The 144,179-nt window shown below is 35.6% G+C and overlaps 12 protein-coding genes across 21 annotated transcripts in view; 5 read left to right on the forward strand and 7 right to left on the reverse strand.

Moving 5' to 3' along the window:
* Nucleotides 1–18,439: 18,439 nt before the first annotated feature.
* On the reverse strand, nt 18,440–22,588 carry LOC101896746 (coatomer subunit beta). The gene is made up of 9 exons (XM_005179167.4): nt 22,072–22,588; nt 20,543–21,828; nt 20,347–20,476; nt 19,762–20,287; nt 19,540–19,701; nt 19,344–19,480; nt 19,018–19,154; nt 18,585–18,690; nt 18,440–18,513 (listed from the first exon to the last, which is right to left on the reverse strand). The coding sequence occupies exons 1-9, from the start codon at nt 22,387–22,389 to the stop codon at nt 18,448–18,450; spliced, it is 2,868 nt and encodes a 955-aa protein (XP_005179224.2). The 5' UTR covers nt 22,390–22,588; the 3' UTR covers nt 18,440–18,447.
* Nucleotides 22,589–23,102: 514 nt separating this feature from the next.
* Nucleotides 23,103–25,425, forward strand: LOC101898474 (uncharacterized). Its single transcript, XM_011292464.3, has one exon. The coding sequence runs from the start codon at nt 23,108–23,110 to the stop codon at nt 24,572–24,574; it is 1,467 nt and encodes a 488-aa protein (XP_011290766.3). The 5' UTR covers nt 23,103–23,107; the 3' UTR covers nt 24,575–25,425.
* On the forward strand, nt 25,321–29,053 carry LOC101896918 (glycolipid transfer protein). Its single transcript, XM_011292465.3, has 4 exons — nt 25,321–25,460; nt 28,186–28,241; nt 28,397–28,654; nt 28,769–29,053. The coding sequence occupies exons 1-4, from the start codon at nt 25,337–25,339 to the stop codon at nt 28,934–28,936; spliced, it is 606 nt and encodes a 201-aa protein (XP_011290767.1). The 5' UTR covers nt 25,321–25,336; the 3' UTR covers nt 28,937–29,053.
* On the reverse strand, nt 29,043–29,814 carry LOC105261537 (transmembrane protein 17A-like). Its single transcript, XM_011292467.3, has 4 exons — nt 29,727–29,814; nt 29,506–29,609; nt 29,336–29,449; nt 29,043–29,271 (listed from the first exon to the last, which is right to left on the reverse strand). Exons 1-4 carry the CDS (start codon nt 29,740–29,742, stop codon nt 29,068–29,070), a joined length of 438 nt encoding a protein of 145 aa, XP_011290769.1. The 5' UTR covers nt 29,743–29,814; the 3' UTR covers nt 29,043–29,067.
* A 2,501-nt stretch (nt 29,815–32,315) lies between these two features.
* On the reverse strand, nt 32,316–36,169 carry LOC101898645 (gamma-tubulin complex component 5). Its single transcript, XM_005179179.4, has 8 exons — nt 36,015–36,169; nt 35,485–35,913; nt 34,946–35,428; nt 34,369–34,880; nt 33,558–34,314; nt 32,805–33,386; nt 32,511–32,739; nt 32,316–32,441 (listed from the first exon to the last, which is right to left on the reverse strand). Exons 1-8 carry the CDS (start codon nt 36,090–36,092, stop codon nt 32,398–32,400), a joined length of 3,114 nt encoding a protein of 1,037 aa, XP_005179236.2. The 5' UTR covers nt 36,093–36,169; the 3' UTR covers nt 32,316–32,397.
* Nucleotides 36,170–45,277: 9,108 nt separating this feature from the next.
* Nucleotides 45,278–46,646, reverse strand: LOC101898816 (doublesex- and mab-3-related transcription factor 2). Its single transcript, XM_020035275.2, has 2 exons — nt 45,842–46,646; nt 45,278–45,687 (listed from the first exon to the last, which is right to left on the reverse strand). The coding sequence occupies exons 1-2, from the start codon at nt 46,341–46,343 to the stop codon at nt 45,329–45,331; spliced, it is 861 nt and encodes a 286-aa protein (XP_019890834.1). The 5' UTR covers nt 46,344–46,646; the 3' UTR covers nt 45,278–45,328.
* A 941-nt stretch (nt 46,647–47,587) lies between these two features.
* Nucleotides 47,588–65,328, reverse strand: LOC101898992 (uncharacterized). The gene is made up of 7 exons (XM_059121751.1): nt 65,241–65,328; nt 58,291–58,569; nt 54,527–55,986; nt 52,203–52,347; nt 52,021–52,144; nt 51,723–51,955; nt 47,588–51,620 (listed from the first exon to the last, which is right to left on the reverse strand). The coding sequence occupies exons 2-7, from the start codon at nt 58,468–58,470 to the stop codon at nt 51,222–51,224; spliced, it is 2,541 nt and encodes an 846-aa protein (XP_058977734.1). The 5' UTR covers nt 58,471–58,569; nt 65,241–65,328; the 3' UTR covers nt 47,588–51,221.
* A 3,152-nt stretch (nt 65,329–68,480) lies between these two features.
* Nucleotides 68,481–102,360, forward strand: LOC101897090 (stromal interaction molecule homolog). Of its 10 annotated transcripts, XM_059121742.1 has the most exons (13): nt 69,917–70,193; nt 70,254–70,593; nt 80,330–80,949; nt 81,017–81,174; nt 83,471–83,590; nt 83,651–83,763; nt 83,832–83,947; nt 84,007–84,179; nt 84,241–84,814; nt 87,203–87,250; nt 92,395–92,752; nt 95,429–95,722; nt 98,988–102,360. In XM_059121742.1, exons 3-13 carry the CDS (start codon nt 80,493–80,495, stop codon nt 99,733–99,735), a joined length of 3,159 nt encoding a protein of 1,052 aa, XP_058977725.1. In that variant the 5' UTR covers nt 69,917–70,193; nt 70,254–70,593; nt 80,330–80,492; the 3' UTR covers nt 99,736–102,360. The 10 variants fall into 10 exon arrangements, with proteins under 10 accessions (XP_058977724.1, XP_058977725.1, XP_058977723.1 ...); XM_059121741.1 differs by lacking the exons at nt 69,917–70,193; nt 70,254–70,593 and adding an exon at nt 68,481–68,732; XM_059121740.1 differs by lacking the exon at nt 70,254–70,593.
* Nucleotides 102,361–103,970: 1,610 nt separating this feature from the next.
* Nucleotides 103,971–105,592, forward strand: LOC101895366 (putative inositol monophosphatase 3). Its single transcript, XM_005181085.4, has 2 exons — nt 103,971–104,747; nt 104,816–105,592. Exons 1-2 carry the CDS (start codon nt 104,186–104,188, stop codon nt 105,355–105,357), a joined length of 1,104 nt encoding a protein of 367 aa, XP_005181142.2. The 5' UTR covers nt 103,971–104,185; the 3' UTR covers nt 105,358–105,592.
* Nucleotides 105,593–108,492: 2,900 nt separating this feature from the next.
* On the reverse strand, nt 108,493–116,317 carry LOC101895193 (pro-resilin). Its single transcript, XM_059121750.1, has 4 exons — nt 116,081–116,317; nt 109,881–109,961; nt 109,239–109,702; nt 108,493–109,170 (listed from the first exon to the last, which is right to left on the reverse strand). Exons 1-3 carry the CDS (start codon nt 116,174–116,176, stop codon nt 109,580–109,582), a joined length of 300 nt encoding a protein of 99 aa, XP_058977733.1. The 5' UTR covers nt 116,177–116,317; the 3' UTR covers nt 108,493–109,170; nt 109,239–109,579.
* A 20,261-nt stretch (nt 116,318–136,578) lies between these two features.
* Nucleotides 136,579–141,736, forward strand: LOC101896220 (probable dolichyl pyrophosphate Glc1Man9GlcNAc2 alpha-1,3-glucosyltransferase). The gene is made up of 4 exons (XM_005181090.4): nt 136,579–136,771; nt 136,832–137,746; nt 140,963–141,073; nt 141,147–141,736. Exons 1-4 carry the CDS (start codon nt 136,677–136,679, stop codon nt 141,706–141,708), a joined length of 1,683 nt encoding a protein of 560 aa, XP_005181147.3. The 5' UTR covers nt 136,579–136,676; the 3' UTR covers nt 141,709–141,736.
* Nucleotides 141,737–141,987: 251 nt separating this feature from the next.
* LOC101896061 (matrix metalloproteinase-2-like) overlaps nt 141,988–144,179 on the reverse strand; it is a 7,126-nt gene continuing 4,934 nt past the window's right edge. Inside the window, exons 6-8 of the mRNA XM_059121571.1 lie at nt 144,171–144,179; nt 143,990–144,106; nt 141,988–142,160 (exon numbers count right to left, since the gene is read on the reverse strand). The exon at nt 144,171–144,179 is cut by the window's right edge and continues 337 nt beyond it. Of these exons, the coding sequence (XP_058977554.1) occupies nt 141,988–142,160; nt 143,990–144,106; nt 144,171–144,179 (299 nt within the window). The remainder of the gene's footprint in view (nt 142,161–143,989; nt 144,107–144,170) is intronic.

A 144,179-nucleotide genomic window follows, 5' to 3' on the forward strand; every position in this document is an offset into this window, starting at 1 on the left:
AAGGTTTTATATATTTTTTAAGTTTTTCCATTTACGAATTGTTTACGCTTTACAACAAACAGTCTTCAAAGTCTTTAATTTTAAAGTTTACCGAGGAGGATATAAGTAAACTAATGCACAATGTACCCATATCCAATTTTTTGTCCAAAACTATATCAACGTCTCCATATGTAAACCCTAGAATCAACAGTGACCTCAATATGAAAATTTCAGATCTATCCCTTCGTTCAATACCAAATTTAAAAAAACATTAAGTTTGCATATCCAAAACAATGTACACCTCTCCATCCTATACAGCAAAATTAGTACCATTTAGTACGTTTCGAACAATTATAGTACACATTTTCAAAGCCACCTCCATATATTTTGTCCAGATACCAACAGATATCTTAATATCAAACTTGAGGATTCCAGCCATATTCCTTCAGCCAATACCAATTTAGTGCCATTTTCCGAAATCAAATTTAGTATATCTCGTACAATTATAGTTCACATTTCCGAAACCATCCCCATATGTCCAGGCTACACATGAACAGCGACCCTAATACCAAAATTTCAGATTTCAATCACTTCCTATTCACACAACACCAATTGTACCAAATTTAGTATTTTTCAAACAATTAGAGTACGCATTTCCAAAAACTACTATTTCTCAATCCCAGATATCAACAGAGACCTTGATATAAAATTTCGGGATTCTAGTCCCCATAGTAACCACCGAAACCAACAATAATATCGTTATTAAATTTCAGGATTTCAGCTCTATTCCTCCACCCAATACAAAATGTTGTACCACTTAGTACTTTTCGAACAATTATAGTACACAATTCCAAAAGCCACCTTCATATCTTAACCTCTGACACCAATAGTGAAATCTGTATCAAATTTCAGAATTTTATCTCTATCAATTCCACCAATACTAGATATAGTACCATTCAGTACTTTTCGTACAATTATAGTACACATTTCCGAAACCATCTCCATATGTCCTGGCTACTCATGACCAACGACCCTAATACCAAATTTCAGATTTCAAGCACTATATGTTCAACCAATATCAAATTGTACAAAAGGTGCTACTTAGTACTCTTCGTGCACTTTTAGTACTCATTTCCAAAACTACCTCTTTATCACAAACCTACCACCAACAAAGACCCGAATACAATATTTCACAATTTCATCTTAATCCGTTTCAAATTTAGTACCATTTAATACAGCTCGCGCACTTTCCACAACCAACTCCATATATCAAAAATTACTTTCTAACCTTAATTCTCATACAAAATATTAAGTTTTTAGCGTTATCCGCTCACTTAATACCAAATGGTAACATTTCAGAAGTTTAGTAACATTTTAGAACATTAAGTACACATTAGTACAAATTTTCAAAGCTTCCCTCCTGAATTTTCAAAGTTTCCTACCCTTCCACAACAATCCCAATTCTATATTTTAGGATTCCACTCCTCTCGGTTCGCCCAAATACAAATTGTACTTTATTTAGTACATTTTAGTACATATAAGTACAAATTTCCACAACTACCAACATAACCCAATCTTACACTCCGACAGTAATATAATTTGAATTTTTTTAATACCAGCTCTATTGGTTCACCCAACACCAATTTGTACCAAATTTAGTACCATTCATTCCTCCAAATTCAAATTGTACTAAATTTAGTACCGTTTAGTACTTTTCGAATATATGAGTACACATTTCAAAACTACCTCCTTACATCGACCCTATTCCTCAACCTTGATCCCCATTCCAAATTTAAAGTTTTTAGCTCTAATCGTTCACACGATAAGAAATTGTACCAAATTTAGTACTTTTCGTACGCTTATGGTGCGAACTTCCAAAAACCCTGGTACATAAATTATATACTTCATCAGTGACCCTAGCATTCAACTGCTTCTTTAAATACCGAGGCTACCATGTTTAGTACCTTTTAATTATATTTTTCGTACCGTTCTAGTAAGAATTTCCAAAAACCCAGCCTTATCTGTCCCCTTCGAACCAAGAGTGACTCTCAGCCAAAATTTTAAGTTTCTAGCTTCAGTCCTTTCGTCTGGCCGTTGATGAATCGTCAATCATTCAATTACTTATTATCTCCAAAAGCACATTTTCTTAAAGAGTACTTCTCGCAAGCTAAATCCTATTAAAAATATTCTGCCTATGGAACTCCTCTCAAAGTTGTGCTGTCTTTCTCAACAAGATCGCTCAAACATCTTCTAACAAACATCAACATCAACATCTTCCCTTTTTGCCTTCCACCTTTTCGTAGTCTGTCTCCAGATCACTAATTTTGCGAGCAATCTCCCCTCATCTTGCCCTACTACAACTCATTGCCATTTCTTGTGAAAAATCTAAGCCTACAAAAATCACACACGTACACTCATATGGCTACACAGCAGCTAACGACTGGCATGGCTATTTTCCTGATTTTCATAGGTTTCCAGACCTTTATAAGAGACAATGTTTTCTAAGCCATTTTTGCATAAGTCTCACTCAATAATAATATTCGAGAATTATTAAATGGCCTTTTGGAGCAGTGGGACGTGAGGGCAGACTATGAAAGGAGGAATAAACAAATACCAAACCAAAAAGTCAGTCGGTTTGTCACACATACCACGAGTATTGAAAACAATTTAAAACAGACGCACACATCGACAAAATGAATTCTGCGAGAAGGCCTTTGCTATGGTGGGTGGAATGCTTTTTGGTTGCTTGGCTTGACTTGGCTGTTTTGGTGGCATTGATGCCAGTGGTGGCCTCTTTTTTACCGAAAATAATACAACCTGATTTTTATAAAATTTTATACATTTTTCACCTCTCTCTCTCTCCTTTTCTGTCAAGGTGTGTGTGTAACCACCGCCGGTCTACTCGAAACAAATTTCTGCTGTTATAACTGTGACGTGTCATTTGGCTTTTGTTTAAAAAAATGAAATTAACGTTGTGTGAGTCTTAGAACAGAAGACTACTTTTACATATCCGCTATACGTATTCTAGGTGTGGGCGATGGGTATCCATTACAACAACGTCTAGAGCATGAAACACTATGCCAATGTTCTTGGTGTCGTTTTGCCAGTGGCGTGGAAAATTTCTCAGGAGTTCACCAAATAATTGAAAACAAATAGATGAGATAATTGATTATTTGTCCTTTTTGGTGGGTATTATTGAAATAAGACTGCACTCAGGAGATTCTGAAGGAAGAGCTAAAAATAGAAGACACGTGTATCGGCGATTTGAAAGTTTACATCGAAAATTAACCGAAATATAGAGAAATGTTCCCCTTTTCCACAATTAAGTTTTTGGATTAAGATTTTTTGGAATCCGTGCTTTTTGTGTATATAGAGCCTTCGGAAATATAGCAGATAAAAATACGAGGAATATTTTGGTCGAAAATTTTATCCCTCAAGCGAGTTTTTATACCTTACACCATAAGGGGGTCAGGGTATTATGCCTTTGTGTATTTGTTTGTAACAGGCAAAAGGAAACGAGATATACCCTGAAATTTGGCACAAATCGTTTGTTTGTCCCACGGACGAACCCTATTGAAATTGCACCAAACGTGTAATATCATTCCATAATATAGTATGGAATTTTGCACATACGACCAAAATAGGCCTGAAAATAAGGGCGCCCGTAAAGGGTGAGATGAAAAAACTGCAGCCATCTTCCGACTGCTGACAGCTCATTATATTGTTTACAAGCGTACAAAATCATTTTAGTGAGAATTTTCCAGGAAAAAAGTATTCATGATGGAATTCAAGCGTGATAGTGTGGCTTCTTTATACTTGGCTGGAAAACCACAAGTGGCTATGATTAGAGCACTCCAGCATTTAAATGTGAATAAATCTGTTGAGTCTCGTACCATCGCTCGTTACCATGATAGTCCGACGTCAAGGAAGTGGGCGGAAGAAAACAGCAACATCAGCAGAAATGGTTCGAAAAGAAAAGAAGCGACTTGATCGAAACCCGCTTCGCAGTGGGCGGAAAATGGCTCATGAGCTGAACATATCGCAATATTCCATTCGGAAAATATTGAAAAATGAGCTCGGGGTAAAGCCATTAAAATTCCAAAAAGTGCAAGAACTTATACCGCAACGAAAAGAAAATAGAACCAAAAAAGCTAAAGAGTTGCTTTGCTTGACCAAAAGTGGAGAACTGTTGAATTTGGTTTTCTCCGATGAGTCTAGCAGTTTGTAAACAAACAAAATGATAGTGTTTACTTGCCGAAGAGGTCAGCTTGAAGTGTGCACCTTCGGTTGACCACCAGAACTCAAGCACCAGCCATGGTGTTGGTGTGGGCGACCATAACAGACGATGGTCGCAATCCGCTCGTATTAATTGACCGTGGCATCAGAATAAATGCCGAATATTATCGCGAAAATATTCTGGAGGGCGTATTAAAGCCTTGAGCACGTAAACATTTTGGCCGTAGACCTTGTACATTCCAACAGGACTCAGCACCATCGCACTCGGCACCACCAGCGCCACCCATGAATGGTTACAAAATGAGGTTCGTCGCTTCATTTCCAGCGCTCAATGACCACCAAAATCTCCGGATATCAATCCGTTGGATTATTGTGTTTGGAGTGTTTTGGAAGGCAAGGTTGGCACTAAAAAATACCAAAGTGTCGATCACCTCTAGCAAGCGCTTCGCCGGGAATGGGCCAAAATACCGCAGAGCAACATTTGGGCAGCGTGTAATGGTTTCATTGGTCGTTTGAGGGCCCAATTCGAAAAAATCTAAACTTATTCTAAAATTTAATGCTATTTCCGACATTTTTTGCTTTCATTCAATAAAATTAAAACAAATGTAAAACAATAAGGCTTTTGACTTTGAAACAGTTTTTTTATCTCACCCTGTATATGTCCACGTTTAGGTATTGCCCCCATATAACTGTACCTCCCTACATTCGGAATTTTCATGATTTTGGCGACATTATTCATCGGAATTGTTTAAAATTTCGGTATTTTGGCTACATTATTCACAGAAATGGTTACAAAATTCATTTTTGCACTGCATAACGAGTACTACAACCTGTGACAGAAAAATACCTATGCTATTCCAGATCTTTATGCAGCCATATAACGGTATCTCCCTATATTCTGTATTTTATGTTTTTAGCGACATTATTCTCGGGAATTGTTTCAAATTTCGTATTTGAAGTTCTTAATGGGTATCACAATCTATGACAGACAATTGTCTATGCAGGTCCAGGTCTTCGGATAGCCCCAGTATATAAATCCCTATATTCGGTATTTTTATGATTTTGACTGCATTATTCATCGGTTTTTTTTTAAGTTTCATATTTGAATATCGTAATGGCCTTAATGAAATTGTCTATGCAGGTCAATATCTTCGTATAGACCCTAGTATAATGGCTATATTCTGCATTTTTAGGATTTTAACAGAATTTTAAACGATTTTTTTTTTTTTGAAAATTTCCAAATTCGTTCCAAATGTTGGTCCGGACGAACTTTCTGCATTTTTATTTGTTAGTACATTTTTTTTTTTCGAATTTCACCGAATATTTATTTTGCACCCAACAGCCAGTGTCATCCCAAATTTCAGAATACTAGCCCTATATATATTATAGCCCCTAAATTGAATAAATTACTCCTCCTGGTTGGATGCAGGTTTTGATGTCGCCGGTGTATTACTAGTGGACGCTGGATTTAGTTTTTCGTTTGCAGTTATCGGTAGAGAAAAATCCCCCATATTAACAAATACAACACGAGCGAATTTCACTCCTACTCGAAAACGAGAAACGTATGGTCACTCTTCTTCGAGTGACATCTAATAATAGAGGACTGCCGCTCAAAATCCAAATTTCTAAGCTCCATCTGTAACAGTGCGAGATTAGAAGGGCAAAAGTGTATCGTTAAATCGACTTAATTGTGTCACTATATCCAAGTTTTGACGGGAAACCTCTCGATATAAACTTTTCTTAAGGTCTTAGGCATATTTTTCCATTTTTATAGGTCAGTTTTAATATATGTCGGTTTTTAGTATAGCCTCCATATAAGGGCATCTCCGAAGTCCAGGTCAATAAATTTTAAACGCCACTGCCCAAAAGCAAAATTTCACTGGTAAAGCTTCTCTAAACAAATACAACAAAAGCCACAAAAACTCAGCTGTAAAGACAAATACGAAATTGTTTATAACAAAATTGTTCATATTAGCACATACTTACATGCAGACACACACACGCACACACTCTCGTGGTCAGTTCCATTGCAAGTGGTGTTGTTGTTGAAGTACACACAGGTGCCTAAGTATTTGTAAAGTGTTCAATACCATCCATCGTTCACGACCCCCCAACCCCTGGCAGCAACACGGAAATAAACAGGGGATGGATTGGTGGTTAACAATTGGGAAGGTTTCTTGTAATGCAAAGAACTAACCGACCAGCCAACCAGCCAACCGACCGACCAAACTAATAAGCTAAGCTATTTACCTGACTATAAAAGTCGGGTAACTAAATGTCCAAAGCCTCAGTCAATTATCGGCAATACTGCGTGGCTATAGCGTAGAACAACAAAACAAAAATAAATATTTGAAACGGTCGAAATCACGATTGACAATCATCCTTTCACCCATCCATCAGACTACAAATATTGCGAAAAAGATACACGAAAAGGATTATCAAGGATAATAACAAAAAGTGAAAAAAATACAAGAAATAATAATTTTGAAAAATTAAAAATTATAAATAACACAACAACAATAAAATGATAACGGCATATGTATGGTTGACATCAAGGACAAATGTGAAAACCCCCGTTCGGAAGTTTCAACATGTGTTGGCATCATTATTAATTCACAATGAAAATATTATTTCCTACTTTTAGTGCTAAGGCCACTCCATAAAACACCCACGCGCCCTTCCATCAACTCCTACTTGTACGGTGCGGTGCAGCTAACCTCAAAATTAAAAAAAAAAACAATTGAAACCTTCAACAAGCATTTTCAAATTGCCTGTCATGTCATCAATCAATGGCAAATGAAAAATTTATTTTAAAAAAAATATTGAGTGATCTTACGTTTGGAAATTTTAATTTAAAGACTGCAGGATCAGAAGGCCAGAGTTTGTTTGAAAAAAATATTTGAAAAAAATAGTTCTTATTGCAGCTGCTGGCCACTGCACAAGATTAGATTAGATGACTCTTGTGCGTGTGACAGCGGCTATTGTGAGATACTAAAGTCAACGCAAGTCATCGCCGTCAGAGGTCAGCAATATGTTCCATTCGCGTATTTTTCAAGGGAAAAAGTCATCTGTGATGTAGGTGAAATAGATTTCAACGAAGGTACCACTAAGGAAATATTCGAAATTCGTAAAAAATCACCATCTATTACCAGCAGCATATAAATTGCATTAGTTCCTCTCTTTTTTAAAAAGTCCAAACGAAAAATTTTAAGGAAATTTTATTCAACTGTCCACGAGTCAAGTCCAATTCCGTATAGACTTCCATATGACTAGATACGGCCAAAACGTGCCTCATAGAAATAACCAAACTTGATACATCGTAATGTTATTGGCAAACTTAGATCGAGTTCGGAGATGGACAATATCGGTCCACTCCTTCTGGTACTTCCCCAACAGAAGGTCGAAATTTTCAAAAAAAAAAATATTTTACTGCACAGAAAGAGAAAGGATAATCCGATTTTCTTCCAACTTTGCAAATCCTAATATTTGTATCAGTTCTATACGATATCGGTCGACTCAATCAAATACATCTCCCAAAAAGGGGATTATGACTCTTTTAAAATGTGATGTAAGTGTCCGATTGTCTTCAAATACACCGACATCACAATACTTTTATTAACCCAAGGTCTCATGTAAAGATCGCATACATCGGACCACTCCTTCTGGTATCTCCCCCTCAAAGGGACAAAATTGCAAATATCCATGAAGCTCATAAAACGGGAAATTAACATCCGATTCTTGGCACTTCTCAACATTTCCATAAACCCAAGATCTGTTATAAAGATGGTAGAGATCGGGCCATTCCTTCTGATACCTCCCCCCACAAAGGGTTTAAATTTTGGATAAAATCCGAAAAAAAACATCCCACAATACTTTTATTAATACAAGGTCTGGTGTGAAGATGGAATATATCGGTCCACTTCTTCTGGTAACTCCCACACAAAAGGTCGAAATTTTCAAAAAAAAAAATATATATATGCACAGAGAGAGAGAGGGGTAATCCGATTTTGCTCCAACTTTGCGAATCGTAATATTTGCATCAGTGCTAGATCAGGTGCGAAAATGGAAAACATCGGTCCACTCCATCAAGTACCTCCCCCACAAAGGGTCAAAATTTTGAATAATTTTAATTCCCATAAAATGTGATGTAAGAGCCAGATTGTCTTCAAGTTACATACATCAAACTATTTTTGTTAACCCAAGGCCTGGTGTGAAGATGGAATATATCAGTCGACTCCTTCTGGTACCTCCTCCACAAAGGGTCAAAATTTTGAATAACATGGAGAAGGAATAGGAGAAAGACCCATAGTTACTTCTGAGGATCTTCATAGACTCACTTTCTGATACGATTGTTGATGTCAAAGCTGGTCGCATTTATTATCCGATTGAGATGAAATTTTCCAAACAATATTTGGTGTTTAATTCCCCCACATTTGTGATATGCACCCCACAAGAATGATATTTTGTACCAGATATCAGATACAGCCCAGAAATACCTCTTCCAAATTGTATCAATACTTGTATTTGGTACCACATATCTTATAGAGCTCGGAAATACTCTTGCCAAATTTTATCGAGATAGGCTAAGATTTGGATATAGCCCCCATATATATCCCTAGTCCGATTTCAGATTTTTTGTGCAAATAATGGCTAATATCAGCCCAAATGCAGCGAATTCCGAGACGAACGTTTCCATTTGGTGGAACTCGGCTCCCATATATAAATGTTTTTTTTTTTTTTTATTTTATTTAAACTTTCTCGAAGTGATATCATGCACTCTATAGCAATGTTATGTGGTATAAAAGATTAAAATATCTCCGTCAAATTTAGTGAAAATCGATTCAGAATTAGTTCCCTCTGAAACCAAATTATAACTGCTCTAAAGCCAAATGTTGGTAGATGGTATAATCTACTTCAAAAAAATTCTTTTGTACGGGACCTCCGCTAAATATGCATAGTGGTGTAGGGTATCATATAGTCGGCACCGCTCGATTTTAGACTTTTCCTTGCCGGTTTTTATAATTTGATATATACGATTCCCATTGTTTTATTACATTTTGGCCGCGTAGTAAAAAATCGGGACCGCTATAAGTTTTGGTTATGCGGTTTAAACCAAAAAAACTTAAAAACTTAAGATTCCCCGAATTAATTTATTTTCAACGATATCGCATAATTTTAAAGCACAATTGCAAATAATATACAGGTTCATTTGTCGGAATCGAAATTTAAAACAATTCCATTGAATAATGTCGCTAAAGTCATCAAAATACCGAATATCGGGAGAAACCTTTATATGTGGAGTACGAACATTAAAGACGAAACTTGAAACAATTTGGATCTATAATGTCTCTGATATCATAAAAATATCGAATATCGGGAGGTACTGTTACTATACGAACGCGTGGTCTTGCAAAGATAATTTTTTGTCATAGGTTGTAGCTCCCATTAAGATTTTCCAATACAAAATATGAAGACCATCGGGTAAAAAATGTCGCTAAAAACATCGAAATACCGAATATTGAGAGGTATCGCTATATGAGGCCTATACGAAAACGTGGACCCACATGACCCATTTACGAGCCTACTGGCAAAATACATATGTGTGCAAAATGTTAGCCTTCTATCTCAATTTGTGACTACAACGGACAGACGGACAGGCGGACAAACATACACACAGCCATCGCTACATCGACTTAGAATTGTACCCTGATCAAGAATATATATATACCTTGTTGGGTCTGACATGAGTATTTCTAGGAGTTACAAAATGCATGACGAAGTTAATATACCCTCCATAGTATGGTGGAGAGTATAAAAAGGAAAGACATTCTAACCCCTATGCCACCCGTTTCGCCAAAGCGTCTCATCGGGCATATTTAGCGTCTCATCGGGCATATTTAGCGAGGATGGTTGAATTGAATCCGTGCTTGGGATTTTTGTCTTCTTCGGTAATTGGGGTAGAAACATGTCTTAGTTTTACTCGATTCGGACATTCTTGGCTGTAAGGATTGTACAAAAATATAGTCATTAGTTATGTATCCATTCACCCTAATATTATGCGATTTTTTGCTGTTTGTGTATATGTGTTCGCCTTTTATAAGCCGATTACAGAAAAAAGACATACAAACGCACACACACATCGAGAAAACAAACTGCAAACTACTTAAAAATTATGCTGTTTTAAATTACACCCTCGGCAAGACCACTTTAGAGGCTTCTTCTTTGACAGCAGTTGTATACCCACACACACTTTCACACTCACACAAATAGAAGCCTACAACCTGCATGCAGAGTTTACAACAACAAAAAAGAAGGTAAGAAGCCAAATTAGCACAAAATCAGCTGAAAACTAAAAAACAAACCTTATTATGTCCACACCATTTATTCCAATACTTTTTTTCTGTAACCTCCACCATAAAATGGAGGGTATATTCAATTTGTCATTTCGTTTGCAACACCTCGAAATATTCCACGGAGACTCTATACAGCATATTGGCGTCCGTCCATCCATTTGTCTCTCTATCTTTCCGTTTGTTGAAATTACGATCACACTCTTAAAGATAGATAGAATAAAACCAGTAAGGAAAAGTCAAAAGTCGGGCGGTGCCGACTATATGATACCCTACACCACTATACATATTAAGAAGTGCTCCGTAACAAAGGAATTTATTTGAAGTAGATTATACCACCAGCCAACATTTGGATTTAGAGCAGTTATAATTTGGTTTCAGAGGGAACTAATATATGAGAAGCATATCCGATTCCAAATCGATTTTCACTAAATTTGACGGAGGCATTTTAATCTTTTATACCAAATAACATTGCTATAGAGTGCATGATATCACTTCGTGAAGGATTTTACTGAAAAAAACATATGTATAATAGTGAAGTTCCACAAAATGGAAACATGTGTCCCGAAATTCGCTCCATTCTAGCTGATATTAGCCAAATAATGGCACAATAAACCAGAAATTCGGTCGGATCTATTAATGTGCGGAACATTCGGTGGCACTTATATCTAAATCTAAGCCGATTTCGATAAAATTTGGCAAATATATTTCCGAGCTCTATAAAATATCTGATACCAAACATCATTCTTGTCGAATGCATATTACGAATGTGAGGGACTTAAACACCAAATCGGATTAAACCTTAATATGGAAGCTATAGCTATATGTGAACCGATTTTCTCCGAATTCGATCTACTTGCTTCTAGACTGAATTCGATCGGATGTACAAAAATTCAGGACTTTTGGAGTGATATTGGCCATTTGGTGAACAATTAACCCGAAATCGTTTGGAGATATATAGGGGAGCTATATCCAAATCTGAACCGATATCGATAACATTTGGCAAAAGTATTGCCGAGCTGTATTTGATATATTTCGCCGAATATCGTTACTATGGAGTGCATATTACGGCTGTGCAGGACAAATTCAACAAATCGGGTGAACACTATATATATGAGCTATAGCTATATCTGAACCGACTTTCACCAAATCTGACATACTTGTTTCAAGACTCAATTTGGTTGTGAGTGCCAATATGAGCTAATATTACACGTTTGGTGCACAATAAAAGGCAAATCGGACGAAGATAATATGTGGGAGCTATATACGATCAAATTTGGCAAAGGTATTTAGAGTTGTATTTGATATATTTCCCCAAATATCGTTGTTACATAGTGCATATTACGGCTGCGGAGGACAAAAATAACAAATCGGATGAACAATATATATGGGAGCTATAGCTATATCTGAACCGATTTTCACCAAATTTGATATACTTGTTTCTACACTCAATTTGGGGTTTAGTGCCAAATTCCATCCCATTTGAGCTGATATTACACCTTGGGTGCACAATAAATGGCAAATCGGACAAATATATATATATGGGAGCTATATCTAAATTTTGACCGATTATCTCCAATTTCAATAGGATTTGTCCTTGGTTCAAACAAATGATTTGTGCAAAATTTTATCTGGATCGGGCAATAAATGCGACCTGTACTTTGTTTACAAAAATGCATGGAGGGACCAACGGACGGACATTCATAAATCGACTCAGAACGTGATTCAATGCAGATCATCAAAAGGAACTATGGGTCTATTTCGTTTCCAAAAATACTTAGACGGAAAGACGGGCGGACGGACATGCATAAATCGACTCGACCCAACGAATTTCAGTGGGCCATAACTTAAAAGTTATAGATATACATCGAAGAGACTATCCGATATTGTCCAAAATTAGTTGTAATAACTTACTAAGTCAGATAGAAAAGTGAACAATATCTGCCTACCTTTGCCTTGTGCCTTGCTCTCATAATACATGAAATAAGTTCGGGCACGAAACAAAGCACATTCCATTATGGACTATCCTAGAACTCCAAAAATTCAATTTAGACAAAAAAGCATTTTATGTTAATCTGAAGTTAACAATTGAAAATTAACTTCCCAAAATAAAGATATTTGTTCTGTTCAGGAACTACAAGAATGTAAGTTTTTACTACGATAGCCGATTTTCCCTTTACGATATCGAAAAAATTGCAAAACTAGTAGATTCTTGCAGGTTCTGGAACAGAGAAAATATTACTACTGCTCTGTTCCAGTTCCTGCAAGAATCTACTATTTTTGCAATTTTCTTCGATATCGTAAGGTAAAGGTTATCTGGGACACACCATACGCTGACAATTATTTGCAAGTATGCCATTATATCATATCAGTGTTTAATTTCTGTGTAAAATCAAGCATAATTTAAAGTAGTTATGTAGTGTTTCATAAATACAACCTCGTTTTGCGTTGCTCAAGGTCTTCCTCGATGTTGGTCGTTTTCAACTTTTTTTTTAGAAAGTGAAAAGTCCTAGGCTTCAAACTGAAAATGCAAAGTCATAGACCAATAATTATACATACATAAATTAACAACTCGAACACACTATCGACATATTTAATTAATGGTTTTATTATTTAATTTCAGAGAACGAAGGATCGCCAGGCAAATCTATTATCGACTGCGATGATGTCCCCACCCCAACAATGGAATATTTCAAAATGAATTCGAGTGATAAATAATAGAGTGTGAGCCAAAGTACTTATTACAGCTGCTGACCACTGCACAAGATTAGATTTGATGACTCTTGTGCGTGTGACAATGGCTATTGTGAGTTACTAATATCGACATTCGAAGCAAAAGTGTTGTAAATACATATAGTGAAAATCCAATGGAAAGGAATTTTGCAATAAAATAGAACCAAGTTATAAAACTGTATCAGCGAAAAATTCAGGTTTGGACAAACCAAAATCCTGAAAATTTATTTGTGAATATTTTGAAAAAATAAAGAAATTATCATGGCCTTATGTTTTCCAACATTATTGGATAAATGAGAATTCTTTGACTTTTATTTATTTGTCTATTCAAATGTTGGCAGCTTTAACTAATTTAAATATATAAATATGAAAATACGAAATATTAAACAAGTAAAAAAGCAGTAGGCCGGGCCGAACTTTAAGTACCCTCCATCATTTGGAACGAATTTGAAAATTTCCTCTTAAAATTCTGTTAAAATCTTAAATATCGAATGTGGCCGTTATATTATGGTCTATACAACGATGTGGACCTGTATATGCAACTTTTGTCATAAGCCACTGCAAGATTCAAATGCGAAACTTGAAAAAAATATTGGTGAATAATGTCGTTAAAATCATCAAAATACCAAATATCGGGAAGATACGAAGGCTTGGACGTGCACAGATAATTTTCTGTCATAGGCTGTAGTATCCATTACGAAATTGCTACGAACAAATAGCAATTTCGAAACAATTCCGGTGAATAATGTCGCTAAAATCATCAAAATACAGAATATCGGGAGGTACCGTTATATGGGGGCTTAACGAAGACGTGGACCTGTATAGACAATTTTCTACCTTAGGCTGTAGTATTAATTGCGAACTTTTAACACCATATTTAAAACAATTCCGGTGAATAATGTCGCTAGGCACCGTTATATGGGGGCTATACGAAGACGTGGACCTGTACAGACAATTTTATGTCTTAGGGTGTAGTATTTCATTTCGAAGTTCAAATGCCAAATTTGAAACAATTCCGGTGAATAATGTCGCTAAAATCATCAAAATACCGAATATCGGGAGGTACCGTTATATGGGGGCTATATGATAATGTGGACCTACATGGCCCATTTACGAACTTAACATGTGTGCAAAATTTTAGCCTTATATCTCAATTAGTTCGAAAGATAGCGTGATTAAAACAGACAGACGGAAAGGATTCGTCAATAGGATTCGTCCTTGGGTCAAACAAATATTGTTTGGAAAATTTCATCTCAATCGGATAATAAATACGATCTGATTTTTGTCATACATGGAGAGACGGACGGACGGACATAAATCGACTCAGGATTTGATTCAATTAAGATTTTCAAAAGTAACTATGGGTCTATCTCTCCTCCGTTTTACAAACAAATGCACAAAGACATATAAGGGTATTATGTGGTGTAGGGTATAAAAATACTGCAAATATCCAGGAACTGATGTGAGTCGATATGTTTTTTCTTGATTTATGTCTTATCAATATTTATTGGAATCGCATCAAAATGTTACTCCGATTAACGATAAACAATTTTCGGGGTATTCGAGATTTTTTTTTTAAATTATACCCTCTACTTAATTGTGATCAAAGGCATAAGTCAAGTTTTAAGAAAATGAATGATCAATTTGAAAATTTTAGTATAAATAGCTCTTGGGATACCGGGCGACAAGGGTATACACCAAGACAATATTTAAAAAGACTTCGAATTTTTCATTATAACGATATACTCTTGTTTCCTAAAAAAAGTCAACTCACAAAGACTTCTCTTTAAAAAATATATTTTGAAGTGTGAACGTGATTAAAAGGTGAACATTTTAAATTCCCAGTCGAAGATTGCACACAAAAATATTATTAAGAGCAGGACCTCGAAGGATTGTGTTACGTACAACCATACTGGGTTGTTAAGTCTTATAAACAATAAAAAGAATCCAAATGTACTCACCGAACTTTGATGGTCCTTATCTCGATAAAATATGGACTTCTGGAAGTTTAACCTTACACTTTTTTGCCTGTTTTAAAATAAGTAGGTTAGTTTCTCAGCTGGTAATGTATTTATAGACTTACCAGAAAAACACGAAATAAAATACATGCATCCACTATTTGATATGAAGCAATATGTCTCAACTTAACTGCTTCAAACGCAGATATCACTAAGTAACCTACATTTATTTTTTGTCCGACAATAATGCAACACGGAGTCGCTTGTCTTCAACTTCAGTTATTACACAACACGGCATCCGCACCTCTTATCTAAATGTTGAACAGATTCCCACAGACTGATTCCAATTGGAAAGTGGCTAACAAACTTCATAAACGAGCAGAAATTGCGGATCTTGTAAATGTAAATGACTTGGACTTCAGCAATTTAAATCTTATACCAATATGCCTGTTTAGAAAATCAATACGTTAGTGTCTGAACTCGTATTGTATCCCTGACCTTACCTGAAAACATGAATGGAAATCCGTACATTTGCTATTTAACATCCTTTAGCTTGTCTCATTCAAAAACAACACACTTTATTCACTTGCAAGAAAGGTGAATATGGGATATTGCAATCAGGGCCACAACAGGCCATCGATGGTAACTTTAGTTATTACACACAGGACATCTGAAATTCTTTTCCAAACATTGCAAAGATTCCACAAACTGATTCCAATTGAATGATGTCTAACGGACGCGATAAACAAACAAAAATGGCAGATCATGTACTAAAACAACTTGAGTTAGCGCGCTTTTCAAGATAATTATTAGGGATTTGTAGGTCGACTTACCACTTCTGACTTACCGATTAATTAATATTGATATTGACAGTTAGTTCATGAATAGAGTCGAATGCAAATTATTTTTCAAGTTTGTGCGAAAGCAAGAGTATTATGAGAAAGAAACAAATGAAGTAAAAGCCAATCTTGTTCGGTTCCGAACCAGCAAAAATCCACTAGTTTTAAAATTTGTTTCGTAAAAAAGGGAAAAATCGGTTATAGTAGCCATATTTCAGGGCAAGGCAGAGAGCCTCAAAAATTTTTTGTGATTGTATGTGTTTTGAATTAACAAAAATATTGCAAGTGTTTTTTGCCTTCTGTACAGAGTGAGAAATAATTTGTTATATTTAAATTTTCAATTTAAAATTTTCTGTTTTCAAAACAACTTTGTTGGTAAAAATTAATATTTTGATTAGACAATTCGGAGATATATTTGCACAATTTTTTCAATTATGATTAATTTTAAAATGAAACAAGTAAAAGAGCTATAAGTTCGACCTGACAGAGCTTTGAATACCCTCCACCATCTGGAACGAATTTGGCAATTTTCGAAAAAATAAAATCCGTTAAAATCTTAAAAATAACGAATGTTGCCGTTATATTAGAGTCAAAACGACGATGTGGACCTGCATAGGTAACTTTTGTCATAAACCATTACAATATTCAAATTTGAAACTTGAATAAAAGAAACGGTGAATAATGTAACTAAAATCATCGAAATACCGATTATCGGGAGGTACCGTTATATGGAGGCAATACCTAAACGTGGACCTACATGGCCCATTTTCAATACCAAAAGTCCTGACATAATATACATTTGAGCAAAATTTGATTTATCTACTTCATTTCGTTCGGAAGCTAGAGCGATTTCCACAGACGGACGGACATCGTTAAATCGAAATAGAATTTTATATATATTTTGTGGGGTCTAAAATGTATATTTCGAGGTATTACAAACGGAACGTCAGACTTAATATACCCTACATATTACGGTGGAGGGTATAAAAAATAATATAAATGTCCTTCAAAAATATATAAGTTAACATAATTTTGATGTTATTTGTGTTTAATAACCATCAAAGTTGACCCTTTAAAAAGTAATACCGATTACCACAGGTTGACATACAGACATATGCAAATAGTCGTAGAATTTTACCCTGATCAAAAACTCATATCCTGTGTTGGGTCCTAAAAGATTATTTCTATGAATCACAAGCAGAATGACAAACATCACAACCTGTTATTTTTCCCAATATTGACCAAGAACGTATATATCATTTCATAGAAATCAAGGGATATGAAAATGTCTCTAATTTGGAAGGACAATAAATTTGTCGATCAATATGAAATGAATTTATATTCCTAACATGTGAATTCGTATACAAATTCTGTCAAATAGAATTCAATCGAAAAAGACAATCTTAACAGTTGTAATTTTTACAATTTCGGAAATATTTGTTTCAAATATGTAGTAAGGTATATTTATGTGTTCCAATATTTCTTACGGTGTATTCATAAAAATGCCCGACAGCACCTTCCCCATCGACTGCTCGAACAAAACTAAATATTCTCCCAAAACCATTTTGACAGAAAATTCAAAACAGTTAATTTTTTACAATTGTGTTGGTGAACACACAGATATCCCAAGGGATACTCTTTGCCTAGCCTTGCTATAAATCTTAAACTTGAAAATTGGACCGTGAGAAAGTAATCGAAATAGGCATGGCCACACTATCAATAAGGTAGTTTCACTTTGAAGGACATCGAAAAAAAACAAATCTGTAGCAGTCTTAATCTGTCAAATAGGCTTCTATTCTAAAGCATGCAATAATTGTTTTTTTATTTCGCAACTTTTTTTCACAAATTTCCTAAATCTTAACAGAATTGAATTCAAGGTAGGAGGAACATATAGCTTTGTTCCAAAATCGTATATTTTATTCTCTGTTTAATGCCGAAAATATACCTCCTATTATTTTACTTTTACCACTATTCTGACTTTGGATCCTGTCTCCATAATTGTTGACATTTTAAACTATCTACGTTCCTATATAGATATATATGGTCTGTTTCAGAAATGCAAGAATGTAAAAGTTTTTACTAGTACCAAGATTTTCTCCTTATGATATCGAAAAAAAATCGCAAAACTAGTAAATTCTTGCTGGTTCTGGAACAGAGCAATGATTTGCTTTATTTTTATTTATGTAAACCATTATAGTCGTATTACTTTATTTTTTGTTTAGATAAATTGTATTATTGTAACATATAAATCATGAAGAGAGTAAAATACTTAAAATTAAAGCACAGAAGAAAAAATCATATTTTTGTAGGTTTTTTTTCGAAATTTTGGAATGAACTGTGACGCTCTACATTTTATGAAGCTTGCACACATAATTTTTGAGATGAACTGATTTTATCGCCCAAACTCAAAGCCATACCCTGGAAATAAATGAATCAAAACAAACATCAAATTTAAATGGAAATAACTTAAATGAAACTGTTCTACTCACTTGACTCTTGGCACGTATTCTAATATGACCGGTAACTTTGGAATCTGGATCATCGACAGGTTTTTCAATACTTAAATTGGCCAAAGCATTTTCTCCGAAAATTGATCTAAAATGAAACAATATTTACATTTAAAAAATAAAAAGATTTTTACAAGGAAAAATGCATTTTTCTTAAAAACTGATATGGAAAAGGTATTTTTAAATATTCTTGATATTTTGTAATACAAAAAATCTTAAAAAACATCTAAAAAATTGGAAAGATACTACGAGTTAAACTTGAAACCGAATTTTGGAATGATATAGTTTAAAAATAACGGAAATTTAATATCTATAATGGGTGTTTGCAAAGCCTTTTTGATTATTTCCTGTATTAAGTAATTGTATTGTACGTCCCAACGGCGAAAATTAGTGTACAATCCAAGGACACACTTACTTGGCATAAATATTTGCAGCCATAAAACCGCATTGTCCCGAGAGGGCTTTCTCTGGTGTCAAACACTTCATGTTTGTGCTCTTAAGCAGATGTTTCAGATATTCATGTAAATCAGTGAAAGTGGTATTGACTGTGACCTATAAATGGAAAAGCAAAATAATGTTCAATAACAATGTCAGCACTATCAAATCAATATTTTCCAAAACGATTCATTAGAATTAACATTACTATTTTTCTGTAAAATATTTCTGGTTTGAATAAAACCAAAATTACATGTACCAACTCTACTGAATCATTTTGGAGAAACTTATTACAAGAAACCTTACCTTATTTTCCCATTCAAAATCTTGCCACATTTGACGGAATTCTGTGTCGGTGCAAGTAGCAGGGATAATGTAATCCATAATATCAATGTGAATGGTACTGAGTACAACAACATTTGTGTTAATTGATGTATCATAAACTGTAAAAAAAAAACTATTGTAAAAATCCCTTGTTCTCATAGAGTTCGTAGAAACTTACCAATATTGCCAAAAATAATGCCATTTTCTGTTGAAGATACCTTAACATTGGCCTTGATGTTACAGAAATCATGAGGAGCCAAGACAACGGGATGGGGCCTTTCCACCAATTTCAAATCACCCAATGTGGCCAATTCCAAGGTGCAGTTTTGCAAAGTGTCATCTGCAAGGGACAAATTTTTTAAATAATAATGAATACTACGTCTAAAGCATTATAACCTACTTGTCTGATTGACGATCAAAACATCCAAAACAATATCATATTGATTGACATTGACATAGGCCTCGGCGTAGACAGGATCTGAGAAACCAGTCAATTGGGTAACCTTATTCAATTTGTTGTTTGGTGATGTAATATCACTCAGATTGGTCGATTTGGTACCGGCCAAGGCCTGATTCAAACTAGACTCAAATACATTTTCACCCAATTGATTTTCACGACCATTCGACAGCTGAGAGAATAGCACAGGATCATCAGGTTGTACTTTAGCAGCGGCCTTTTGTTTCTCTTTGAGGACACGTTGATCTTCCTCAGCTTGGGCATCCAACATTTTACCCAAAGCCTCACGACAATAACGTTTAAATACCTCAACAGCCTCTTCGGTGCGTTCACTAAGGGTACGCAAGCAAATGAAGATACGATCGGTATCATCATTCGTAATGGGTTTGGATGGGAAACCAGATTTACCCAAATGCAAAATGGAGCTCATAATCAACATGACACGTGTGGTCAAACGATTTTGGGAACGCTGGAGAATATAAAAAAACTTCTAAATATATTTCCAATCAAAAATATTGTAAAACATACCACATCTTGTTCCAAATCGGCATAACGCAAAACCAACTTGGTTAGGGTGGCCGAGAGAGCGGCTCCAATAAAGAAATCACCATCCATAAGATATTGACGCAATGGTGGACGTTTTTCCTTCTTGGCAACTCTAAAACAAAACAAAAAATAAATTAATTAGAAATGAAAATTGGTTTTGATTTTATGTGGAACTTACGGTGCCAAGCTGAAAGCACTTTGTGTGGCATATGTACCATCTGAAGTAACCTTGGAGTTGGTAGTTTGTGTTGCAGGTGCCGCCTGAGCAGCTGAGAGTTCTTCATCAGTTTGCTCTCCAGCCAGACGGCGTTGTTCAGCCTCCACCATTGGAATTTCACCCAATGTCTGGGTAATAACATCGATAACTTCCAAAATCTGACTCTTGTCGTCAACATATTCACCCAAAATCCATACAGCGGCACGATGGATTTTTGAGGATTTAATTTGTGGGAAGGCCTCAATCAAATGACCAATTATAAGACTCCTCAAGGCTGGGAATTTCTGAATAGCCTCACGGATGAAAATCAAAACATCGGCAGCTGCCAATTCATTGGTGTCCGAAAGGAATTCTACTAAAACTGGAATAACACTGGCGGCCACATCGGGGAATTTAATGGAACAGGAGTGTAGGGTGCGGACCAACAACTGGCGATACTTTCCGGTGTCTTCGTGTTCAACATTGTGAGTTTTGGAGACCTCCTTCTTCAAAACCAGCACCATTTCGTTGATGTTTCGCGAAGACACCAAATCCATGGCCAGAGCCAAAGTTTTGCGACGTACCTCAATATCAGGAGCAGCCAAAACACGCAAAATATCCATAACCAAATCTTGCATAACCTTCTCCATATTTTCATTATCTTTCATGGCAATCAAACGATCCAAAACAATCAATTTTACATTGTTATCGCTTTCCTTGACAATCAATTCAATGTAACAACCAGCTGCGGCCTTAATGGCTGTTGGGGCAGAGGAGAGAGTTATCAATGTACCGGCAGCCTCATAACGCACAGCATTCGATGAAGAATTCAACAGATTGTAAATGCAACGGATGAAGCGAGTCCTTTCGGCGGGATTGGCATGACAGACTTTGTAAATCAGTTCCACAATAACCAATTGTAGAATATCACCGAAACTATTCACCTGATCGATACAGGAAGCCAAATAGTTCAGGGCTCTTTCTTGATCAGCATGCAAGAGCATAAGGAAAGCATTACGTTTGCAGGACATATCCTGTTGGGTATCCAAAAAGTTGGCAATAAGTTCCGGGCCATCGGGCACTAGCCAGTCGAAGTTTTTATAAATTGTAAAAATGGCAAGGACAGCATTTCGTCTGACATAGGAATGACGATGTTCCAAACAAGCACGAATGGAAGGCATCAGAGGTTCCAACAATTCGGGTTCCTTCAGCTTGCACAAGAAACGCAATGTAGAGCCACGCAAGAATTCATTGGGGTGTTGGAGATCCTAGAAAAGAAGGAAAATTCTTTATTAATACTACAATAATTATATTTTGATATTAAATTAAAAACGGTCGAAAAACACAATTCTACGTAGGCGATGTTCTATGATATGTCAGCACTGCATGTCAAGATAAGAACTGTGTTGTTTTAACACTAAACATACCCCCAACCCCACAACCCTTTCGACTATTCCACTGTAATTCATGACGAAATTATCTATGATAATTTTCACAAAATTTCATCTTACCTTCCTGTAAGCATCGCACACTAAAATCATTTCTTGCAACAATTTTCCATCCGGCGATGTCTTGGGGACAATTTCCCAAAAGATAAGCAGCAACTTTTTGATTGTATGATTTTGCACGGGCAAAACAAAACGTATTATGGTCATGATCAGACCGGATAAACGTTCGCCATTCAACAGAAGTTGAATAACTTTTTTGAGTGTGTCGATTTTAACATTTGTATCGCCCTTTTCCAGATCTTGTTTCAATTGCATTTCATTGGGCACCTCCAAATCGGGCGAGTTTATAATGGTGTAACATGGTACGGTTGATTGAGACATGTTGTTTTCTGTTCGTAATTCTTGAGCTGGTTCGTAACTTGTGTGAATTTGACAAAATTTAGAGATTACGGCGTTTAAATAATACACGAACGGACTTAAATTCTATAAAAATTGTTGACAAAAACTTATTTTTTTCTTAACTTTTTAGTTCCACAAGTAAATTGACTGACGTGTCAGCAGACAACGAGGCTAAACGATTTTTTTCTGCGACGGCGGCTCATCCGGCATAAACAATTCGACGGCGGCGAGCTGTCAATTCCCTTGGCGGCAGAAGAAATTTAAGAACGGAAGAATAGAATCAAATCACTTTTTTATTTTAATTAATTTAATTAACTAAATGTTAAGAGAAAACAAGGGAATTTCCTTAAACAGCACAAAATTCTAAAGAGTTAGCTGAATTTCAAGAAGGTCTGTGTTTGTTCTTTGAAGAAATGTACCCTCGGAACAGTTGAGTTTTTGGTATAAAAATAGAGACATAAAACTACTAGAATGACACAATTCACACATATTTCCATTTTCCTACAACCGGAGACTTGCCGTAAGCAAAATTACCCAATATAAATTCGACAAACCTTATATCCCTTGTATAAAGAATTGCCTTGTCACCTATCCACTAATACAATACAATCATTTTTATTGATATTCACTGTGGATTAATGACACAGTTTATGCTAGCGGTATCGATATTTGACAGTTATCGTTAAAATCCACTCTCAATATGTCTTTGCAAAAAAATAATTGTTTACATGTTATAAAATTATTAAATTTGCATGATAATGAGAGAATACCTCATCGTTTCCTGCTGATAAAATGTAAAGTGGAAGGAGGAGCAGGCAATTCTTGCGTTAATAAAGTCATATCACTCTTCCTGGATAATAAACTACAATCCCAACTCTCAGCCGATTGCGATTCCAGGAAATTTAAATTCCTATTGGATTTGGGAGCGGAAAACAGAAGATGCGAGATAAGATTGGAGTACTGTAATGCCAAATTAGAATTATGTATTAATTATGAACAAAAGCAATCCGCTTATAGCATACAACCCCTTATTATCATTGCCAAAGATGAGCATGAAGACATTGATAAGGAAAAAGTAACCAAGTATCGGGAAATTATTGATATGAATTTGCTTTTGATACAATCTGTCTATGCGGAAAAGTTAAATGAGCGTTCCATGGGACGTTTGTGTTTCCATCTACGTGATAAATGTTTGGTATTCAATTCCCGTTTGACAAAAGAGGAAATATGGAAATTAAACGAAAACGAATTATGGTCCAGCATTGCAAAGGAATTGCTGCAGTCTGAATGGGGTAATCAATTGAATGTCAAATTTGTGGCCTTTATTTCCTGCAGCAAATATCTGGGAAATGAAGTGTTAAAATCTCAAAATTTCTCTTATGAAAACATACGTAAACACATGCTGGGCCATGTTGCGTGTGGAACTGGTGGTTTGGCCTTATTTAGTTCGTCTTACTTTTATGCATGGCCCAATGAATTTACCAATATATTGGAGAGCTTTAATGACAAACGGAAAATAGATTTAGGCAAGCAACCCGACGACAGCAACTATCGTAAAACCTATGGTGGTGTGTATGCCTCAAGTTTGGGTGCTGTGTGCCATGAAATTGGTCACATATTCGATTTGGGTCATGATCTGGAAGGTGTAATGGGTTCAAATTTTGATTATATTAATCATGTCTTTGTGGTGCACAAAACTACAGAACATTTACCCCGTAGAGTTGTTATGGAAATTAAAAGTAAAGGAAATCCCGTGGCAAAGCAACGTTTTACTCAACTAAAGAAAACACCAGCTGAAGGTTTTCTAAACTCCTACCGAGAACAAAAAGAAAATGATTCATTTTATTTCTCAGCTAATTCAGCGATTATTTTATGCCATCATCCTTGGTTGAAATGTGATGAAGACGATTTAATCGATAATAATGATTTTCTAGTGGATTTTTCCAAAGATGATTGCATTATCAGATCTCACAAATATCCTATTAAACTTATAGAAATACGTACAAACTCAAATAGTCTGATTACACATTGGTTTGAATTACAAAAAACCAAAGAAGAACAAGCCGTCTTACAATATGATGTGAGTAAATATAGAAAGCAGCTAGAAAACGAATGTCATCTCTTCGTTATGAGCATCAAAGGGCATAGCAAAAAGATATGGCTTTAATTTACATTGTAAATTTTATAAGGAAGACATATTTGCCCCCACTTTCAGATTGCCTGTTTCCCCAGAGAGTCTGCCAATCAAAAACTAAAGCAACGATATGGATTACCACACGCTCACACACTTCGCTAACTTTAGCCGTACATTAATAACACCACAGAGAAGCCAAAAAAGAGCCAAACAACACTGTCGACATCTCAACGAACTCTTTCTACTCAAAAGTCAGAAAAGAGAAATAAAAATAAAATGTGCATCATTCATAGATAATAAGCCAAACCAAACAAAAACACAAAATAGTCTACGTTGTCGTGTACACATTGATCGTTGTGACTCTCCTGCCTGCCCGCCCCCCATAAAACCCATTGCCAGTCATTAACATATGAACGCCAAAACTAAATTTACTGGTTGTTGCTGAAAACGCTCGGCAAAGCAAAATATTTACCTTTTTTCTTTTTGGCTAACTTCTTCATTATCAATGGCATACCAAAAACAACAACAGCTACCGCAAACACCATGATAAGATAAACTCTTAACAGATCGAAGAGCATTATTGATTTTTTGTCTATTTGGCATAATCGAAGAAAATAGAAAGAACACTTGCTAGCGAGTTCAGTCAGGCAGTCAGTCAGTCAGTACTTAGTTTCTTACAATACAACACGCTTTCTACACATTGTTGTCGACGACAATCTCTCTCTCTCACCGCCATCGGCCAACTCTAGTCATCGAAATTTAATATTATTAAAATATTTGGAATAAATAGCAATAATGGAACAACAGCAGACAGCACGTATACAATTCAAACAGCTTAAAGGTTTCCCTCCCGTCATCGATGATAAGCTAGAAACGGAAATGTTTTTAACATCTTCAAATGAAATTGTTGATGTGATACGTAAGTATTTGTGTGTGTGTGTTTTTGTTTTTAAATAGTAGTTTTTAATATGAAACAAAATCTACAGTATTTGTTTGCGAGCTATTATTTTTGGAGAAGATTGCCTAGCTTTTTTGTGACTGGGACTATTAAGTCCCTCGCAAACTTTTCTGAATCTAAAACGACACTAAAGAAATTTTAAAGACGACCAGAGGGGGCATTTTTGCAAGCGACGGAAAGCTAGTCTTTAGAGGCGAAATTCAGAGAGACTCATATTTGCCCAATTTGAAAAAAAAAAAATAGTTCAGATGAAGTTATATCTATATATATACAGGGTGAGATAAAAAAACTGCAACGACCATCAATGGCCAATCGAAGGTGCACATTTTTAACTGACCTCTTCGCAAACAAACATGATCATTTTCTTTGTTTGCAAACATCTGGACAGCGAATTTTTTCTCATCGGAGAAAACCAAATTCGGCAGTTCACCACTTTCGGCCAAGCAAAGCAGCTCTATTTTCTTTCCGTTGCGGTGTAAGTTCTTGCCCTTTTTGGAATTTTAATGGTTTTACCCCGAGCTCATTTTTCAATATTTGCCGAATTGAATATTGCGATATGAGCTGGACACATTTTCCCGTGTCCACTTCCTTGACGTCGGGCTGCGCTACCAGTATCACGGTAACGAGCGATGGTACGATACGCAAAAGACTTATTCACATATAAATGCTGGAGTGCTCTAACGATAGCCACTTGTGGTTTTCAGCCAATCACACTATCATGCTTGAATTCCATCACGAATAACTTTTTTTCTGGAAAATTCTCACTAAAATGCTTTTGTACGCTTGTAAAAAATATAATGAGCTATCACTGAAATAATTTTAACAGCTGTCGGATGAGTGACTTGGAAATGACAGCACTCTAAAGTTGGTTGCAGTTTTGTCATCTCACCCTGTATGTGTAATTTGAACACAATCGGACCCTTACATCTCAATTTCTAAGAGTTATAATTATTTAAAATGTTGACCCTTCGAGAGGGAGGTAGTCGATGGACGATATCGGACCACTATCGTCCATTTTCGCACCTGATCAGATGCAAATATTACGATTTGCAAAGTTGGAACAAAATCGGATTATCCTTTCTCTTCCTGTGCAGTAAATTACTTTCTTTGAAAGTGTTGACATTTTGTGGGGGAGGTACCAGAAGGAGTTAACCGATATTGCCCATCTCCGAACTCGATCCAAGTTCGACAATAATATTACAATGTACCATGTTTTGATCAAATCGGATACTCTCTTCGCAGCAACCAGACAGACGGACGGACGGATATCACTAGATCGACTTCAAATGTCCTGAAACGAATTTGGTCTAAATAGACCTAGGGTCTAAAACCGTTTTTTCGATGACGCACGTTTTGGCCGTATCAAATGATTTATACCCTCTGTAGCCATATGGCTGAGGGTATAAAAAAAATTGTTCAGATGAAGTTATATCTTCTAGTTTATGTTACTGCAGATTTGACTTATAACCAACCTACTATCGTTGATATTTGATACGAGACATCAGAATATAAATGCATCTCTAATATTTTATGAAAATTGGTGGTTTTCAAAATGATGCGGGGTTTTAAATAGTCAACCACACCCGACTTTGATCTTTTCCGCTCGGATTTTTATAAGACCCAAAAAAGAAATTTTTTACAAAACACGGTTTGATTTGATTATTTTGTGAACCCAATTTTTTTGCAAGGAGAGGATTCAGTCCTTGAAGTCACTACATAGACCTAGTGTTCAAACTATAAATCAATTAAGCTATGCGATTTTAACAAGGTTATCTGATACTTTTTGTTAAACTACGTAAAGTAGCGAGAATCAAAATTTGAAACAAATTCTATATTGTGATCCATATTTTAAAATAACATTGGCCATTGTTAAGGAATCCCACTTCCAATTTTGGCCATTATTCATTATGGTCGTAAAAGTCGCTATGTTAATTGACATTCAAGTATTCAAAATATATTTTAACACATTTAATTGTGTCAACAATAATAATGACTAAGCATTTCTACGAAGATTACCAAAAATATGTGTAATCAATAAAGCCGGAAAAATGTGTTTCATCAGCATTGACGAAACAACTATTCATTAGAACAATTTTATGAGTCATGAGATATTAAAAGTATCAAACAGCGAAATTCGTTATCTCCTATTTTCACTTTTTCTATATGTTTTGGGGAGTTTTTGTGCCACCTGAAATAAGAAATATTTTTCGAATAACTCATAAAAATCTGATTATAATACAATTTATCATAGTTGAAGGCCAACAACAAAAATAGCCATAAATGTAAATATGAAAACAATTACATTTAGATAATAGAGATTAGTTGCAATTAATAAATGTAGTAGGGTTCGATTATTTTGCTACCATCCTGAAAGGCGGGCATATTAGAAAAATAAAATAGGGTGTTTTCCCAGAGTAAAACCTTATCGAACCAACCATCAAGTAAATTAATAAAAATGTAGGTGATAGTGATCACCGGCTACCCTGCCGGTAAGAATGAGAATGTAAAACAGCCATTTACTGAAGTTGGTTGCAGTTTTTTCATCGCACCATGTATTGTAGTCATGTAAAATAAATGCTCATAAATTTAAAATTTCTTTTCATAAATTGGTTCGCTCTGAACTGTTTATTTTTTATAATCTGTAATAAGAAGCTCTAAATTGAAATTTATTTTTTTTTTCGAACAGGTTCGTTTGGTTCCCTGTTTACTCCCGTTATAAGTGATATGACCGGCAACATAACTGTAAGTATTTCATTTCATTTATTTACCTTACAAAGAAATATAAATAAGCCCACAGGGCCCATAACTTATATTATCTATCTACAATACCCTAACATAATACAAAAATTCTTTACACTTTTTAACACTAAAATATATATGCCTTTCTTTTTTGATAGAAAATCCGCAAAGCCTATGAAAAAAACTGCCAAAAATACAAATACCTAGATGATCTAATAATACTCAATATCGGGGTAGATAATACCGCTGCCAATGCTTTGCTATGGTTAAAACGCGGTCTACAATTGATATGCACATTTTTCGAAAATATTTACAATGATGTTCAGCAGAGCGATGTCGTCAAGAAACACCTACAAGATGCCTATGAGAAAACATTAAAACCTTATCACGGTTTTATAGTACAAAGTACGATAAAAGTAGGTGTTCGAAAAAAAATACAAAACGGCTTGTTTAAATAAACAAATGAGCTGCTAAAATATTATCTTCCTTATGTGGGAATTTTTGACTTACTTTCGTTTTGCTTTTTATAGATTATTTACAGTTGGGTGCCAACCAGAAGTCAGCTTATCGGTCAAGGTCCAGATCATGACGAAAACATAAAAGTCTTAGCCACATTCTTACCCACAATGCGCGGCCATCTGGATCGCATCGATGCCTTGTTAAAGAAACACAATTTGGATGATAAGAGTAAAGTGTAGCCCGAAAACGGTGATTTTGATTTCGTAATGTATGGCCAGTTTAAAAAATATATTTTGCATTATTTATGATTTTTGTTGTAGTTTTAAGTAGTAATAAAATTCATGATTTTTAGAAAATCTTTTGCAAACATTTATTTCTTTACCAAAACCGTTTTTTCTGCTTTGGGCCAAAGGAGGACAACACCAATCAGAAATTCCAAAGACATTATACTCAATGTGGCAACAGCAATTACCAAAAGCAAAGTGGTAAACTCTTTGGCCGAAAGTAAGAGGAAAATTATTATGGGCAATTCCACCAAGGGGGAGAGTATTAAAAATGTACACAAGTCGCCGGGCTGTAATGGAAAATGTGGGTTAGTTATATTTCCCTTTATAATCACATGTTTAGGTATTTTATACCCTGGATTGTAAATTCCCTTTATAGCCCATACGCAAACGATATAACTCAGCCAGCGAACCAATCAAATAGGCAATAATCACACATATTCCATGTATATCATAGAGATCAGGGAGCTGTAAAGGGAAGGCGATTAATTTTTTTATTTGAAAATATAAATAATACTCCCTACCTTGTATAGAATATAAACGCCATAAACTATATTCCATGATATCGATAAGTATACATTGCAAAACATTAATATCTGTAATGCCAAACTGGGTCTGTAGGGCGCCTCTGGAATATGGAAATCACAAATACATAAAATTTAAGTTTAATATTTTAATTTTTATAAATAGAAACGTGTTAGAATTTAAATTAATCATAACGTGAAACAAAATAAAAACAACTTACCCCTTATGCTATTCATTGTCAAGTGACATTTGCTCTGCTAAGGGAAGGATGCAACGGTTGCTACTGACAACCATATATTTTAACCCTAAACTATTTGGTCTATCTATAGCATAGGCGACGCTGAAATTAAAAACTTACAACAATTTTTAAATAACGTTCAAAAAAATAAATAATAATAAAAATAAACAAAGGTCTTCAAGGACAATTGTAGAGTTTGAGAATTAAAAAATATGTTTTAGGAACATTGGAATTTTAGGAATTTTTTTTTTTCAAAAAAGATCTTATTTTATTTTTAAAAAGACATCGTGCTTCATTGAAATAATGTACCCTAGGTCTCTTTGGATCAAATCCGTTTCAGGACATTTGAGGTCGTGAAACTGATGTCCGTCCGTCTGTCGAAGGGATTATCCGATTTGATCCAAACTTGGTACATCGTAATATTATTGTCAATATCGGTTCACTCCTTCTGGTACCTTCCCCACAAACTGTCAACAACTTCAAAGAAAATAATTTACTACACAGAAAGTGAAAGGATTTTGCTCCAACTTTGCAAATCCTAATATTTGCATCAGTGTTAGGTCAGGTGCGCAAAATGAACAAGGGTCAACATTTTGAATAATTACAACTTTTATAAAATGTGATGTAAGTGTCCGATTATCCTCAAATTACACATATTACAATACTTTTATTAACCCAAGGTCTGGCGTGAAGATGGAATATATCGGTCCACTCTTTAAGTACCTCCCCCACAAAGGGTCAAAGTTTTGAATAAACAAAACGATCATAAAATCGGAAATTAGCCTCCGGTCCTCCTCAAATCACACACATCACCATATTTTTATTAACCCAATGTCTAGTGTGAAATTGGGATATATCGGTCCACTCCTTCTAGTACCTCCCCCACAAAGGGTCAAAGTTTTGAATATTCATGAAGCTTATTAATCACGAAATTAACATCCGATTTTACTCAGACTTGTCATATCTCAATATTTCCATCAACAAAAGATCTATTATAAAGATGGTAGAGATCGGACCATTCTTCTGGTAACTCCCCCACATAGGGTTCAAGATTTTGAAAAGCAAAACGCTAAAAAAAGCGAAATAAGCATTCATCTCTTTTCAAATTTCACACATCCATTTTTTTTTTTTTTTTTGGTTAATGCAAGATCTGTTGTGAGGATGATACATATCTGCCAACCCCTTCTGGTACCTCCCCAACAAAGGGTCAATGTTTTGAATACATATGAAGCTCATAAGAGCAGAAATTAACATACGATTCCATTCAGATTTGGTAAATCTCAATATTTCCATCAACATAAAATCTGTTATAAAAATGGTAGAGATCGAACCATTTCTTCTGGTACCTCCCCCACAAAGAATTTGAGCCCTTTTAGACTAGATCTAGATTTGGTGGGAATATAGGGGCATGCGAAGTTTGCAGACAATCGGACTCTTCGTTCACATGCAAGCGTTGACATTATTCAAAATTTGGCGGAGGTACTGGCAGTTGTTCGCACCGGACCTGGTATTGATAAAAATATTAGGATTTGCAAAATTTGAATAAAACCGGATGATCCTTTCTTCTTCTATGAGTTAGTTTAATTTCTTTGAAACATTTAACAACTTGTAGGAGAGGTACTAGATGGACTGTCTGAGAGAAATGACGCATCTCCGACCTCGATCTAAGTTTCATAATAATATTACGATGTACAAAGTTTAGAACAAGTCGGATACTCCCTACGAGAGTTATGGTGCGCACAACCCCTAGAAAGACTCTAAATGTCCAAAAGATGATTTGGCCCAAAAAGAGACCTAGAGTCTAAAACCTTTATTTAGATACCGCATCTTCTGGCCCTTTATAGCCATATGGCTTAGGGCATAAAGATGGAAAATTTTTTATAATCTTTGTGCTAAAATATATGAATATGAAGTTGGGTCTTCAACTTTTTGGAAAATACTTTAGGGGAAACATCGTGAATTTTGTGAATATTTCTGATTTCTGGCTTCGTAAATAGTTAAGGATTTCACGTGAAATACTTTGATACTGGAAAACAAACGGGATATGAAAAAATTACCCATGTCAACACTACTCTTGTTTTGGTAAAACTTCGTAAGACTGGACAAGAGAAAAGAACATGTAATGTGGGTAGGGTGTTCCCGCTAATCAAGAAACAATTGTAACTAACGAAAAGATTCATCCAAATAGAGATGCGTCGTAATAAGGATATCTACTTCAAAATCCTTAGGCTCCATTAGACGTCTCTCCTATTTCAAAATTGTTTGCCACAGCGGTTTTTGGCCGCATAGCTTTCTAGAATGTCTGGAAACGATCATCATTTTCAGTTAGGCAAAAAATTTGGTTCTCCATAGATTTTCATTTCTGAAGCAGCATAGTCTTTGTAAATAGTTTAAAATGGGAATTTTTAAAATAGCTTTTTTAAGAAAAATTATTTAATTTCCTTCAAAAAGGGTAGGAATTTTATTATTAAAATTTTGTTCAGCCACATATCTTTCCGATAAAAACAAATAAGTTCACAAGCGGCTACTCAAATTCATAGAGTCCAATACTTAGCCTTTGAATAATAACAGTTATATTTTCGATATTATTTTTATTATTTCCTTTGTAAAAAATGCAATATAAAAATGGTAAATTAACAATAAACATAACATTTTAATGGGGTAGACTGGTATTGAAAGCAGCTCTCAGGCCAGACACTGAAAGAAGAAATGAAATTAAAGAAATTATAAGTCTTCTCAAAACCTTACAAAAATGGTTAAACTCACAAAATGTATTTTTCTTAAGATAAACTTGGTCATTCAATATATTGGCCAAATACTGATGGCAGCAAATATATGTATATTCCATGGCATCGATTTGTGAATTGGTAACAAAATCGGTATCCGCATCCTCACTGGAACTATCATCCAACGATATGGCCAAGGGGCTATTGCTTTCGATAAATTTAACACATGCCATCCATTCGGCACGTAATATGGATACCAAACTTAAAAGCTAAAGTGAAAAAATATTAAATTAAAAATTATTTTTTATTATTTTTCCTGGTGTGCAAAACTCACTTGTTCCACTCCGACTTTTATGGTATTCACATTGTCCGTGAGAAAACAATGTTCACACACTGTACTCAAATAGGATTTGTGTACCATTTCCATTTCTTGGAAATTTTCACATTTCTCAATTTTCTCATCCAATTGTTCACCCATCGACTGCAGGACATGGGTCATCAAATGAAAATGTACACTTTGTATGGCATAGATCATCCAAAATCGTAACTGTTCCAATCGCCTCATTATCAAGTCGATCATTTCGAAACGGGCATAGGGTATACGTCTCTTATGGGAACGAGCAAATTGTAATTTTTCCAACGTCGTTATACCCCATTTGACTTTTAATAGAAAACAAAAAACTTTATTATAGGCTTTAATGTCATCGGACGATATGATGTGGGAAAGTTCCCGGGTGAAATTATACGTGACGATTAGCTCTTCGACGGCTTCAATAACTTTGGTGGTTTGACAGCGGAATGCAGAATTAACTTCCAGGCAAAATAGCATGGACATTTCGGGGTATTTCGAGCAAATGATATCATCCAATTGCATGGTAAGTAATGAACGATTGGCCCATGATTCACCAGATTCAATCTAGAAAATGTGAGTTATATAAAATATGGAAAATCTGATTCAAATGTCAATTAGGATAATCACGAATGCATTTTCCTCTTTGTTTAAATTAAAGAAAAATATTTTTCTTTTTGTGCAACTAATTTTTCCTTGGTATTATTCGTGATTGTCCTTAAGGTATTTTTAAAGTACCTGGCTAAACAGTTTACTGTAGAATATATGCATAGCATCGCTAGCTTCCAAAAGCATAACTTTACGAATATTTCTTAAATGTTTCAGGATCATAAATTCTTCCCGATAAAGTTTCAGCACAAAACTGTTAGCAAAAGCAATACGCATTTTAAAAATATGGCTCAATGTAGAAATCAACAACTCCTCCAGGGGTAAGATATTGTTATTGGCCTTTTTCTTGAGCGCCTCATAAATGGAGGAGGCATTTGTTTCTTTTGCTTTGGTTGTGGGGTCTTCTTCAGAATTTGCTTCTTCTTTAATATTTAAAGCAAATGCCATTAGCAAGTAGCTGTCCTTGGTTGTTAAACAATCAAGCAGTGAACTTTGTTTTTCTTCATTATTATTTGTGGTATTATTGAGTACTTCATTATAATAACCACTATCATTTGGCTCCATGTCATTGGAAGGATTTTCTCCTATTTCCCCAGAAGCCTGTGCCACTTCATTTTGTAAAGTCTCGACTTGTTTAAGAAAGTCTTCTATGAACACATTATAGAGTTTTCCACCCATGGCATCACAATTTTTACGCAAATCACCAATGCGATTTATTTCATACAACAAATTCAATGTTCTTCCAGCCTCCAGAGAATGTTCACGCATCAATTGAAATAGGCTATTATTCTCAATGACCTTACTAACATGGGTGGGTACAAAGAAAGACTTGCTTTTGTTTTTACGATACTCTCGCATACAAACAGATTGGTCGCTATTGCTAATCCTAGAGGAGTAACAAAACTTAGTATTTTACCCATAATACCTCCATAAATCTTACCTCTCCACAATATATTCCTGTTGCCAATCATCTAGGCGTCCATCTGTCCACCATGTATCAATAATATCGCAAAATACTTTGATACTGGACAACAAAAGCGACATGAATAAATTACCCTTGTCAACGCTACTCTCGTTTTGATAACAGTTCATAAGACTGGACAATAGAAAAGCACTTGTGATGTGGGCAGGATGTTGGCGCCAATCAAGAAACACCTTTTCATGCAACTCATATAGGGATTGCAACTGGCGAAAGGATTCATCCAAATAGGAACGCATGGTAACAAGGGTGTTTACTTCAAAATCCTTTGGTTCCATTAGACGTTTCTCATATTCCAAAATTGTTTGCCACACTGGTTTTAGATGCAAATGCAAATTGGCCGCATAGCATTCTAGTGTGCGTGGTGGCAAACGATCCTCACAGCAATAAATTGCCTTATGGAACTGTCTCAAAACGTTCATCATTTTTAGATAGGGTAAATACTGATTCTCCAAATATGTTTGAAAGGCATTCTACAACAAAAGTTAAATTTAAAATAGAAAAATTAAAAAGTTTTGATTTTCATTGTCCTGCCTACCACTCCACAACTGGGTATTGTTACATTTGGTCTTATGGCCAACTGTTTGTCAGCATCCACAACAAAGACGGCAGAATTTGTTGGCCTCTGAAATGACCATAAAATTTCACGCAGAACATGTTGCTCTGCAATAGTTATGGGCTCTTCGAAACGTATTAAATTATTTGACGTTTCACTTAGAAATCGACTATAGTCCGAGGCAAAATTAGCCAGAGGATGTTCACTCTCGATGGCCACATTGCAGTGGTCTCCCATTGCAGCTATCCACCATGAATGTTGTATTTGTTCATTAAGTTTTTCTTCGGCATTGGATGAATCAAAAATCGTATAGGGTAGTGATTTTTGAGGTGGTCTAAGTTCATGAACAACTGAGGGAGCAATGGATGTAATGGGTTTCCTTTCATTAATTGACAAATTTTCAACGGCAACCGTGATATCTTCTGTGGTATTCTCAGTAATATCATCTTCATTATCTGTCCAATCCTAAAGAAATAAATATTTTGCTAAAAATACATTTTGATAGCTATAAATTAGCTTACACTTAAATCCGAATCACTATTATCATATTTTGGAACTGGTATAAAATCCTCTTTCAGTACATTCAGCCAGTAGGCTTTCTCAGTATCTTTTACACTGGCCACTTCTTCACTTACGGCCGGTTTAATTTCAATTTTGTGTTTATTTTTCTTTAAGGCACCTGTGGGATTATAGGCCAACTCAAAGAGGAAATCCAACAGGGACCAATGGACATCCACTTCATAGTGATCAACACATAATGGATGTCGTACAACTTCATCACACAAACGTCCCAAATATTCGGCATATTCAGGACAATTTTCCACACAGAATCGTTCTTGAATGCCTTCGATTTTCCGTCGAACATCATGGCTATTTGTGCTGAGGTTTCGATGATTTTTTATAATGTTCCATGCAAAGTGAATGCAATGTTCCGTATTAATATCATCATCCTGGGCAGAAGGGGTGAAGAAAATAATCGTTAAATTGAACAATAACAATTGTAATAAAGATCTTATTAAACAATTAAGGAACGCTCCAGCAATCATCTTACATCAAACTCTGTTAGTAGTTTCACCAATGTTGGTATACACTCCAATATGATGTCGTTACGTTCATCTTGGGCCGACATTTGTAATTCTCTTAATATATAATACTAAATTTAAATTCAAACTTGTTTATTTTTGTTTAGATTATTAATGCTTGAAGAAGGAGACAGACACAAATTAAAAACGTTCCAAACAATACGAAACGAATGAGAAAATAGAATGCCTGATAAAAATAAAGCTAAAACAAATTGAAATTGTTTACGAATGAATGTGATGCATAGTTGTCGATAAGTGCTGTTTACGAATGATACATGAGAAAACTCAAACAGCTGAGAAGGCAGGGTACGATAAACATGCTTTGAGGTTAAATAGGGAACGATAGATATGCAACTCACGCGCTCCCATGAATGAAGGAAGGAGATTGTTTATGAGGTTCCTTGAGAAAAGATAAAAAGCAGACCCACACTAGATTATTAATACAACTCATATCTATATATATAAAAGAAAGTTGTGTTAGTTACTACGCTTATAACTTAAGAACCGCTGGACTGATTTTAACGATTCATACAAATTCGGAATTGTCTTCTGTCCGAAAAGGATAATATACAAAAAAATCGCGTAAAAATGTGATATATTAACATTTTCATTTTGACTTTTGAAATGTACAATAGTAATGTTTTATTTTGCATGATTTTTTCCATTTTGACTTACTTTTTTCTAATGTACATTTGTAGTGTTTTTTATATTTTATTTTTGAATTTGACTATTAATATAAATTTATTAAATGGACTTGATTTCTTGAGAACTGAATTTGATGGCGGGTTACATGGAAGTGTAGTACCGAATTATGTGGTGGCGAAACGGAATAGAGGATATCGAAATAATTTAACGCGGTCACACCAAAGTTAAAAGATAATTACTTTTTCAAAATCGGTAAAAAATCACGAAAAAGAGATCTCATTGCAAAAATTCTCAAATCGGGAAAAAATCGAAAAAAATTTTCAATGGAATCGAATTTTAAAATAATAGTACATTCCATTGACAAACTTTGTAAGGATCTTTAAACATTTGCTGTAAAAAATCAGCGAACAAGTTGAAGATTTTTTCAATTTGTTATTCTTTTTTTGTCAATTTTTTTCAATTTGTATTATCATATTGAATTTTTTGTGAACAAAATAAAGAATAATTTTTCACTACATACAATTTTATACAAAAATTTATTAGATAAGTGCGAAATAGGATGTTAACTGACATCTACCTTTCAACTCCAGGGCCTACATCGTGGTTCAGCTGGAAGATGCGAACACATTTAAACAAACAAAAATGACCGAAAAAGCCTAATGGGGCTCATTTAAAAGCGTGGACCTAATTCTTTCATGTGACAATAATCCGTCCAATGAGAGCTCAAAATGCAAAATTCTTTGGATGTACAATCAGTAAAATGCCAAATTTAAAGGGTGCAAAATAGTAGAGCGAATGGGACTTTTAACTTTTAATAAGAAAAGGATTTCTATCCTTCCAGAAATTCTTTCCAAACATTCAAGATACCTTAAATCGCTTTTGCAGGTAATGATATCGATCATAACTCACGGATAAGGGTACAACCCGATTTCATATTTATTTAAATGTCGTATGATTAAAGCTATTTTTGGGGTCTTGGCCACTTTTTTCATATTTTGGCTCTTATTTGGCATTTTTGTTTCTAAGGGGGTAGAGAACCTCTTCGCATAAAATTTTAAATTTTCAGAGTAGGGCCCATTTTGGTCTTGACCACATTCATTAATCGATTTGACTAAAAATTGTATTTATGCTACCCTGGATTAGGGAACCATCATACAGATAATTGCCACATCGGAATTTATTTAAGTAAAGTCCCCACATTGGAGTATCCCCAAGTCCACTTTCACATCTAATGTGTGGTCAGAAAAGAAAATTTTGTATTCTATTTAATTTGTAACCCCCGCTATATTTCAGCTATGACCGTGGTCTTGGCCACGTTTTTCAACTAATTTGGCCTTTATTTGGCATCTTGGCTTTTCTATTTTGAGGGTCTTGACCATATTTTCCAATCGATTTTGCTGTATTTAGGCTACTTTGTGAGTAGAGAACCGTCTTACAGAAAAATGTCAACATAGGTAAATATTTTGGTACAGTTCCCATATAGTCCCCAGGGCCGCCGATCTATAGTGATTTTTACCGATTGGCGGACAACAACATGGGCACTGTTGATTCGTCACTGAATTTTAGTATGAACAAGAACATAGACTTCTTCGGGACCCTAAAGCGCAATCTGAGGTGCTCTGGTAATGGGTGTAAAAGTGTAATTAACTTTGACTATTCAGAAATTATTTTGTCCTCCTTCCATAGGTTTTATTTCTATTTAGTCGGATAAATATTTATGTTAAAATTTGTTCACCTTTATGAGCCAGATTTGTGAAATATTATGCTACACAAAATTTGCATCAAAGACTAAAACTACGGGCCGGCAACGCGGACCGGGCCAGCTAGTAATTAATAAAAATAAATTCCCATTTATTTACTAACATGCTTGTACAACCAGAGTGGTGTTATTGATAAAGGGTGCTTTAGTTTAAGTAAATATGGGACTTAATAATCAAACAGGAAATGCGAGGATATGGGTACTTGTTCCATAGATGTACTAAATTTGCACTATAAAACATTTAACATCCATAAACCCTGATAATTGAACAACCACAATAAATAATGCCATGTTTACGTTAGAACTTTTTGTAGGTTTAATCTACTTTGAGAGGATTTATTTGAAGTAAAAGTAATGGATATGACAATTTAAATCCAAATCCAGTGGGTTAACGCTCATATATATAAACGTACTGTAAAATTGAAATTGGCAGATTCCTTTCATTTTTACACTAGATCTTTTATTGGCAAAAATAGAATCGGACACATTACTTGTGTGGAGGATTTTCCAATGGAAGTATAACAATATATATCTCCTTATGTCTAGTTTTAGAGTTTATAGAATTATTGGAATCAGCAAACATTAAAGGAAATGGGTGAATAATTGTATTAAATTATTGAACATATTAGGCTGTACCTTTTGGAAAAAAGTTATTTTAGAAGAAGAAGAAGTTTACATTTCACTATTTTAATAGATTTACCACTAAAAAGATAAAGAGACGTAGCCAAACTTAGTAAATATTTTAAATTTTGAAGAATTGTGCAGATTTCTCTTGTACTTCTTTTTGTAAACCATCGGATCAAAATTTATGAGTCCACATAAAAAAACTGAGCCATAAAAAAGTGCATAAGAATGATAAATTTTATTAGATTAACGTTTTTAAACTAGCCAATATACAGGGTGAGATAAAAAAAACTGTAAAAAAGTCAAACGGCATAATTTGTACATTTTTTTAAATGTTATTGAATGAAAGCAAAAAATGTCGGAAAAAGCATCAAATTTTAGAACAAGTTTAGATTTGTTCGAATTGGTCACCTTTGTTACGAATTATGGCCTTAAAACGGCCAATGTAACCGTCACACGCTGCCCGAATGTTGCTCTGCGGTATTTTGGCCTATTCCCGGCGAAGCGCTTGCTTGAGGTGATCGACACTTTGGTATTTTTTAGTGCCAACCTTGCTTTTCAAAATACTCCAGACACAATAGTCCAACAGATGGGTATCCGGAGATTTTGGTGTTCATTGTGCGCTGGAAATGAAGCGAGGAACCTCATTTTGTAACCATTCTTGAGTGGCGCGTGCTGAGTGCGATGGTCCTGTTGGAATGTCCAAGGTCTGCGGCCAAAATGTTTACGTGCCCAAGGCACGCCTTCCTTCCAGAATATTTTCGCGATAGTATTCGGCATTTATTTTGATGTCATGGTCGATTAATACGAGCGGAGAGCGACCATCGGCTGTTATGGCGGCCCACACTATCACCGAAGGTGCACATTTTTAGCAGACCTCTTTGGCAGTTTGTTTGTTTACAAACTGCTGGACAACGAATGTTTTCTCATCGGAGAAAACCAAATTCGGTAGTTCACCACTTTCGGCCAAGCGAAGCAACTCTTTAGCTCTTTTGAGTCTGTTTTCTTTCTGTTGCGATGTAAGTTCTTGCAGTTTTTGGAATTTCAATGGCTTTACCCCGACCTACTTCCGTCCACTTCCTTGACGTCGGGCTACGCTATCAGTATCACGTAATCGGTAACGAGCGATGGTACGAGACACAAAAGATTTATTCACATTTAAACGCTGAAGTGCTCTAACGATAGCCACTTGTGGTTTTCCAGCCAGAATTGAATTCCATCACGAATAACTTTTTTTCTGGAAAATTCTCACCAAAATGCTTTTGTACGTTTGTAAACAATATATTGAGCTGTCACTGGAATAATTTTAACAGCTGTCGGACCAGTGGCTTAGAAATGACAGCCATCTGTAGTTGGTTGCAGTTTTTCATCTCACCCTGTATTTTTAGATGTTGAGAAGATCAGTTACTGCGAATTAAATTAAAAAAAAAAACGAAAACTTTAATAATACAATAATAATCTACTTTCAGTTACAAGAATCTTACAATCTCTAAACTCAATTTCCAAAGGAAGATGAGCATTTCTCTGATTTTTATGTGATTTAAGAAAACCTTTCACAAATATTTTGAAAAACATTAAAATTAAGTGAAATTGTTTTAATTTCTCTGACGTTGTGGTTTTTCCCTGCTAAAACATATGCATACAATTAAACACACACACACAGAAACCCCTACTTGTTGTTGGTGTATAAATGCATTTTCCATAGACCAGACAGTATGGCACCAGACTGTCTGGAAAGATACATTTTAAATATTGTCCATCTCGAGAGCAAGATCCTTTTACACAAAACACATGTAACAGCCAGCAAGCAGAGTACTTTCTAGCACACATACAAATGCCAACACATGCTGAGCCTTGGACTGTCCGTCCGCCTGCCTGTCTGTCTACTTGTCATTTAGAATACTATTTATTTATTCTAGCCCATTCTAACTACTTGAAAATCTGAAGTTAGTTACAATTTGTTGCTTTACTCCAATTACAAGGACTCCTCTCCGGGCCTCCTCTTAAGTGCGGAATGGGTATGTGGTATTGAAATTATTAATATTTTCAAATTTGTTATTGTCTTGGGCAGCCAACAGCTCTCCCGTATTGCCTTCCACACAATAAATTTGTTCATCCAATTTTATGCATTTTAAAGATCAAATTACTTGGCACTGCCGTAAGTTGTTATTTGATAGGCATGGATCCTTTTCATTTGGGGGGTTTGGAAATTGTAGTCGTTTTCAAGGGTAGCAGCAGCGGCAGCAAGGCACGTTTCCATCCAGACATGTTGGCATCATGAAGAGGATCGTGGGTTCTCATTTTGAGCAGACAGTATGACTTTTTACAGCCTAAGTTCAAGGAAAACAACAGAAAATACTTGGAAAACATTGGTGTTAAATATTCTCATGTCTCTGGTGTTTTGTTTTTGTAAACGGGAGAGAGAGAGAGAGGGGGTGTATTCGACATGATCGTTGTTCCCAAGAGAGATTGACATGTGTTTTATTTAAAAAATCAATTTGAAAAGTTTGATTTGATTGATTTGTAAATTTGCTTTAATGGATTTTCATTATTTTTGTATAAATGCCAGCTAATGGATAATGTACAATAAACAATATTTTGATATGAGGAGAGGAAGCAAAAATAAAGACGGTGCGTGGCAATTATACGAAAGTGTTGTTAAATCTTAAGATCATCTCCACAATAATTTCGAATGTAACAAAACCAGATTTATTAATAAGAAAAATATAGAAGTATTCGTGGAGATATTGGAATTTGAAAAACAGGGAGAATGTTCTAAAACGTCACACCCAGTTGGTCAAATATTTTGCATTTTATGATTTTGAAACAAGTAAAAAGGGTTCCCTGTCATAACATAGTATTCAGGGTACAATAAAAAGGTAAGGAAAAGCTATCAGCTGCTTGCATTTTTCTTTCGAGTGTGCCCGATTTTTGTTGAATTTATAGTTGAATATTGCTCTGTTCCAGAACCAGCAAAAATATATAGTAGCTCTGCAATTTTTTTCTATATCATAAAGGAAAAATCGGTTTTCACTGTAAAAAGTTTTACTTTCTGGCAGTTCACGAACTAATTTTATATAGTTATATAAAAACTAAAAAAAAATAAATAAGTAAAAATCATTGACTAGGCGGAATGTAAATTGAGGGGCTCTCACTAGGAATATTAACCAGCTTTGAAATGGAATTGAAATTTTCAACCTTAAGGTAAGAATACAAAAAAGAAAAAGTTTTTTTACTGGCTTAAGTCATCAGCTGACTTTTTCGGAAAAGAAGAAAGGAGTGTAGCATTATGTCGACTTAGAATATATACACTTTATGGGGTCTACGACCATTATTTAGGGATGTTACAATCAGAATGACGAAGTTAATATACCCTTCTTTTCGAGGTGGAGGGTATAAATATGTTTTCTTTATCCAATGGCGGAGGGTATTAAAAATTAGAATTTAATGTGAGAATACATAAAATGCTTTCTGACTGGCTTAAGTCATCGGCTTACTTCTACGGAAAAGAACAAAGGAGCGTAGGGCCAAAATTGAACTAAATTAACCTAAAACTCCCTTGTTCCTATACTAAGAAGCCCCATACTAAGAAGCCGATGACAACAAACTTTTTATGTATTCTCACCTTCAATTTTTTTTACCCTCCACCATAATAATTTATAATTTTAGATCCAACAAAGTATTCTTGATCAGTGTAATTCTAATGCGATTTAGCCCTGTCCGTCTATTAGAATCACGCTAGAGTCAAAACAAATAAAGATAGGAAACTAAATTGTGCACCGATCTGTCTTTTGCCTGTAGGCATGCCAAGTTCGAAGATGGGCTATAAACCCCATATGATGATATGAATTTAACAACATTTTTCAATAAAATTGTCTGAAATTCTACACAAGGAGTTCTCTGCTAGTACTTTACCCCCTGCAAGGGAATTGTCTATCTAGGTCCACGATATAACTTTAACTCCCGACATACGGTATTTTGATGATTTTAGTCACATTTTTCAACGGAATTGTTTGAAAATCCACACAAGGATTTCCCTCTGAGTACTTTACCCCCTAGCACCCATATAACGCTAACTTGAGATATTCGGTATTTCTAGGATTTTCGCGACATTATTCACAGGAATTGCGTCAAATTTCATATTTGAAGTTCGTATTGGGTACTATAACCTACGACAAAAAATGCGTATGCAGGCCCACGTCTTCGTATAGCCTCCATATAACGGTATTTTGATGATTTTAGCGACATTATTCACCGGATTTGTTTCAAATTTCGTATTTAGACTCCGTATGGGAACTACAGCCTGTGTTATGAAATTGTCAATACAGGTCCACGTCTTAGTATAGCTACCATACAACGGTACCGCCCTTTATTCGGTATTTTGATGATATTAACGACATTATTCATCGGAATTGCGTCAAATATCGTATTTGAAGTTCGGAATCGATACTACAGCCTATAACAAAAAATCTTCGTCTTCGTATAACCCCCACATAAAGGTTTCATTTGAGCGGTATTTTTCGACGCGTTTTTATACCCTACACCACATAGTGGTAAGGGTATTATGTCTTTGTGCATTTGTTTGTAACATGGAGAAGGAAGCGAGATAGACCCATTGTTACTTTTGAGGATCTCCATAGAATCACTTTCTGAGTTGATTTATGCATGTCAGTCCGTCCGTCTGTCCATGTATTCTTGTGAACAAAATGCAGGTCGCATTTATTATCCGATTGAAATTGGAGATAATCGGAAAAAATTTTGATGTAGCTCCCATACATATCTTCGTTCGACTTGCCTTTTATTGTGCACCAAACGTGTAATATCAGCCCGAATCTTATGGAATTTTGTACATACAACCAAATTATGCCTGAAAATAAGTATGCCAAATATGATCGAAATCCATTCAGATATAGCTAAAGCTCCCATATATATTGTTCATCCGATTTGTTATTTTTGTCCTCCGCAGCCGTAATATGCACATATAACTTCGTCCGATTTACCTTTTATTGTCCAAATGGGATGGAATTTGGCACTTACGACCGAATTGAGTCAAAAAGCTAGTATGTCAAATTTGGTGAAGATCGGTTCAGATATAGCTATAGCTTCCATATATATTATTCATCCGATTTGTTATATTTGTTGCCCACAACCGTAGTATGCACTCCTTAACAACGATATTCAGGGAAATATATCAAATACAGCTCAGAAATATCTTTGCCAAATTTTATCGAGATCGGTTCAGATTTGGATATAGCACCCATATATATCTTTATCCGATTTCAAATTAATTGTGCACCAAATGGACAATACAATTCCGAATTTAAAATATACAAATGCTTCGGCATATTTAGTCCTTGAACTTTATATTATAATTATAATCATAGCGTGTATGATTGAATTCTCCCATAAAAACTTTTAATTGTTATGTGGAGCTCTACTAAATTAGCAAAGTTGTGTAGAGTATCATAAAGTCGGCCCCGCCCGACTTTGAGACTTTCTTTACTGGTTTACTGTGATTTTCTGTGCAAGCCATTTAAGGATATTTGTATTTTGGAAGCCCCAAAATGGTTTCTCATAACAAAAGAGAAGAAAACTACCTTTCTCTCTGGATAATTCTTGCAGGAAAATTACCCAGACAGCCTATACATCTTTAGACTGGCAAGATATCTCTGGTGGCCCAAAAAAGTTAAAAATTGTGGCAAATTGTTGCTGAAGTCGTCTGTAAATACACAAGTCCGCAAAAAAGAACGACTCAAGAGAGAAAATGCCTCAAAAATTTATTTTTGTAATAGGTGTACCAGTTTTTTTGGTCTTGCACGAAATGTCTGGAAAATTTTTTTCAGTGAGAGAAGATTTGCTTTATTCTCTTCGGGAAGAAAACTCAGAAAAGTAAATAGACAGAATACCTGTAAAAAATGTGCACGAAAACTAAACTAAACAAACCTAATAACATTAACGAAATGTAAGTGGTTTCCCAACTTTTCGCTACAAACACATTCCTATGAGTCCAAATTTAAATGTGCAAACCTTGCGGAAAAGTGCTTTTTGGGACAGATAGAAGGAAGGATTGAATTGATATAAATTTTCATTTTTTATGTAAATAATACGTTCGAGTAAAATTGCAACAAATTATGTAATCGATTACTATTTTTATTTTATTTCACTATATCCTTATTCTAAATCTTACAAATTAAGTATCACATTTATTATTTTTAAAATTTACAACAACAACACTAATATATATTATTGGCGATTTCAATTAATACCCATTATGGCTTCTATGGAAAAACTTAATTTGGGTTTCTTGGCCACCACTGTTTGTGGGATTTCTTCTACACTTTCGATTTTTTCTTGAGCAGGTGAGGTATAGGGATTTACGAAACTGGGATTCAATACAGGCAGATTATTGATTGTCGTAGTGGCTGGATATGGCAATAGATAGGGAGCTTCGTATTCATAGAACATTGTTTGAGGCTGGGCAATGGAGCTAACTACAGCGGCATTTAGGAGGGTAACATCACTAACTTGATTCAGTTCAGGATCAGCAAAGGCACGTCGTTTGCGTATACGCTCGACCAATGGTGAATTCCAAGCGGAAAAATGTTGATTGTATTCTGGAAAGGAAAATGGAAAAAAGAAGATATAAAAATTAGTTTTTGGTCACAAAAAAAGTAGGAAATAATTTCAAAAGCCTTAGAGGCATCGTTTTTTTTTTTGAAAAACATTTAAATTTAAGCGAAAAAATAAATGATTCAAATCTCCACTTACTTTCCATGGCAGCATTGGCATACAGTGTTGATTGCTGAACATTCCTTAATCGCTGTTTGTAGATCTTTTTCTGTTCAATTAAAGCTTCCTGGGTGCGCTGATATACTGCGGAGGCAGCAGCTGCAGCTGGTTGATGACACGATTGGCTCGAATTACTATCATCCGAGTGAGTCTCATATCCATTGGAGTTGTTTTCATCAGCCAATGTGGTCTGTTGGCGCCTTAAGGCCACTTGGGCTGCCATAACCCTTTGCCGATCCACAACCAATTGACAATTTTGACAGGTACACTCACGCCAACGACACAGCTTTTTATGACCTTTGACACAGCTAATGACGCCATGATTACGACACCGGGCACATTTTGGCGTGCGCAACATGCGACGACGTTCCTTGTTGGATTGTGGGGAGCCCGAACCCGATGTTGATGATTTTGAACTGGACATTTCGTCGGATGAATATGAACAATTATTTGGGGATAATTCCGTTTGGTTATATAACATTTTTTCGTTTTTTCCGATATTTTCACTTGTATTTGTTAATTATTTTCGCAGAATGTTTGTTGTGTTTCCTTGTAGTTACTTTTTCAAACTGGCCTTCTGAGGCTCTGCGAATGTCCTCTTATACCCAATTTTAAGGATTCTCTTCTTCGTTTGGACTCTCTCTGGAAAAACAAATGAAGAAAAATCAGGCAGACAGTGTGTCGTCTGTGGCCAAGTGGATCGTTCGGCCGTCGTAAATTACTTCATTTGGGGAAATTTCACACTTGACTTGTTAAACACACACAAGGCACTACCTCTTCTCTAGAACATAACGCCCAAATCCCATCTGCCCTGTTTTGAGATTTTCAAGTGGCCCAACCGACTGAGTGCTGCTCATCTGCTTATGTGTCCGTCCGTCCGCTCGCTTGCTTGTGAACATATGGAATTGTGGGTGTCACTCTTTCGCTCTCGCATGACGATAATGCCTTCACGATCCCGCTTTCACACTTTCCTTTTTATTTTTCACTTTTGTAGACGTTGTGTCTGCATTCTTTTCAATTCTTGGTATCGGATTGGTCATTGGTTGGTTGATTGCTCACTCTCTTTCGGAAATCTAAAAATAAATGAACCAATAGCTTTTCTCTGCCGTCAATATTGTCACATTATTTCACACCCTTTCGGCCAGAAATAATTAGCATTTAATTGAAAATCATTTTCAATATTTTCTTTAAAAAAAAAATTAAAAAATTAAGCAATGTTTTTTTTCGGGGTTGTTTTCATAAACTTTTGGATTTATTTTTCTCTTTCTTGGTTTTAAATATTAGTTCAAATATTAATAAATAATATCTTAAATATCAACAATCAATTACAATTAGACATCTCTGGTTTGTTCTTCATCATTCATTCAATACGATTTTCATTTGTTTTTGGCATTCTGTTTGGAATTTGAATTGTATATTTGGTGTAGTTATGTATATTTGTGGTTATTTTTTTTATATTTATAATTTAATAAATATGTTATGTATATCTTTTTATATTAATAAATAGAATTTAGAAGATAAAGAGAGAGAAGAAATTTACCTAAATTTTAAGAAAATAAAATAAAAATAATAATAATAATAATAATAATAATAATAATAATAATAATAATAATAATAATAATAATAATAATAATAACAAAAATAATCAGTATGATATAATAATTTAACAATTATAATATGAACAGTATGTAATAAATATAAAGGCAATAAGTCAGAATAAAAAATAAGTCCATTTCCATGACCAACATTTCCCATAACTAAGTTCCATGAACATTTGTTTTTATAACTTTTCGTTGGTGCTAATAAAACAAGTTTTTTATATATCGTAAAAATTATTATTATAAATAATGACATATAATTATATAAATATTATTATAAGTTATAAATAAATGCCAACAGTGTTCTAAAAGAAAATATTCTTATTTTCTTCTCAGAATCAAGATATTAAAAAAGAAAAATAAAAAAATAAATTTGGCATTGAGAGAAGAAACAACTCAAAAATTCTCACAGTTTAAGCCATTAGTTGATTTTCATTTTCCTTTTTTTTTGTCATAAATATTTGTAAGTTTTTAAGGTAAATATTGTTTTGCATGTATTAATAATAAATATGTATTTCATTCAATATATTTTGATTTAATATAGATTTTTGTTATTGTTAATAATTATAATTTAACACGTATTAGATACTTTCAACAACATTTAGTTTTATTTTGAATTCATTTGTTTAGCAATTATGTTAGGTATAAAAAACTTGGTTTTTGGTCATAATATTTTCATCGCTTTTTATTTAATAATATTTATATTTTTATAGTTATATCGCTTGTTTGTAATGTGTATTTTTTCAATAGAAATTTGTATAGAATAGTGATTATAACAGAGGGGACTGAGAGTTAAATGCAAAGAGATATATTGATAGAGAAGTAGAGAGAGAGACAGACAGTTTATGTTAAATCAGTGAGATCAGTGAGTATACGTGGTGAGTGGTAGTAAATAACAGGTGTAAATTCTCTAATTTTAATTTTTTTAAAAAAATGGTTAAATATTTATGTAGTTCATATAGAAATATTTATTGGTTTTTATATTCTTTTTAATTTATTAAAATAATAATAATATTAAACGATTAACCTGTACTTAATATAATTTGTTTTGTAAAAACTCATACAGAGGGAGAGAGAGAGGCAGTAGTACTCATCAATAGATAAGTTTCATTAGGCAGTTAGATTGGTTATTTTGAGGAATTTAAGGTTACGTTTACATTGGATACCTTCACCGTGGTTAACGATCTATCATAATATATTTGGCATATATTTTCGGGTATTTTATGTCAAATTAATCTTGAACGAACACTTTAACATGATATATGGCGAAAATGTAAACTTGACCTATGATGCCTTACGTCCAATGAGCTGAAATGTTTTTTCGAGGATAGAGCTTTGATTTAAATACTTTATACCCTTGAGAGGCAGTTATGGTAAATGTAATAAATACAAAGGTAAATATTTGAAGAAATGAACATGTTATTTATAAAAATCAAACATTTTAGTGCAAATATGACACAAATAGTTTCAGATGACTAAAAATATGGCTTTAAAAATTAACGAAACTATGAACGAAAATTATGACAGAAAAAATCCTCTTATGTTTTCTCACCTTTTACTATGGCATTAGTAGCATGACATATTTATGTCAAATTACAAACGAGGGCAGGATTAATCCCTTTACAATTCCATGGAGCATTTTTCTTTTTTCCTAGCATAAAAAAAATTCCCACCAAAAAATAGTTCCGAGCGGAAAAAGTAGGTATCATAAATGCTATTTCACCTGCAAAGCTAAAGGGATTTTGCAATGAAATTGAAATATTCTTCCTGGCATCAGAACTGTTGCCCAATTGGTGGTGGTGCCCGACGCTTCAAAAAGTATTGATACAATTATGGAATGTTATATCTCATTCTGTTTAAAGCTTTCTGGTATCACTGCCACCGATGTAGCAAAAGTGGGGGCACAAAGGCCGACTCTCTTCCGAAATTGGGAATTTCCTTGAAAATGCAATTTTTTGTCGCCAATTACCAACTTTTGGACATATATTGGCCATTTGATGTACAATTAATCCGAAATCGGTTGAAGATGGAGCTAAATCCAAATCTGATCCGATCTCGATAAAATCTAGCAGAGGTATTTCCGAGCTCTATAATATATCTGGAACCAAATTTCATTGTTGTCGAATGCAAATTAATAATGCGAGGGATTTGAATACCAAATCGGATGAAACCTATATATGGGAGCTATAGGTAGCTTGCTTCTAGACTGAATTCGGTCGGATGTACCAAAATTCAGGTTATTTCAACTTAATTTGTTCATTTGGTGCACAATTAACCTGAAATCGGTTGAAGATATATATGGGAGCTATATTCAAATCAGATCCGATCTTTATAAAATTTGATACACTTATTTCAGAGCTGTACCTGATATCTGGTACAAAATATCATTGCTGTCGGATGCATATTACGTTTGTGAGGGATATAAACACAAAATCGGATGAAACATATATATATAAGCTATAGTTATATCTGAACCGATTTGTCACTGTATGTACGTGCATTTGGACTGAATTCGATTGGATGTTCCAAAATTCAGGACTTTTGGACCGATATTGGACATTTGGTGCACAACCCGATAACCCGAAATCGGGTGGAGATATATAAATTTGAACCGATTCTAACCAATTTCAAAAGGGTTCGTCCTTGGGCCAAACAAATATTGTTTGGAAAATTCCATCTCAATCGGTTAATAAATGCGACCTGCATTTTGTTCACAAGAATACATGGAGTTACGGACAGGCGGGTGGACATGCCTACATCGACATAGAAAGTGATTCAATGAAGATCCTCGAAAGTAACTATGGGTATATCTCGCTTCCTTCTCCATGTTACAAAAAAATGTACAAAGACATAATACCCTTAACACTACGTAGCGTAGGGTATAAAAAGTACCTAAGAAAAATCATGTGTAAATTAAATAATACCACAATTCTTGGCATATATTGACCATCTAAATTCTAAGAAGTAATATACAAATTATTCCAAAAAATTATTCTTTAAGACCTCGATCTCAATTTTATTAAACTTACATTGAAATAATTTAAAATAAAAGTCGAATAAAATAACTAAAAATCAGAAAAATATATAAAAATGTTGAAAATTCTTTCTAAATTCTAAGAAATATATCAAAATGTTAAAAATTCGGACCAAATCGAGACTTTTTTTCGAAAATAGAAACTAAAGGCTATATCTTTCGAAATGGCGCCCAACAAACCTACATTTTTTCCATTGATATAATTTTGATTGAAATTTACAAAAAATGAAATTTCAAATAAAACCGAGATTATCATTTTAAAAACGAAAGCCATTCTATTTTAAAATGGCGACAAACTAATCTTCATTTCATCATTCAATAAACATAAAAAAAGTTTTGACTATAGTTTCCGCAGTCGAGGATAAAAGGGGTTTCAGCTCACTTGGACTTTATGGCGTTAGATTGAAATAGAAAGAATGGGGAGGACTTAGAAATTCCAAATATTTGATTACTTAACAATGGCACATTATTCTAGTTACATAATTTAAGTTATTGTTTTAAATACGAAATATGTAGTTTTTGTTTGTTTGCTTGTAATAATAATATTGTCAACAAAAAAGGATTTCATATTTAGTTTATAAAATCCTTGTGTAATCAATTCCTTTATCAATTCAAAAAACACAACAATTCTACTGATGAGTAAACAAACATAACCACATCCATCCATTGAAGTGGTGTTTTAAATTTTTTCCCTCATTTGTTTCTTCTTTGAACTGTACTTGCTTGCTTAGAATACACTATTCCTTTTGGCACATTGAATACTGGAGTGTTGCACATGCACACCACTGCTATCGCCCTCGATTCCTGATTTATTCATTGTGGAACCGCCACGCCTCAAAACATGCCACATGGCTACCGGTTTCCTTAGAGATGAAAGCATTTGATGCCAATGCCGTAAACCCTTGCCATTCGAACATGTACTGCCGGCAAAAACATGACCCAGAGGCGTTACCGTTGCCGGATCATCCTGTGTTGTCCCATAGACGGTTAGACGTATTTGAGCCGTGGTTAGACTTTGTGGCGGCAAACTGAATATCACAAATTCATTGAAAACTGGGCAACGATCTTTGCGTTTCAGCGAAGTTCGTTTCTTGAGAACCTTTTTGTCGTTGTTCATCAAATAGACCTGTCAAAGAGAGAGGGAGGGCGAGAGAGAGGCAGAAAGTGACACCCACACACACACTCGGTAATTCAGTTGGACAAATAACCGTATAATTTGAGTAATTACCTTAACGAAAATGTTTTGTATGTCATGCATAATATCCGGATTTCTTTTGCTAGGCACTCTCAGTTGCAGGTTACGGGCCTTGACCACCACAATGGTAATGCGTTCCGCCGTCGGCAAATATGAAAGCGAAAACATTAGTTCACCCCATTGGGCATTCACTTTGCGGGAATCGGTCAAGGGTATCCATGTCGTTGTGGGTTTGGGTATTTCACCAATTTCCATTTCAGCTTCGCCTGCGAACCGAAATAACACCAATTAATATTTTTTATTAATAATTTCCGGGAATTTCAAAACCAACCTATTAATGTGTGGGCATTGCCATTGTGAAACAAGTGGAACCACAACGAATGCCGGGCATAGTGTTTGCTGAGCCAGAAATGTAAAGCTTCATTATACGTCGGGGTTGAGGAGTCCTCCACGACCTGTGAGAGGGAGATTCTTTTGAGGTTAAATTTATTTTAATGAACCATATTTTCATACCTTTGTTTGCAGGGATCCCGTCTGATCCGGCACCAAATAGACTCGAACAAACGTATCTACTGAATCCACTTTGAATGGTAAAATTAGCCCCTTGGCTTCCAGAATATTAACCTGTAGATCCACACCCTGGGGTGTTATTGAATTTCTGAAAATGGAAAGAAATGACAGAAAATTGTCTGTGCAGCTCTACGTCGTCGTATAGCCCTCATATAACAGTACCTCCCTATATTCGGTATTTTAATGATTTTAGCTACATTATTCACCGAATTGTTTTATTCAAGTTTCGCATTTGAATATTTTAATGGTTTATAACAACATTTTTCTATGCAGGTCCACGTCGCCCTAATATAACGGCTACATTCGGTATTTTTAAGATTTTAACAGAATTTTTAACGGATTTTATTTTTTTGAAAGTTTTCAAACTCGTCGGCCCGAACTTACAGCCTTACATTTTTGAAGAAGCTAAATTTCAGTTTTATTTTAAATTTTCTGAAGGACATTCGGACTAACACAATGTGAATTTATTTTAATTCTTTTAAAGGACCTTCTGTCCAAAACAATGCGGATTTGTAATAGTTTTTGAAAGACATTCAGATCAAAGAAAGCTTTTCTTTAAATATTCTTCAGACTCAAAAACGTGAATTTTAAAACATTGATTTCTAAGAATTTGTTTTCAAGGACCTTTAGAAGGGAATTTTTTTAAAAACTTTTTTGGAGACTTCGGAATAAACTCTGCTGAGTTTTGGGGAAAAAATTAGAGACTTATCTTTTCCAAAGACAACTTGTATTTTTCAAGGACAACATGGATTTTTTAAAATATTTTTTAAGACCTTGTGTCTTAAATCGTGGACTTTCTAAAATGTTTTTTTTTAAGATCCTTTTAAGGACCTTCTGCTTAAAAGCGTGATTTTTTTCAATATCTTTTTCAAGGACATTCTGTCCAAAGATTTGGATTTTTTAAAATATTCCTTCTTTGAATATTCTATTTAAGAACCTTCTGCCTGAAACGTGTCCTTTTCTAAAAATACCTTTCAAGGACTTTTGCCCAAAGACGTAGACTCTTTAAAATATCCCTTTCAATGGAGATTATGTCCAAAGACGTGGCCTTTTAAAATATCCCTTTCAAGTACATTTTGTTCAAAGACGTGGACTCTATAAAATATCCTTTTAAGGACTTTATGCCAAAAACATGGCCTTTTTGCAAAATTATTTTCAAGGACAAATTGTCCAAAGATGTGGCCTTTTTAAAATATCCCTTTCAAGGACATTCTGTCCAAAGACATCGACTTTTTTAAATATCCCTTTCAAGGACATTTTTTTCAAAGACGTGGAGTTTTAAAAATATCCGTTTAAATGACATTCTGCCTAAAACGTGGGATTTTAAAATATCCTTTTCAAGGATATTCCAAGGCGTGGATTCTTTAAAAAATCTCTTTCAAGGACCTTCTGAAAGATGTGGACTTTTTAAAATAAGTAAAAATAAGTAATAATAAGTAATAATAAGTAAATAAGCCATTCTGCCTCAAAATGTGGCCTTTTAAAGACATACTTTTTAAGGACTTTTTTGAAATATCCTTTTCAAGGACATTCTGTTTAAAGACTTGGACTTTTTAAAATATTCTTTTCAAGGATCTTTTGTCCAAAAATGTGGACTTTTTTAAAACCTCATTTTCAAGGACCTTCTGTACAAAGACGTGCGCTATTTAATATATCCTTTCTAAGGACTTCTTAAAATATTTTTCTAGTAAGACGTGAACTTTTCAAAATATTTGTCTTCTAGGATTTTCAGTCTAAAACAACGACTTTCGAATGAAAAGAGGTTAATGTTTCCAGAGACATTTTAGAGAGACATTCGAGACTTCAAAAGGGAATATTTTAGAAGAACATTTATGGAGAATTAGCGGTAATTTTCAAGGCTCCAAAAGCATATATTTTAGAATGACTTTCCGAAAGGTTGAGGGCGGAGTTTTTGAACAGACCTAAAGAGAAACATAGAAGAACATTTTTTATAACATTTTGCAACATTGCAAACAAAACTACAAATTTAAGGGGTTTGTTTTTCAAAAAGACATTCACGCAAAGGACTTTTAAAGCTTGAAGTGTAGACTTTTTGAGGGAGGTGCGAGGATCTTCACCTTATAATCGAAAATGAATTTTTTGAAAACATTTTTAAAGGGAATTTTCTAAAAATATGTTTTTCAAAATCTTCCAAAAAGAGAACATTGTTTTATGATCCTTTTGACCGAAACATGGATTTTTAAGTATATTTTTAAGGTTTCTTAAGGACTGCCAAAGGTTTGAAAATTTTTTAGTGTCATACTCACTTATCATAGTTCAGTCCCACACATAGATACCCCGTAATCTGTGTATAGGTCGACTGATCAAAATCATTGCTATAGCCCAACGATTCATAATCCGAATCCACCGATTCACAGGATATGGCACGCTCCAATTTGCCACCATCCACCAGAGAAGTCATGCTGCCCGAATTCAACGAAGTCTGCGAACTATTGCGACGCCACAAGCCAAATGGCGTGTCCTCCTGCATCAGGAAACGGCTAAAATTCCACGATGACCCCGAGCCGCCATTTCCCATATCATTGCCATTAACATGCTGGCCATTGAGACCATTCGTTTGGGCCGCTTCCCCACCTCTGCCACCAAAACCACTGTAACCAAATTTCCGAAATAGAAAATCTTCCGATATTGTCTTTTGCAACATGTGTGGTCCTTTGATTTTGCGCGCCACATGGGCAAAAGGATTGCCAGGATTCGGTAGAGATTGGCCGGGGTTTTGGAAAACATTGGCCAAATTTTTCAATGAAATTATGGGGGAATCATCACCGTCCTTGGTCGGAACCTCGGCTTGCGAATAGGAGCGGCTGCGAAATGTAAACGATGCCGAGGAGGGTGGTGGTGGTATCTCGTTGTGGGAGGCTAAACTTGGTTTGCGATACGAGGAGATGGTGTGGTATTTCGTTTCCTCAATGAAAGGATTAGCAGGAATCGTTGTTGTTGTTGCCGATGTTGTTTTTGGTTCAGGTATGTCGTCATTGGTCATTGTTGTAGTTGTTGTTGGTATCTGATTGATATTTAAGGCATTGTTGCAGTTTGTTTTTGCTGTATTTTCTAGAAAAGGATTTGTATTGTTGTTGCTGTTGTTGCTATTACTCATACTACTGCTAAAGATGTTGGTATTGGCCCTCTGCAAGGGGGGTTTGTCCTGGCGCATAACAGAACTTTTAAAGCTATAAGGATTGTCTTCTAAGGAAAAACCATTTTGTTGAGGTGATTTTTTAACTACAGGTCGTGGTATGGCCGTTGCTGGAATGCCAGCGTTTCCATGGCCATTGCCACCCGGATTAATGTTGTTGTGATTCGTTGTTGCCTTTGGTTTTGGTGGTGCCTCCAGTGGTGGAATTTCTATGGGACTGCTATGTTTTAGCGCTGAAACTCCATTTGATGAGCGGAAAATATTGATGGGCTCCTGATTCGATATTCCCGCCGGACATTCATTTGTCAGCTGCAAGGAGAAGGTGACAATTTTTGTTTGACTGCTGCCGCCAGCTGGCGATGATGCTGCCGCCGGTGGCCCGGGTGCTGGAGCTGGCCTCAACGGTTGTGGTGGTATCTCCAAATCATTTTGTCCTAAATTCCACAGCGGTGTTGTGGCATGTTTGGGTGAGTTCTGATGTTGGGTATTTTTCACGGAGTCTTTGTCGACAGTATCGAAACGTTTGAAGCTACCACTTGAACTGAGAAGCAACTCCGAGCCGGAGTGAATCTGAAAGGGAAGAAAAGAAGGAATAAAGGATTTTTTAAGAAGTTTTGTGAAGGACGATTAGTAGAAAGGTTCTAAGACAAAGACATCCTGTTCAAAGACGTGGACTTTTTAAGATATCCTTTTTATGGACCTTCTGCCTCAAAGAGTGGATGTTTTAAAATAGCCTTTTCAAGGACATCCTATAAAAATAAGTGGGCTTTCTAAAATATCCCTTTCAAGGACCTTCTTCACAAAGACATGGACTTTATAATATATAATTAATATTCGTGAACTATCCTTTTTAAGTCCTTCTGCCGAAGAGTGACGTTTTAAAATATCCTTATAAAAGACATCCCGTAAAAGACGTGGACTTTTTAACATATTCCTTTCATGGACCTTCTGTTCAAAGACGTGGACTTTTAAAGATTTCCTTTTAAGGACATTCTGCCTAAAAGAGTGGACTTTTTAAAATATCCTTATAAAAGACATCCTGTAAAAAGATGTGGACTTTATATTATATCTTTCAAGGACCTTCGGTTCAAAGGCGTTGACTTTTAAGATATCCTTTTTATGGACCTTCTGCCTAAAAGAGTGGATATTTAAAATATCCTTTTCAAGGATATCCTGTAAAAAGACGTGGACTTTTCAGGATAACGTTTTTCAATATTATTTCAAGGACAACGAGGGCTTCTTAAAACATTTTTTGAAGGACAACGTAAACTTTTCACAAGGACTTAAAACAGGTTTTATAAGGCCTTTTCTGGGCTCTGATGTACAATTTTGAACAGGGAGGATTTAGAATGACCTTTTGGCTCAAATAGGGAATTTTTAAATGAAAGTTAGGAAGGATTTAAAATGACTTCCTGGGATCTGACGTAGAATTTTTAAAAGGACTTTAGGAAGGACTTATGAATGATATTTTATACACTTTCAAAAGGCGTTCCGAGCTTTTGACGTTTGTTTTTTGAAAGAACTACCCAGGTTTTATGTGGATTTTTTGAATGGACTTCCTGAGCTCTTGGCGTGGAATTTTAAATCGACTTCTTGGGCTCTGGCCCAGGAAGTTTAAACAAGACTTCAGTGAGATATTAAAAGCACTCTCTGAGCTTTTATAAAGTCTTTCTTAAAATAGCTTCCTACTTTTTGTACCTAAAATTTCTTAAGGGACTTCTTTGAGCTTTAGACGTTGTATTTAAAAGAAGAATTCTTGAGCTTGGAATTTTGGACTTGGAATTTTTTAGCCGACTTCTGGGGCTCTGGCGTGTGAAGGGAGGTTTAATAAGACTTCAGGGAAATTTTACTGGGACATCATGAGCTTTTGATGTGGCATTTGTAAAAGTTTCTCCTGAACTTTTGTCGTAAGGTTTTGGGAATTTCCTATGTTTTATGCGGTGCAACTTTTATAGGAAGTTTTGAGCTTTTGAAGAGAAAATTTTAAAAGAAATTCCTGGGTTTTGACGTAGATTTTTGTAAAGGACTTCTTCAGCTCTTGACATGAACATCTTTAGAGGACTTCCTGGACTGTTGGCGTGGAATTCTGTTATTGACTTCCTGAGCTTTTGTCATGGAATTTTTAAAGAGCTTCCTAGACTTTTAAAGAGACATTTCTAAAAGAACATCCTGAGGGGATTGTTGTGAGGTTTTCCAAGGACTTTCTGAGATTCTGACGTGAAATTTTTCAAAGGACTTTCTACGCTTTTGAGGTGAGATTTTCTTAAAGGGATTCTAGAGGAAGTTTTACTGAACTGAACTTTCAAAGGACTTACGAGGAGACTTGGGACAGGTTTTGGAGGAAGCTCCAATGCAATTAAAAGGAAGCTCCAATACAATTAAAGGAGGACGCATATTGTAGTGGGACTTTTAGGACGATCCTGAAGAACTTCCTGGACTTTTAATGGGACATTTTGAAGTGGAGTGAAGTGAAGTTTTTAGTGAGATTTTACTAGGACTTTCTGAGATTTTGACCTGGAATTTTTAAATGATGTTCATAACTTTGGACGTGATTTTTTTTTAAGGATACATTTTACAGGGGCATATTGAGATTTTAACTTGAAATGTTTTTAGAAAAAACTTCCTGACGTTAAATTTCTTAAAGGACTTCTTCAACTTTTGGCTTGAGTTTTTTAAAAGGACCTCAGATAAGGATTACTCTGGCATTCTGAGATCTTGGAAATTTTTACAAGATTTTTGGAATTTTTTAAAGGACTTTCTCAACTTTTAGACTTTAGGGAAATTCTACAAGAACTTCCTAAGATTTTTGAGAAATGCATATGACTTTTAGGACAATTTTAGAAGTACTTTTAACATTTTGCATCTCCTACTTACCATATATCCATTGGGTTTGAATAGCTTGTGTGCCGACAGGCCAATTTTTTCCTCCTTGTATGAGCGTGACCATATCGCCTGACGGTGGCCAAAGTAACGGTACAATAACAGTCCAAATATGACCAAACATAATGCTATCAATATGGAACTGGTTAGGGTCAGTGATGATGATTCATCCATTGTCAGTATTTGTTATTAGTATTTCTGCTCTTCGGTTTCTCAACAACAGCTGTCAAACATTTCACACCAAACGTTAGCCATCAACATGCTCCGCCTCTTCTGTAAAAAAAAGAAAACAACAAACCAAACAAAATAATTGAAAACAATTTCCGTCAATGGGGGGGAAGACTTCTTTCTCATGAATGGAATAGACTTTTGGACACCAGTTCTTCAAAGTGTGGAATAATAACAAAACAAACTTTTCCCTGCAATGTTCGATGCTGTTTGAATAGATTTTGAAATCAATTCAGAAATGTATTCTTCTTTGTCGTTGTCGTCGTCCTCCTCTCATCTGGTCTAAAGTTTCATTTAAATTAAATTATCAACAAAGTTTTTGTTGTTTTGTTTGTCAGCTTAAAATTCTAGGGCTTGTCCATCGTTAGATATCCCCATGCATTCAGCTATCCATCCATCCACCTATCCATCCATCCATCGGTATGTAGGGGTTATAGTAGATATATATTATTGCTTGGCCTGTGCGAAGAATTGTATCAATTTGCTTTCAGTTTTCAAAATCTTATGTTTTGAGAAATAATTCTCTTTGATGGCGTATGGGGTGCTTTCATGTCGTATCAGATTACAAAAGTGGTTTGAAATGTGGAAATGAAAATATTAAAGAGAAGTCATAAAGATGTTGTTGCTGTTACCATCGGTCAAAGACAATATGGCGTGGGCCCCAATCATATCGCCGTGCCATGGCGAAAAGGAAGAAGATATCACCTTTGAGTGGGCTGACAGATCCCAATTGATTTTGAAATGTGATCTATAGCATAGATCTGCCACTCGTATTTGTTTGGCGGATGGAAAATATCATTCAGCATTCAAATACAACAACAAGAAAATGAATAATTTCGAAATTAACTTTTCAAAATTTCAATTTACATTCATTGAATATCAGTTTGCTACCAATTGTTTTTAATCAAAAAAAATGTAATTCTCAGTTTTAATTTCAGATCATTTGAGGTCTTTCTGTGTAAAAGAAGAATGGAGAAGGTGTTTTTATAGAGAATAAGGCCAGGTTAAAGGTAAATGCAAAGTGGCGCCCAATATGAAGTTTAATGAAAAATATTTCTTTTCTCTTAACAGTAATTTCGAAAACATGTGAGATTTCCTTAAGAAAAGGCCTTGTGAAATTTACAAAGGGGAAGATCTAATGCGGCATTCTTATATAGAAAAGGGCTAAGTACCATTTGGCTCTCAATGTAAAGATAAAATGGCTTCAAACGTCCATTTGCCTCCAGAACCGATTCAATATTCAAAACATCTATAGATGTACCCTTTTGATGCACTACCGCTGCACTTTCAACAATTGTCATTATTATTTTATTTTCATTAATATTTTTACATAACTCTGCGTTGGGCGCCAACCTTATGAATATGTATTATGGGGCTGAAATTGTAAGCCATCTTCATTGATTTATATATTCTATTCAGATTTATAATTCAACTATGGGTTTGAATTTTCTCACATGGCGCCCAATGGTTTTCTGAGTATTTCCCAATATTAACTTTTTCATGTTAACTTCTCTTAGTACTGTTGCTACTTTAGAACCGTTAAAGGTTATAAAGTTGAAATTTATGTTTTTTTACTTCTTAGTCTTTTAAATAAATATCCTTAATATTTTTTCCAAAGAGATAATAAATAAATGTATTTCTTTACATATTACCATATGTCATGCATGCACTAGTGCACTACTAGTCTTTTTCTCTGTTGGGTATTTACCTTTGTGCAACATAAATACATACAGCTCACACACACACACATTTGTCACTCTCGTTTTGCCTTTATTTATGTTTGTTGATTTGGCTGAATTCTATAGAGTTTGTTTTGCTTTGCTCTTTTTTTACACCCCAGTCACAGTGCAATGTTTATACAGAGCTGGAAATGCAGCATCATAACCAAGGCAAACAACACCTACCAAAGGGACACGAAGAGGGTGTGAGAACGAGTGAGAGACCCAGAGTGTAGTCTGGCTAATTACACACGGCTGAATAACGGTCAAAAAGGCAATGTAAAGGTGTTAACTCAGGGTCGTAATGAGCAGCCCATTGCGTTTTTTTTCATTAATTTGCATTTTTTTCGCATTACACCATATTCGTTGGCCTCTCAGAAAGGGGAATTTACTTTTAATTGAAGAAAAGTGATAAACTCGAACCGCGACAAGGAGATGTGGAATTTCTCTCTGAGATTGGGAAGGCCGATTTCAAAGCTGAGAAAAATCGTAAAAATCGATTATTAACGAGAAAATTATATATTTTACAATTTATTTTAATTCCTTTAATCAGTAATTCTCTCCAGAATTCGTAATTAAAAATTATTAGATGAAATTAATAAAAAAAAACAAGTAAAAAAGACAGATGTATACTTTCAGCCAATGTTCGATTATTCCTTGAATATATTTTGACTTCTGTTATGATTATTCAAGTGTTTGACCCTCTATGGTGTCGGTTTCGAAGGAATGGGTTAATATTGTCCATTTCGTATCGGACCTAAATACAAATGATATAAATATTGCGACGTGCCAGCTTTGGACTATATCGAGTATTTCCTTCACTTTATATGAGATTTGTGATAATTTTTAGAAAATTTTAAAATGTGCGTGAGTTACCAGATATAGTAGACCGAAGTATTTCATTTTAATACTTCATCTAATACAGATAAAAATATTCCAATGGGCAAAATTACAAGAAAATCGAACATTTTTATCCAATTTCATGCGAAATCATAAATTCCAATAAATTCCATATTCATATCAGTTTTCTGGCTGAGAGCAATATTTAGCTATATCAATTTGTAAAGAATCGCTGACTTGTTTCGCAAGTTATGGCAAAAAAAGTATTGAAAATTGCATCCCTTTGTGGGTGAGGTACCAGAAGGGGTCCTTCATGGATATTCAAAAATTTGACTCTTTGTGGGGGTGGTACCAGAAGAAGTGGGCCGATATATTCCATCTTCACATCCGACCTTGATTTAATAAAATTATAATGATGTGTATAATTTGAAGATGAACGGACCCTTACATCACATTTTATAAGAGTAAGGAATGGTCAGATCTCTACCATCTTTATAACAGATCTTGTATTGATAGTAATATTGAGATGCGCCGGCTCTGAATTGAATCGAATGTTAATTTCGCGTTTTCAATATTTTGACCCTTTGTGTGGGATAGACCCAGAGCTTGTGGTGATAGAAATATTGAGATGTGCCAAGTTTGAATGGGATCAGATCTTAATTTCGCGTTCTAAGAGCTTCATGGATATTCAAAACTGTGTGTGTGATTTGAAGACAATCGGACTCTTACATCACATTTTATAAGAGTTATAATAATTCAATATTTTGAATTGCACTGATGCAAATATTAGGATTTGCAAAGTAGGAGCAAAATCGGATTATCCGTTTTCTTTCTGTGCAATATATTTTTTTTTGATGAGGCACGTTGTGGACGTATCAAATGATACCCTCTCTAGCCAATCGTTATTGAAAAATAAGTAAATAAGGAAATTCGTGACTAAGGGATAAGTTGTCGATAAGCAGAACTCAAATTGTTTATTAAATTACCGCATCCTTCTTCACTGCACTAATTTGAATCTAATCCAATAGGTCTTCCCAAAACATCTTATCGATAGAAGCAAGAGAGCTTGTAATTATTTCTAACTAGAGCCCTACGCTGTTAGCCAAACCGAACGCTAATTAGCGACAGCATACAGTAGCGTTCACAATGGAGCGGCCGCATTGTCCTGCACAAAGTTTCTTGATTTTCTTTACGGTCTTATACTTGCAAAGATAATATTTTTATTTGTGGCGCTCATTTTAACCATTATCGCACTTATGAAAGTGTAGAATTTTTGACACTGGCTTTATTCGAGGCGTTTAGTGTCATTGAAATATAATGCATTTTCTTTGAAGGATGTTTGGAAATGTTTGCAGCTATTTTTAAGTAGCGTCTAAAAAATATTTAAAGGAATTATAAAAAATAAATAATGAAATTCACTATTTATATAATCAAAATAGCTTATTTTATATTTGGCGCCCAAGTCTAACACATTTCTTATTCATTAAAACAAATTTAAAATTTTGTATCATTTCCGAAACTTGTCTTTTTTTGTATTGATGATAGGTATTGTGTTTGTGAAAACTTGGGATAATTGTGACAACATTTATTGGGGTTACTATGGTGTGTGCATTCGGCGACATTTTTATGTTGCAGCAGCAACAATACAAATCCGGAAGATAATAAATAAATGCTCATTTTTTCTGATTTTGAATCAATGCCAAAGTTTCGGCTGAACTCAACAACGCATTCGTCTTCCTGTCTTCCTCGATGATGTCACTGCGAATGGGTCAAAGTGCGTTGCCAATTTAGTTGGCTCCAGCAATTGTCGCGCCAATTCCATATCACTCAATATCATCAACAACAGCAACAACAAAGCGCTGGGAAATGGTGTAAACATTACTTTTTTGCAGGAGACGAGTCGCCGCATGCCCAAAATTGTTGAGCCAGATGCATCGACCACAGCCGTCATTAGCAACAGCCGTTGTGGCTGTGGTGCAACGGCTGCGGTGCCGTGTTTAACACATTAATAAAAATATGAGCCTATGAAAATGTTCAACAACCAAAGCAAATGCCAGAAAAAAAGCACAAACAGCAAGAGACGAGAAAGTAAAACAAAACAAAAACATCCACACACACACTCACACACAAAAAATGGCAACAACAAAAAGTTTTTCTTTCACTTTTTGCATGGACCCATAAGTGGAACATTGACTGTTATTAGAACTTTGACACAGTTTGAGGTTTCCAAACCGCACAGTATATACCACAATTTGATTCCGAGACCAAAGTGAATGAGTGCATCAGTACCGATTGAAAGCAATATCCCAGTAAACAATTTTTTCCGACTGCTCTGATTTTAGATTTTTTTCCGAAATTTCTGACGTTTTTTTCAGAAATTTCTGATAGAAATTGGTCCGATTTTCTAAACGTTTTTTTTTGGAATTTCTGCACATTTTCCTGTGTTTTTAAGCGAAAAAAACTCGAAAAATGTATAAACGGAGAGAGTAGATTGTCTATTGCTCTGGTATATTCTCTCCCACATGTAAACGGATGGTGGTGGTTTGACACATTCTCTCCCATAGTAGTTGTTGTTGTGATCATTCATTTCAAGATCTCAACAACAACAAAGCGCAAAGCAAAAATGCTATTTGTTATTGTTATTGTGAACTGTTAGATTTTCCGTTGTAAAAATGTGCGTTTTGTTGTTGTTGTGAATCAGCCTCTTTCTCTTTCGTTCCCAAAAAAATATGATGGAAAAAAATTGCAAAAACAACTACATAACGGTTTTCTGTGTGCACTGCTTTTTATTTTTAGTTCTTGTTTAGCAGTTGAAACAGATACAGCAGATACAGTGAATTACAAAAATTATATATGTGTATATAATAACAACAAATAATTGAATTATCTGTTATCTGTTCAACTCTTTTGTGCATTAAAATACTGTATGTTATGTTCCTAATAAAAATAATATTTATAATGTAAATGTATTATAGATGTAATATTTAAACTACATTTTTACGAAACCCGAAATAAATTGTTTGTTTTTTAAATAAATATGTGTTTTTTTTTTCATTTTTAAGTGGTGTGACGATTTTTTCGATATTTCTTCCGAATTCTGAACGATTTCTTTCAGAAAATCGGAACTTTATCCCGAATTCTGAGCGTTTTTTTTTTTTTCAGAAAATCTGAATTTTGTTCCGAATTTTCTTTCGAATTCTGACCGATTTCTTTTAGAAAATCTGAATATTCCGCCGAATTTCCAGACGAATTCTGCCCGATTTCTTTCAGAAATTCGGAGTTGTTCTCCGAATCTTTTCCGAAAATCTAATTTTTTCTCCTATTTTTTCAAGAATTTTCACCGAATTCGTCCAGAAAATCTAATATTTTTTCAGATTTTTTTCAGAAAATCTTTCCGAATTCGGTGACCACGTCCATACAACTTTCGTACCGAAATCGGAAGGAATTCGGAATCAGAATCGGACTTTTTTTCAGAGATTCTGACAGAAATCGGACCGAATTCGGCAAAAATTGTTTACTGGGATGCCAGGCAAACAGCCACACACACACACTCAACAACATCACCAAGCCACCCACCCACCAGCAAACCATTTTCAAAACAATTCACAGCCATCATCAACAGAATATGCATTTTACATACCTTCAGCCAATCATACATAACCACAATTACACACATATTTATGTATGTTAAAATACAAATGTACATGTTCATTTGTTTTGTAGTAAATATGTTGGTGTGCTGGCGCTGCCATGATTCGCAATAGAACAATAGAAGTGAAACATTAAACTAACTTGTTTATTTCTTTGAGACATAAGATTTGCATCCTCTTAACAGCAACACAAAAACACATGCAAAAGAACAAGGAAGGACTACTAAATCCAGGTCAATTTGTTTAATCACTTTTTTCCATCACAAGCTCACACACGCAGGCACATAGGGGCTCGCACTTATCCACTCAAAGAAAATAGAAAATTTGTTGACTTTTGCAAAAAAATGAAAAAGTCCTTAGACATTTGGGCTTATCTTTCTTTTCACTTATTGTTGTTTCGGATTTCTTTCTTTATACACACATCTTTTCATTATTAGCTTTTTCTTGTGTTTAAATAAATAAGAAAAACAATAGATGTTTTTTCTTGTTAAATTTTTGCTACACCAACCATTAACTCGAATCACGTCCGTTAGCACCGTCTATGCGTGCATTCCATTGACAAGTCCGTTATCTACTGCCATTGTCGTCTGTCACACGTACAAGGAAGTTCTATTTACAACATGTAAACTTTTGCACAGATTTCATTTTATGCTCAGCTATTTAGTTGCTCATCGTCATCATCATAACCGAACAAGAAGAAGAGGAAGACAAAATACGTTGCGGTGGTTGTGGTTGAACGAACGATGAGCGCCACTATGGCTGCTGCTGTGGCCGTTTTGTGTTTTTGTTGTTCGTTTGGCAAAACGAAAGTGAATGTTTACATTTCATAAAGTTACCGTTATTCGTGTTATTCACTCTCCCAAACAAAATATGAAAACACAGAGAGTCGTGGTGGCATTGAGCTGAGAGCAAAAACACTAGAAGAGAGGAAACGGAAACAATGACAGAGCTTTGGTTTATGTCTTGAGCACAGTTGTAAAATTTGGTATTGTGTGCACGTAAATGGGAATGAAGTGGGAAATTGACATTTTATTAGAATTAAAAGTAATCAAAAACAAATAAAATATAAATTAAAACTAATGTATCATGGAGCACAGTTGTTGACGGCCCTAATGGTATGTAAATTGCTCCAATGAGAAGTGAAATACAACATAAGAGAGGAACGACATTCCGTTGAAACTTGAAATTCTTAAAAAAATATAGGCATGTATATAAGTATAAGTCATGCAAAAGAAAAACAAATATACTTCTTATATATTATTCAAATTTTTAATTTAAAAAAAATGTCACAGAACCAGCAAATACAAAAAAAATATTTGTAATGGTGTTTTTATTTCCCACTTACTTTTATATCGTAGTACAGAAACCAGCCTTTAAAACTCTCTGGCTCCAATTGCTTCCCTTTTTCCGTTTACCAATTGCTTCCCTTTTTCCGTAGCGCCACCTATATTACAAATTTTTTCTGGTGTCAATATTACGAACCAATCCAAAAACCACACCATAAGTTTATGTTTTCACGTAAATATGTCGCCCAATGAATAAAATCGATAGTTTAAAATGTTATATTTCAAGCATTTTTATTTATTTATTACCGATTTTTCTAAAATCCAAAATCTTTAAAATAAAATAATGACTATATTTAAAAAATGCATCTTTAAATAGGAATTACTAATGAACATTTATCATGTAATAAACTACTAAAGTGATTGCCATAATAGAATTAACAAAGTCATAAGGTGGTTTATCCTGTAAAATTAAAGTTCATAGAAAATAAGTTCCCATCTCTGATTGTGGGGATTTAACACCAGTACGACATTAGTCAGGGGTTTTAATAAGTTGTTCCAGTCGTCGTACCAGCCGTATTTTACTACTACTATACACACACAACCACTGCACACAATTTTTTAAAAACAGCAAGAAGTTTTGACATTTCAAACTAATAAATAATCGAAATTTCTTAAATGAAATAGACACGTCATGGTAAAATTAAGAAGGTAAAGTCATTTTATATGAGCATATCCATCCTGAGTTTTTCGTAGGTTATGTTGTCAAATTTTACTTCATTGAAATTCGTTTCCCATCTCTGATTTGTGTATGAACGATGAACGTTGTTAAAATAATTAATTAGTTCCAGAACCTGCAAGAATCTACTATTTTTGATATTTTTTCGATATCATAAAAGGAAAATTGATTATCGTAGCAAAAACATTTACATTCTTGAAGTTCTGAAACTGACCACATGTAGACACGAATGGAAAATATATTCTCTGTTCCAGTACCTGCGAGAATCTACTAGTTTTGCAATTTTCTCCGATATCAAAAAGGAAAAATCAGTTATCGTAGTAAAAACTGTTACATTAATGCGGTTCTGGATCAGACCTATAATAAATAGTTCAAAACAAACGGCAGCAGCCAAGAAAATGTTTATCATTGCTTAATACTACAGATTTGATAAACCACACTGGCAGGCAACTAATATTCAAGCAAAATTTTACATTCAAATATATTAAAGATGATATTTGCTATGTTCCAGTACCTGCAAGAATCTACTATTTTTGCAATATTATTTGATATTATAAAGGGAAAATCAGTTATCGTAGCAAAAACTTTTAAATTCTTAGAGTTCTGGAACAAACCATATATTAGCTCCTTCGATAACCATAGACATGCCGTTAATTTCCATCAGGACAATCTCATAAATAATTACTCTGTTCCAGAACCTACAGGTATGTAAGCACCTTACTACTTCTTTCTTTATGATATCAAAAAATAGTACAATTTAGTACACATTCCTATTGCAAAAAAAAACGATAGTAGCAACTAGTTCCGCGCTCTTTAGTAAAGATGTTCAATTTTCTCACGTCTCATTCCGTAAACAACAGAGTAACCCGAGTCATTGTCATTCGTAAACAACAGAGTACCCCTCCAATTTCTACCATGTCTGTCAAACTACGATAACCGATTTTCCCTTTATGAATGATATCGGAGAACATTTTTTTAATTCAATCACAATAATTACAATAATTGCATTTTGACGTTAAATTAAATTTTTGTTAAACTGGCATTAATCAAACACAATCATGACAATAAGCGTTCCTTGGGTTCTTACTAATCTTTGCGTTATATTTCATTGCATTTTTTACTTTTTAACCATCATATTTTTAGATGGGGGTTTTATGGTTAAGTGATGCGATTACATAGCCTCTCCTTTCCAGCTGTCAACCTCGCCCACACATGGTGACCCCTGTTATCGCAAAAGAGGCACTGGCGAAAACAAACTGTTTATGGTGTTTATGGATTTATCGACAGATAGCATGGCCTAAGTATGCCCCTTCCAAGACAGCTGATTATGCATTATTGTCAAGTCAACGAAAAGTGAATCGTCGTTCAATCATCATTTAGTCGTTTTAATCGTCGTAGTTTTTGTTGGGCAACGGCATAATTTTACGTATTTTTTGCAGAATTTTTTAACGAGCAAATAAAGTTTTACAATAATTTCAATTTTTAAAAAGCAATTATCTCGAATATAATCCAAATCTCATAGAAAATAAGTTTCCATCTCTGATTTTGGGAACCTAACACTTGTACGACATTGGTTAGGGGGTTATCTCCTTTTTAATGACAGTCAACTTTTCGATTTTCCACAAAAAGTAAACTTCGATATTCAACTTTTCGATTAGGACAACTAATCGAAAAGTGGAACTATATAGCCCTTCATTTGAAATTCTACTTCTGCTGCTTTTGACATTTGCATTTTCATTTTTTCATTCAATCGTCGTAGTTTTTTGGTGGGCAACGGCATAATTTTACGTATTTTTTACACAAATTTTTAACGAGCAAATAAAGTTTTACAATAATTTTAATTTTTAAAAAGCAATTACCCCGAATATAATCCACATCTCTGTGCACACAAAAGCAACGACAAGCAAACCCCACGGTGTGATAAAATGTATTGCTAAAAAGTGTCGATTAAATCTAAAAAAAATTAAGAAAAAATCTCGTAAGTCAGCAAATAAAAATTTTGCGAAATTTTGTCAAGTGAAATGCAAGTTCAAATGTGAAAAAGTGAGCAGCAAAATGAGTAAAGATTGATGGGATGGTGCAAAGAAATGCTGGCTGGCAACTTGTATAATCTAAGCAAAAGAAAAAAGTGACCAAAAACCCCAAATGCAAATCGGTAGTGCAATCAAAAATATAGCTTTAAATCGGAAACAATCTACCAAATAGTTGATGACACGCGTTGCGTTTTGCTGGGGCCAACAATAATTGTCAAGCTCCACAACAACTGAAAAAAATATTTGTGTTATTAGTAATATTTTTGTTTGTTTTTCCCCTTTTCGGTCTTGTGAGTGAGAGAGTGTCAGTGTGTCTGTCTGTCGTCGTCGTCAGGTGGAAGGTAAAAAGTGCGCATCATAGAACAATGCAATAGAAAGGCAATATAAGAAAATAAATACAGTGAATAATTGTTCGAAAGATTGATTCCCACAAAATTAAACCTTCCTTGACAATGTTTTGTGTTTTTTTTTCTAACGTCGTTGTGTTTGCCACTCTCTGGTGTGTTTTTTTTTGTACTCTCTCTTCAATTCGCTGTCGTCGTTTTGGTACGTGTGTTTGTGCACATGTTTGTAGATCTGTCTAGTTGTTGTTTTGAGACATGAAACTGATGGACGCTGTTCTCCGGTTAATGTTTCTTTTTTATCTCTGTATATGGTCAATATTTACTGCCATAGTTGTTGTTATGAATCAATGGCTGGCATCTGACAAGTTTCCTTGCAAGCAAAGAAAACAATTTCAAATTTTATTAACAATAATTAACAGATACCTATCCGCCTGTTATCATCGGCCTGTCATCTGTCATCTTTGCCCTCATTCATTTGTTTTGACTCTCTCATCAGAGTGACTTTTTGAAGCTACTACCGTTAATTGTGGTTATTGGTGCAACTCTGTGTTCGTGTGTGCTTGATTTGTGCAAATTGTTTTTGTTCTGTTTGTCGGAATGAAAAAGGGCTGCTGCATGGCACAGCACGGCATTGTTTTTGTTGTTGCCCCTCTGCCTTTTGAGAGGAAAATTTGTGTATGAGAATTCACATAAATTACTTGTTATCCATTGGCAATTAACAAACAATAATGACAACGACCGCCGCCACAACCGCCGCCTTTGCGATCCAACGACCTGTTGCTTGCCTCTCAAGATAGATGATTTGGTTGCTTGATGCCTATTAGGTACTCAGTATTCCATGAATCTATCGATTGCATGGTTAATTCCCCAATTGAATTTTATAAATCTAAAACGTGCCCGGTGGCGGTCAGTCGGTTGTGTGTTGTGGAACAAAATAAAACGAAAAATATGAACATTAGAAATCAACTGGTAGCCAGCTAATGAATGAATGAGTGCATGAATCAATGGAAACAGCAACAACAAAACAACAGAAATTCAAGTGCGTCTGATCTACTACTTCAGGTTTGTTTGTCCATTTGTTATTGGCCGTTTAAAATTGAATGTTTTTTTCGTTTCTTTGAGAATTGACATCAAACGGAAGGTCATCTGTGTGTGAACGTTGTTTTGGGATGGGGGCAAATGTGACATCACCAACAACATCATAACATCGAAGTTGTGAAGAAAATTATTACAGAAAATAAGAAACTGCGCAAAGACAATTGTTGTAGGCTATAATTCCCCAACTACCTCATGTAGATGTAATCGATTCTGTCCAAATTTTTGTTAAGAACGTGACGTGATTTTAGATATTGCTTTACATGTACGTGAAGAAGTTACAGCCTCAAGATTTTGTAAGCGAAACTTTATAAATTGTTGGTAACTTAACGAAAAATCACATCAATTTTAGGAGTTCGTTGGTCAGGTGAGTAGATTTAGCAACACATGTTCTAATCATTTAAAAATAATTTATAAAATTATTTAAAAGAATTACAAGCTGAGTTCTGGCGTCTCCAATGTCTTGCAAAACCTGTGGACAGGCATTTTAATTAATTTCCCCCAATGGTTCCACTGTCCAAAGCAGTAAGCCGAAAGACTTGGACAATTTTAGTCAACAAAATTTTGCCTTAACGGAGCCAAGAACAATTCTTCAGTTGTCAAGAGCCTTCATAAGGTTCCACGATCTAAAGAAAAAATTTCAGTATTACCAACAAAATACTAACCTGGATTATTTACGTACGAATGGCTTCTAGGTGCACTAAAAACATCTACACATGGACAGTTTCAAAAGTTTCTTTACATGTAAAAATGAAGTAAAGTTCTGCTGGACCGAACTTTTTATATACCCTTGCATGAAATCTTTATTTGAGCCTCTGGTCACACATTTAAATTAATTTCCCCAATGGGGTTACTATCCAATGCTGTAAGCCAAAAGACTTGGACTAACATGTAACACAATTTTGCCCTGACAGATCCGGAAACAACCACTTCATATATGTCAAGCGCCTTCATAAGTATCCATGGTCTAAAGATACCAGAAGGAATATTCCAATATTGTCCATCTTCACAACACATCTTGTGTTGATAGGAGTATTAAGCTATGCCGGGTTTGAAAGTAATCGGATGCTCATTTCGTGTTTTAAATTGCAAATGTTGACTCTTTGTGGGTGAGGTACTAGAAAAAGTGGTCTGTTCAATCCGTTCTTCTAACCAGTGGAATAATATTACGATGTACCAAGTTTTGACCAAATCCGCTACTTCCTTCGAGAGCTATCGTGCGCAGTAGTCAAACAGACAAACGGACGGACATCGCAAGATCGACTCCAAATGCCTTGAAACGGACTTCGTCCAAAAGACCTAGGCTCTAAAAACGTTATTTCGATGATGATGATATATACCCTCTCTAAGGGTATACAAATGAAGTAAAGTTCTGCTGGTCCTTTATTTGAATTGATAGTGGGGTCCATATAATTTAATGTTTGAAGATTATTTCATGAACATGTTGACCGAGTCTGCGCCTCAAATGGTGCGGTGTGGCACATGTTATGCAACCCATGCTTTTGCATTTTGGACTAACGGTAGTGTTCACAATTCACAGTTACGTTACGATTCACAGTATATCTGAAGAAATACGTACCAATGGTACCACCAGTCCATAAGCCGCACCAAAGTGAGACTTAATTTTTTTACTGGAGGCGATTGGCAGTCGATTCTCCCTACTTAACTACCTTTTGAGCCAAAAAATGAGATTCGTCGCTAAACTTAATTTTTTATAAACAAGTAAAATAGTATCAGACGGTTTTACCGACAGATGTATACCCCCGCCCTTGGCTTATGATTATTCAAACTGTCGACTCTTTATAGGGGAGGTTCCGAAGCAGTTGGCCAATATTCAACAACGTGCCAGATTTGGACTATATCAACTACTTTCTGTACTTTATGTGAGATATGTACAAATTTTTGGAAAATGTAGAAATATGTATGAGGTAACAGATGTCGCAGACCAAAGTATTCCATTTTCATACTTCATCTAATACAGATAAATATATTGATATGTGCAAAATTTGAATGAATTCGAAAACTACTATTTTCAAATGATATATACCCTCTGTAGTCATATGGCTGAGGGAATAAAAAGTGAATCTTCGTCTAACCCTCTTCCAAAAATTAAAATTCTGCATTGCTGTCGGTTGTTCGGCTTTAATGCTTATATCCGATTTATCATTTTTACCTAAATTATTTCGCAACATTTTTCGCGTTGCTGAGAAACAGGGAACAAGTTGGATCCTCATTGCATCCGCTGACTAGGTTGGTTCAGACAAATATTTAAATTTTGACTCACTGTTAACTTTTTGAAGATATAGAGGAAGTAGAGCTGCAATTTCACACGAAAGTTGCGGTCCATTTTACCGCTAAATATAATCCAGTGGTTATCCAAAATGCTGTACCTCTGCCCTGTCCTGAACTCTCTCCTTATTGAAAATTCCGTGTCGATTGGTTTTAAATTGGCTATAGAGCGACAGCAAGATCAGAAAAGTTTAATTTTTTGGTCCATTTGAACACTTCTGGTTTCGGCAGGATTAAAGATATTTCCGGTTAATTGAAAATTTCACCCGCTAAATAATATCCGATGACCATCCCAAGTGGTAGGCTTCTGCCCAAACCTCTAACTCCATGCTAAATTTCGAGTCGATTGGTCTATAATTGTGACCTGTAGAGCAACTGCAAAATCAATAAAAAATTTCTGTTTTTGGTCCATTTCAACCCCTAAATATTTGAGACTACCTCCATTGTATTGTAGGGTATAATCAAGAAAAACATTACCTCAACTTATTCTATCACCAACAAATAAGAAACCAATTCACAAAACTTTTTTTTCATATTTTTCTATTTTTAATTTGTCTAATGCTGATAATATTTAACCAGATGGGAGCCAGGAAGACTGACGTTAATAAGAGGTGAAAGTCGACGGCTTGTCATCGAACACATAAGCGTAGATCTATTAACCCTTGAAGCACTGGAAAGAAAATATTTTACTTATTTGCTTTAAATTAAGTAGAATTTTTGTCACGATCTCTAAATTTTGCATCTTTTTATTTATTTTGACGAATATTCTCTTCTTAATGATCTTAGTTTAGTGTCATAGGGTTAATGCAATTGCAAGTTGTTATGCAAAATAAAGGGGAAGTGGGGAGATGTTTGACATTTTAATAATAATAACCGTTTTTATTTTCTATTTTCAATTCAATTGTGCCATAAGAGAGTTCTATGGAATAATGAAGCAAACAAAGTAAATGTGTATGTGCACCTATATCTGTTCCGTTTGTTTGCTTTTTCAGCAATATTTTTTTATTGTCTACAAAATTTTGTGTTTTTTCCCCAAAAGCTTCACTATTCAGAAAGTTGTTGTCGTTGGTCGTTAAACATCCATACATACATACACACCTAATATACCTATGTTGTTTTGAGCTGTTCTGTATTTTTATAGATAGAAGGCAAATATTATTGATTTTTGCATGAGTTTGTAGGACTAGATTTAAAAAAAAAGCAGCTCGAGTATTTTCTTAGATCTACAATTTGGAGGAAAGTCTAAGATTTAGATTTAAGATGTAATATCAAAATTTAAACATTTAACTTGCCCACATAAGTTCAGTGTAACAATAAGAACGATATTCTTCATAATTCGATATCACAATATTTCTATGCAGATTAAATCTTCTATGAACATACTATGTCTGGTATCTGTCCGACCAAGGAGATTGAAATGTCATAAATGACATACAAACTGAGCGGAAACCACAAATTATACCGTACAAAGTTTGAACGGAGATGTACCAAAAGAAGATTACCAAAGTATTTCCTATAAATAAACTAACCATTTCCTGACTCTCCCCAATTTGTTTGAAATATGTTCGATTTTTTACATTCCCGTTGGAATTTTTACTAATTCGGTTTTTATACCCTACATTACATGGTGGGTAAGGGTATTATGTCCTTGTGCATTTGTTTGTAAAACGGAGAAGGAAGAGATAGACTCATAGTTACTTTGAAGATCGTCATAGAATCACCTGAGTCCATTTATGTAGGTCAGTCCGTCAGTCTCTCTATGTATTTTCGTGAAAAAAATGCAGGTCGCATTTATTATCCGATTGAGATAAAAATTTCCAAACAATATTTGTTTGACCCAAGAACGAACCTTATTGAAGTTGGAGAGAATCGGTTCAAATTTAAATAGAGCTCACATATATATCTCCAATCGATTTCGGGATAATTGTGAACCAAATGGCCAATATCAATGCAAATGACCTGGATTTTGATACATCCCACCGAATTCAGTCTGGAAGCAAGTACGTGATACGTGATATAGCAATAGCTTCCATATATATTTTTCATCCGATTTGGTGTTTAAGTCCCTCACATTCGTAATATTCACTCCAAAGGGATGATATCTGGTACCGCATATCAGATACAGCTCTGGAATAAGTGTATCAAATTTTGTCAAGATCAGTTCAGATTTGGATATAGCTCCCATATATGTCTTCAAACGATTTCGGGTTAATTGTGCACCAAATGGCCAATATCGGTCCAAATGAACTAAATTTTGGTACATCCGACCGAGTTCAGTCTAGAAGCAAGTACATCAAATTTGGTAAAAATCGGTTTAGATATAGCTATAGCTCCATATATATACAGGGTGAGATGATAAAACTGCAACCAAATTCAGACTGTTGTCATTTCTAAGCCACTCGTCCGAAAGCTGTTAAAATTATTTCAGTGACAGCTCATTATATTATTTACAAGCGTACAAAAGCATTTGGGTCAGAATTTACCAGAAAAAAAGTTATTCGTGATGGAATTCAAGCGTGATAGGGTGATTTTTTTATATTTGGAAAACCACAAGAGGCTATCGTCAGAGCACTTCAGCATTTAAATGTGAATAAATCTTTTGTGTCTCGTACCATCGCTCGTTACCGAGATACTGGTAGCGTAGCCCGACTTCAACGAAGTGAACGGAAGAAAACAGCAACATCAGCAGAAATGCTTCGAAAAGTAAAGAAGCAGTGGCCGAAAAATGGCTCGTGAGCTGAACATATCGCAACGTTCCATTCGGTAAATATTGAAAAATGAGCTCGGGGTAAAACCATTGAAATACACCGCAACAGAAAGAAAATAGACTCAAAAGAGCTAAAGAGTTACTTCGCTTGGCCGAAAGTGGCGAACTACCGAATTTGGTTTTCTCCGATGAAACAACATTCGTTGTCCAGCAGTTTGTCAAAAAACACAGAGGTCAGCTTAAAATGTGCACCTTCGGATGGCCACGAGAACTCTAGCGCCTGCCATGGTGATGGTGTGGGCCGCCATAACAGCCTATGATCGCTCTCCGCTCGTATTAATCGGCCGTGGCATCAGAATAAATGCCGAATATTATCGCGAAAATATTCTGGAGGGTGTATTAAAGCCTTGGGCACGCAAGCATTTTGGCCACAGACGTTGGACATTCCAACAGGACTCAGCTTCATCGCACTCAACACGCGCCACCTAAGAATGGTTACAAAATGAGGTTCCTCGCTTCATTTCCAGCGCACAATGGCCACCAAAATCATTGGTTACCAATCAGTTGGACTATTGTGTCTGGAGTATTTTGGAAGCAAGGTTGGCACTAAAAAATACCAAAGTGTCGATCAACTCAAGCAAGCGCTTCACCGGGAATGGGCCAAAATACCACAGAGCAACATTCGGGCAGCGTGTGACGGTTTGAAGGCCATAATTCGTACCAAAGGTGACCAATTCGAACAAATCTAAAATCCATTTGGTGGAATATTTATTTTATTAGTATAATCTCGAAGTAATATCAGCTACTCTATAGCAATGTTGTTTAAAAAGTCTCCATCAAATTTAGAAAAAAGTCGATTCAGAATTGGATATTCCTAAAATATATAAGTTCCCCTGAAACCAAAGGTTTCTGCTCTAAAGCCAAATATCAAATAAATTCTTTACTAAATATGCATAGTGTTGTAGGGTATCGTATAGTCAACCCCGCCCGACTTTTCAGTTCTCTTTACTGGTTGGAATTGTCATAATTTTGTCAAAGAGTTTCACATTATTTGAAAGACTGTAGTAATTTCACTTTCCATTGAGATTAGACCTTTTGTATTCCACACACCAGAAATTAGGAAACATCTCCCTTGAACGTTGACTTGTGTTTACATTTCACGTGATCCTTATATAGTATTCATTTCTGTCGGACACCCCAACCTCAACTTGTTTCTTCTTACATGACAATTGTAAGTAAACTTCGCTCAAGTTCAAGTACATTCGGAACTGTCTGACAGCAGCAGTAAAGCTTGGTGTGCTGCTCCCCCCATACAACGACGGACATACAAGGTATATAAATACATAGAATATCACAAAAAACAACCGCAACAACAATGTAAATAAATTCGGTATTAAAAATAAAAGTCTAAACAAGTTTTTGATATATGAACATATGTGTGTTCATTGCTTGTTGCTGTTGTTGTTGTTTTTCTAGATGACTGACTGATTTTATGATACCGCGCTTGGCCAGCGGCGTGTTGAACCTTCAAAAAAATAACAAAATTACAAACATACTTATTTACTTGTTTTGTTTATTTCGTACGTGTGTTGTTGTCACCGCCATCGCTGGCATTATTCATACCTATGCTGCGTATCCAGGTGCGAGCTAGCAAGCTGTTATGACTTGATTTTGTTTGCAATTACTTTTATTTGTTGTTTTTCTTTTTCTTTATTTTTCACTGATATACAATTAATTAAATTTTTGTTGTTATTCTTTATAAAAGACAACAAATGCTATATTTGTTGTTTGCATAATTTAAAATATTTCGCGGTTATTCCTTATCACTATTACACACACACACACACACACACACCTCGAATGTGGATCCACCATCATAACGGTGTGTGTGTGTTGTGTTGTCGGTGTGTTTGAGTAGTTTTTGACTTTTAACAATTAAATTTGGTTTTTTTGGAAGCAACGCCGCGATGACTCACGATAGCGCCTACAACACCACCATTCAGTTTCAATATCAGAAGATTGCTTTCTGTCTGCTAATGGTGTAAAACAAATTTCTTTCACACCTCCTTGCCATGAGCATCATTTCCATAAGACATGCGTCAGTCAGTCAGCGACTCAGCCAGCCATTCTCATAGACTTTCGTTTTTCAATAACACCTTGTTTTCCAGAAAATTGTGTGTCAATTTTCCATTCAAATCCGATTATCTACTGCAAATTAGGTCATTAAATTTGATTTTACATTGGAAACGTTTTTTGCTTTGTTTTGTTTCCAGAAGAATAGAAACCTGTAATGGATTAGTTTTTCTTGCGGTTGTTGCGGTTTTCTTGTTAGATACTAACACAACAAAGTCTGGCTCTATAAATGAGTATTAAAATTTGTTTTTTTAAATGTTAATAAAACTAATTTTCCATTACTAATAGGCAATAAAGTCACATTCTACATTGGAGCGTATAAACTTGTTTATAGTTGGAGTAGTCCAGTTATTGGATTATAATTTTCTTAAAATTCAAGAAAAATCTCAAATGTAATTAAAAAAACAATGAAATAAATAAAATCCAAACCTGACTTTGAGAACTGAATTTGAGATTCGAAAAAGGTTAGAACAAATAAAATAGTATCAGTCGGTTTTCCCAACAGATGTATACACCCAGTTATGATTATTTAAACTTTTGACCCTTTATGGGGGAGGTTTGCACATGTCTCCTATAAAATATAGGAAGTAGTCGATATAGTCCAAATCTGGCACGTTGTAATATTTAATCAGTCTTAGGCCGGATACGAATTGGATAATATTGGCCAACTATATTATCCAATTCGTATCCGGCCTGAGACTAAAAAAATATTACAACGTGCCAGATTTGGACTATATCGATTACTTCCTATATTTTATATGAAATATGTGCAAATTTTTGGAAAATGTGGATATATGAGTGAGGTGCTGTTTTCATACTTCATCTAATACAGATAAAAATATTGGTATGGACAAAATTACAAGGAAATCGAACATTTATATCGAATTTTATGCGAAATCATAAAATCCGATAAATTACATTTTCATATCAGATTTCTGTTGAAGAGAAATATTTAGATATAGCAAGTTGTAAAGACTCTTCGAATTGTTTCGCAAGTTATGACTTTTATAAGTATTGGAAATGGTAACCCTTTGTTGGTGAGGTACCAGAAGGGGTTGGCAGATGTATATTATCTTAACAACAGATAACAGATGTTGTGTTTATGTAAATATTGAGATGTACCAAGTCTGAATGGAATCGGATGTTGATTTCGTGTTTTATGAGCTTCAAAAATATTCAAAATGTTGACCCTTTGTGTGGGAGGTACCAGAAGGAGTGGACGGAAATATTCCATCTTCACCCCAGATCGTGGGTTAATAAAAACATTGTCATGTGTGTAATTTGAGGAGAATCGGATGCTTATTTTGGATTTTATGATCGGTTTTTGGTATTCAAAACGTTGACCCTTTGTGGGGGAGGTACCAGAAGGAATAGTCCAATATCAGCCATATTTATAACAAATCTTGTGTTGATGGAAATATGATGAACCAAGTCTGAATGGAATCGGATAATTATTTCGTGTTTTATGAGCTTCAAAAATATTCAAAATTTTGACTTTTTGTGAGGGAGGTACCAAAAGAAGTAAAGTGATATATTCTTTCTTCACATCAGATCTTGGGTTAATAAAAACATTGTCATGTGTGTAATTTTAAGAGAACCGGGTGCTTATTTTGGATTTTATGATCGTTTTTTTGGTATTCAAAACATTTGACCCTTTGTGGGTGAGGTACCAGAAGAAATGGTGCGATCTCTACCATCTTTATAACTAATCTTGTGTTTATGGAAATATGATGAACCAAGTCTGAATGGAATCGGATAATTATTTCGTGTTTTATGAGCTTCAAAAATATTCAAAATTTTGACTTTTTGTGAGGGAGGTACCAAAAGGAGTAAACTGATATATTCCATCTTCACACCAGAACTTGGGTTAATATAAATATTAAGATGTGTGAAATTTGAAGACAATCGGACTCTTACCTCACATTTTATAAGAGTTGTAATTATTCAAACTTGGGTTGATATTGTCCATTTTCGCACCTGAGATAGCACTGATGAAAATATTATAATTCGCAACGTTGGAGCAAAATCGCATTATCCTTTCTCTTTCTGCGCAAAAAATATTTTCTTTAAAATTTTTGACATTTTTTGTGAGAGGTATCAGAGGGAGTGGACCGATATTGTCCATCTCCGAACTCCATCAAAGTTTGACAATAATATTACGATGTAACAAGTTTGGACCAAATCGGATACTCCCTTCGAGAGTTACCGTGCGCACCAGCCAGACAGACAGACAGACGGACGGACGGACATCGATAGATCGACTCCTAATGTCCTGAAACGGATTTGGTCCAAAGAGACCGTTACCTTGACTAGGCACGCTGTGGCCGTATCAAATTATGTAGCCATATAGCTGGTATTTTGATCTGAAAGTGTTTTTTTTTTTTTTTTTTTGAAATCAAAAAATAAAAATAAAACTAGGAATTTGTTGCTAAAGTGGGTTTTAAAGAATCGAAGTTTGAAGTTGGTCTTTGAAACAATATTTAAAAATCCACGTATTTAGAACTGAAGATGGATGGATGGAGAATTTTGTAAATTCTTACGTATTTGTATGACAATACTTGATTGCAACAGAATATGGTCTTCCAAAAAAATTTTATAACCATCCAATACTATAGGGCCACAAATCTTTGCTTTCAGTTTTTTTTTTTGTTTTCATAATTTAATATTTATATACCCATCCCAACGTATCTCTGCTCCACAGACTCATTGTAACAATAAAAATATTAATTATTCATAGACATTTATAACTTTCAAAGCAATTTTGTACACTTATCTGCTTAATGAGGTTGTTATCTAAAGATAAATAAGGAATATATGATTAAAGCGAATTTGCCAAACGATAATTTATACTCACTTTTTCACATTTCCAAGGAAAGCAAAAACCAGAGGAATTTTTGAATTAAAATTCCATTTCTAAATAAAAAAACTCAGATATTTTAATTATTGCCTTTATACCTTCTTCTTTTTCCAACAGCTCTCCATAAATCTCTTCATAAGTGTTTTAATCATAAAAGGAAGTTAATATATTTCAACGAAACCCAATTGTGTGCCTTGCAGAGTGCTGTGCTGTGCTGTGTGCGTGTGTGCCTGCGGCGGACACAAGGAACGCAAAAACACCTTGAAAACAAAAAGACAGAATGCAGTTTTTTCAAAAAATTTTACTTACATTTACTCTAATCATCACACTAACTTCACACAAATGTTTAGTCTATAGCAGTGGCAGTTCACCGGGTGACACAATAGCTGGTGGTCAGATACCGGCGTCGGGGGCGCAGCTGCAACAGCAGAAGGCCCCGGCGGCGGTACATCATGCGTCACAGGCGCAACATCAGCATCAACAACAGCAACACCAGCAGCAACAACAACAACCGCATCATCACCCGCAACAATACCAACATCAGTATTCTTCCCATGGCATCGGTGGCGGTGGCTTGCCACATCATCAGCATCCATCACAAGCAGCTATTATAAATAGTCAACAACACCAACCGGCTGTGTATCACCAGCAGCCATCCCACAGTGGTCATGCTGAACCTAAAAATACCTATAATCTGTTAAGCGAAGCCATGTCACAGGCTGTTAGCAATGAATTTAGTAAGTACTCCAAATACGATTATTTTTATAAAGCCCTTAAACTTTGCATTTCCCCCCTCTTTTCTAGGCTCTCTAGGAAGTGGTTCTGCCGACGGTGCTTGCCATGCTGATGATATCGATTGTTACAATGTCCAAGATCGTTTGGGCATGGAGGCCATTAGAACTTTGCATCAACAGTTAGATGACGATGATAATGGCAATATTGATTTAAGCGAATCCGATGATGTAAGTCTTTGTTGACTTGTCTTTTGTTGTGAGTGTCATTTATAATTGCATACTTTCGCCCATCACAAAGGTGGCTAAGGTGTGCAAAGGCACACGACACCTTAAATGTAGTCCAGTTATTTTTGTCTCACAAATTTTATTGTCTTAATATGGTAACCCAAATACCGTGACGACGAAGTAATGTTATTGAATTGGAGGTTTCTTTATTTGCGGCGTGTGTACTTTTTGTTGTGGGCACGTGAAAACAATCAACATTGCCTGATTATAATTTGGTCAAATATTTTAATTAGTATTTTGGTTTAATATTTTTTTTGAGTATTTAATTGTTTTTTTTTTTTTGTAGGACAGATAGTTAAACCTTGAAAAACAATGATTGAGGGTTTTTGTGTAAAGAATGTCGTTACTGCAATACACACACAAAATTCAGTCCTCAAAAGAGTCTTAAAGAATATAACTCTAATTTTTCGAATCTCTTGGACATTGTCAAAAAACTTTCGGCTTTCGGCTTTCCTATACTTTATGTGAGATATGAGGAAATATGCGTAAAGTTGTCCATTTTCATACTTCATCTAATACAGATAAAAATATTGGTATGTGCAAAATTTGAAGGAAATCGAACATATATATCCAATTTTGTGCGGAATCAAAAATTCCGATAAATTCATATCAGATTTCTGGTTAAGAGAAACATTTAGATATAACAAGTTGTAAAGAATTGCCGACTTCTTTCGCAAGTTATGACAGGTATAAGTATTGGAAACTGTGACTCTTTTGTGGGTGAGATACTAGAAGGGGTTGGCAGATCTTCACAACAGATCTTGTGTTAACAAATATGTTTGTACAAGGTGAGATAAAAAAAAACTCCAACAAAGTCAAACGCCATAATCTTTAAATTTTATTTTCAAATTTTATTGAATTAAAGCAAAAAATGTCGGAAATAGCATCAAATTTTAGAATAAGTTTATCTTTGTTCGAATTAGTTACCGTTTGCACGAATTATGGCCTTCAAACGGCCAATGAAACGAATGTTGGTCTACGGTATTTTGGCACATTCCCGGCGAAGCGCTTGCTTTAGGTGATCTACACTTTGGTATTTTTTAGTACCAACCTTGCTTTCCAAAATACTCACTACACAATAGTCCAACGGATTGGTATCCGGAGATTTCAGTGGTCATTGTGCGCTGGAAATGAACCGAGGAATCTCATTTTGTGATGGTTACAAAATGATCGATCAACTCTCTTCTTTACTTTTCGAACCATTTCTGCTGATGTTGCTGTTTTTTTTCGTCCACTTCCTTGACGTCTGGCTACGCTACCAGTATCACGGAAACGAGCGATGGTACGAGACATAAATTATTTATTCACATTTACATGTTGGAGTACTCTAACGATAGCCACATGTGGTTTTCAAGCCAAATATACAGAAAACACACTATCACGCTTGAATTCCATCAGGAATAACTTTTTTTCTGGAAAATTCTCACCAAAAGGCTTTTGTACGCTTGTAAACAATAAAATGAGTTGTCACTGGAATAATTTTAATATCTGTCGGACGGGAGGCTTAGAAATGACAGCAGTCTGAAGTTGGTTGCAGTTTTTTTAACTCACCCTGTATTGTTGGGGTGTACCTTGAAAATATATTCTTACAAATCCAAGATTATTCTTGGGATAGTCTTTGCCGGAAAGTAGTCTCAAAATGAAGAAGTTTTTGTCTATGGCCTTAGAAATAAAATTTTCAAATGTTTAATTGGTCTAATTATCCTGAAGAATATTCCTAATAAATATGGACATGTTAGGATTATTCGACCTTTACCTGACTTTTGGAAATATTTGATTATTCATTGACCTCGACCTTGAATAATCAATTATTTCGAATTAAAATTTAATATTATTTGGCAATTGTTCTTTGGAAAAAATTTTATCTTTTTTACAAAAACGCCAATATTGGGATTAAATTTGACCATTTTGCAACAACAAAATTGCTTCTGTATCCTAACAAATAAACGTCAACACTGCCCTCTCCAAAAGATAACATTATATTAACCAATCAACCCTATATATTCACAAAATATCAAGTATTATTGCTCCTCTCAAATAGGTCCAACGGTCCTGGAAAAAAAATCATGAAAATAGGTTGAATGTTCTCCAATAGCCCAGCTAAATATTTTTTAAAGAATTGATTCCTATAACAAAGAGTATCAGATACATACATATATAACCCAGATAGTTTTAATTTTATTCTGCAAAAAAGTACAAAATTTAAATTCTTAATTCCAATATTTTTATTTGCTTGCAGTTCCTGCGCGAAGAGTTAAAATACGACTCGGGTTATGAAAAACGTCAAAAAGCTTTCCATTTCAATGATGATATGCATATTTCTGTTAAGGAATTGTGGGAAGCATGGTTGAGATCAGAGGTATGATTTAAAAATACATTTCCATAACGACTTCTATTAATTGACAAATCCAAACTTCAGGTGCACAATTGGACCATTGAACAAACAACAGATTGGTTGGCTCAATCAGTACAATTGCCTCAATATGTGGATCTATTTAAACAACATAAGGTATCGGGAGCAGCCTTACCAAGGTAAAGTGTTTCTCAATATATATTATTCTTATGTAACTTAATGATTTTAATTATTTTCTTTTTTTCAGATTGGCTGTTAACAATATGCATTATGTTAGTAATGTGTTGGGCATCAAGGATCCCATACATAAACAAAAAATTGCCCTTAAAGCTATGGATGTGGTACTATTTGGACCACCAAGAGGTAAGGCTGGGAATCTATCTACAAAATAATTTACTTACAATTTTGTTTCCTGTTTTCAGAGACTGGTACCCGCTGGAAGGATTACATTTTAGTTACCTTATTGTTAAGTGCTATAATAGGCTGTTGGTATGCATATCAACAAAATAAAAATGCCAAAAGACATTTGCGGCGCATGGCCCAAGATATGGAGGGTCTGCAAAGGGCCGAACAAAGTCTACAGGAAATGCAAAAGGTAACATTTAATTTTCCAATCAAAATTAACAACTTATTTTAACTTTGTCGTATTATTTTAGGAATTAGAACGAGCTCGTTTGGAGCAGGAAAATGTTGCCACCGAAAAAATGGATTTAGAGCGTCGCCTCAAAGAAGTACCCACCTTAACATCTTCCAATTCAGATTTGGAAGTACAACAATTGAAAAAAGAAATCGAAATGTTACGCACTGAGTTGTCGCGGGCCGAAATTGAATTGGTCGACAATTGTTGGGCCCCACCGCCCCAATTGCAGTCATGGCTGCAATACACCTATGAATTGGAAAGTAAAAATCATTTAAAGAAACGCGTTGCCGCCGAGAGGCAACTGCAGTCGGCCCGTGAAGCCTGTGAGAAGTTGCGTAAAAAACGTTCCAGTTTGGTGGGTGCTTTCGTCTCGACACATGGCAAGAGTATCGATGATGTGGATCGTTCTATTGTCGAGGCACGTAACTCTCTGGGAGAGGTGACAAACGAATTGCAAGAACGTCTGCATAGATGGAAACAAATTGAACAATGTCTGGGCATGAATATTGTCAATAACAATGGTCTATCGTATTTGGAAAGTGTGTTGTATGGCCGAAATGGTGGCGGTTCTTCCATTAAGAGTTCGAGAGGTAAGTTGTATTTGAATATTATAATTTTTAGAGAATTTCCTGATAATAAGAACAATTATTGGGGTTAATTTTAGCTTTGAAAGGTGCAAATTTGCTTGTGTTTTTGTCTAAAATGTTTGTAAATGTCCCTAAACTGATATAGGTGCCTATTTTAAAAGTAGTTTTGGTGTGGCCCGCTTTATGCTTTGGGGAAAACATGTCGCTAGAGATTTCTATTGCCATGTCGTTTTTTATTTTAAAATTTATATATCCAACAGAACATTTTTAACCCCCACCCGCCATGAATCCTATTGTTTTCCAAATTGGCTTCCTTGATTTGATTTATTGTTGTGAATGAAAGTCACTGGCGAGAAAGATATTTGGATGGTGAAGAACCTCAAAAGAGAAGTTCTATAAAATAACATTATTCGCCGACTTGTCTATATTCGAAAGTGAGAAACCATATAAAGACTTCGGCTTGAATTCCAAAAGTAGTGGTCCAAGGTGAGTGGTAGAAGACCTGTAGGAGGTATTTCATCTATAGAATTCATTTAGAAAATGTTCCTTCTATAGAATTTCTGAAAGTGGTATGTGTACGGAGGACGTGTAAAAGATTTTTTTACCTTTTGACTGCCCGAAAAAAACCTTTTACTTACAAACCTTCCATAGATCTAATATGGTGTTAATGGTAAATCTTCTACAAGTAGGAAAACAAAGAATTTGTCCTCATTTAGATAACTTTATAAATATTTTTATAGAAAGTGGTCTTGAGGTCTTGATCTTTACTAGGTCATGTATGTAGATAGGATACTCTAGAGAGTGAGATAAAAAAAAACTGCAACAAACTTCAGACTGTTGTCATTTCTAAGCCACTCGGTCGACAGCTGTTACAATTATTCCAGTGACACCTTTATATATTCTTTACAAGCGTGCAAAAGCATTTTGGTGAGAATTTTCCAGAAAAAGTAATTCGTGATGGAATTCAAGCGTGATAGTGTGATTTATTTATATTTGGCTGGAAAATCACAAGTGGCTATCGTTAGAGCACTCCAGCATTTAAATGTGAATAAATCTTTTGTATCTCGTACCGTCGCTCGTTACCGTGATACTGGTAGCGTACCCCAATAAAGTGGACGGAAGAAAACAGTAACATCAGCAGAAATGATTCGAAAAGTAAAGAAGCGACTGGATCGAAACCCGCATCGCAGTGCCCGAAAAATGGCTCGCTAGCTGAACATATCGCAATATTCCATCCGGCAAATATTGAAAAATGAGCTGGGGGTAAAGCCATTGAAATTCCAAAAAGTGCAAGAACTTACACCGCAACAGAAAGAAAATAGACTCAAAAGAGTTAAAGAGTAGCTACGCTTAGTTGCTTCTCCGATGAGAAAACATTCGTTGTCCAGCAGTTTAAAAAGAAACAAAATGATCGTGTCAAAGAGGTCAGCTGAAAATATGCATCTTCGGTTGGTCACCAGAACTCAAACGCCGGCAATGGTGATGGTGTGGGCCGCCATAACGGACGATGGTCGCTCTCCGCTCGTATTAATCGACCGTGGTATCAGAAAAAATACCGAATATTATCGCGAAAATATTCTGCAGGGTGTATTAAAGCCTTGGGCACGAAAACATTTTGGACATTCCAACAGGACTCAGCACGCGCCACCCGAGAATGATTACAAAATCAGGTTCCTCGCTTCATTTCCAGCGCACAATGGCCACCAAAATCTCTGGATACCAATCCGTTGGACTATTGTGTCTGGAGTATTTTGGAAAGCAAGGTTGGCACTAAACACTACCAAAAAAAAAAAATATAATAAAAAATTAAAAATTATGGCGTTTTGCAGTTTTTTTTTATCTCAGCCTGTAAAGTATAGGACGTAGTCGATATAATCCAAATCTGTCACGTTGTAATATTTGTGTCAGTCTTAGGTCAGATACGAATTTGTCAATATTGGCCAACTGCTTCCAAACCTTCCCCATAAAGGGTTAACAGTTTGAATAATTATAACTCAAGGTTGGGGGTATAAATCTTTCGGCAAAACCAAACTATTTTACTCGTTTTTTTTTTCTTTTTGAAAAACTTGGTTTGGAGATTTCTCTATTTAAAGGGATCAACTTATAGAAGATATTCTATTTATAGAAGACCTATAGCAACTCGTTTAGATAAAGAAGGTGATATTTGAAACCAAATGTATTAGAAGATTCCTTCTACTATTGTTATGCTCTCATATAAATTTAATTGTCTACTGGGAACTTTTTTGTTTCAATATTTTTTAATCTAACAATTGCCAATTTCTAACAATTAATGTCAAATTAAAATTGTAGGAAATTTTTAACTTATTTTAAATAAAAAAATGTGTGCTAACCACATAAATTAAAACAAATGTATATTTAAATTTTTTACAGGTCGTATTACTAGCAGCTCCGATGAATTAGATGATGAATCTGTTCAAGGTAAGCTAAATTTTGAAAACTTTTCCTTGATCTCTGCTGAATGAAACTACCTACCTACCTACAAACATACAACTGCTATCAATTCAATCCAACTACCGAACACCCTCCCGACCCACGATGTTATTCTTATTGAATGTGTGAGATAGACCTAAAGGAACTTAAGCAAGACAAAATCAAAAAACTTCTTCCGATCCAATCCATTTCAATCGTATATTATATCATTTAATGAATGACATTTAACGATTGTTAATGATTTTCCCAGTTTCCATATTCCTCTAAAACACCACCACTGTTATTTTGAACATAGATTTAAGATTTGGAGTGCAATAATAATTACGGCAGTTGACATGGTTATAATGAGCTTTTGTGGTTTTTCCCTTCGAATAAATATTAATTGGCGTAATTTGTTCATTATAACCCTGTCACGCTGGAGTTAATGTTTTAGTACTGAAAACAAAAAAGGAACGTTTCTTGATTGTGCATTTGATTTCGTTTTTTTTTAATATGTTAAGTTCTTCTACACCTGTTTCTCTCCATACAATCCCCCAAACCTCTTTACATTCTTTGCCAACGAGCGTTAAAATACAAAAAATGTTTCTTTTCTTTTTTGTTTTAATTTTTTTTTATTACCTGTTAATTGTTGATAGTTTTTAAATCTATTCGGTTTGTTTTTATTCTACATTCTTTTTATTAATTCGAAACGTACAAAATTCTCTTTGTATGTATCCGTTATGCCTCTTTTTATTTTTATTTAAAATTCTACATTTATATTTTATACATAAATATTTTACTTATAGCATTTCACTTAAATTTTATAATAAAAATCCAACTTTTTTTTATTATAATTTTAATTGTGTTATTTCCATGTTTTGTTGTAAATACAAAAAACAAGTGATATTTGTATCTACCCTGGTTTTCACAGTGTGTGGTTATTTCTAATAGAATGCTTTAATCCTTTCCGGTGCTTGCTTGTTATTATTAATTACGTATTTATTTGTTTATGGATTTAATTTTATTGTTATGTTTAATTATCAATTCAAGTCTAGTATGGTTATAGTGATTTATTTTTATATTGGATGATTTGTGTATTATTTTATGATGATAGTAAACTGCCCTGAATTGTTGCAGACTTGATTTATTAATTGTTCTTATATGGCCCAATAATGTACATATACATATTTACCAGAAACAAAGGTGATTTAAAACAAAACAAATATTGGCGGTATTCGGCGAGAGAGTGAGAGAGAGAAAGAGGTTATTGCCTGCTCCTTCTATGTTTGCTCATTGGCGGCGATAACAAAAACAATTATTTTCATATGTCAAAGGCAAATGACACAATAAATTTCCCCTGATGTTAACAGGGAAGCATCTCTTGTGACGTTGAAAAGGAATGCTATGGAATTCCGCAAACATTTATTTTATGGAAATTTATAAAAAGTTTATTTAATTTTCTGACCTTTTGGAAGATAAAAAGTTCAATTAAAAACATGTTTGCCATAGTCCGTAATCTCACATATTGTTGTGATCTTTTATTTTTTAAGGTGTGTTTTTTTCGGGGGAATTTTATTTTTTTTTCTTTTTTTTTTTGATATTAGAATTAGTAAACAAACTTTTTTATAACGATATTACATATAAATTTATCAAGCTTTAATTTTTATCATGTGATTTTCGATAGATAGATAAAACGACACCATGCCGAACCCGAATAGGGCGGTAAACGATTCGTCAATTTGATATCTGTTTTATAAGATCAATAGAATGACAATTGTTTTTCCTTTAATCTATTATTATCTATCACATTTGAACGTTTGACGCCCTGTGTCGTAGTAGCCAAACCTTTTCTTCCAAGGAAATACATTAATACCTTTTTTAATTCTCCTCCCGATTAACTTCATGGGGAGGAGAAGTGACACTAGACGTGTAGAAATAGACAAGTGATATTATTCCACCCTAGGGTTGTCACTGCTTACTCTGATTTCCTTGATGTAGTTAGGGAGAAGGCTCTCCAAAACATCCCTCATGAAATTTTTAGCTTTACATGCTTTTTCGCTGTTTGGCGACTTTACATAGAACTGTAGTGTTTCTAGGCATAAAAGATGTGTGGCCTTTAAAAGTTTAATCAATATTTATTGGAATGTAGTATCGTGTCTACATAATCGTAATTCATAAAATCCAAAAATTGGCGAGATGAAATGAAAAATATGATTAAAACCTAAACAATTCTAGATATTTGGGCTTGACCTTATATAGGACCTATACCAAAACGTAGACCGACGAAAATCTTTTTTTAAACCAATTCTTAAAGCAAGCCTTCAAAAGGCCTTAAAAAGTTTGGCCTTTGTCTTACCATATTTCTAAAATTATGCTTTATAGCATAATTTTGTATCAAATACAGCTTTAGACCTAAAATAAGTTTCTAATATATACAGGGTGAGATAAAAAAACTGCAACAAAGTCAAACGCCATAATTTTTAGATTTTTTTTAAATTAAAGCAAAAAATGTCGGAAATAGCATCAAATTTTAGAATAAGTTTAGATTTGTTCGAATTGGTCACTTTTGGCACGAATTATGGCCTTCAAACCGCCAATTAAAGCGTCACACGCTGCCCGAATGTTGCTCTGCTGTATTTTGGCCCATTCCCGACGAAGCGCTTGCTTGAGGTGATCGACACTTTGGTAATTTTTAGTGCCAACCTTGCTTTCCAAAATACTCCAGACACAATAATCCAACGGATTGGTATCCGGAGATTTTGGCGGTCATTGTGCGCTGGAAATGAATCGAGGAACCTCATTTTGTAACCATTCTTGGGTGGCGCGTGCTAAATGCGATGGTGCTGAGTCCTGTTGGAATGCCCAAGGTCTGCGGCCAAAATCTTTGCGTGTCCAAGGCTTTAATACACCCTCCAGAATATTTTCGCAATAAAATTTTGGCATTTATTCTGATACCATGGTCGATTAAAACGAGCTGAGAGCGACCATCGGCTGTTATGGTGCACATTTTCAACGGACCTCTTTGGCAAGTAAACACGATCATTTTTTTCTTTACAAACTACTGGACAACGAATGTTTTCTCATCCAGGAAACCTAAATTTGGCAGTTCACCACTTTCGGCCAAGCGAATCAACTCTTTAGCCTTTTTGACTCTATTTTCTTTCTGTTGCGGTGTAAGTTCTAGCACTTTTTGGAATTTCAATGGCTTTACCCCGAATATTGCGATATGTTCAGCTCACGAGCCATTTTCGGCCACTGCGCCGCGGGTTTCGAACCATCTCTGCTGATGTTGCTATTTTCTTTCGTCCACTTCCTTGACTTCGGGCTATGCTACCAGTATCAGGGTAACGAGCGATGGTACGAGATACAAAAGATTTGTTCACGTTTAAATGCTTGGGTGCTCTAACGATAGCCACTTGTGGTTTTCCAGCCAAATATAAAGAAATCACACTATCACGCTTGAATTCCATCACGAATAACTTTTTTCCTGGAAAATTCTCACCAAAATGCTTTTGTGTGAGCTGTCACTGGAATAAATTTAACAGCTGTCGGACGAGTGGCTTAGAAATGACAGCAGTCTGAAGTTGGTTGAAGTTTATTCATCTCACTCTGTAAATAAATAAGCACATTTTTTCTACTAGAAGTAAATGGGGTTGCAATATAGTCTTAACTTTTAATTTTTCTATTACATTACCCAGAAATTATCAATATTTCGTTGTCAGACATTTTTTTATGCAACAAAGATTTAATCGTATCTTTGCGCGTGGCATTTTTAGCCCGTATCCAAAAGAAGTCTGTACCGGAACATTTCGTTTAGTTTTTCCCCCCAATGTTGAAAATATTGAATATTCTTAAATCTATTATTACCTTAGTATCCGAACTTATTCAAATTGTATAAGGTTTGAAGATGAGCCATCCCTACAAATGGTCGAATGTGTAAAAGATAATAAATTCTACATACAGATCACCTAAAACATAAGACTATTGCGATTGCTATATTTTTGAAGGAGATCTGAACTAGAGAGGTTATCCAATACATTCCTTTTCCATAATCACTTAATGTATACTCTACGCTTTCTCTCTCTCTCACTCTCTTGACTATAAATCCCTGTTCGTTTTCCCTGTTTATTTGAGAAGTCTCTTTTCGCAAAAACATTTTTCAAGAGAGCATGAATTTTGAGTTATTTCATACATCATGTCCAACATAAAAGACAATTGTAATAAATTCGATAGAGAACTAGTAATCACCGGAAGGGATGTTAAAGTATACAATAGAGATAGAATAAATATTTTAAAGTAAGTATTGACGATTGACGGACAAATGAAAATCATAACAAAACAAAAATTCAAATTTCATCGCTTTTTTCTGTATACAAATCATTCTACCATATCTACAAAAAAAAAAACCAAGACTAATGATTTGAATAATTGAACAGAAAATCAATTAGATATTTCAAAGTTTTGAAAACCAAAACAGACAAAAAAACTGAGTGATGGGGTTTGCGACGACCAGGTAAGAAAACACCGGTGATTTGTAATTTGTTTGTCTATTTCTAATTCATTTTTATTTAATTTGCCACATTAATACATACATGTGTACGTGTGTTTGCGTATGTATTTTATCTGTCTAAAATGTCATGCTCGTTCAATTGTCTTTTGTGTTGGTTGCATGATGGATGCAAATTATTAACAATATATTTCTTTTTCAACTTTTCTTAAACCATTACAAAACTCATGAATTTACCAGAATTGATTAGTGGAAACAACCCGTACCCATATTTGTAACTAAAAATTTACCATACCATGGTGGGCTCATTTAATACAATACATAAACTTGTCGTTACCCCTTGTCCAGTTCCATACTTCCCCCTTCTCCCTTTCTATGTACGGCATTTCCCATTCTTTCTCCCTACCTCCTTCCCTCCCTTTGTTTGATTATCATATGTATATGTACTTGGCTGTGTCGAACAGTTTTAATTAATAATAACCAAAAAAACAAGCAGCAACATCTTCTAACAGCTAAGCCATACTACATTTTTTACTTGTCTTAACCACCCCGCCGTTGCCGCCCAAACTATTAATCTTCCTATTTAGCATCATCTATAGATTTTAAATTCCCCATATAATAGGTCTAAATGATTAAAAGTTTCAAGAAATCTTATATATTTATCCAGGTATTATCGATGGTTATAATCGTAATTCGGCCCTAAGCGGATCTGCCATTTTGAATAGTAGCTCGAATACGGTACGTGATGAATCGTCGGGCAGTGAGGACAATGTGGAATCTCAGTCTGTGCAATTTTATTTGGGCACAGCTCCAACGGCGACCATAAGCGCAAGTGCCGTCACAACGCCGGTAATCTCACAACGTACACCGTTGCCAACACCTTCGCCCCTAGAAGCGTACAATCACATTGGTGGTGTTGTGTCTAGCAATCATGCTGGAAATGTTGTTAATTCGAGTAATGCTGCTGCTGTTACTGCTGCATCATCTGCTTCCTATAATGACAGGTATTGTTTTGTTAGATAATCATTTTTTTCTCTTTTTTTTTTGCTAACATAGATTAATAATATTTATTTGGCATGTGTTAGTCTTAATTTCGCGAAACACAGTGCTACAAGTTTAGAGAATTGGGATTACTAATCAAAAGTGTGGATAAGACTCTCAAAATTCGAATATTAAGGCATATATTGGCTTCACGAAATTAATTAATTTGTGCTACGTCGAAGACTGCCATCCTTACAAAAGGGAGAATAATGAATATTAAAAATGTTATATGGGATTTGTGGGTGAGAATGGAATGTGATCCATTTTCCTTACATTACACCTTTTTCTCACGTGTCACCTTCATTATAAGTTTTCCAATATCCGGGCAGCCAAGGTGCCCGCCCTCTTCAAAAAAAAAAAAAAAAAAAATGTTTCGGGAAATTTTATCTATAACAATAGCATCTGTCCATAGCCTTGTCGAAGGCTTCAAAAGGTATCGTAATCGTACCTCAAGGACTCTTGTTTACCCAGCAAATGAACTGGAGACTTTTCTGAACTGATTGGGCATGAGGAGGTTCAATTTGACGATTTTGTATTGTTTCTCACATGTTCTTTGATAAGCAGCCATGTTCCTCCACTAACTTCTTGTTGGAGTTAGATCCATTGATGGACTGAAATGTCCTTAAAAATGTATTCGAAGCAACTGATCACAAAAATCAAAACATTTGTTTTCTTTGCTTTGCTTGCCATGCATTTTAGATATAAATGCGTGTGAATAGCCAAGAATCTTCGTCCACTACGGGAATGTATGGCCGAACCTGGTCCAGATATTCCGAGTCTATTTTAACCTCAGAACGTTTCCCTGAATTCATCGAATTATTAGAATCAGGACTATGCCACCCAAAGGGTCTGGTACCACGTTCGACCCAACTGTTGTGGATTGAATTTCTTAATTCCCAATTCAGACTTTTTGTTTCTAGCGTTTGCGCCTGTTTTTGCGCAAACATTAAAATTTGCTCCTTATGGAACAGCTGTCTTTTCTATAAGAATAATAGGCGCTCCGAATGAAGCATAGTCCCATCTGTAAAATGGTATAGTTTGATTTCAAAAATGTGTAAGTAAAGACTTTCTTTGAAAAGTGAGGAGGATTATTTAGTACTTGGTCTCAACAATAGTTTTTATACCCTTCACCATAGTATGGAGGAGGTTATATTAAGTTTGTCATTTCGGTTGTAACACCTCGAAATATAAATTTTAGACCCCACAAAGTATATATTCTTGATCAGCATAAAATGCTATGTCGACTTTGCGATGTCCGTCCGTCTGTGGAAATCACTCTAGCTTCCGAACGAAATGAAGTAGATTGATAAAATTTTACTCAAATGTATGTTATGTCTGCAGGACTTTTGGTATTAGGTCCACCTATTGGTATTGCTCCCATATAACGGTACCTCCCGATATTCGGTATCTTGATGATTTTAGGGACAGTATTCGCCGGAATTGTTTAAAATTTGGTATTTGAAGTTTGTAATGGATACTACAGCTTAAGACAGAAAATTGTCTGTGCAGGTCCGCGTCTTCGTATAGCCCCAAATATAACGGTACTTCCCGATATTCGGTATTTTGATAATTTTGGCTACATTATTCACCGATTTTTTTTCAAGTTTCGAATTTGAATATTGTAATATTGTTCCTATGCAATTCCACGACGTCGTAAAGACCCTAACATAACGGCTACATTCGGGATTTTTAAGATTTTAATATAATATTTTTAACGGATTATATTGTTTTTGAGAATTGACAAATTCGTTCCAAATGGTAGGGGGTATTCAAAGTTGTTTTTTTTACAGACGAAAAGATTTAGGTTCTCCTGTCTCTAAAGGGTTTGTTAGTCATTCCAGCAAAGATTCGCTTTGATAAGTGAAACACAGAGGTCCATCATCTTGTATTTTTACTGTTTTATATTCGGATTCGGTTCCTTAGGGGGTTTGATTCCATCATTGCAATAATGTGCCGATCTTCTACACACCTTTACATGTGCCTTTGTTGTTGATTTTGTATGAACCCTATACAAATCGACACAAAGTCCTGAGGGATCTTTAAAGTTCCTGCTCTCTTGACAAACTCAGGATTGGACTAATAGTACTTGGAACAAAAAAGCAATGGATGAGTGTCTGAATCTTGAAAATTTGCCAGCATTTAGTGTGCACATTTTAATGAGACTAAAGATTTGGAAATCACCCAAAAATCCTGAATATTAAGGGCTTTGGGAAAGAGCATCTTCAACTTTTTGAGTTTTTCCTGTTAACTCGCAACACCTCTAATCATATGTAGGGGAACTGCCGCAGATATACTGATGTGTAAATTTTTAGAAAAATATTATGTTCACTGAGAAAGAATCTTTATTCCAGGGGATAAATGTTGATAGTGCGTTACGTGGTTTTACAAAGATATTTTTCCCGGAAGGAGCAATTTAGTTTATTGCCATTTTCTTGAATAACAGTTTTTGAGACGAGGTATTCTATTCGCCTGACGAGAACATAATTTCAGTTTTAATTTTAACATTTGCCAATTATTATTACTTGTAGTACTGTGTTACACTTTTCACTTTCGTCTTCATTGTTCATTTTTAATTTTCCTTACTTTTTATTATTTATTTTGAACTATTTTATTTTTTCTGTAAATATCTCGTCGTTTAGTGTTTTTATGATACATGACGGTAATCGTCACAGTCCCTCAGTTTCATCCGAACGTTCAGATCGTTCATCGATTACGGTCCCGCCGCGTACGAAAAAACTCAATCACAGTAATGTGTCATTGTCGTTGACGACAACAGCGGTGGCGAACGCAACGACAACTAGTCACATAAGTACACCATCAATGCAACCATCAACGCCACCCTCATCAACATCGAGTGGTGTTGCTGGTGGCGGTAATCCTCTTGGAGGAGGTGGTCGTGCACCAATACCTCCACCACGAAAATCGAACCAAAGGTTTGTGTTGCTTACCTCCTTTACACAGCAAATCCCCAAATTGTTTTATATCTTCTATTCTCCAGTTGTCCCATTAATTGTTTGATTGATTCTGGAAATTTAAAATGTTTTTGTTCCCCAATACTCCATGCAATGTAACATTTGCTAAGCATGACTTGGTTATGCTTGATTTTTTCCCTATTTAAATATGTTTGCCAACTCCCTTGTCAGGATATAACTTAACTCTTAAATCACATAGGATGGGACCTTCAAAAATTCATTTTATGATTTTTATAAATAGTTAGGCATATTCTGTCTTTACAGATATCATTTCCAGTGGTTTAAGAGTTAATTAAATAGGTTTGTGTCCCCTTTTACATTGAAGCTAAGCATGATGTTTCTTTCTTTTTTATGTTCGTTCCCCATTTGACCAACCAACCACCCACCCACGCCACTCACCTCTGGCTTCTTCCTCCGAATCACACATTTAGTTTTCACTCCTCTTAACATTTTCTAATTTAGAATTTTTGTTTTTCGATTTTCTTTTACAATTTCAGAAACTCGAAACAAAAATCTACATGAATTTTGTGTGCCACTACTCTGTTTACCCACATGATAGACTTGATTTCTACTTATACGACTACATATATACTATATATAATTAATTTTCCTCATTATTATAATTATTACTCGATATTGTTTATTGTATAAATGTGTAATTTCATTAACTTTCATCCCACAAAACTCTATTTTATCTGTCTCTCTCTCTCTCATTTTGTGTAATTAATAAAATATTATTATTTTTTATGATTTTATTTATGTATGTTTTATAATTTGTTTACGTTTGTCAAATGGTGTGGGTGATAAGTAACTATATTTAATGTTTAAAAAAGATTATTTCTTCACATTCAAAAACATAAATTAGCTTTGCTATAGGAGGTTGCCTGACACATCAAGTAAAATAGTATCAGTAGGTTTTGCCGACATAGTTGAACCCCCAGCCTTGAGTTATGATTATTCAAACTGTTGACCCTTTATGTGGGAGGTTCCGACGTAGTTGGCCAATATTGTCCAATTCGTATCTGACCTAAGACTGATATGAATATTACAACGTGCCATATTTGAACTATATCGACTACTTAATATACTTTATATGAGACGTGTGCAAATTTTTGGAAAATGTGGAAATATGCGTGAGGTAACAGATATAGCTGACTGAAGTATTCCATTTTCATTCTTCATCTAATACAGATAAAAAATATTGGTATGTGCAAAATTTGAAGGAAATCAGATGCTTATACTGTTTTCTTTTTCAAAAATTGTGAACCCTATGTGGGGGAGGTACCAGAAGAAATGGTCTGATCTCTATCATCTTTATAACAGATCTTGTGTTGAGGGAAATATTGAGATGAGTCTAGTCTGAATGCAATCGGATGTTAATTTCGTGATTAATAAGCTTCATGAATATTCAAAATTTTGACCCTTTGTGGTGTAGGCACCAGAAGAAGTAGAGCGATATATCCCAATTTCACACCAGACATTGGGTTAATAAAAATATTGTGATGTGTATGATTTGAGGAGGACCGGAGACTTATTTCGGATTTTATGATTGTTTTGTTTATTCAAAACTTTGACCCTTTGTGGGGGAGGTACCAGAAGGAATGGTCCAATATCTACTAATATTTATAACAGATCTTGTATTTATGGAAATATTGAAATGTGCCTAATTGGAATGGAATCGGATGTTAAGTTCGTGTTTTATGAGCTTCGTGAATATGCAAAATTTTGATCCTCTATGGAGGAGGTACCAGAAGGAGTGTGCGGAAATATTCCACATTCAAACCAGGCCTTGGGTTAATAAAAATTTTGTGATGTGTGTAATTTGAAGATTATCGGACTCTTATATTATATATATATAATTTTATAAGAGTTATAATTATTCAACATTTTGACTCCTTGTGGGGGAGGTACTGGATGGAGTCATTTGACCTACCACTAATGCAAATATTAGGATTTACAAAGTTGTAGAAAAATCGGAATATCCTTTCTCTTTCTGTGCAGTAAATTATTATTTTATTTTGGAAATTTTGTGTGGGAGGGTGGACGGATATTGCCCATCTCCGAACTCGATCTAAGCTTGACAATAATATTACGATATACCAAGTTTGGATCGAATCGGATACTCCCTTCTAGAGTTATCAAGCGCACTAGCCAGACAGATAGACAGACAAACCGACGGACGGACATCGCTAGATCTACTCCAAATGTCCTGAAACAGATTTTGTCAAAAAGACCTAGGGTCTAAAACCGTTATTTCGATGAGGCACGTTTTGGCCATATGAAATGATATATACCCTCTCCGCATATGACAAAAACGAATTTCGGCAGTTACGATCAGCTACGATATAGACACAAAGTCCAAATTTTTATGGGTCGAATGGTCTTGCCCAAATGCAAGAGGACATCATACCCAATTAAATAATTCTTTCATTCAATCGGAAAGTCTTCGGCCTGCATTTAGCTTGTTCACTCTTCGACAGATTCAAATTCGGCTACGCGTTAAATTACCTTAGAATCCCTATTCCTTATTAGGTCATCGAGCCTTGACTGGGCTGAATCCCGACTCTCAAGTAAATTAAGCTACTCGAATTAAAATTATTCTTATAAAAGAAGGCTGTTCATCAGGTTATAACCATGTAGACATAAATATTGTGGAATGAGTTCAGAGGATTTGGATGGGAATCTGAAAGTCTCTGCGGTATGCTGGACAGATGTTTCGATATTTTTCTCAACATAAATTTAGTCCACTGCACCTTACGAAACATATTTCTGTCGAAATTACTCTGGTTTGCCGACATTTTTCACCAGCTATAGGTGTATCGAAGAATACATTGCAACAAACGAATAGGATTATGTTGACGTTTGGGATGAATTTCCGTCTCTTCATGCACACTTCTAAGACCGTCGTCCTATACAGTTCTACATTGATCAAAACTATTACTTACGGACCACTGGTGGTACACAAATGGACCAGGTGCCACAGGCTATTGGAGTTCTAAAATCGAGGATTATGTTTGAAAGCTTCATATATGAAGAGCAAGCTTTTTAGAGATTTAGAATATATAGCGCAATTTGAAACCCATTTATTTTCCAAACTACACCACCACTCAGCGTATGCCTGAATGTTAAGATGTCATTAACGATTTCCAAATCTATAAAACCTATCTTCTTACTATCTCATTAAAAATTTAAAAAGCTAATACAATTCACATTTATTTAATTTCAGCCCTCTACTAAGATCGCAAAGTTCGGATTTGATGACAGACAAAGATCTATATACCCTATTGGGAAGACCACAACCGCGAAACACTCAGCAAACACTAAATAAGCAAGCAATTAACAATAACAATAATAACAACAACAGCAACACAGGACCAATATCAATGGGAGGAGGAGGAGCAACAGCAGTACCCACAGCTATGGGTGCTGTTGGAAAATCTGTAACCGTAGGCGGTGGTAATAAGACCAAGAAAATGGTCAAACAACACAGTACCGCAAGTCAACAATCTACCTCATCGACATCATCATCAGTGCAATCAGCACCAGAACAAGGGGCGGCCAGTAGTAGCAAACAACAATCGCCCAGTCGTTTTTCAACCTCCTCCTTGGAACGACAATTAATGCAACAGCATCAATACCACCAACATCTACTGAATAAACCACCCAAATCTGTGACACCCATGACATTTCCTAGCCTTGATAGAGACTTCCTGTCATCGGTTTCAACTCTACAATCGGCTGGAAGCTTAAAATCAGAGGATTTGATATTAGCCGCCACTCACCTAACCGATTCAATGACCAACATTTCGGATACTTATCACAGTGATACCCAACTTAACAAATCGGATGAAAGTGCTGCAGCTGGCGGTAATGGTACTGTCAAGAAACGCAAAAAAGGTTTACGTTTTGGCTTTGGCAGTAAGAAAAGTATTTCAAGTTCTTCGGATACTAGCACAAAATCAAAAAATACATAGTTAAGTAAGGGCATGCAAAAAGTATTTACAAAATATTTATGTAGCATGATGACAAAAACTAAGGGAGGGGGTAGGAGTCAATTATGAGAAACATGGCCGAATTGTAATAACCTAAAGCAATAAATTTGGACTAGTTCAAAAAGTCTTCCATTTTAATTCGTCGTCTAAAACCAAAAGTGGATATTAAGAATAAAAAAGACATGCCAACAACGTTTGATGAGGTACTAACGTGTTTTTGTAGATCTCTTAATTGGCTCTGTATTATTTTTATCTCTCACCCACTCACATCTAATTATGGTTAGTGCCTTGATATTTTATTAAAAAAATGTATATTTATGTAAAATACTATATGGATGGACCCCAAATGAAGGAGGAGACTTTATTTTTCTCCTTCAAAAATCTTGCGCCATGACCTTTGATATGTTTTGTTTGGGTCCAAACTTCTTAAAAATAGAAACTTATTTTATGTAAAAAGATATTTTTCCCATCACCACACGTCCAAAATAGGGGTGAGAGATCACGGATTTTCCCTGGAAAATTGAAATATTAATTTTTCTATAAAAAAAAAGCTATCAGATCGAATATTTTTTCTTGCCAACTCTAAATATGAATACCAATTAATTTGTTTGTTGCCACATATAGCGCTGGAACTATTCCTGAACAAAATCCTTTTAATATTGAAATGCATAATCTAATCTAAAAGTATAGTGTTTTGCATGCGTCTTTTACTTTTAAAAACATATACTTAACCCTCGAATGCAGACTTGATTGAGAATATTGAAGAAAATTCGTAACAGCAAGAGGAAAGAGTGTAAGATGAACCATGCAAAGTTGATAGATGGATTGGTAGTTAAAATGCCCGTTAAAAGCATCCATTTTAAATACGGAAGAGCTTAAAACCATGACAAATGTCGAGGACTTTCCTATAGAACCCATTCCGAAAGGGGTGAGCTCAGACCTTTAAAAGTACTTCTAAGCCAAGCATACTGAAGATCTTCTGTAGGGGCTGGATTTATAAAAATTCATCTAGGGGTTTTTTATGCATAGAAGAACTTTGCAGGTTTTCTATTTATAAAATACTTTGTTGAAGGTCTTTGTAAAGAGGAATTTTTATGGTTTTTTGTGAATGGAAGACCTTTTGTAAGTCTTCTATGTATAAAAGTTCATCTCTACGTTTTCTGTATATAGAGGTCATTCTTTAGATCTTCTGTATAAAACATCTTCTGCAGTTATTCTATATACATAAAATACCTTCTGTAAGTCCTCTGTGGTAGGCCTGTAGGTCTTCTATGAACAGAAGTTCATCTCTACGCCTTCTGTATATGGAGGTCCGTCTTTAGTTCTTCTATAAAAAAACATCTTCTGTAGTTCTTCTATATATATAAAATACCTTCTGTAAGTCCTCTGTATATATAGATGGTCTTCTGTAGGTCCTCTATGTCAGCTGTCTAGTTTTTGTGAAATTATTCGCATCCCTTTTGCTGGCAATTTTGATATCCCATGGTCAAGAATTCTTCGTACCTCAGAGCTTGTGACACCTGTGCAGCCAAAATTCATTTTCCGGTATTCTCAGTTGAGTCTGCTTCCGTGAATCTCGGGGATAATATTTCATTGATTTTGTAGCACAGTATTGATTTCAGCGATTATACATACATATATATATATATTTTAAATAAATTCAAACGATTTTTTAACTATAACATGACCATAAAACGTAGATGAATGTGTGTTTTTTAAGAAAAACATAAAACAAATATCTTTGCATTTTCTTGTAATGAAAATTAAATGATATTTTGTTTTTTTTTTTGTGAAATGGTCTTGCGAAATTTCGAAATATTGAGTATTTTATTCATGTTAATTTTTTGGTCTTTGTCTTATTAAATATTCACTAGTTTTACACATTAAACTGCACTGAATGTTTTATTTTTTGAGAAACAGAGAGAACACCATTTAAATATAATTTTTAATAATATTTTACAACTCAACCGAGAATTTGGTTTAATTTTTATACTTACTTCTATTTGATATAAATATTTTGCAATAATAATTTTCATAAAGTCTTTTACTATTATTTATTTGAAAAAGAAAGAGTTTTAAATATTTTCTCTCATTCTCTCTCTCTTTCTCGTTTTGGAACTGTATGACGTACTTATTATAAAGAAAACACTTAAAAATGGCCAAACGCACTTTCCAAGCATGCCTTATTCGAGGACAGCAACTCCAATACTATTTTCTTTTCTAACATCTTGATCCATGAATCAAACATGACATTAAATTATATTCCCCACTATTGCTTCCCAATAGCTAATAATTTATAGTTATAATTAATAAATATTAAAGAAAAAAAACTCTTGTAGTCAATAAAATTTAAAAAGCAACAAAATCACTTCCTAATTAGCCAATTAAAATTTTTTGAAAAAAAAAATGTTTTTATTACCCCCAGATATGCTTTAATTTAAAAAAAGCTTTTGCTTTTCTCCTCCACAATTTTTACCATGAAATGATATTAGAGAACAAATTTGTGTTTCTTTGTGCAACATTTACTTAAAAAGTTTATATTTTTCTCAACAATTCAATACGCAATTGTTGTTGTAGGAGAGCAATACACAAATAAAATGAATAAAACATCGACAAATTGAATTTTCTAAAATATTTTTACAAACAGAAAATTTCATCTCTCTATTTTGTAATTTGATAAACAATTATTACACTATTTTATAACATTTGTAAGCCTATAAATGAATATAACAACTTTATATATTGTAAATTATTATTATTTAAATATGAAAAATCTATTATTTAATAAATAAAAAAGGACTTGAAAATCGAAGGTCTATTTAAAGGAGATTTTGGTTTTATTTCAGAGTCTTCTACGAAAAAAGTATTAGCTGGGATAACCCAATTTATGATATATATTCCTATTATAATAATTACAAAGGGTCTTCAACATAGATATACAGGGTGAGATAAAAAACTGCAACATTGTCAAACGCCAAAATTTTTAATTTTTTTTTTTGTTTTTTAATTTTATTGAATGAAAGCAAAAAAGTCGGAAATAGCATCAAATTTTAGAATATGTTTAGATTTGTTCGAATTGGTCATCTTTGGCACGAATTATGGCCTTCAAACGGCCATTGTAACCGTCACACACTGCCCGAATGTTGCTCTGCGGAATTTTCACCCATTCCCGGCGAAGCGCTTGCTTGAGGTGATAAACACTTAGGTATTATTTAGTGCCAAACTTGCTTTCCAAAATACTCCAGACACAATAGTCCAACGGATTGGTATCCGGAGATTTTGGTGGCTATTGTGAGCTGGAAATGAAGCGAGGAACCTCTTTTTGTAACCATTCTTGGATGGCGCGTGCTGAGTGCGATGGTGGACATTCCAAGTCCAACGTCTGCGGCCAAATGTTTGCGCAGCTGTCCTCTTTGGCAAGTAAATACGATCATTTTGTTTGTTTACAAACTGCTGGACAACGAAAGTTTTCACATCATATCATCTTACTTCATATCTTGGACGCCCATTTTTATTTTCAGCCTCTAAGACCAATTCGGTCTTAGATTTGCCCTTTAATATATGAAAACAAGTAAAATTGTATCAATTGGTCTTGCCGACCAACCTTGAGTTATGATTATTCAAACTGTTGAATTGTTTGGCCTAAAGAGACATAGGGTCGAAAAAAAAAATATAATAATATACAAATTTTATATAACAGACAATGAATAAATTAACAAAAATCCCTATCCTTTTATGAGGAGGGATACTTGGGAGAACTTCATGTTTTCACAATTCCAAACTTACTATAAAATGCACAGATAAAGGCAACAACATTTTCATTTCATTCAGAACGAACTTAATTTTTCTGTTTCTGAAACTGCATTATACTGCAAAAACCGAAACAGTTGAAAGACTCCCCTCACATCAGAGGCGCACAAACACTGGTGAATCACAACGACGGAAATAGGACGGTTTTAAAAGCCTCTTCAACTGCTCCTATAACTTCCACTGAACCTATGAAAAATAATCTATATGTACATAATTTTATTACATTTCGATACCCTAGCTGGTACTCTGCAGAATAAATAATTATTTCCATTTTTTTTTATTTTTTAAACGGTCACAATTGCGACAGTTATCAAATTGTTAATTTCCCTCCAAAAATGGGTGAACTAGCTACCACTGTGCAAACGACGAGTTATCGAAAGCATAACATATCGATAAACACAATCGAAACAATGTAAACACACATACACACTGTCATTTCTCCAAAAAATAAACAATTGTTTTTCTTTTTCTTGTGAGAAGATTATTGCTTTCGAACAGCATAGCTTCAAGAACAGAACATTTCTACGACCGCTGTTGCTTAGCTTAATACGTGACCGACTTGGTGGGGTTAGAACGCAGCTTAACACGAACGCACAGAGTGGAAAAAAATAAGAACGGATGGATGTCTGAGCTGACGTTGATAAAAACTAAATTACAGAGCACAACAACAAAAATGCACGGGCGAAGCATAAAAATTAACCGTGGACCTGCGGCAATTGCTGCCATTGTTGTCCTGTGTTTCCTCTTCTACATGTTCAGTGGCGGCGAAGAGGAACAACGTCCTCCCATGTATGGTATGCTGAGACTCCAAAACAAAGTGAATATGCGTAAGCTGCTGATAGGTGCCATACAAGCGGCCCAAAAGGGCGGTCTTGAGATTTTAGAGGTGGCCAAGAGCAGAGACTTGAAGGAGAAGAGTAAAGGTAAAACAGATGAGGGTGCCAACGACCCGTACACCGATGCTGACGGTCGTTCGCATTGCGTCATGAAGCAGGGTCTACATAGAATCTTTCCACGTGTCACAATCTTTTCGGAGGAGGACAAGGAGAGCTGTGCTGAGGCCAATACCTTCGACTTGGACCCCACAGTATTGCATGAGACGGCTGTGATACCTGATAAACTGGTGAACATCAAGGATGTAACGGTGTGGATAGATCCTTTGGATGCCACACAGGAATTTACAGGCAAGTTCTTACTTTTTGTTATATCATGATTTATATAACGTTTGTTATGGTTTTTTCCTACCTTTCAGAACAATTATATGAATATGTCACCACCATGGTTTGTGTTGCAATACGTGGTGAACCTGTAATTGGTGTCATTCACAGTCCCTTTAGTGGCCAAACTGCCTGGGCATGGGTTGACCATTCCATGTCTGAATATCTATCACAAATCCATCCTGATCGCCCAAATACTGACAGTCCTATTATCACCGTCTCCCGTTCTCATGCTGGCGATGTCAAGGATTTGACGCGATCAGTTTTCGGTGAAAACTCTAATATCTTGACAGCAGCTGGTGCAGGCTATAAAGTGCTACAGGTTGTTGCCAACAATGCCACAGCCTATTTACATTCAACGAAAATTAAGAAATGGGATATCTGTGCCGGTGATGCAATCCTCAGGGCATTGGGTGGTAAAATGACTACCTTGGATGATGAGTTGATTGATTATGGTCCTGGCGAATCGCCGGTCAATACAAGAGGTCTTTTGGCCACCATTGTTAAACATGATGAATATATTGAGAAACTAATGGACTACAGGGATAGCCATAAAAAAAGCACCAAACAGCGGTAGTAAGAGATAAGATAACCCTCAACAGCCAAATTATGTGGCGCGGACTGCTGTTCCTATGTAAATGTAGCCGAGCAATTCAAATAGAATTTTAAGTTAATTTATAGTGAAAAAAAGATATTTAAACCAAATTTATGTTTACCACAACATTGTTCAATGACTGTACCGAAAAAAGCAAAACAGTGATCAGGCAAATACGAAAAAGAATAATATTTCCAAAAATATCAATGAAAAGGAATGTCTCAAGAATCAAGCACTTAATTATCAAGAAACCAAAATTCAAAAACTGATGGTAAGTATTTCTGCTGTTTATTTCTATCTTGTCTTCTTTCTACACTCCACTTTGTTTTTGCATTTCTCGTTGATTTGGCAAAAATAAAAATTGGGTATTCAATAAACCTGTTTCTTAAGAGGTCATGAACTTCAGAATATACATAAATAAAGAGAAGAACATAATTATATACCTTTACACACACACATGTGAGGTATGTGTGTTAATATTTATGTGTGTTGAATGTTGTTACCTTAAAGATTTCAATCTATACAAAGCTAGCGAATTTCAAGTACTTTTTTTCCATGGTCTGTATGAATGAATAGGTAAAACGATTTTGTGGTTTTGTAATAACACCTTATACGAGACAATCAATGACCAAATTGATTTTAGCTCCATATGATTGTAAATATTAAAATAGTTAGCTCAGAAGAATTTCTGTTGAAGTTAAAGTTCACATTCTTTCAGGGACGTAGGCCAATAATCTGAGGGTGGCAAGTGGAAGTGGCCTCCATATAAAAACATAGTTCATGAGTTTCAAACATTTGGCTTAATAAAACTAATTGGTGTATCGTTATTTGGGTTTTAAAAAAGTTTTTTTTTTATATTTTTGAACATTTTATGTGGGAAAGTACAATTTTTGACTGTGGGTCGCCCTAAAAACTTTTTATACCCTACACCACAAGGTGGTAAGGATATAATACCCTTTATTTGTAGCATAGAAGAATATAGGTAGACGCGTCGATACAGCTGCTGGGACAATGAGCTGTCAAACCAATTTTGGAATTAAAAATATTGAATGAAAAATTATTTAAATTTGTAAAAATTGTTGAAAAACGCGAGTTATAATAGCTTCCGAATGACGTAGTATAAGAAAACATATAAAAATCTACTTATATTTGAAAAAAACATTTACATTTTTTTGACATATCAATGCTCCCAAGCGTTGATGCATCTACGTGTATTCTTCTGCCATGATTTGTAGTATGCAAAAGAAAACAAGATAGAACCATAGTTCCTTTTGACGATCTGCATAGAATCACATTCTGAGTTGATTCATGCATGTCCTTCCGTACGTCTGTCCTTGTATTTTTGTAAATAAAGTAAAGGTCGCATTTATTACCCAATCCAGACGAAGTTTTGCATTGGCCCAAGGATATTTAGATATAGCTCCCATATATATCTTCGTCCGTGTAATATTAGCCCAAATAGTACGACACATACGACCAAATTAAGAATAGATTTGTTTGAATTGGTTACCTTTGGCACGAATTATGGCCTTCAAACGGCCAATGAAACCGTGACACTCTGCTCGAATGTTGCTCTGCGGTATTTTGGCCCATTCTGGGCGAAGCGCTTGCTTGCTTTTAGTGCCAACCATGCTTTCCAAAATAAATGAAGCGAGGAACCTCATTTTGTAACCATCTTGCGATGCTGAGTCCTGTTGAAATGTCCAAGGTCTGCACCAAAATGTTGTGTGCCCAAGATTTTTATACAGCCCAGAATTTTTTCGCGATAATATTCAACATTTATTCTGATGCCACGGTCGATTATTACGAGCGGAGAGCGACCATCGGCTTTCATGGCGGCCTACACCATCGCCATGGCCGGCGCTTGTGGTCAACCGAAGGTGCACATTTTCAGATGACCTCTTTGGCAATTAAACACGATCATTTTGTTTGTTTAAAACTGCTGGACGACGAATGTTTTCTCATCGGAGAAAACCAAATTCGGCAGTTCATTACTTTCGGCTTTAGAGTCTATTTTCTCTCTGTTACGGTGTGAGTTCTTGCACTTTTTGGAATTTCAATGGATTTAGCCCGAGCTCATTTTTCAATATTTGCCGAATGGAATATTGCGATATGTTCAGCTCACGAGCCATTTTTCGGCCACTGCGACGCGGGTTTCGATCAAGTCGCTTCTTTACTTTTCGAATCATTTCTGCTGATGTCGCTGTATTTTCCATCCATTTCATTGAAGCCGCGCTAACGAGCGATGATACGAGACACAAAAGATTGATTCACAATTAAATGCTGGAAAGCTCTAACGATAGCCCCTTGTGGTTTTCCAGTCAAATATAAAGAAATCACACTATCAGGCTTGAATTCCATCACGAATAACTTTTTTTTCTGGAAAATTCTCACCAAAATGCTTGTGTACGCTTATAAACAATATAATGAGCTGTCACTGGAATAATTTTAACAGCTGTCGGACGAGTGGCTTAGAAATGACAGCAGTCTGAAATTGGTTGCAGTTTTTCATCTCATCCTGTACATTATTATCTCTATGCCGTCCGGAGAGCGTGAAATGTCAGAAAGCTAGAGGTTAAACAGTTCCGGAGATATCACCCTACTCTTCGGATTCTCGACATCTTCTATCTGAATTCCACGTACGACTGGCGTCTAAACATGCTGAACTGTGTGGAAATGGCATGTAAGGCGGTTTTTGTGTTATGCAATTTTCGGAATGAGTGTTTATGATCAGCCACTGGAAAACACACTTTTGCTGGGAAGGAGAAGGAGCCTCAAGCGTCTTTGCTACTGGTGGCAAAAGTGATGTCGGCTTGTATAAATCACTTTTGCTGGCATCCTTGCCTTGTCATCCTTTTTTGGGATGCTGACGATCACTCTGTAAGAAAATGAGTAGATAATCAGAAATGTTCCGGTTCCGGATTGGAAGCTACCTGCTACCGATGTCTAAAATGCTGTGGAACTCTATTAATATTCGGATTGGACAGACACCGGTTAATGTTTAGATTGAAGACGATGCAAATTTAATCTTAAATTCAATATCTCTTCGAAATTTATTTTGTTATCATCCCCGCCCTACCTGCCATAGTGTAGAATTCAAATTATAAAAAAAATCTCTTTATGGATATATTCATTTTTTATTATTAATTATTATACATACACATACATTATGCCAGAATACAAAATAAATATTCGAGTTACATTTCATATACAAAAATAAAAAAACGAACAAAAAATAATGATAAACGGAAATACAATATAACATTTTCGAAATATACCAAAAAAGGCAAAGAAGAAGAAAATGGTAGTGATAAAAACAAATAATAAACATTACAAAAACCATTTCCATATATACATATTTACATACGGTGGTGTGCCTTGTACATATACATATGTGAAACAGAATTAGATGACTCTTTAGACAATGGTGGGAGGGGTGCGGTGGAAAAAAACACCCATTCATCATTCACTGTACAACATACTAACAAACAAAAAAATAACTTTTAAACAAATTAAAATTGAAAAAAAAAAAAAAACATCAACTTAAAGTTAAACAAAAATGAAAAACAATACAAACAAACACATATATATTTTAAAGAAGATGAGTATCTGCTGTTAAGAAAATGAAAATGAGAAAAAACAATTAGTCTAATGCAGGTTTAGCAAACATTGTTTTCAAAAGGCTTCTTCTTGAAAGTGGTGGTGGGGCGGGGAATCGTAACAGAACAGACACTTGAAAACTATAACCGAATTCATCCATAAGTCCAACTAAGAAGAAATGGAGAGCTGCCATTGCTGCAAAAACAATTGAGAAAAGAATATTTACTATAAATTGAAAACTAAGTTTGAATTTCCCCACATACCTCTGTCTATAACTATCCTCTATAACAAGTGTGTGTTGCTGTGCTGGAGTTTTATATTCTAAATACATATATATTTTTTTATATTTATATAAGTTTTAATATGTAATATGCATATATATTTTTTAAACATTGTAGATAATTTGCGCTATTTTTTTAAAAAACCAGGAAGCCAACAATCCAATAAATTTGGTCAACTTCATCACGAAAATCGGAACAAAGAGATGAAAAACGAATCAAGAAATTGTTGCAATGGATTGAAGTGCTGGCTGTTGTTTTGTGAGTCGGTTGCTATTGTTTTGTTGTTTTCTTTTTCTTTAGGATTTCTGCCCAACAACATTCGTCTAACCCAATGGATTGTTGGTATCAAAAGTGATCTTGGGTACAAAGCCATTTTCACCATCCACAGTATAGGCCACAGTCATTAATCTTCCATCAGGTAACCAAACAGCATATTGTCCATTTACCTTTTTTTAGTTTCCCATTATCAGTGTAGTTGGTTGGTTGGTGGATTTGATTGTTTGTTTGTTTGGCCATGTAAAGAAGTAGATGAAAAAGGAAGGTGTCAGATTAAGTTTTGTTTTTGGTTAAACAATAGATGTCATTGGGGTTTCGTTATGCGAAAATTCATGAATGAAGTATTACCTTTCCTTGAGCATCTCCAGCCTCGTTTTTATTGAAAAATAATTCCTTTTCGGGATCTTTAACCTCGTATTGATATTCATACTGAAATGGGGAAAATAAAATATAGAAATTAGTAAAGTAAAGGGATTATGCGGATTACAGGATGTACTTTGATTCAAGCGAAAAACAAAACTTTTTTTCAAACTTTGCACATCCTAATATTTCTACTAATATAAAATTTAGTGTTTATAAAAAAAAACATTTGTTTTGGATATCGACCAAATATTTAACCATTAATGATTCGGTATTTTGATGATTTTTGCGATATTATTCACCGGAATTATTACAAATTTGTCATATGAAGTTCGTAATGGATACTACAGCCTAAGACAGAAAATTGTCTATGCAGGTCTACGTCTTCGTATAGCCCTCATATAATGGTACCTCCCGATATTCCGTACTTTGTTGATTTTAGCGACATTATTCACCGAAATTGTTTCAAATTTGGTATTTGAAGTTCGTAATGGATACCACAGCCAAAGACAGAAAATTGTCTGAGCAGGTCCACGTCTTCGTATAGCCGCCATATAAAGTACCTCCCGATATTCGGTATTTTGATGATTTTAGCGACATTATTTACCTATTTTTTTAACTTTCGCATTTGAATATTGTAATGGCTTATGACAAATATTACCCATGAAGGTCCATGTCGTCGTATAGACCCTAATATAACAGCTACATTAGGTATTTTTAAGATTTTAACAGAATTTCTAAAGGATTTTATTGTTTTTGAGAATTGCCAAAGTCCTTCCAAATGGTGGAAGGTATTCAAAGTTCGACCCGGCCGAACTTACAGTTTTTCTACTTGTTTTTTTTTAATTTTATTGATGAAAGCAAAAGATGTCGGAAATAGCATCAAATTTTAGAATAAGTTTAGATTTGTTCGAATTGGCCACCTTTGGCACGAATTATGGCCTTCAAACGGCCAATGAAATCATCACACGCTTCCCGAATGTTGCTCTGCGGTATTTTGGACCATTCCCGGCGAAGCGCTTGCAAGAGATGATCGACACTTTGGCATTTTTTAGTGTAAATCTTGCTTTCCAAAATACTCCAGACACAATAGACCAACGGATTGGTATCCGGAGATTTTGGTGGCCATGAAGAAATGAAGCGACCTACGGTCGATTAATACGAGCGGGGAGCGACCATCGGCTGTTATGGCGGCCCACACCATCACCATGGCCGGCGCTTGAGTTCTGGTGGCCAACCGAAGGTGCACATTTTCAGGTGACTTCTTTGGCAAGTAAACACAATAATTGTTTTTGTTTACAAACTGCCGGACAACGAATGTTTTTTCATCGGAGAAAACCAAATTCGGAAGTTCACCACTTTTGGCCAAGGGAAGCAACTCTTTAGCTCTTTTTGGTCAATTTTCTTTCTGTTGCGGTGTTATTTCTAGGACTTTTTGGAATTTTAATGGCTTTACGCCGAGCTAATTTTTCAATATTTGCCGAATGGAATATAACGATATTTTCAACTCACGAGCCATTTTTCGGCCACAGCGGCGCGGGTTTCGATAACGATAGCCACTTGTGGTTTTCCAGCCAAATATAAAGAAATCACAATATCACGCTTGAATTCCACCACGAATAACTTTTTTTTTCTGGAAAATTCTCGCCAAAATGCTTTTGCACGCTTGTAAACAATATAATGAGCTGTCACTGCAATAATTTGAACAGCTGTCGGACGAGTGGCTTAGAAATGAAAGCAGCCTGAAGTTGGTTGTAGTTCTTTCATCTCACACTGTATGTTTCGGTGCAAGTCGAATGTGAAACTTCCAAACAGTAATCTAAATTCATTAATTTGTTTTTAATATTTTCAGAATTGAACATAGATGTTCTATTGAGTTTTCCTTTTGATATTGAAAAATATGTAGCTTCTTGCCGGTTTTGGAGCAGAGCAAGAAGCAGAAGCAGATGCCCAATTTTCCAACATTTCTTAATTGTTTATTTCTCTTTGGTGGGTTATGCGGCTCATCGGGCATATTTTGACGGGGATGTCATTCCATGTAAGCTTTCGAATGTAGTCTTTATTTCGAATTTATTTCCCAACATTTTTTATTGTTTATTTCTTCTTGGTTGGTTAAACGGCTCATCGATATATTGGCGAGGAAGAAGACTCAAACAATAAAAAAACTTTGCAAAGTAGTATTTATTCCGAAATTATTTTCTATTTTTCGTTTATACTTTCTATTTTCTAATATCGTTATTATTCACATTTTTCTTCCGCCACATGCAACAACTCCAGCACAATTTAACTAATTATTTTTTCAAACTGTAAACAAATTTGTTTAACAAATTAATTAGCACCTTAGTTGAATGTGCCTAACATTTCGATTAGAAGTAAACAAACATGTATCACCCGGCATCAGTTTGAAACAATGACGTTTTGAAGGTTTGCAAATTTGAAATATTCACACGATAATCATTGATTAATTATTTTTAAGTAGACAAGTTGACAGGCCCGTGTCCAATACTAAGCCTTCCTTCCTTTCTAATTTCAGTTGCATCAGTGCCAAGTGCCGCTATTTAATTTAAAAATATATGCAAATGCATTTTTCGAGGGACTTTTTATAAGTTATAAATAATATATGAGGGAAAACATGTCAAAAGTGCCATATGCTGACATAAACGTGTTTTCAGAAGTCACAAGGTCACATCAGGGACTTTTGGGAATGGAAAGATTTGAAGAAGGGCATCAACAAATATACTATTCGTTAAGGAAATCATTTGTTAAATATTGAATGTTTCTGTATCATTTCGTTAATTTTTTAAAATGAATATTTGTGACAGACGATATCGTATAGCCCCCATACAACGATACTCCCGATATTCGTTATTTTGATGAATTTAGCGAAATTTTTACCGGAATTGTTTCAAATTTCGTGTTTGAAGCTCGTAATGGGTAAAACAGCCTATGACAAATATTTGTGTATGCAGGTCCATATAACGGTACCTACCTTTATTCGGTATTTTTATGATATAGCGACATTATTCACCGAAATTGTTTCAAGTTTGATGATATTAGGGATTTTTTACCCTAATTGTTTCAAAATTCATATTAAAATTCCTAATGAGTACTGCAGCTTATGACAAAAAAATACTTATACAGGAGCATGTCTTCGTAAAATCGCTATATAACGGTTTTCCTTTGAAAGGTATTTTTCGACGAATGGAAAATAGAGAGGGTATATATCATTTGATACGGCCAAAACGTGCCTCATCGAAATAACGGTTTTAGACATTAGGTTTCTTTGGACCAAATCCGTTTCAGGACATTTGAAGGCGATCTAGCGATGTCCGTTCGTCTGTCTGGTGAGCACAATAACTCTCGAAGGGAGTATTCGATTTGATCCAAACTTGGTACATCGTAATATTATTGTCAAACTTAGATCGAGTTCGGAGATGGGCAATATCGGTCTACTCCTTCTGGTACCCCCTCCACAAATTGTCAAAATTTTCAAAGAAAATAATATACTACACAAAAAAAGGAGGATAACTCGATTTTGCTCCAACTTTGCAAATCCTAACGTTTGCATCAGTGCTAGGTCGAGTGGGAAAATGGACAATATCGGTCCACTCTATCAAGTACCTCTTCCAAAAAGGGTCAATATTTTGAATAATTAAAACTCTTATAAAATGTGATGCAAGAATCCGATTGTCTTAAAGTTACACACATCACAATATTTTTATTAACCCAAGGTTTGGTGTTATGATGGGCAAAATCCACTCCTTCTGATACCTCCTCCACAAATGGTCGAAATTTGCAAAAAAAAAGTATGCATTTTCTGCAATAATCTAATTTTGCTCTAATTTTGCAAATCCTAATATTTGCGTCAGTTCTAGGTCTCGTGCCAAAAATCGATAATATTGGTCCACTCCATCAAGTGCCTTTCCTGCAAAGGGTAAAATTTTGAATAATTATAACTCTTAAAAAATATTATGTTACAGTCCGATTGTCTTCAAATTTCACGCATTCTACTATTTTTATGAACCGAAGATCTGGCAGTAAGATGGAATATATCGGTTCTCTCCATCTGGTACTAACCCACAATATGTCAACATTTTTAAAAAAATAATATACTGCACAAAAAGTGAAAGGATAATCCGATTTTGCTCCAATTTTTCAAATCCTAATATTTGCATCAGTGCTACGTCGAGTGGGAAAATGAACAATATCGGTCCAATCTACCAAGTACCTCCCCCACAAAGGGTCAAAATTTTGAATAACTATAAATCTTATAAAATGTGATGTAAGTGTCTGATTATCTTAAAATTACACAGATCACAAAATTTTAACCCAAGGTCTGATGTGAAGATGGAATATATCGGTCCACTCCTTCTGGTACCTCCCCCACAAAGGGTCAAAGTTTTGTATAATCACAATGATCATAAAATCCGTATTAAGCATCCAATTTTCTTCGAATTAAACACATCACAATATTTTTATCAACCCTAAGTCTGGTGTGAAGATGGAATATATCGGTCCACTTTTTCTGGTACATGCCCCACAAAGGGGCAAAATTTTGAGTGTCCATGAAGCTCATAAAACTCGAAATTAACATCCGATTCCATTCAGATGGAAATATTGAGATTTCCATCAACACAATATCTGTTATAAAGATAAAATCGGAGTATTTCTTCTGGTACCACCCCCACATAGGGTTCAAGATTTTGAAAAACAAAACGTTAAAAGATAGCGAAATAATCACCCAATTCTCTTCACATTCCACACATCCAAATATTTTTGCCAAGATCTGTTATGGAGATGATATATATCTGCCAACCCTTTCTGGTACCTCACCCACAAAGGGTCACAATTTTCAATACATTTATCTGTCATAACTTGCTAAACAAGTCGGCGATTACTTAAAACTTGCTGTATCTAAATATTTCTCTTAACCAGAAATCTGATATGAATATGTAATTTATCGAAATTTATGACTTCGCATAAAATTGGATATGAATGTTCGATTTTCTGGTAATTTTTTTATCTGTATTAGATGAATTATGAAAATGGAATACTTCGGCCCGCTATGTCTGTCACCTGAAGCATATTTCCACATTTTTCAAATATTTGCACATATTTCATATAAAGAAGTAGTCTAAATCTGTCACGTTGTAATATTTATATCAGTCTTAAGTCAGATATGAATTGGTCAATATCGGCCAACTGCTTCGGAACCTTCCCCATAAAGAGTCAAGAGTTTGAATAATCATAAGTTAAGGCTAGGGGTATACATTTGTTGGCAAAACCGACTGATAGTATTTGATTCGTTTTCATTTTACTGGGACTCATTTATATACACTTCCCTTCGATATCTTGTCCAAAAGTATTATTTTCATAAAAATGTCTCCACTGTACATATCCTTACGAGTATATGCAGCCCTTGTTCTTAACTACGGCAATTTAACCCAGCATCTGTAAAAGCGAAATATCTGCATTTCATTTTGGAGCATTTGTAACAAATTTTTTTTTTTCCTTTAAAAATGCTCCTGTTTTACAAAAATTTGAAATAAAACTTAAAAAATAGAAAATTATGTAAGGAAAAAATGTTTCTCTTTAGATTTTATAGAACAAGAATTCAGTCGCTGGTTCTTGTAGGGGTATTTAATAAAGGTTTTTTCCAAAGGTATTAAAAAGGAAAAGCCCCAGTAACTAGTCTAATATTTTCCGTATGTGCGTATTTCTGGTATAAATTGGAAACCAAAAAATTTTCCCTAATCGCTTTTATATTCTCCTCATCTCCTTTGTGGTAATTTTTTCTTTTAAAAATAAGATTTGATCCTTGTTTTCTTCAAAAACAGGATGTATATGAAAATGTTTTTTTTTTAATTCATATTTTAAGTTTTAATAATTGTCACTTTTTGATTTAATATTTTTTTGGAAAATTTGATTCACTTTTAAGGACATCCAATCAATGTACTTTTCTTATACCACTCTCATCAATCTTTATTTTTTTTTTTTGTTTTCAAAATTTATTCTTTACTTTGATATTTGAATTTAATTGACATTTAAGAAGAATAAGTGATCACACTTTGTTGTTCTTTTTATTTCCAATTGTTAATGTCATGCCAATTCTCTTGAGAGGACAACGGCAAATGTCACTCAACAATACATTATTATTTTGTTTTTTTGCTTCAGTTTGTCACATTTACCGGTTCTGGTTGTTCAGGAGCCTGAGGTCGCGCATGTGCCACCAAAAGATACGCACACAAAACGATTGCCACTAACTTCCAAGATAATGTCGACATTGTGAGACCGTTTGGCTAAAGGAGGATAACTGGGTTCCGCGTTTTTCTTTTTCCTTCGGATTTACAAGGGATGATCTTATAAGCGCTGTTACGCTATTCGCCGTTAACTGAAGCCAATTGTTTGCCACCAAAGTCTTTTATATGAAAATTGAACGTTTTAGCGGTGACTCTTGTTTAAAATCGCATCAAATCTCCGACGCTGTCGTCTTCTCTAGCTAACTGGATGGCAGGCAGGCTGGTTGGCTTGACAGAATAAATGAATGAATGAATCGACGACGAATGGCTTGCCACGATAGGTCAAAGGTATTATTCGTCTCATCTCGTCGTCTGTGAAACGATCTGCTACGATATGCTGCTTCTAGCAGAAAGATGGCAAGCGCAAACAAAAAAAAATGCAAACACCGCCGACCATACCGACGTGTGCTGCGACTGTTGCTGCTGCTGCAACTCAAAGGTATGCATCCAGCAAGAAGCTAAAAATACTACAGCATCCACCACCAACAACAACAACACCAAGAATAAAACATTTGAAATTTAACATTTTCCAAATAAAAATTTCTAACTCTATTCGAGGGATCATCATAATCATCGTAGCAGTAGTAGTAGTTGTTGTTGTTGTCGTTACGACTTGTTTATTGTGTTGTTCTATGTTGCATGTTTGAAATTGCATTTGCGATTTTTTGTGTTAATCTAACATTGTTGTTGTTGGCTTTGTTTACCCTTTTGCCGTTGCTTATCTTTTTATCGCTCGCGAAACACAACACCGAGCGAACAAAAGGAATGAATGAGCGATTATCCGACAGCAACAACTGAAACGACCGACAGAAGCAATGGTAGCGGCTGTGAAGTTGCAATATCGTTTTCAAATGAATTCAATTCGCCATTCAGAAGTTATTTGCCGGCAATGTAAGTGCTAAATGAGGATCAGGAAAAGAATGCAATTTTTTTGGAAAATATTGTGACGAGTTGCGTTTGATCAGAAGGGTCAAATAAAACAAGGAAAAATGGGATTAAGTTCGGCCAGTCTCCCTAAAAAATAAATATTTAATTATCGGCTGCAAGTCTTACCAAAAACGAATACTGTTTCGGAATGGCCCCATAAAGATTCCGAAGAGCCATACAACAGTCGAATCAATTAGAAAATGAGGCAGATACCTTTATTATATCAAAAATCAGGCGTCAACTTCATAGAGTGATCTATCCCAAATAGGATTCTATAATGACAACTATCTTGATTGGAGGTAAAATGTCGAATACGACTCCGACATAATTTCAGTCGTAGCACTCATTGGGACCCAAATATCAAAAGGCCCCCAAAATTACTAAAATTAAACAGAGACTTCCAGCCAGCTTGACCATAGAGAACCTATCATGAATATGGAGAGAGAGAGAGAGATTCTCTGTCAGTTCGTCTGACAGAGATTCTCTGTCAGTTCGTCTATAACTAAATTCTCTCAGCTGATTTAAAGAGTATTTCTGTCAGTTCGTCTATAGAGACATTCTCTTAGCTCATTTAAAGAGTCTCGCTATTAGCTCGTCTTGTTCTAGTTCTCTTAGTTCATTTACAGAGACTCCGAAGAGACTCCCTGTCAGCTCGCCTATAAAAAAGACTCTCCGTCAGCTCGTCTATCCTGTCAACTCCTCTCCATAGACTACCTTCCGATCGTCTATTGAGACGACCTTCCGATCGTATATGGAGACGACCTTCCTATGGAGACGACCTTCCGATCGTCTATGTAGACGAGATAACCTTCCGATTATCCATGGAGACGACCTTCCGATTGTCTATGGAGACGACCTTCCCATTGTCTATAGAGACTCCCTGTCAGCTGGTCTATATAGACTCCCTGTCAGCTGGTCTATAGAGACTCCCTGTCAGCTCGTCTATAGAGACTCCCTGTCAGCTCGTTTATAGAAGAGACTCCTGTTAGCTCGTCTATAGAGACTCCCTGTCAGCTCGTCTATGGAGACTCCCTGTCAGCTCGTCTATGGAGACTCCCTTGAGCTCGTCTATAGAGACTGCAGAGACGCCCTTCCGCTCGTCTATAGAGACTCCCTCCCGCTCGTTTTATAGACTCGTCTATGGAAACGCCCTTTCCGATCGTCTTTAGATATTATATTCCAATAGCCTATAGAGACTATCTTCCGAACGTCTATAGAGACACTTCCGATCGTCTATAGAGATTATCTTCCGATTGTCTATAGAGACTATCTTCCGATCGTCTATAGAGACTATCTTCCGATCGTCTAAAGAGACTATGCTCCGATCGTCTATAAAGACTGTTCCGATCGTATGTAGAGACTCTCTTCCGATCGGTCATAGAAGCTCTCTTCCGATCGTATATAGAGGAAGATACCCCATTCTTATCGCCTATAGGCACTCTCTCGATCGTCTAAAGAGATTCCCTTCGTGCTGAAGGACGTCTTTATAGACGAGCTGAGGTACGTCTTTATAGACGAACTGAAGAACGTCTTTATAGACGGCTCGTGTATAGGAGAGATTCCCTGTCGGACCGTGCATAGAAGAGACTCCCTGTCGGACCGTGCATAGAAGAGACTCCCTGTTGGCTCGTCCATAGAAGAGACTCGATGTTGGCTCGTCTATAGAAGAGACTCCCTGTCATCTCGTTTATAGAAGAGACTTCCTGTCGGCTCGTCATTAAAAGAGACTCCCTTCCGCTCTTCTATAGAGACTGCCAGTTAACTCGTCTATGGAGACGACCTTCAGCTCGTCTATTGAAGAGACTCGCTTATCAGCTCGTCTGTAGAAGAGACTTCCCTATCAGCTCGTCTATAGAGACTACCTATCAGCTCGTCTATAGCGATTACCTATCAGCTCGTCTATGGAGACGACCTTCAGCTCTAGTCAACTTGTCTATGGAAATGACCTTCAGCTCGTATATAGAGACTCCCTCTCTCTATTCTATAAAGACCCTTGCCCTCTAGTACAGAGAGACTTGCTCCGCTCGTTTATAGAGACTGCCTTCAACTTCCCTCAGCTCCTCCTTAAAACACTCCCTCCCGCTCGTCTATGGACCCTCCTACCAGCTCCTCTATAAATACTCCCCTCAGTTCATCTTTAAAGATTGCCTTCTTTTAAGACTCGCACCTCATGTCTAAAGAGGCCTCCTACAGTTCATCAATAAAGACACTGCTTGGCTGGTTGATAACGACTCCTCCAGCTAGTCTATAAATATCCCCGTCTGACAGTCTATGAAGACTATCTCTATTCTTCTATTTCATCTATAAAAATATTTTAATCTGGACATCTAAAAATACTTCCCTTATGTAGCTGATCTAAAATGGTTTCCTTTTAGGTCCCCAGTAAAGTCTTTTTACCATAGACTTCTTTCAATTTTCCCAGCCTTTAATGTCAAAACTCTCAGAACTCGTTGCTGATTTTGTTAAGATCTAAAAAAAAACAATGATTTCAATTCTTTGTTAATAATAATTACTCTATAATTGAGTAATTGAATGATTGACATAACATCTTGTTTGTTCTGATATTGAATAGAATTCAACAACACAAATATTGTATTTTTTCGTGAAATTGAAATGAATAGAAAATTAGTGCCACAATCGGCGCACAACTATGTCTGCGTCTTTTCAAAATGGCGTTTGGATGTGGGTAAACATTTCGGAATTTTTTCTTGGTGTTCACGGTTGCTGTGTTGAATCTATTTGACCGATATAGTCAAGTCGTGAGATTTTTTTCGCAGATGATTTTCTAATCAATTTGCAATTTTTGCTTTGGAGGTGTTGTCGTTGTTGTTATTCTTTTTTTACTTTTGGCTGGTGTCAGTTAGTTAATAATTCGTTGCTGTTGTTATTCATTCTGAATTATGTGAATTTCGAATATTTGACTCCAAACTTTGTATTCGTCGTCTATTCTATTTAAGTTAGCTATGCCGTCAGCTATTGTCATGTGTGAGCGAAGCGCACAAGGCCTCCATTTCATTGGGAAATTTTTGACTTGTTAATATGATGGGCTGTTAAAAAGCTAAAGCAGCAGCAGCCCTAGCATCGTTGTTGCAGCTACCCTCGTCTGCCTCTTCTCGATCATTGGATGCCTCACTGTTTTCTGTTGCTAACTGTTGTTGCGGATCACCAGTTGGTAAACTGTGAGATAATTTTTAAATGTCGGCTCAAGATGCTGTGCACTACTAGAGGGTAGGTGGGTGATGTGCGGTGGCGTTGATGGGGCGTGTAAATTTTAGTTTTATGATTCCTCCTTGTTGGTCATAACCAACAAAGGCTGCGACATTCAAAGTGTCTGGTTATAATATTTCATTATATATCATTTGAGGCTTTTGAGGTATAGAAATCGTGTACACGGGGAGAATTTAAGGGCAAGCGAAGGATGATCTGAAGAAAGAAGGCTTAATAGCCTTAAAATAAGTTCTAAAATAGAGCCTAAAGAGACTTTCTCCAGGGTCTCAACAGAAGGACTGAATATGGAAAAAAATAAAAATTATAAAATTATATATAAAAATTACTTTTATAGACCAGCCAGGACGTATATATAGATAAACTTAAGGATGAGATTAAGATGAGCTGAAGTATGTCTCTATCGACGAGGGGAAGGACGTCTGACAGGTAGTCTCTATAGACGAGCTGACAGGGAGTCTCTATAGACGAGCTGACAGAGAGTCTCTATAGACGAGGAAAAGCAAGTCTCTATAGACGAGGAAAAGCAAGTCTCTATAGACGATCTGACAGGGAGTCTCTATAGACGAGCTGACAGGGAGTCTCTATAGACGAGCTGACAGGGAGTCTCTATAGACGAGCTGACAGGGAGTCTCTATACACGAGCTGACAGGGAGTCTTTATAGACGAGCTGACAGGGTGTCTCTATAGACGAGCTGACAGGGAGTCTCTAAAGACGAGCTGACAGGGAGTCTCTATAGACGAGCTGACATGGAGTCTCTAAAGACGAGCTGACAGGGAGTCTCTATAGACGAGCTGACAGGGAGTCTCTATAGACGAGCTGACAGGGAGTCTCTATAGACGAGCTGACAGGGAGTCTCTATAGACGAGCTGACAGGGAGTCTCTATAGACGAGCTGAAGGACGTCTTTATAGGTGAGCTGAAAGACGCGTCTCTATAGACGAACTGAAAGACGAGCTGAAGGACACATCTCTATAGACGAGCTGATGGGCGCGTCTCTATAGACAAGCTGAAGGACGCGTCTCTATAGACGAGCTGAAGGACGCGTCTCTATAGACGAGCTGAAGGACGAGTCTCTATATACGAGCTGCAGGACGTCTTTATAGACGAGCGGCGAAGCATGAAGAGCTAGATCGGAAGGACTTCCACAGCCGAGCTCTTTTTTATACACAAGGTTATATTTCTTAGATGAATTGAAGGAGGTCTGACAAAGGGAATCCTTATAAGCCCTTTTTACGGATATAAAGGGGGTATTCAAAAAGTCTTTTTCGAAGCCTTAAGAGGTCTTGAAATTTAAGAGAGGTCTTAATATGACTTTTTTTGAATGAGATTTCTTTCAGTGTTCTCTCCATCCATTACACAGCTCCTACATCTGTTTTGCAATGCTTACAAAATCTCATTGCATGCCCATTCATCTATTAGCTGAAATATTTAGTCAAGTCCTTTACATTCTTAAGATCAACATCACAACTCATGCAGACAGGCATGCATTTGGGAGATTCGAGGTAGTAATTCAAACCTTTTTCAAGCCTCATCGTTTTCATTCCGAAAAACAAAAAAATATTTTCATATTTTAAAATGTAAATCAATAAATTTGCACATCGTAGCCGGTCTCGATCGATATGGGTAGGTTAGCTGGCACATTTAATATCACTTCTGTTGGAGCAGCGACGATGATGATGATCTTCTCTAGCCTCGGCGACATAACATTTACAGTGCTGCTGCTGCTGTTGTTGTTGCTGTTGTCGTTGTGCGACATAACCTTTAGCTAACCATATGATTTGTGAACAAAAAATCAACGGCGACAACGACTCGCTTAGAATTTGAAGTTCCACAAAAGAGGAGCGAACTATTAAAATGATGAGAATGCTGATGCGGCTGATGATGCGCTCCCCAATGGGTCGGGTCTAGCAAGAAATATATATTTTTTTGGCCAACAATGCTAAACGTTTTATTTGTTTGTTATGGGGGGACTCTTTTTTTCCATGGAGATGGATGCCGTTTTATTTTGGCTTAAATGTTATCATTCTCATGGGAGGGGAACAGTGGAACAAGGAATAACGGATTTTTACTACCTATAGAGGACATAGAAGGAAGTAAATGTAGACAAGCTTGCTCTCCATAGACGAGCTGAAGGAGGTCTCCATATACGATCTGAAGGACGTCTCCATATACGAGCTGAAGGACGTCTCTATGGACGAGCTGAAAGGTCCTCTCTATAGACGAGCTGAGGAGAGTCTCTATAGACGAGCTGAAGAGAGTCTCTATAGACGAGCTGAAGAGAGTCTCTATAGACGAGCTGAAGAGAGTCTCTATAGACGAGCTGAAGAGAGTCTCTATAGACGAGCTGAAGAGAGTCTCAATAGACGAGTCTATAGAGACTCTCCATAGACGAGCTGAAGAGAGTCTCTATAGACGAGCTGAAGAGAGTCTCTATAGACGAGCTGAAGAGAGTCTCTATAGACGAGCTGAAGAGAGTCTCTATATACGAGCTGAAGAGAGTCTCTATATACGAGCTGATGAAGGTCGTCTCTATAGACAAGCTGATGAAGGTCGTCTCTATAGACGAGCTGATGAAGTTCGTCTCTATAGACGAGCTGATGAAGTTCGTCTCTATAGACGAGCTGATGAAGTTCGTCTCTATAGACGAGCTGATGAAGGTCGTCTCTATAGACGAGCTGTGAAGGTCGTCTCCATAGACGAGCTTGAAGGTCGTCTCTATAGACGAGCTTGAAGGTCGTCTCTATAGACGAGCTTGAAGGTCGTCCCTATAGACGAGCTATGAAGGTCGTCTCCATAGACGAGCTGTGAAGGTCGTCTCCATAGACGAGCTGTGAAGGTCGTCTCCATAGACGAGCTGTGAAGGTCGTCTCCATAGACGAGCTGTGAAGGTCGTCTCCATAGACGAGCTGTGAAGGTCGTCTCCATAGACGAGCTGTGAAGGTCGTCTCTATAGACGAGCTGCCGGACGTCTCTATAGACAAGCTGCAGGATGTCTCTATAGATGAGCTGAGGGATGTCTACGTAGAAGAGCTTAGGAGAGTCTCTACAGACTAGCTGAAGGACGTATTTATAGAAGAGCTAAAGGACGTCTCTCTAGACAAGCTGACAGGGAACGAGGTGACAGGGAGTCTTCCAAAGACAAAGACGAGCTAAGAGGGAGTCTCTTCTGTAGACCAGCTCTCACAGGGATTCTCTTCTATAGACGAGCTCTCGCAGGGAGTCTCTTCTATAGAGGAGCTCTGACAGAAAATCTCTTCTATAGACGAGCTCTGACAGAGAATTTCTTCTATAGACGTGCTCTGACAGAGAGTTTCTTCTACAGACGAGCCCTGACAGAGAGTCCCTTCTATTGACGAGCTGACAGGAGAGTCTCTTCTATAGACGAGCTCTCACAGGGAGTCTCTTCTATAGACGAGCTCGCGCAGGGAGTCTCTTCTATAGACGAGCTCGCGCAGGAAGTCTCTTCTATAGACGAGCTCTCACAGGGAGTCTCTTCTATAGACGAGCTCTGACAGAGAGTTTCTTCTACAGACGAGCCCTGACAGAGAGTCTCTTCTATAAACGAGGAGACAGAAGAGTCCCTTCTATTGACGAGCTGATAGGAGAGTCTCTTCTATAGACGAATTCTTACAGGGAGTCTATTATATAAACGACCTCTCACAGTGAATCTCTTATATAGATGAGTTCTTACAGCGAGACTCTTCTATAGACGACCCATCACAGTGAGTCTCTTTTATAGACGAGCTCTCACAGGGAGTCTTTTCTATAGACGAGCTATCACAGGGAACCCCTTCTAGAGATGAGTGTACAGGGTAGTAGACGATTTGAAGGGCGTTTACACAACTGAGATGAAGGATGCCTGTAGAGAATCTAAAAAGCGTTGGAGAAAAGTTGAATAGAGATTGTTTTTGCATTTTTAATGACGTTTCGGAGGTATGCCCAATTCAATATCGGTCCTCTTTTTATATCATACGCTACTTAAATTGTATTACTCACATTAATGTATAGGCAGTTGATTATGACTCTAGAAACAAAAGACTTAAGCAACAAACTTTATTCGTACATCGCATTTGAAAGAATTCAGATATTGATGTGTTCAGATCTCCCAAACAAAATATTGAAATATATGACTAATCACCGTCCCATACATTGTATCGAACTTTTATAAATGTTTCCATAAAATATTTAGTTAATATATATTTTTAACAATTTTATTGCCACATTGCAACACTGTGTCCCGGTGGTGATGGTGGTGGTGCTGGGTGCATGTGATCATCATTAGTTGGTTGCTATTGTTAGACAAGCACTAAACAAATTTACAATGTTGTTGTAGTCGTTGTCGCCGTTCGCCATTCGTCGTCGTTGCCGTCGTCTTCATCATCAGCCATTTGCCTTGTGAAGAAGAATCACCACAGAAGCTAAAAAAAAAACACAAAAACAAAACAAAAAAACTAGGAATGGTTGATGAGCAAGAGAAGTATTACAGCGAGAAAAAAAACTCACTGAGCTTGTAACCTTCAAAAACGTGCCTGGGTGAGGCATTTATCCCCAATTTGAGATTTGTGCATTGCAAATTTCAACCGCAGACAAAGCTAGAGCTACCAATGTAAGATGTACATATGTCTGTATGTAAGAGACAATTGTAATGTGTCTAAGTCACCCCTTCCCCTCCCCCACTCCTTCGATTGTTTCGCGGTGAATATAGAATGTCAAGCTTGTGGTGTTGGTGGCAAACGTCCTCAAAAATCGTTTATTTTTTGGTAGATGCATCGTGTCTACTTAGTTTTCATTGGACTGACTATCAAGTCCAGTCAGCTAGCCAGCCAGCCAGCCAACCACCCAGTCAATAAGTTATTCAATGTTTACTGAGCATTTAGTATAAATCATTTCAAATAAAAGTTGAAAAAAAAAAAACAAGCAATTTTGATCTGTCGAACCCAGCCTGTCCGCCGGAGTTCTCATCATCAGGTTGACAGCCAAAGCATCGCCAAACAAAACAACCTCATCATCAATATTTGCCTCGAATCAAAGCCGAAATGTTTTGAGTGATGCTCGTGGCGAATGCTTTTGGGGGCTATCACCTCGTATCGCTATTTCATTGGATCATTCACGGAATCTTGAACTACACTTGGCACATTCATTGTTTCAGTTGAAATGTTGTGCCTGGAAGTCAGTTTTGAGTTTTGACATGGAATCTTCCGAATTTCTCAATAACAGAAATGTCAAATCGAACAATAGCCAGTCGCTAATATTTTTGGGAATTTAAGTTGAGGAGTGCAAAAGGGACAACAGACCTTTAAAAGTCTTCAATTTATTCAAGAGGTGTTTAAATAAAAAAGTAAGGCCTTCAATAGAGAATACTTCTATGGGTCTTAAACAGGAATTTCAGATAGGAATTTTAAATAAAAAGATAAGGCCTTCAATAGAGAATACCTCTACGGGTCTTAAACAGGCATTTTAGACATCTTCTTTAGGTTGAAGATCATCCATATATCTTTTTCCAGGGGTATGGTCTCAATATGAAACATTTAAGGAATTCTTTTTTGATGGAATACCTTCTAAAATACCTCTAACTTTGGAAGACCTACCAGAGGCCTTCCATACATAAAATATATCTTAGAGATTTCCTAAAAATGGAAGATCTAACAAAATAGAAGGTCTGACAGAGGCCACACAAATATAAAGAACCTACCAGAGGAAGTGTGTAAATAGAATACCTACCAGCGGTCTTGTATTGATGGATGAACTTCCAGGCGTATTTTAAGGTAGAAGATCTATCGGAGGATATTTTTGGACCGAAGAAGTTCCATGGATCTCATATAGATAAAAGACATTCTACAAGTCTTTAAGGTTCTTTTACAGACAAACAAGTAATAACAGTGGCTAAGTTCGACAGGGACGAACTTTTATACCCTCCACCATTTGGAAGGAACTTGAAAATTTTCAAAAAAAAAAAACCGAAGACTACCACATAATTGAAAACCTTTATATGGGGGCTATACGAAGACGTGGGTCTGCTTATGAAATTGTTTGTCATATGCTCTAGTACCCATTACGAACTACAAATACGGAATTTGAAACAGTTCTAGTGAATAATGTCGCAAAAATGATGAAAATGTCGAGTATCGGGAGGTACCGTCATATGGGGACTATACGAAGATGTTGACCTGCTTACGAAGTTTTTTATCTTAGGCTGCAGTACACATTACGAACTTCAAATACGAAATTTGTTACAATTCCGCTGAATAATATCGCAAAAATCACGAAAATACAGAGTATCGGGAAGTACTGTCATATGGGGGCTATACGAAGACGTGGACCTGCACAGACAATTTTCTGCCATAGGCTGTAGTACCCATTACGAACTTCAAATTCCAAATTTGAAACACTTCTGGTGAATAATGTCGCTAAAATCGTCAAAATACCGAATATCGGGAGGAACCATTAAATGAGGGCTATACGATTTTTTTGCACAGACAATTTTCTGTCACAGGTTGTTGTATCCGTTACGAACTTCAAATACCAAATTTGAAATAATTCCGGTAAATAATGTCGCTAAAATCGCTAAATATGGCGTCTATACCAAATCGTGGACCGATATATCTCTTTTTCAATACCAACCCTCCTAGACACAACACAAATTGTTCGTCCAAATTTTGAAGCTCTACATCCGTCCATCTGTCTGGCCCATCTGTACCCATTACGAACTTCAAATACCAAATTTGAAACACTTCCGGTGAATAATGTCCCTAAAATCATCAAAATACCGAATATCGGGAGGTACCGCTATATACGAAGACAGGGACCTGCACAGACAATTTTCTGTCACAGGTTGTTGTATCCGTTACGAACTTCAAATACCAAATTTGAAATAATTCCGGTAAATAATGTCGCTAAAATCGCTAAATATGGTGGCTACACCAAATCGTGGACCGATATATCTCATTTTCAATACCAACCCTCCTAGACACAATACAACTTGTTTGTCCAAATTTTGAAGCTCTCCATCCGTCTGTCTGTCTGGCTGGCTGGTGCACACGATAACTCTCGAAGAGATTATCCGATTTGATTCAAACCCGGCGCATCATAATATTATTATTAAACTTAGATCAGATTCCGAGATGGGCTATATCGGTCCACTGCTTCTGGTACCTCCCTTACTAAAGGTCGAAATTTTCAACAAAAAAAATTTTACTGCAAATCCTAACTTTGCAAATCCTATCAATGCCAGGTCAGGGGCGAAAATGGACAATATCTATCCACTCCATCAAGTACCTCCCTCACAAAGGGTTAACATTTTGAATAATTACAATTCTCTTAAAATGTGATGTAAGAACCCGACTGTCTTCAATTTATGCTCCATATAATTTTTTTAAGCCTAGATCGGTCCACTCCTTCTGGTTCCTTCCCTACAAAGGGTCAACACTTTGAATATCTATGAAGCTCATAAGACGCGAAATTAACATTCGATTCCAATCAGACTTGACACAGCTCAATATTTCTATCAACATAAGATCTGTTATAAAGATGATAGAGTTCGGACCATTCCTTCTGGTACCTCTCCCACAAAGGGTCAAAGTTTCCAATAACCAAAACGATAAATCCGAAATAAGCAACCGGTTCTCTTTATATTTCACACATCCCATTTTTTCTACTAACACAAGATCTGCTGTTAAGATGGGATATTTCGGTCCACTCCTTATGGTACCTCCCGCACAAAGTGTCAAAATTTTGAATATCCATGAAGCTCCTAAAACGTGAACATCCGATACCATTCAGACTTTGCAAATCTCAATAGTTTTTATCAGCAAAATATCTGTTATAAAGATTGTACAAATCGGACCATTTCTTCTGGTACCTCTACCACAAAGGGTCAACATTTTGAATAACCGAAACCATCACCAAATGCGAAATAAGCATCCGGTTCTCTACAAATTTTACACGTGTCATATCCCATTTTCACAGCAAATTTTGTGTCAGTAAAAATACACAAAATCTGCTGTGAAAATGCGATATATCGGCGCACTCCTTCTGGCACTTCCCCACAAAGGACTCAACATTTTGAAAAACAAAACGAGAATTAAGCCACCATCTCTCTTCAAATTTCACAAACCCAAACATTTTTTCTAACGCAAAATCTGTTGGAAAGATGATAGATATCTGTCAACCCCTTCTGGTACCTCACCCTCAAAGGGCCACAAGTCGGCGATTCTATGCCACTTGCTATATCTAAATATTTCTGTTAACCAGAAATCTGAGGTGAATATCTAATTTATCCGAATTTATGATTTCGCAATTTTGACACTAATGGTATGCATTTTCAACATTTTTTTACAAATTTGAACCATTTTTCATTCAAAATTTTCAATTTCAAAATTGGTTTTACAGTTAATTGTCCCAGCAGCTGTGTCAATGCCTACCAACCTGTATTCTTCTATCATGCTGTTGCCTGTGGAAAATAAACTCGCCCGTCTTGCAATTAATTTGTGATTTTGAGATGATCATCAGTTTGGTAGTCTTTTATATCGAATTCTAATCGATTTTAATCGATTTTTGGTTACGAAAGTCATAATTAACACTTAATTTAAACATTAGTTTTCGACAAGGTATCCCTAGAAGAAAACATTTTAGCCATACGTCTTCTTCTTATTCGCTGTCCCCAATTACTAGCAGGGTCGCCTGGTTCAAATATTGATAAATAATAATTAAATGTTAAGCGATAAAAAGCAAACAAACAAAACGTACGACATGTTCATATATCAATTTAACAAACTGTAAGCGGATCTTAGTTCTTCTTCTTCATCTATAAAATTCTTCGGCAGATAAACAAAAAGTTGTTCTTTAAAAAAAAATTGCATCCATAATTTAATCCAATCAATTAAACCACACAACAACATCAACAACATCAACAACGCCAAGTATTAAATATTAGCATTATTGGTTAAATGTTATGCTCATACCCTGGTAATTCTTTTTTTTTTTTTTTTTGCTTCTTCAATTGATATTTCAATGATTTTCAGCTGATAGCTGAGCGAGAGGGTATCAAGAATCAAAATCAAATACAAATAACAATAATAACAACAACAGCAAATAAACAAACAAACGAAATTAAGTGAATCCGCAACAGTAACCACCATCATTGCCAGCTACATATGGCCGACCGATCGACCGACTGACTGTATGTTTGTTTTAAAAATTTTCATAACGATTATAAAAATTGAGCTTCTGTGGCAGTTGTTGGTTTCTGTTTTTTTTTTTTGCATCGAATTTCCATTTTTGCGGCAATATTTTAACGTACTTTGGCAGAGACTTTAAATGTGCCACTTGCCATCGATAAATGCATATTTAATTTTTTTTCTTCTTGTTCAAACAGAATGCAGCGATAAAAAATACAAAACGATATTACAGTGGTGATGTGAAAAATAGCAACAAGAAATGTGTTTGAAATTAATAAAACGTTGGGAAATTAAGGATCATCCTCTTTACAGCTTATTACCTTCAGAGTCCATAACCAAACATGGAAATTGAATTGTTAATGGGACACGCGTCTAAAATATCTAATTACGAATCGTCCTATAGCATTCTAAAAAGTAGATAAAGCTCCTTTGTATACTGACAGCGACCAATTAGAGCAGGAATGCTCAAAACTAAAAATGAATGTGTATTGGTGCGAGAGAGTGAACGTCCACTCAAAGAAATTTCAGTAAGCATTCATGAGTTGTTGGCGCCAACTAATGCTATTATTATTACAGTGTACTAGCATATTATAGGGGGAAATGTTTTGTTTTGTATAAATACATATATATAAATTTATTTTAATTCAACTAAAAACATAAATAAAAAATTAAATTAAATGTAAAAAAAAACAATTTACTGGTTAATTTAAAAATAATCGATAAAAATTAGTTAAATAAAAATTGGGGATTTTAAGCTTTTGAAGCAATAAAAATATTAATATTAACATTTAAAAAAATTATGCATAAATGTTTTGCCACATAAAATGCATTGAATATTATCAAAAGCATTTTTAACCAAAAAATATGATTGTAGCATTCTGGCATGTAGTTAAGCTGAAATTAAAGAATGCAAATGAAACGATTGTTTCGCTGTCTGCTGGTAGGTGGGCACGATAACTCTCGAAGGAAGTATCCGATTTGGTCCAAACTTGGCACATCGTAATATCATTATCAAACTTGTATCGAGTTTAGAGATGGACAATATGGGTCCGCTCCATCTGGTACCACCCACACAAAATGTTGAAATTTTCAAAAAAAATATTTTACTGCGCAGGAAGAGAAAGGATAATGCGATTTTTCTTCAACTTTGCAAATTCTAATATTTGCATCAGTGCTACGTCAGGTGCGAAAATTGACAATATCGATCCACTCCATCAAGTACCTCCCCAACAAAGATCCAAATTTTGAATAATTATAACTCTTATTAAATGTGATGTAAGAGTCCGATTGCCTTCAAATTTCACACATCCCAATATTTATATTAACCCAAGGTCTGGTGTTAAGATGGACAATATCGGTCCGCTCCTTCTGGTACCTACCCCACAAAATGTCGAAATTTTCAAAAAATATATTTTTTGAACAGAAAGAGAAAGGATATTCCAATTTTGTTCCAACTTTGCGTGTCCTAATATTTGTGTCAGTGTTAGGTCAGGTGTGAAAATGGACAATATCGGTTCACTCCTTCTCGGACCTCCCCCACAAAGGGTCAACATTTTGAAAATCCATTAAGCTCATAAAACGCGAAATTAACATCCGATTCCATTCAGACTTGGCACATCTCAGTATTTCTATCAACACAAGATCTGTTATAAATATGGTAGAGATCGGACTATTTCTTCTGGTACCTCCCCCACAAAGGGTCAACGTTTTGAATAACAAAAGCGATCATAAAATCCGAAATAGGCTTCCGGTTTTCTTCAAATCACACGCATCTCAATATTTTTATTAACGCAAGGTCTGGTTGTGATGATGGAATATATCAGTCCACCCTTTCCGGTACCCACAATTTACAATACTTATATATGTCATAACTTGCGAAACAAGTCGCAGATTCTTTACAACTTGCTATATCTAAATTAAATTTCTAAATTTCTCTTAACCAGAAATCTGGAATCTATGATTTCTCATAAATATATGAGATATACAGGGTGAGATAAAAAAACTGCAACAACAAACGCCATAATTTTTACATTTTTTTGAATGAAAACAAAAAATTTCGGAAATAGCATTAAATTTTAGAAAAAGTTTAGATTTGTTGGAATTGGTCACCTTTGGCACGAATTATGGCCTTCAAATGGCCAATAAAACCTTCGCTGCCCGAATGTTGCTCTGCGGCATTTTCGCCCATTCCCGGCGAAGCACTTGCTTGAGGTGTTCGATACTTTGGTATTTTTTAATGCCAACCTTGCTTTCCAAAATACTCCGGACACAATAGTCCAACGGATTGGTATCCGGAGATTTTAGTGGCCATTGTGCGCTGGAAATGAAGCGAGGAACCTCATTTTGTAAATATTCTTGGGTGGTGCGTGATGAGTCCTGTTGGAATGTCCAAGGCTGCTGCCAAAATATTTGCGTGCCCAAGGCTTAAATACACCCTCAAGAATATATTCGCAATAATATTCGGCATTTATTCTGATGCCACGGTCGATTAATACGAGCGATCACCATGGACGCCGCTTGAGTTCTGGTGGCCGAATCGAAGGTGCACATTTTCAGCTGACCTTTTTGGCACGTAAACACGAACTGCTGGACAACGAATGTTTTCTCACCAATAAAACCAAATTCGGCAGTTCACCACTTTCGGCCAAGGAAAGCAACTCTTTAGCTCTTTTGAGTCTATTTTCTTTCTGTTGCGGTGTAAGTTCTTGCACTTTTTGGAATTTCAATGACTTTACCCCGAGCTCATTTTTCAATATTTGCCGAATGGAATATTGCGATATGTTCAGCTCACGAGCCATTTTTGGGCCACTGCGATGCGGGTTTCGATCGAGTCGCTTCTTTACTTTTCGAATCATTTCTGCGGTTGTTGCCGTTTTCTTCCCTCCACTTACTTGAAGTCCGGCTACGCTACCAGTATAACGGTAACGAGCGATAAAACGAGACACAAAAGATTTATTCACATTTCAATGCTTGGATTTCAATTTCGGGATTCCAGCCTTGTTCCTTTAACCAATACCGAATTTAGTGTCATTTTGTAATTTTCGTACAAATATAGGACATATTTCCAAAGCTTAGGCCTAAATAACAAATATCGGGATTCCAGTCTTATTTTTTACCCAACACCAAGTTAAGATTCATTTAGTAGTTTTTGTAGAAATATAGGACGTACTTCCAAAACTATCTCCACATCTTAACCACAGACACCAGTAGATTCCTAAATAACCAATTTCGGGATCCCAGCTTTATTCCTTTACCCAATGCCAAATTTAATGTCATTTAGTGGCTTTCGTACACATATAGGACGCATTTCCAAAACCACTTCCATATCTTAACCACAGACACCAATAGAGACCTAAATAACAACTTTCGGTATTCCAGTCTTATTCTTTAACTCAATACCAAATAACAGCAATCTGAAGTTGGTTGCAGTTTTTTCATTTCCTTCTAATTTTGCCCATACCAATATTTTTATCTGTACTAGATGAAGTATAAAAAACGAATATTTCGGTCTGTTACCTCACGCATATTTCCATATTTTCCAAAAATTTGCACATATCTCATATAAAGAATAGGAAGTAGTCGATATAGTCCAGATCTGCCACCTTGTAATATTTTTATCAGTCTTAGGTCAGATACGAATTGGTCAATATTGGCCAACTGCTTCGGAGCCTCCCCCATAAAGGGTCATTAGTTTGAATAATCATAACTCAAGGCTGGGGGTATACATCTGTCGGCAAAACCGACTGATACTATTTTAGTTGTTATTTGCTAGACTCGTCCTTCTTTATCTTTAAATATGTTTATAATTAAGAGTAGATTCCTAAGTACGGTAGGGAATTTTATTTTCAACACCTCCTAAAGACTCACAAAGTCGCATACTATTTTATTGCCCTCTACTGTACTGCGCTTATTTGCCATCCCAAGACACATTGGAACATCATTTCGCACAAAGTCAAACACATAAACACATTATATTCAATAAATATTAAACAGCAACAACACCAACAGAAGAATCACAAAAATTGCATTAAGTCAACAGAACAGACCACAAACGGCAGCGATACGAACCACATCAATAAACATTTAAGCATAGCTGCACTGCACTGCAAACTCAAATCGTGTACACTTTAACATTTTAAATGTTAAAATTTTATATGTCAAAGATGTTGGTGACATTATTGGCTATGGATGGTGTATGGCACTGATGGTATGTAACCTTCAGGAACGTGCTAATGATGTCTAAGACTACATCAAGAGTCAGACAGTCAGCCAAACCAACCCCTCCAACCACATTCAATGATATTTGGTTGCCTGGGCTGACTGCAATTCTTATGTCCATCGCTGGCCTCAGCAGCAACAGCACCACCATCCATACCCACTGCCTTCTAATGCCAATCTCCAGCCGTGTTTTTTTTATTGATGATGTTTAGCGCCTCAAAACGGTCATTGAAAACAAAATCTCAATTTCATTGAGAACAACTTTTCACAAAATAAACAATTTATTTTTTTCCAGTGCCCAGTTCGGTTAGCAAATTGTCGTGGGGTGTGTTTGGTGGCAGATAAATGTTAGAATTTTATTTGCAATGGCAAGGCATTAGATTGATGAGTTATGACTTGTCGGTCAGTCGTTGTCAAACGGGTAAATTAAGATCTAAGGTGGAGTAATAAAAAATGGCACACGTTGTTCAATCATTTATCTAACAGATGGTTATCGCCCCGTGGACACAGGGGGCAGTAGCGCATAATTAATCATCAGCTGATTTCCATAAGATGGCTGGAACGTGTCGATATGTGGGCAGTTTCATTTATTTTTTTTTAATTGAAGAGATGATGGGTGGATAATGAATGAGATTTTGTGATGCCCATAAGCCCTAATTAAGGGGCAAAGTAGAAAGGACAAACTATAAGTTTCTTCAGGTCAAATGAATTTTAGTGTTGGTATAGTTATATCCATTGTAAAATTAAGAAGGTAAAGTCATTTCAAATAAGCATATCCATCTCTGCATTTACCTTGCCCAATTTCACTACAAAGAAACATGTTTCCATCTCTGATTTGTATGTATAGGGTAAGTGTGCCTAAGTTCGGCATGTCCCAGTAGTTGGCACTTTTTATTTTTAAGCCCAAATAAATGAAACTATTATAACTAAATGTATTTTGTTTACTTCAAATATATTGTCAGCTATCTTTCTGTACAATTTCGCTAAGAAAAGATGATTTATTCTAATAAAAATTAAATTTTTGTCTGTGAAGGTCCTCAACAATCCACATTCTTAAGACAAGTACAATAAAGACGTCAAATCAGTTTAACTAAACAAAAATATTATATTTTAGTGGATTAATTTATTATTATTATTATTGATTATTCTTACAAAAAAATTGGTATGCCGACTGTTGGGACATACCATACCGACAATTGGCAAGTGGTGCCGACTACTGGCAAAAAACATTGTTTTAATAAAACTACAAATTTATGAAATTTAATAAAAAGTTATTAAAACTTTATTTATTATTGCAGAATCTATACAAAATTTCGAATCTGAATAAATTAACTTTGTAATAATTGAAAAGTTCCACTCAGAATGGTGAGCGATTAAAAACGCGAAAATCCTAAAAGTGCCGACTACTGGTACACTTACCCTACAATGGATTTGTAAATATAAATTTTGACAATGAGATGTTGTCAAATGAATAATTTTTTGAAAAAATTTAAGCACATCTCTATTAAAGGCTCTTCAGACGATTTGTTTTTTTACATCTGTCAAAATTTCAATATGTAGAATTAGTACACATCGTGTGAAACATGGACGAAATTTCTGTTGTGAAATACATGAGCCCTATTTTAATAAAAAAAGAGCAATCTTCATCCAAAAGAGACAGAAAGATCTATGGAATCTATAATCAGCATTTTGCAGACTATAGGGGAAGTCTAAGCTGTCTTTATATTTCATATCAGTTTCAGTTCAATTACAAGGTGGAGAGCGCAGTCGTGTTGGGCGCCGATTTGTGCAAAGGAACAACATAAATCAGAGATGGAAACATGTTTCTTTGTAGTGAAATTGGGCAAGGTAAATGCCCGTAATGTGTAACAAATTGTATTTGTTAATTGCTCTGTTCCAGAACCTGTAAGAATCTACTCTACTTTTCCACTTTTTTCTATATCATAACGGAAAAGTTCTGGAACAGCAATTTTACTATTTTACTTTACTAAGCAATTTATGTCTGTACGATACCTTTTCAGTACAAATTACTCAGCAACCTAAACTGAGAGCATTTTCTCTCTCGCGTGTATATTTTACAAAAAGTTATCGAACAACAGTCAGTAACAATTTTATGCAAATTTAGGACTTTAATGGTTTAATAAAGTGTCGAATGTTCATAATCTGAAAAATATTTTCCTATTTTCCTTTTTTATCAAACTTATAATGTTTTGCAATATGCTGTTATTTTACTTTTTCAAATTTTTCTCTCGAGAGAGAAGAATTCGTATTTTTTTCTCAATAAATTCTTACTGAGTAAATGTTACTGGAAATACCATATCCGACATTTTAACAAAATATTTTATAGCTAAACATAAACAAACCTGGAAAAAGAATACAGGAGATATGGAGTAGACGAAAATAAGTTTCAACAAAATCTCAGGAGCTAATAGTTCGGGACGCATCGATCGCTTAACTTACATTATCATGCAAGGGATTTTATAACATTTTTTAATATCATTTTTTTGCATTCCTTTGCATTCATTTTCTAAAAAAAATGTGTACAAAATATTAAAAAATATTGGGTTATCGTACACACTTATACTCGATTCTATTTCAGGTATTCGATTCTTGTACTTTAAATACATGAACTGAAAACACTGTTTATACATTTTTTATTCTATATTTAATTTTTCTTAAATAAATATTTTTATAAAAAAAACTTTCAAAATAATACGTTAACTTATTTCTTTTCCGCTGTGAACTGCCCTAACACAACTAACAGCTGTTGTCTTGCATTTTGATATCGATGATGATATGGCAACACTTTCCATAGGGGCACGTCATCGATAACACAGCTGATAAGAAAAACAATAAATTGTCATCACTAAATAACAACGCACCGCTTAATTTTGGAATAAGCCGGTAAATTTTTGCCAAATAAATCCAAGGAGTTTATGGAGATTTTGGTCACCATGGGGTTGGAGGGCTCACTGTTGTGGTCCTTGTTTGCCTTGGCATCATGTTTGAAACTAATGCTTGTTCCGGCGTAGTAAGTAAAGTAAGTGGGAGCTCATAAAAAACGTTTCTAAATATAAATTTGCTTGTCTAGCCACTCCACAGATTTTGAGGTGCATCGCAACTGGTTGGCCATTACAAATTCACTGCCCATCAAACAATGGTACTATGAGGCAACCAGCGAATGGACATTAGATTATCCACCATTTTTTGCCTACTTTGAGTGGGCGCTCTCCAAGGTAGCCGCATTTGTGGATCCCAAGATGTTGGAAATCAATAATCTTAATTATGCCTCAACGGAAACAAAATATTTCCAAAGAATATCAGTAATGGTTATGGATTTTGTCTATATGTACGGTGTGTGGCGTTGCTTGAGAGCTCTTAAACGGATGGGCATCAAAATGCATCAGGCATCTGTGGAGACATTTTTACTTCTAAACATTGGCCTCATCTTTGTGGATCACATACATTTCCAATATAATGGTTTTCTCTTTGGCATACTGCTGCTGAGCATAAGCTATTTGCTGGAGGAACGTTATGTTATGTGTGCATTTGTGTTTGCCTGCCTACTGAACTTTAAACATATCTTTGTTTATATGGCACCAGCATTTGGCATTTATTTGTTGAGACACTATTGCTTGGATCCAAGTAAAAACCCAGTGTTTGCTTTGGCAAAACTTTTGGCAGCTGGTTTGACTCCATTCGTATTATCATTTGGTCCATTTTGGCGGGATATGCCTCAAGTTTTGAGTCGCCTATTTCCTTTTAAACGTGGTCTGACTCATGCCTATTGGGCTCCAAATTTTTGGGCTCTTTATAATACAGCTGATAAAGTTGCTGCGGTGGCTTTGCGTACCCATTCCAAAACGGGTGCATCAACTACTTCGGGATTGGTCCAAGAATTTGAACATGTCGTCTTGCCGTCTGTACGTCCTGTGGTTACTTTTGTTCTTACATTGGGTACAATGGTACCTATTTTAATAAGACTGTGCCGTTATCAGAGTAAAAGGTGAGCATTTTTTTCTTTAAAATTTTTCCCGAATTGTTGTTTGCTTTAGGAAGAGTAACTCTAAAAATATGATAATTTAAAGATAATCTAAAATTAATACTTGCATTATAATTTATGTTTAACTTAAAACACATAGTCGTGACGTATACCGAACTGTTAGCTCCTGGCTTCTTGTTAGGACATAAAGAAAAATCCTCTTTTTCGTTTGTTATAATATTCTAATTCATTCTTGGTCGAATTAACTAATTTAACTTACGTTTCCTTGATTATTTTTACTCTCAAATATTTTTACAGATTTCCTTCCTCTTATTATATTTTTAATGGGACTAATTATCCCCTCCACCATACAAAGTAGGGAATATTTGGAACATCTCGTTGGTATATATATTTGACATAACAGCTTACATTTTTTCACAAATGATTGCTAATAACAATGAGATACATCGGTTCACGTTTGTGTAGAACCCCCATTAAACTAAACGTCCAAATATTCGGTGCATTGATGATTTTATCCACATTTTTTTCCAAGCAATTGTTTCAAATTTTGTATTCAAAGTTGCAATGGGTTCTACCTTCGGTGACGTTTTACAAGAGCCCCTGTACCAGAATATTATCTATAGTGGCCGATGGTTTCCTGTAGCACTCAACCCGCTCAATTTCCTGCATTTTATTGATTTTATTATACCCTCAGTCATATGGCTAGAGAGGGTAAATATCATTTGATACGGCCAAAACGTGCCTCATCGAAATAACGGTTTTAGACCCCAGGTCTTTTGGACCAAATCCGTCTTAGGACATTTGGAGTCGATCTATCGATGTCCGTTCGTCTGTCTGTCTGGCTGCTGCGCATGATAACTCTCGAAGGGGGTATCCGATTTGATCGAAACTTAGTGCATCGTAATATTATTGTCAAACTTAGATCGATTTCGGAGATGGGAATATCACTTCACTCCTTTTGGTACCTCCCCCCAAAATGTCAACATTTTCAAAGAAAATTATTTACTGCACAGAAAGAGAAAGGATAATCCGATTTTGTTCCAACAGTGCTAGGTTAGGTGCCAAAATGGACAATATCGGTCCACTCCATCAAGTACCTCCCCCACAAAGGGTCAAAACTTTGAATAATTATTATAACTTTTATAAAATGTGATGTAAGGGTCCAATTGTCTTCAAATTATACACATCAAAATATTTTTATTAACCCAAAGTCTGGTGTGAAGATGGAATATATCGGTCCGCTCCTTCTGGTACCTTCCTCACAAAGGGTCAACACTTTGAATATCCATTCAGACTTGACACATCTCAATATTTCTATCAACACAAGATCTGTTTAAAATATGGTAGAGATCGGACCATTCCTTCTGGTACCTCCCCCACAAAGGGTCAAAGTTTTGAATAACCGAACGATCATAAAATCCGAAATAGAAATCCGGTTCTCTTCAAATTACACACATCACGATATTTTTAGTATCTGTTGTGAAAATGGGATATATCGGTTCACTCCTTCTGGTACCTTTCCTCGCAAAGAGTCAAAATTGTGAGTATCCATGAAGCTCATAAAACGCGAAATGAACATCAGAATCCATTCAGACTTGACACATCTCAAAATTTCTATCAACACAAGATCTGTTATACAGATCGGATCATTTCTTCTTGTACATCACCGACATAGAGTTCAAGATTTTTTAAAAATAAAACGCTCAAAGAAAGCGAAGTAAGCATCCAACTCTCTTCAAATGTCACACATCCAAATATGTTTGCTAACGCAAGATCTGCTATAAAGGTGATATATATCTGTCAACCCCTTATGGTACCTCACCCACATAGAGTCACAGTCTGTCATAACTTGTTAAACAAGTCGGCGATTCTTTTCAACTTCCTATATCTAAATATTTCTCTTCACCAGAAATCTCAAATGGATATGCCATTTACCGAAATGTATGATTTCGTTTAAAATTGGATATAAATCTTCGATTTCTTTCAAATTTTGTCCATGCCAATATTTTTATCTGTATTTGATAAAAATGAAAATGGAATACTTTTGTCCGTTATATCTGCTTCCTCACGGATATTTCCATATTTTCCAAAAATTTTCACATATCTCATATAAAGTATAGGAAATAGCCGATATAGTCCAAATCTGACACGTTGTAATATTTTTATCAGTCTTAGGCCAGATACGAATTGGTCAATATTGGCCAAATGCTTCGGAACCTCCCCCATAAAGAGTCAACAGTTTGAATAATCATAAGTCAAGGCTGGAGGTATACATCTTTCGGCAACACTGACTGATTCTATTTTACTTGTTCTAAATTTAAACCACTCTAAAACCACAATAAGCAATAAAAACTTAAATTACCAATATAAACGTGTATTTGTTACAGGTGGCTCGTCTGAAGTCAACACCGCCCCACCTTTGCCTTTCCTTATTGATTTTACTAGTTTTATATATTTAGCAGTCCTATTCACGTTCTCAAATCGAACTATCTACATCAATATGTATTTACAAGGAGACATTCCTGCCATTGTCTTTTTTTGCAAACTTTTTGAAATCTGAATGTAAAATTTGTGAAATACTGTTTTGTACTTTCTTCTTGATCTATGGATTCTACCCATAATAACATTTGACGAAAAGAAAACTTACGCCTGAATTCGCCTCCTGTGCTCTACATTTTCAAATATAAGTTCAATTTCCAAAGAATTCTTAAAAAATATACGTTACCCATACCATACAGCGATTGGTTTATATATTTTTCTCAGGCGAATGGTACACTTGGTATCTGTCGAAATATTTCTTGCATTCAAAGTTCAGATAAGATCGCTTTCTTGCTAAATTAACGACTCCATTGCTGTTATCATACCCATTGTTATACACATGTGTACAAAACCTCCTCAAATTTTGCCATAAGTTTTCCTCTTCAAGGAGACAACAACGGAAAATTAACAACCACAAATGGGAATACAACTTTTCATCATCACAAACTTCCATACATTAACTCCATAAAATATTCCAAAGTGTTGTATATACACAAACATCGCCATTGTTCTAACATACCACATCGAACGTCCTTGCAACTTTTCACTACTGCCTTACCAAGAAAAACATGTCATTATTAGCAGTTTTCCCACTAATACCTTTCTTTAATTAAATTTCTTTCATTGTTGTTATGTGTCTCACTCACTCACTCACTCTCGTTCTCTCCTCTTTCATTTCAGACATAGTAAAATTGCATTCATACGCGCCGTGGTAATTTGTTCGGCCTGTTCCTTTATGTTCGGCTGGCATGTTCATGAGAAAGCCATACTGATGTGTCTGATACCACTTTGGTAAGTAAAATGACATTTTTAATTAACTTTCAATCATTAATGGTGTTTTTATGTCATCCCGCTTTCTTTGCAGTTTCTTGTTCTGTGTCAGTGCCGCGGATGCAAAATATGCCTTTATGTTAAGTGCAGTGGGTTATTTTTCTTTATTCCCACTGTTGTTCCAAGTGGATTTGTTTGTCATACGTTATTCGTTGTATTTGGCTTACATGGGCTTCATGTATTTGGCCTATGTGCGATTTTATCAAACCCATCCCGCCATGAATGCACTGGAGGATCTTTACATCTATGGTTTGGTCTTGATACCAATCTATGAACATGTCATTGGACCCATAACCGGACTTAATGAAAAGCTGCCATTTGTCCCGCTGCTATTGTATTCAGCATACTGTGGCATTGGTGTTTCGTATTGTTTTATACGTTATTATATTTATGCATTAGAACTTAAGCTAGATACGACAACTATTAAGGCTAATAAGCAACAACAACAACAAGAACAAAAACAGAAACAGAAAACTAAATTAAGATCAAAAACTGTATCGAAATCCTTCGCTTCCAAGTCGAATGGTGGCGAAGATCCGCCGCTCAAGACCACTGTGAAGAATCCGACAAAGAAGTCGAAGGAGAAACTGAAATAAATGTCACTGTTGTATTGTTACTGCGAAATGGCATTCGTGTTGTTCTTGCCGTGCAACCCAACCATGCGGCTGATGCTCGTCGAGGGTAGCCACGTTGCGGTCGTACTCTTTGATTGTCATACAGCCAATAGAGATTGTCCTTGAAAAAGTAAGTTTTACCTAAAACAAAAAAGAAGTAGTTAGAAGTGTTGTTTGATGGAGTAGAAGGAACCCGATTATCCATGCTTTAGAAAGAAGTGTCAGCAATAAAGCCTCATTATAGGCTTGGATAAACGAGGTTCAACTGTGATTTAGTGTTTTACCATTGGGTATTGTCGTAGCAGCATCAATATTTTCTGGTATCCCTGGCCATCGTTGCATCGATTTTGGATAACCCTCATCTAATTGCTGCGTATAGTCGTCGTAGCGCCAAAATATCGATCCAGAGAAAATATAAGTTCGATTATTTTTAGCTAAAAAAAGCAGAAAATAGTAGGGCTTTATAGGTATACATCAAAAATATTCAAATATTACAAATAATATATCTGCAAAATGTTGAAGCGGGTGACTGTATTTTCCGTTGCATATAACAAGGTTGACTGTATGGGAACCGTTGCATATAACAAATAACGCGACTCATCTCTACCATCGGGGGATGATCACACTAAGTATTGTCGTGATTATATTTAAAAAAAATAATTGTAGACGTCTTGGCTTAGAATAATTATTCAGGTCTCTATATTCAGAATCCTAGACGTAGCCTTACATATTCGTGCTTGAGAACTTATAAGGAACTGCTGCGGCCGTGGATATGCATATCGTAGAGTATCCTTGCTTGAGTATTTATTAAGGTTTCATTCAGCCGTAGATTGAGATTTGGCTGCCATAGTTGCGTATTCTGGTAGTTTCTTGATTCTGTACTTCTGTCTATTGCAGCCGTAGACTTACATACTCTGGAAGATCCTTGCTAGAGTACTTATTAAGGTCTCTGGCAGCCGTGGTATTGCATATCCTGGGAGATCCTTGTTTGAGCATTTACTAAGTTCTCTTGCTTTACCTTGAATATCCTTGCTTGAGTGCTCATTAAGGTCTCTTGCAACCGTAGACTGGCATACCCTAGCTTGAATACTTATTACGGGCTCTTGCAGCCGTAGCCTTGCATATCATAGTAGATCTTTGTTTGAGTACTTATTAAGGTTTCTTGCAGCTGTAGACTTGCATATCCTAGTAGATCCTTGCTTAAGTACTTTACACGGTCTCTTGCAGCCGTAGACCTTGTACAGAATTGAGTACTTATTAAGGTCTCTCGCAGTCGTAGCCTTGCATATCCTAGAATAACCTTGCTACAGTACTTATTATTGTCCCTTGCAGTCGTAGACTTCCATATCCTTATAGATACTTGTTTGAGTACTTATTAAGGTCTCTTGCAGTCGTAGACTCGTTATCCTAGACGATCCTTGCTTGAGAACCTATTAAGATTTCTCGCAGCCGTTGCCTTGCATATCCTGGTAAATCCTTGTTTGAGTACTTTTTAAGGTCTCTTACCGACGTAAACTTGCATGTCCTTGTAGATTCTTGCTTGAGTACTTATTATGGTCTCTAGCAGCCGTAGCCTTACATATCCTGATAGATCCTTGCCTGATTACTCATTAAGGTATCTTATATCTGTATCCTTGCATATTCTGGTAGATCTTTGTATGAGTACTTATTACGGTCTCTTGCAGCTGTAGTTGCAGATCTTTGTTTGAGTACTTGCATATCCTAGAAGATCCTTGCTAGAGTACTTACTGCGGTCTCTTGCAGCCGTTGACTTGCATATCCTAGAAAATCCTTGCTAGAGTACTTACAAAGGCGTTTGCAGCCTTAGCCTTTCATATCCTCGTAGATCTATGCTTGGGTACTTATTGAGGTCTCTTGTAACCGTAGTTGCATATATTTGTTTGAGTACTTATTTAGGTCTCTTGCAGCCGTAGCCTTGCATATCTTAGTAGATCTTGGCTTGAGTACTTATTAAGGTCTCTTGCAGCCGTTGACTTGCATATCCTTGTAGAACATTGCTTGAGTACTTATTGAGGTCTTCTGCAGCCGTTGACTTCTTTATTAGGGACTTGCTGGCAAAAGTTGTGAGTCTGGTGTTATTGAAGATATAGGTGGATTTTTTAAAATTCCTGCTGTCCCAAGTCCCAAAACATCTTCAAAAACATACATTTTATTCGCAATCTTAGATAAATCTTCGTAGACTCAGGGTAGATTTCTGTCTGAAAACAGACTTATACTTTCTAAATTATTTTATATAACTTACGCCATAACAAAACTGCATCCACGTGAACCACATTCGTGGAATAGCCCAAAAGACTGTTTATCGACACAGGGCTGGTGTCCAACACCCGTTCATCCTTATAATACCAGATTTGTGTTCCTAAGAAATAGCAATTTTTTAAATTAATTTCATTTTTCGATAAAGATTTCATTCTCCAAAATACCTGTAAAGA

The sequence above is a fragment of the Musca domestica genome, unplaced genomic scaffold (assembly GCF_030504385.1).
Source record: "Musca domestica strain aabys unplaced genomic scaffold, Musca_domestica.polishedcontigs.V.1.1 2, whole genome shotgun sequence".
In the NCBI taxonomy this organism is placed as follows: domain Eukaryota; kingdom Metazoa; phylum Arthropoda; class Insecta; order Diptera; family Muscidae; genus Musca; species Musca domestica.

Excerpts from the sequence above, each read along its gene's own strand:
- LOC101895366 (XM_005181085.4), top strand. The coding sequence starts at position 104,186 with ATGTCTGAGCTGACGTTGATAAAAACTAAATTACAGAGCACAACAACA. Across the intron at positions 104,748-104,815 it reads TGCCACACAGGAATTTACAG|AACAATTATATGAATATGTC; the intron begins GCAAGTTCTTAC and ends CCTACCTTTCAG.
- LOC101896746 (XM_005179167.4), bottom strand. The coding sequence starts at position 22,389 with ATGTCTCAATCAACCGTACCATGTTACACCATTATAAACTCGCCCGAT. Across the intron at positions 19,702-19,761 it reads TTTGATCGTCAATCAGACAA|ATGACACTTTGCAAAACTGC; the intron begins GTAGGTTATAAT and ends TGTCCCTTGCAG. Across the intron at positions 19,481-19,539 it reads CATTATTTTTGGCAATATTG|TTTATGATACATCAATTAAC; the intron begins GTAAGTTTCTAC and ends TTTTTTTTACAG.
- LOC105261537 (XM_011292467.3), bottom strand. Across the intron at positions 29,450-29,505 it reads GCGTTTATATTCTATACAAG|CTCCCTGATCTCTATGATAT; the intron begins GTAGGGAGTATT and ends TTCCCTTTACAG. Across the intron at positions 29,272-29,335 it reads AAGGGAATTTACAATCCAGG|CCCGGCGACTTGTGTACATT; the intron begins GTATAAAATACC and ends TTTCCATTACAG.
- LOC101898992 (XM_059121751.1), bottom strand. The coding sequence starts at position 58,470 with ATGGATGAATCATCATCACTGACCCTAACCAGTTCCATATTGATAGCA. Across the intron at positions 52,145-52,202 it reads CGGGATCCCTGCAAACAAAG|GTCGTGGAGGACTCCTCAAC; the intron begins GTATGAAAATAT and ends TCCCTCTCACAG. Across the intron at positions 51,956-52,020 it reads CAATGCCCACACATTAATAG|GCGAAGCTGAAATGGAAATT; the intron begins GTTGGTTTTGAA and ends TTCGGTTCGCAG.
- LOC101898645 (XM_005179179.4), bottom strand. The coding sequence starts at position 36,092 with ATGTCGGCCCAAGATGAACGTAACGACATCATATTGGAGTGTATACCA. Across the intron at positions 35,914-36,014 it reads AACTACTAACAGAGTTTGAT|GATGATGATATTAATACGGA; the intron begins GTAAGATGATTG and ends CCTTCTGCCCAG. Across the intron at positions 32,740-32,804 it reads TAAAAGTCGGAGTGGAACAA|CTTTTAAGTTTGGTATCCAT; the intron begins GTGAGTTTTGCA and ends TTTTCACTTTAG.
- LOC101896220 (XM_005181090.4), top strand. The coding sequence starts at position 136,677 with ATGGAGATTTTGGTCACCATGGGGTTGGAGGGCTCACTGTTGTGGTCC. Across the intron at positions 136,772-136,831 it reads CTAATGCTTGTTCCGGCGTA|CCACTCCACAGATTTTGAGG; the intron begins GTAAGTAAAGTA and ends TTGCTTGTCTAG. Across the intron at positions 141,074-141,146 it reads ATGTGTCTGATACCACTTTG|TTTCTTGTTCTGTGTCAGTG; the intron begins GTAAGTAAAATG and ends CTTTCTTTGCAG.
- LOC101898474 (XM_011292464.3), top strand. The coding sequence starts at position 23,108 with ATGTCTTTGCAAAAAAATAATTGTTTACATGTTATAAAATTATTAAAT.
- LOC101895193 (XM_059121750.1), bottom strand. The coding sequence starts at position 116,176 with ATGTCGACATTATCTTGGAAGTTAGTGGCAATCGTTTTGTGTGCGTAT. Across the intron at positions 109,962-116,080 it reads CTCCTGAACAACCAGAACCG|TATGAATATCAATACGAGGT; the intron begins GTAAATGTGACA and ends TCCCCATTTCAG. Across the intron at positions 109,703-109,880 it reads CTGGAGATGCTCAAGGAAAG|GTAAATGGACAATATGCTGT; the intron begins GTAATACTTCAT and ends AACTAAAAAAAG.
- LOC101897090 (XM_059121741.1), top strand. The coding sequence starts at position 80,493 with ATGCAGTTTTTTCAAAAAATTTTACTTACATTTACTCTAATCATCACA. Across the intron at positions 81,175-83,470 it reads ATTTAAGCGAATCCGATGAT|TTCCTGCGCGAAGAGTTAAA; the intron begins GTAAGTCTTTGT and ends ATTTGCTTGCAG. Across the intron at positions 84,815-87,202 it reads TTCCATTAAGAGTTCGAGAG|GTCGTATTACTAGCAGCTCC; the intron begins GTAAGTTGTATT and ends AATTTTTTACAG.
- LOC101896918 (XM_011292465.3), top strand. The coding sequence starts at position 25,337 with ATGGAACAACAGCAGACAGCACGTATACAATTCAAACAGCTTAAAGGT. Across the intron at positions 25,461-28,185 it reads TGAAATTGTTGATGTGATAC|GTTCGTTTGGTTCCCTGTTT; the intron begins GTAAGTATTTGT and ends TTTTTCGAACAG. Across the intron at positions 28,655-28,768 it reads TAGTACAAAGTACGATAAAA|ATTATTTACAGTTGGGTGCC; the intron begins GTAGGTGTTCGA and ends TGCTTTTTATAG.
- LOC101898816 (XM_020035275.2), bottom strand. The coding sequence starts at position 46,343 with ATGTTATATAACCAAACGGAATTATCCCCAAATAATTGTTCATATTCA. Across the intron at positions 45,688-45,841 it reads TGCCAATGCTGCCATGGAAA|AATACAATCAACATTTTTCC; the intron begins GTAAGTGGAGAT and ends TTTCCTTTCCAG.